The 144,179-nt window shown below is 44.4% G+C and overlaps 1 protein-coding gene across 1 annotated transcript; it reads left to right on the forward strand.

Moving 5' to 3' along the window:
• The first annotated feature begins 32,421 nt into the window (after positions 1–32,421).
• Positions 32,422–96,191, forward strand: LOC144762931 (cystatin-2-like). The gene is made up of 3 exons (XM_078648233.1): positions 32,422–32,798; positions 75,448–75,561; positions 95,940–96,191. The coding sequence occupies exons 1-3, from the start codon at positions 32,574–32,576 to the stop codon at positions 96,018–96,020; spliced, it is 420 nt and encodes a 139-aa protein (XP_078504359.1). The 5' UTR covers positions 32,422–32,573; the 3' UTR covers positions 96,021–96,191.
• The last annotated feature ends 47,988 nt before the right edge of the window (positions 96,192–144,179 follow it).

Raw genomic sequence — 144,179 nt, forward strand, 5'->3', positions numbered from 1 at the left:
TCACGTAAAAGTTTGTCTGACTGGCCACTTTGTTCCTGGACCTGTTCATATGCACCGATGACTCTGGTGAAGTGGTCCAGGGATGGTGTGCCAACCTCCTGAGGTCTGGGGGGGACCCTGGCCCTCCCACCTGCCCTGCTGCCACGGACCTGTTGCCTCACCACGGTGGGATCTCGCACACTCTCCCTGCCCTCCCCAGTTGCTGTTGTGTCCTGGTCATCCCCTGGGAGAGGGAGGGTGCTGGTGGTGGTGGTGGCCAAAGTGGCAGCGGTGGAGGCATAGGCCGTGACTGCAGGGGTCTGCTGTGCAGTTGTTGGTGCAGCAGACGTGGTGGTGGGGAGGATGGGGTCCTGGGACGTGTTGGGTCTTGGCACACCAGATGAGCCGGCCAGGAGCTCATCGTCCAGATTATCCTGGGAGTCAACATCCAAGAGTCCATGTACCGGGGTGGAGACTGGCTCTGCTGGTTGTTGTTGTCATCAGCAGCAAGTTCCTAATCACCTGTGGATTAGATTGTGAATGGTCAGTGTTGGTCTCTGTGCAAGTTATCTGCATGTATTCAACTGTATGTACACTACACAATTGAGAGATCTTCACTATTGTTAGTAATGACATTACTGGTGATAATTACATGGTGGAGAGGAACATCAATAATTGGTTAATGTAATATATCGATGCATTGCATGCAACTGCTGCTGTGTGTTGTGGTACAGGCCCCCCTCCACCAAAAAGACCTCCCAGGAAAGATGGATACATACCTGTTAGTTTGTTTGGTGTGCTGCAATATCTGCCACATGCTCCTGGATGGGGGAGGCCTCCATGCTGCTGGTGTGTGGGACAGGGGGCATGGTGGGAGTGGTAGTACAGGCCTCTCTCCCCCAAACAGTACTCATGCAAGATGGTTACCTACCTGTTAGGTGAGGGTGGACAATGCAATGGCTGCCACATGCTCCTGGGTGGGAGAGGCCTCCATGCTGCTGGGGTGTGGGACAGGGGGCATGCTGGGAGTAGTGATACAGGCCTCATTCCCCCAAAAAGTCCTCCAATACATGATGGCTACCTACCTGTTAGGTGAGGGTGAACAGTGCAATAGCTGACACATGCTCCTGGGTGGGGGAGGCCTCCATGCTGCTGGGGTGTGAGACAGGGGGCATGCTGGGAGTAGTGATACAGGCCTCCCACCTCCAAACAGTCCTTCAATACAAGATGTCTACCTACCTGTTAGGTGAGGGTGGACAGTGAAATGGCTGACAAATGCTCCATGCTGCTGGGGTGTGGGGCAGGGGGCATGCTGGGAGTGGTAGTGCAGGCCTCCCACCCCCATGCATGTCTCCCAGTGAGGATGGCTTCCTACCTGTTAGTTGAGGGTGGACAGTGCAATGACTGACACATGCTCCTGGGTGAGGGAGGCATCCATTCTGCTGGGGTGTGGGACAGGGGTATGCTGCGAGTAGTGATACAGGCCTCACACCACCAAACAGTCCTCCAATACAAGATGGCTACCTACCTCTTAGGTGAGGGTGAACAGTGCAATGGCTGACACATGCTCCTCGGTGGAGGAGGCCTCCATGCTGCTGTGGTGTGGGACAGGGGGCATGCTGGGAGTAGTGATACAGGCCTCCCACCCCCTAACAGTCCTCCAATACAAAATGGCTACCTACCTGTTAGGTGAGGGTGGGTAGTGCAATGGCTGACACATGCTCCTGGGTGGGGGAGGCCTCCATGCTGCTAGGGTGTGGGACAGGGGGCATGCTGGGAGTGGTAGTGCAGGCCTCCCACTCCCCCACCCCCATACATGTCTCCCAATGAGGATGGCTGCCTACCTGTTAGGTGAGGGTGGACAGTGCAATGGCTGACACATGCTCCTGGGTGGGGGAGGCCTCCATGCTGCTGGGGTGTGGGACAGGGGGCATGGTGGGAGTAGTAGTACAGGCCTCCCTCCCCCAAACAGTACTCATGCAAGATGGTTACCCACCTGTTAGGTGAGGGTGGACAGTGCAATGGCTGACACATGCTCCTGGGTGGGGGAGGCCTCCATGCTGCTAGGGTGTGGGACAGGGGGCATGCTGGGAGTGGTAGTGCAGGCCTCCCACCCCCCCCTCATACATGTCTCCCAGTGAGGATGGCTGCCTACCTGTTAGGTGAGGGTGGACAGTGCAATGGCTGACACATGCTCCTGGGTGGGGGAGGCCTCCATGCTGCTGGGGTGTGGGACAGGGGGCATGCTGGGAGTAGTGATATAGGCCTCCCACCCCCAAACAGTCCTCCAATACAAGATGGCTACCTACCTGTTAGGTAAGGGTGGACAGTGCAATGGCTGACACATGCTCCTGGGTGGGGGAGGCCTCCATGCTGCTGGGGTGTGGGACAGGGGGCATGGTGGGAGTAGTAGTACAGGCCTCCCTCCCCCAAACAGTACTCATGCAAGATGGTTACCCACCTGTTAGGTGAGGGTGGACAGTGAAATGGCTGACACATGCTCCTGGGTGGGGGAGGCCTCCATGCTGCTGGGGTGTGGGACAGGGGGCATGCTGGGAGTAGTGATATAGGCCTCCCACCCCCAAACAGTCCTCCAATACAAGATGGCTACCTACCTGTTAGGTGAGGGTGGACAATGCAATGGCTGCCACATGCTCCTGGGTAGCGTGGGGGGAGGGCTCCATCTTGGTAGGCTGTGGGGCAGGGGGCATGGTGGGAGTAGTAGTATAGGCCTCTCTCCCCCAAACAGAACTCTCATACAAGATGGCTAGCTACCTGTTAGATGAGGGTGGACAATTCAATGTCTGCCACATGCTCCTGGGTAGTGTGGGGGAGGGCTCCATCTTGGTAGGCTTTGGGACAGGGGGCATGGTGGGAGTAGTAGTACAGGCCTCCTTCTCCCAAACAGAACTCTCATACAAGATGGCTAGCTACCTGTTAGATGAGGGTGGACAATGCAATGGCCGCCACATGCTCCTGGGTGGGGGAGGCCTCCATGCTGCTGGTGTGTGGGACAGGGGGCATGGTGGGAGTAGTAGTACAGGCCTCCCTACCCCAAACAGAACTCTCATGCAAGATGGCTAGCTACCTGTTAGGTGAGAGTCGACAATGCAATGGTGTGTGGGTTGTGCAAGGTAGTATTTATCAGTGTGTTAGTTGACATTAGTTTGTACTTACCAGCCTCCACTCCCCTGGCTACTCCTGTGTGACTCTCAGGATGCAGTATGGCAAGCACCTTCTCCTCCCATGGTGTGAATATTTTTGGTGGAATGGGAGGGCCACCGCCAGTCCTCTCAGCCAGCTCCCAGTTCTTGCTTCTCCTCTCTTTGACAACCCTCTTGAGATCACGCCACCTCTTCATGATCTCCTTCTTGGATCTTGGGGTTTTCCCTACTGCATTGGCCCTTTGGACTATCCTTTCCCACATTTGTGTCCTTGTGGCTAATGGTGTCTGTTGGACCAGGCTACCAAACAGTTGTGGTTCCACTCTCACTATCTCATCGACCATGACTGTCAACTCACTCTCTGTGAATTTTGGCATTGTCAGTGCTGCCATGGTGCGTGGTGTATGAAGTGTTTGTGGCTGCAGGGGTGTGTGTGGTGGGTGTGGTGTTGAGGTGTGAGATGTGTTGTGCGGTGGGGTATTGTTGGTGCTGGTGTGATGGTGGTTGTGATGGTGGTAGTGGTGGTGGTGGTGGTGAGTGTGCTGTGTTCTTTTGCCTCTTCTGTCAGATGTGGTGTATGGCCTTCTCCTCTGGAGTGTTGCAAAGGATTGTGGTCAGGGCAGGGGCTGGTTTTATGCTCAGCTGTGTGGGTGTGTCCAAATGGTATTTTGATGTCAGGTGTGTTGTGGGTGTGGGCCAATGGATTTGTATTATTTTTTGGGGATCTGTTCTTTAATTGTTATGTGTTTTGTGTATTTGTGGGGCATGACTACTTTACTTTGTGCCAGTTTTGGCATCTTTGCTGTGTTTTGGCATCAACCGCCATGTTTTTCATGTTTGATCCGCTGCGGTAGCTATGCTGCAGCTCTTCCGCTGTCTTTCCCATTCACTCCTGTTTGCGACCGCAGCGGTCGGAAACACCGGATCGTACCGCGGGACCATCGGGTATATACTAATTTCCCGTGCGGTGTCTCCGCTTTGCTAGGGGCGGGTTGTGATTTTTCCGCTGCGTTTCTGACCGGTTGTTTTTTGGATGTCTCCGCCCGTGTCGAGTGGTTTATGTTAGCCCGCAAGCGCCGCGGTCGGTCTTTTTTGGCGGTTAATCCTAATTTGACCGCCGGTTCATCCGCGGTACCGGCGGGCGGTTGTTTCCCGCCTCCATGGCGGTCGGGGTGGTTTTCCGCCCGCTATCCTAATGGGGCCCTTTGTTATTCCCCACCCCCACTACTGCCAGACTACTCAAGTAAATTGTCTGAACCAGAATGCACTGCTACTCACAATCTGATTCTACTGCAGCAACTTCAGAGAAATAGTGATAAATCCCTCAATAGCGGGATGCAAGCAAGTGCAAGTGCAAGTCAGTGTTTGTTGTGGTCAGCGGACTGACCCTGTCTGTATATACTAGGCAAGCAAGTAAGCACGCTCCTCTGAGCTTTTCTGCTATGTGGGTGTCAGACTTCACATATTAAAATTCAATTCTTTATTCAGTCATTAAACTGATCATAAAAGAGCAAAATAAACACATAAATTCGTAAAAACAAGCATATCTCAATTCATACAGTGAGATTCTAAGTAAACATAGAAGAGAAGTACAGGTAAAATTCCAGCCCCTCTGCTGCGGAGCAAAGTTAATAAGAAGACTATTGCAGAAGTGGACAGCAGATTTAAAAAAAATACAACATTTACAGAGTTAGACATTTACATCTGGAATCATAAGTAAATTAAGCATTGCAGGTCCTTGCATTTTACTAATTAATGGTTATCCTTTTGAAAAACTGAAGCATTTTTCAAAAAGGACAGGCATTAGTAAGTAAAACAAACACTGATGGATCTCTGGCACCGAATTATAAGTCCAGAGGCGGCAAGAGCACAGAAGATCCAGGTCGAAGATTAGCCTGTCTGGTGCCGAAGCATGACACAACTGACTGTGGGACATTCCTCTAACTCAAGTCATTCAGATGATGTACTCTGAAAGGAGCTCGATCTGCTCAATGCACCTGCAGTCTTCAGGAGCCCTGCCCGTGTAAGAATGACCATCGGCCAGGAAGCTTGTAGAGCAGGTCACATTGAAATGAGTCTGACACCGCTGACACACTGTGTATATCTCTGTGGGGGACATAAAGAACCATTGCTACAAGAATTCTGCAGTCCAAGGAGGTGGGGGCTTGCACAGGTGTTACCATGGGTACACTGACTAAATATCCACACTCAAAATATCCCCATACAAAAATATCGTGACCAAAATATCGAAGCCAAAAATATCGTTATCCTATACCTATAATGGTAAGTAAAAAAATACTGAGAGAAAAAATATCAGTTATTAATATAGTTGTATAAAATATTGATATTTAAATCTATACACAATAAAATAATAAATAGTAAATATATTAAATAGTAAAAGTAATATAAAATAAAATATATATATATATATCTTAACAAATATAACAAATAAACTTCTTTAAAAAACGAAACACACATATATAATAATTAAAATATATTTGCATATATCTACTTACAAAAGAGTTATTAAACTAATAATTTTAATTGATATTATAATTTAAAAATAATATAAAAACAAATATATATAATATATATATATATATATATATATATATATATATATATATATATATATACCTTTAACATAAAATCTTAAAAAAACAAATGTTATAATTAAATATAAAATTAAACAACTTAAAATTCTTTAAATGTAGCAAACAACATTTTACACATTAAAAATATTAATATTTACAAATATAAATTTAAATAAACAAAAACATAGTAATATAAATGATAACAGCATACAATTAATTATAAAATATAAAATGTAATACCTATACTGTTCCCACTGCAATCTGTACTAAACTATGCAAACTATTAAAATTCAGATCTAAAAAATGTACTACTCCCACGTCACACAACGCAAAAATAATAAAACTGGTTAATATGTACCTCCCTCCAATAAATGCAACAGTAGTAAAAGTGTTGGATTGCGGATAAGTGATATTTACTGTCCCCATTGAAGCCTATACAACAGTAGCAAAACTGTTGGAGTGCGAAGAAATACTATTCCCTCTCCAATCACTACCACAGTAGGGAAAGAGTTAGATTGTGGAGGGGTAACATCTACTATTCACACCCCAATGAGTGCAACAGTAGGGAAATTGTTGGATAGCATAGAGGTAAAATGTACTATTTCCACTCCAGTCAATACAACAGTATGGAAAGTGTTGGATTGCGGAGGGGTAAAATTTACTATTCCCACTCTAACAAGTGCAACAGTAGGGAAAGTGTTAGATAGCATAGGGGTAATATTTACTATTTCCACTCCAGTCAGAATAACAGTAGGGAACGTGTGGGATTGCGGAGGGGTAAAATGTACTATTCCCAACCCTATGAATGCAACAGAAGGGACAGTGTTGGAAAGCAGAGGGGTAACATGTACTATTCCCACTGTAGTCAGTAAAACAGTAGGGAAAGTGTTGGATTTCAGAGGCGTAACATTTACTATTCTCACTCCAATAAGTGCAATAGTAGAGAAAGTGTTGGAAAGCTGAGGGGTGAAATTTACTATTCTTACTCCAGTCAACAACAGTAGGGAAAGTGTTGGATTGCAGAGGGGTAAAGTTTACTATTCCTACTCCAATAAGTACAACAGTAGGGCAATTGTTGGATAGTGGAGGGGTAAAATTGACTATTCCCACTCCAGTCTGTTCAACATTAAAAACAAACAAATTATATTCAACAAAATACAATTATATTAAAAGCAAAGTTTATAAAAAGTTACAAAAATATGTTCAAAAATAAAATACAAATATATTTAATATTTAAAAAATGTCAAAATAAAAACATATCACAGTCTTAAATACATAACACACATACCTACAAATATTATTATAAAGTACAAAAAAACGATTTTCATACAAATAAATATTTCTACTTAGAAAGTATTTATTAGCAATAACATTAATAATAACATACATTTAGTTTAGTTACTTCCCACCCTATAACACCACAAAATTCACAACCTGCACCTAACAAATGCTTTACACTATTAATATATTCACCAACAAACTAATTTTAATTAATTAAATATTACTTATTCATTATAATTAATATACTTCCCACAATAAATTCCCATAAAGCACACAACACACTCATAAAATGTAACTAAAAAAGTGTTTGGACAATTAACACAATGAATGATTAAATTAATAAGTAATATCAATTTAAAAATAATTATTAATTGCTTTAAGTTCATTTACTTCCACCCCATACCCATAAAAAACCCACAACCCACATCTAACATATAAAAAAATATATTTGCACAATTAACATAACTATCAATTAAACATAAATTGTTAATTAGAAACCAAATTATGATCATTAAACTTAATTAACTTCCCACCCTTTACTGCTATAATCCCCACAACCCGCACATAACATTAAACTTTCCCAAAAAATAACGAATAGTATTTAACAACTAATCATAAAGTTATTAAAAATAATTTACTCCCTACCCTTTACCCCTATAAAACCAAAACCCACACCTAAAAAATGAAAATAAACAATTAGCTTAATGAATTATCAATTAATTAATCAATATTAATTATTAACTAATTCATAATTAGGGCTCCCGCTTTTCCGTTTAAACTGATTTTTACATATAAATACAGACGGAAAACATGTTTTCCTTTGTCTGTATTTATATGTAAAAACGGGAAAATACTAGCACATTTGGCGCGCTGCTGTGCTCCTGCAGAGTTGCCTCGCCAAGCCCTCTTGCTGATTCTAGGGCTGTGGGGTCTTTTTTGCACTCCTGTCGACCTTTTGTTAGCTGCCACAGTCATGCCTGGGGCTCAACTCCGCCCCTCGAGTGAGCCTTGCCAGCCATTTCAAGAGAAAGGCAAGTACGTGCTAATCCTGTTCATTGTTTTAGCGCTCAGTAAGTGCCTGCACAATGGGGGTCGTGGCAGGAGGCACTGTGCCCTGACCTCCCAGATGATCCAAGACTGCCAGACTGCCAGCGCCAGGAGGCCTGCATTGTTCTCAGCGCCCCACCTCGAGGTGACATGCACATCAGTATACTCCTGCGTATAAAATATGTGTAGACAGCGTGGTAACCCGACTCGAGCCCTAGCACCAAGGAACTGCAATCAAAATGTGATCATGAAACTGGTACGTGCAAATGTCTGCTTAGCTCTAGGCTTTCACAGTGCAATTGTCAAACAGATCTATTGATAATAAGATACATAAAGTGGGCTTTTTGTCAATTACGTTCAACCATTTCTTTTCTTTGACAAGCCTCTTTCATTCATTGTCAGAAGATTTTGTCAATCATGTTTTGGTTCAGCCCATTGGAGTATTCATCTCTTAACTAATGCTATTGACTGTCAGGGTGTATCTTTCCACCACCATCCCGGTGCTTGCACTGAACTGCATGGGGGACTTCCTTACAACTTAATCCTCTCTATCCACTCCAGGTGGCTGACTCTTGAGTGTCTCGCTCTAATGTACTATTGCTCAAGGGTTTAGTCATGAAACCCAGACCAAAACCTTATTGCTCAAATTGTCCATGCAAATGCTATTACAGAATTTGCCCGAATCAGTGCATTATTGCATTTGGTATGTTCGGACTTAATACCCATACTCAATACTCTCAGTCACCTCCCTCCAGAGTCTTTGAATCTTAGGATGACCCACGCTAGCGATAGGAATCCTACATCCGGAGCATGGCATCTGTTCGATGTTCAAATGTTGGTGACTGCCTTCCCATTCAGGGGTAGGTGTTCTCTCTGAATGATCAGCCGTTTTTTTTTTTTTGGGGGGAGATATTTACCTCCATGACCTGGACCCTCCATCTTGGGGCTGCAACTCCTCTGTAAAATGTAATCCTGAGCTAATCTACTATTTGTATATATGAATGTGGAAAAATACTAGCTGCAGCATTGCCTTCTGCTTGTGGCAAAAATAAATGTGGATAAATACAGATAAAATGCCCCAAAAATAAATATGGATAAATACAGACGGAAATGGCAAAAAAATAAATACCATAAAACCAGGAGCCCTATTCATAATTAATTACAAATAGATTACTTCCCACTCATTACCCCTATAACCTCACAACCAGCACCTAAAAGAAATACACAATTAACATAATTAATGATCAATTAATTAATATTAACTAACAAATAATTATTAATTAATTAAAAATAAATTAATTCCCACCCTTTACCCCATAACACCAAAACCTGCACCTTAGAAAATTACACAATTAAAATAATGAATTATCGATTAATTAATTATTATTAATTAACAATGAATTAGTAGTTAAATAAAAATATATAACACCCCACCCTTTACCCCTATAACCCCACAAACTGCACCTAAAAATATTACACAATTAACATAATTATCAGCTAATTAAATAATATTAATTAACAACTAATTAGTAATTAAATAAAAAATATACTTCCCACCCTATTCCCCTATAAACCTACAACTGGCTACGAAACTAAAAAACACAACATTTATTTAAATTAAAAATGTACCACATATATTAAAAAACATAAACACCAATTATACAAAAAATGACATCACATACATTTAAAATAAATACTAAAATCCATAACACTAATTAAAAAACAATATTTTAAACAACTATATTTTTGCAAACGATATTAATGACTTCTATATTTAAAAAATAGATATTACTTACCTCCAAATCAATATTCTTGACACTGATATTTCCATGTCAAGATATTTTAAACCCGATATTCTTGTCTGCAAACCAATATTTTGTCCATACACCCTTACCTGACCTATTTAGGTGCTGCCTGAAGCCAACGGCACAGGACATGCTCTGTATACTCCTATGGGTGAGCAGAAAGAACTACAGCTACCAGAATCTTGAAGTCCAAGGAGGCGGGGGCTTGCAAAAGTATTACAGTGTGGGCCTATTTAGGTGATGCTTAAAGCCCGCAGTGCGGGATGCACTATGACTACCCCCGTGGGAGACAAAAAGAACTACGGCTACCAGACTCCTGCAGTCCAAGGAGGTGGGAGCGTGCCCAAGTGTTACCGTGCAGGCCTATTTAGGTGCTGCTTGAAATCAGAGGTGTGGGACGTGCTGTGAATACCCACGTGGGTGCAGAAGAATTATGCTAGCAGAATCTTGCAATGTAAAGAGGCAGAGGCTTGCACAGGTGTTACTGTGGGGACAATTTAGGTATTTAGTTGGAGCGTGACCCCGCAGACATGCTGTGAATACCCCTGTGAGAGGCAGAATATATATATATATATATATATATATATATCTCAAATGCGAAGAATCTCCCATATACCAGGAAATGCGCGACGACACACCAAGGGTTGCTGTGCTTCAAAAGTTTATTCTGGCAGCAAAAACAATGTATATATATATATGTCATGAGTGATGTAATATGTGAGGTCATAAGCAGTGCATTGCAGAGGCACGAGTTATAGTTAGTTCAGCCAATTATAACTGCTGGATTTCTCTGGTTTTGAATGAGTGAAATATAAGCCTAACTATAACGACCCTATAAACTTTGTTTTTTTCCGTGAATATTCAAGATTTTTTTAATCCTATTTCCCAACTAGTACGGCTGGCACTTATAAAATGCGTGTTTTTTAATATATGTCAGTTCTTTTACTGTCATGCAAATTGGCAAGATGGCGAATGAATAACTCGCTGCTATTATTTTTTGCATTTGCACTTTGTGAGATAGCTAATCTGAAGATTGTTTTTTATTTCCCGACCTTAGTATGTCTATTAACAAATATAACATAGTTTTAAAGAAAGATTAGCATTTTGATCAACAAGGTATACTACTACAGACATTATGTTAGCTTCTTATCGTCTTCTGCAATTCTTGCCAGGAGCTGCTTTTTCCCCACCTTCTTTCTATGTCTCTCTTCGCACAACTGGCATACACAGCTACGTCACACACATATACATTGTCAATATTGTCCTGTATAATGGGGAACAAATATTGTATACTTGAGTGCAACACCACCTGAACACCTGGCTGAAGGATGGCAAGAATTTCCTGCTCTGTAAATATGTAATATATAATTGTCCAAGCCTAGTCGCTGTTAAAACGTAATCCTGAGTGAATTTGCAATTTGTATATATATAACTCTAACCACTAGTATATGTAGTAGACCTTTGTAATTACTACCATTCCTATGTGATTTTAGAGTTTATCTGTTTGTATCTCTTCCTTGAGTGACTTTACAACTTGTACATTTGCAATTTTCTCTGTTTGTATCTCTTATGTAACTCATGTAATCCAAAGTCCTTATGTAATGCAACTGGTTCTTTTGTAAAGCGCCTTCGGGTAATGTTCGCGCTATATAAATTCGCATTAAATAAATGCAATATTAAGCGGGCAGTCTATCCCCTCAACTTTGCTTACGACAGAAATGGTAACCCTAAATAAAAGGAGACATAACTTACCCAGTTACTTGTTGCCCATGAAACCTTGTAGATAATATCCAAAAATGTGTTCAGGTATGTCACACCAAAGAGTAGATGTTTGTGCTAAGAATAATAAGATCCTGTCCCACCTGCATTAGGAAGGAGTCAAGTATATTTGACTAGATACTTATATTGTATTTAATGTTTTAGACATATGTGGTTCTTAGGAAGGAAGCCCTATACATGGTATTTGTAGACCTGCACTCCACCTTTGATAACATCCCAAGGATTCACCCATGTTTGCAGGGCATTCCTTTGCAGCTGTTATACATCTTCATTAGGCTACTCAATGAAAACAGCAGGAGTATGTTGTTGACCATCAGACGACACTAAAATCCCTTTTCCTGTTAAGGTAAGCGTTTGCCAAAGCTAATCATTATCTTTTCTCTTGTTTTCCTACTATAAGAGTCGGGTAGTAGAAGCTGTTGGAGCATGCCTGGCTGATGCTCTGAAATAGGAGGTTCCATATCTGCTATCCTTTTGTTTGCAGATGACGTCTTATTGGTTGTGAAGATACCCAGGGGCCGGCAGAACTTACTGGATAGGTTTTGTGAGTTCTTGATAGCAAATGGGTTAGCCATTAATGATAAAGTCAATGAGGTTCCGACCTCATAAAGGTGACAAAACAACTTTAGGTTGGACTACACAAGCCTTGAGCAGGTGCAAGAGTTAGTCTATCTGGGAATACATTTGACACAATGTAAAATGAAAAACTGTATGATCAGGATCTGCAACATCCTAGGCCAGTGTGCAGGGGCAACCCTGTGCTTTGCCAGGGAGAAGGTCAGGTGCTTGGTCTCTGGAATGCCGCCTTGTATGGAGCTGAGATGTGTGGCTACTTCAATGTCTCAAAGTTAATAAGTCATGTGAAACCTTTTTTTAAACAGCTGCTAAGCCTTCCCTCTAGCACGCCAACGGTCATGCTGCTTCTAGACCTTGGGATGCTGGACATTTCTATACTAGCCAAATTAAGACTTGCTGTAGACTTGCTGTGGAGTAGTGTGGCTCACTGGTTAGAGGCGGCAGGCCTGAGAGCAGAAGTCAGCCCGGGACCAGGGTTCAATTCCCGACGCGGCAGGGTCGTGGACCTTGGTCAGCGGACTCGATAATTCTCGCTTCGGTGCTTAATCTAATCAGGGGTTCCACTCGGCAACTCTGGGCATTAGCTTGCCTAATCTCCGCAACGGCCCCACCAATTCCGGGGATGCCTGGCTCCACCTTGGGGACTCCCAGCAAGGGACCATCCCACAGGGAAAGCCAGGACGGGTTCCCCAGAGTTATACAGCGCCGGGATGCCCCGTTGCTGGGGCAGCTGTGCGCTTTACAAGTATACTACATTTACATTTACATTTACTTGATACAGGTGATGGGTGCACCCGAGTTGGAGCAGTATAAGGAGGTGTTAAAAGATAACCTGGGCCTCACAGGCAGTGGTTCACTTGAATGGCTTAGGCATGTACACACCTAGCTAGGACAGATATATATGTTCGATCTTCAGACCGATCCCAGTGCTTAATTTGAACTGGTGACTGACAATTGGGGGCACAGCACTTATTTTGGGAACACAACACTTATTTTTCCTGTATCATATAATTACTGAGTGCAAAACAGTCACAAACAGAAAGCATGAGCTGGTAAGTTCGAGAAAAAGGTCTGGGATTGTCTGGTTGTGGATTAATGACTACTGGCATTGGTATTTGATGCGCCTACATAGAAGCAGGGTGTGGTGGCTTAGTGGACTAATGCGTCCACTGTAGAGGCAAGTGTTCAACTTCATGGTCACATATTCAAAGCGTGGAGGGTCCACTCAGCCTTTCATCCTTCCGAGGTTGATAAAATAAGTACCATTGAGGTGGGTAACAATAAACATCCGTTAGTCAGTGCCAAGGTACCCTTCTGGGTGAAAGTGCACTTTACAAATACACATGTAAGGTTATGTTAATTGCACTGGTTGCCGGCTTCTAGGAAGCGCTTTGGACATTGGCACTGGTTCACAAACTAAGCACTCAAACTTTGTTACTCAAGGACTTGCTAAAGAGGTTAAACCTACCTACAAAAGTGGATCAAAGAGGCATTAAACTTGAGATCTACCAAAAGGCTCCCCAACTAAGTCTCTAAGGCTTTTCTCACTAGAAAATTCTTGCCCTCATTTGAGATTTACTTAGATGTTATAGAACCAGCATTGGGCAAAATTTTGTTAATTAAACTAAGGTTTGGTACCTTGCTAGTTAATCATTTCATTTGTTAATGGGGAGAAGCCTATGCTAAAACAAGACACTGTTACAAGAGCTTGGATGATGTGGAAGACAAATCCATTTTCTACGGATAGGCTCTCAGTGGTTACTTCACTCACTAGTACATCTCACATTTATATGAGACTGTCTATAAATTTCCCTTCATCAGCTCTACACAGAGTACAACCTAATCCGAAATTAATGTAATAATTCTTTTGTCACATTTCAAAGCTACTAATTGTATATATGGATATAGCTATTTGAATGTACTCATAGTACTGTCTTGCATACAATGCATTATGGGTACGGTGGATTTGTATCAACAATGGAGGGAGCTAGAAGGGCAATATTTTTACGGGGTCCAGTGTAAACGCCCTTGAACCATAACAACAAAAAGAAATACACTGTTCCCCTGGAGGAGGTACTAAAACGGCGTAACCAACTGTCTCTCCATGAGCAGAATGTGAGTTCGTATGCCCACCGTCGGGGTTTCCGCCACGCGCCCCCACTGTGTGGGTCTGATTATGGCACTCTCCAGCGGGGCCCATTACCGTTTCCCTCACGATATCTCTCCCTCCCCCCCTTCCTCCCAAGGTACCAACCACTCAGGTGCCGTGCACTACAGAGAAGACCGGAGACGCCCATATTGGTCTAAGTGTGGTGAGATACTCGAGCAATGGTTGACACATTTTATTGTTCACAACTGAGTCACAGTAATCCATAGTCGCACTGATTCTCACTGCTTTTGTCTCTCTTTGATTTTAACCGATTGTTGAATACGATCACTGTGTACTTTTAATTTGATGGTACAGAATGGGTAACCCAGAGCTTATTGAGGGATAACTCTTTTCCCTTCATGTCGCCCTTACTTAGGTCCCACTTAGACAGAGCATGACCATCTGGCCTGCAGTCCAACTTCTAGAGGAAGGTAGTATTTCCCATTCCTGTTTGTGTAGCACTATAATATTGTAGGTCCTGACGAATTGCTCTCAAAGCATGAAACATGTCCATGTCGACCTTTAGGTAGGATACACACGGCTGGATCTTTGCACCAGCGTGTGTTTTCACCTCACTGTTTTTAGTAAGGTGGTGAACCACACCAGTAAAGATTGTTGTGGATTCACCAACCTTTTTTAACCTTCACCACTCTCACTTACGTCTACACTTTCCCTGAAGCCCTCATACCCACATGCACCAACTGGCAGGAACAAAAGATCTCCGATAAAGAGCCCCTTTATGGGTGCCCGTCAGACATTGCAGCGCCAGTCTGACGAGGAGCAAAACCCATATGATGAAGCATGACACCTAGCTTGCTGGGTGTGTGAGGGTTTCAGTTCTGAAAGGGGAATCCCCCCCCCTTTTTTTCTTCCCCCTGCACGCTGCTTTTTTTGCTTGGTTACGCCGTTTTAGTACCTCCTCCTGGGGAACAGTGTATTTCTTTTTGTTGTTACTGTGAATTTACCATATCTCCTGTGGAGTGCAGAGCCATATGTGACCAAAAGAGGTCACCGTTTGGCCACATATGGCACTGCACCCTACAACTTGGCAAGGTAAAAAACATTGCCATTTAAAATGCCAATAACTCCAACTTTGTAGACATGCAGTGCTGGTGCCTTGCTCACTAGGGACCTCTAGGAGCTGTTTACGGTACTGTACCTAGACATGCAGTGCTGGTGCTTTGCTCACTAGGAACCTCCAGGAGCAGCTTGTGGTACTGCACAGAGACATGCAGTGCTGGTGCCTTGCTCACTAGGGACCTGTAGGTGCAGCTTGTGCTACCGCACCGAGACATGCAGTGCTGGTGCCTTGCTCACTTGGGACCTCTAGGAGCAGCTTGCGGAACTGCACTGAGATATACAATGCCGGTTCCTGGCTCACTACGTAAGCATTTGCAATGCACTAGGTCTCGCATTACTGAAAGTATGAGCTATTGGCGTTGCATTATTATTTGCAACACCAATACCTCAAACTATCAGTAATGCTAGACCTATTGCATTGCAAATGCTTGTTTATTTATGTATGGAATTACAGATAACACTTTGCAGTTGAAAATAACAGTAGATTTTATTTTTTCGCAGCAATTTATTGCAAGTTTTCACATTCATGTTTTAATTGGAATTTAATATGTTTATATTTACTGTGTTATACTGTATGGCAGGCTTTTAATTTATATATTTTTTAATCTTATAGGCATTGGCCGAAATAAACTAAAATAATTAATGTATTAATTACCAAATCAGAACACTCAGCACTGTGCTGCTTATTTGTTGTGCTCCTGCTATTATTCCAATACACTCATTCTTACTTGTATGCTATGAACACACTAAAAACATTGACAATGGAAGTTCAGAAATAAATTTAAGCAGAATACACCAGGGAAGTATTTATGTTCAATGTTTCAAGTGGCAAACACTTTACTACACTTGTTAAATCTCATCAGTGGCATACATGCTTGTTTTCTGAACAGACAATCAGAACTCAGCCCTGTGGTATAACATGTTTGTTTTCTTGAAAAACACAACAAAATCAGCCAACATGTGTTGGCTTTTTGGCCGTGGGCTTTCTCAAGGCTTCTAATGTATATTTACATGTCTAAGTATCCTGTCGCTGCTAAAAACAATATTTATTCTAAAGTTTTTCGTTGTGAACAAATGTAAAAGAAACAACCTGAATTACAACATATGCGTGGAGAACCAATATTAATTCTAAAGTTTTTCGTTGTGAACAAATTTAAAAGAAACTACCTGAATTACCACATATGCGTTGAAAAACTAATCACACTATTGCATTGTAAAAATGGTTGCAAGCTTCAATAAGAAATACTACAGCCGGACAGCATATTTAGAAGAATGTAGACCTAGTTAAATTGTGCACATAACCTTGTTTTTTAGAATAATAGCTCGTAAAAATTTCAGATAACATATGTGTGTGCTCCTAACGTTATATAATAACTGAGTTTACCTTAAATGGAGTATATCATCATTTCATTCCAGCCTTAACTGTCAGTCAAAACAGATCATTATTCAATTACTGAAAGTAAGCAAATTTGTTTTATGAGACCACTTCATAAGACATAGCGTTAAATATTGTGGTGATTGGGACGGTAAGCTGTTGTTGTCAATGTCATGAAAGGATGCAAACATGTTAATATAATGAAATGGTCAAATCTATAGTATCAAAGTGCAGCTAACTATGGGCACCAGATCTAGGTTTTGTTTACCTTGATGAACAATGGTGAGAGTCAGTGGATTTGTTCTATGGCTGCAGTGTTTACTGTATAAATATGGATGTTGCCATATCATTTGCCACATAATTTCCTAATTTTACAAAAATTGTTCCTACTCAAATGTATGAAAATAATACTAACAGAAAATGTTCAGCATAATTTGAAATTTTTGCAGCAGAATTTAGATAAACTTGCAGCATAATTTGGTCCTTAGTGTTGCATAATCCTAGTAGCTCTGACAGTGTTAATCTCTGTTTTGGTGTCTTTTATTATGATGATGACATTCACATTTCTCTGTTCAATGTGAAATATGGGTTTTTATACCACTTCATTTTAGGCAGAAAATGTACATGAACAATCAGATGTGCAGAGTGTAAAATGCTATTTATTACCATTGTTTAGTGTTGATAGTGGGCATGACTCATGCTGGAGCAGAGCTTTAGTTGAAATTTAAATATATTGGGTCATGACTGTGGTGAAGCCCTCTTGGGTTCACTTTAGTTCTCCTTTTAGTTTTACATTTTAGACATTTTAGCAGACTTTGTTTTAGTCCAGTTACCTTTCACATCTTTTTTTCTTCACAATATGATTCTAAGTAATGCTGTACATGCGGTTTGTTTTAGAAAAGCCCTTCCTGCTACATAATTTGTACTCTTCATTCAAGGCTGGAAACATAGAACGAGATATCCTGGTACATGCGTTGTCCGCTGAGAGACAGCTTCTAACATCCAGGAACATCATTGCATCATACCTGTATCTCTAACACTGCGGTTTTATTATACAAAGAGTGCACTATCCCTTAGTGGGTCCGAGGGGGAACTCCAGCCACAACGGTGCTGGAATGACTGTGGTGTTTGACATGTAGCTCTGACAATGCTGATCTTCCATGCTGATCCTGCATAGAGAGATTGCCAATCCAACTCCAGATCAAGTCATCCAGGCATGGGGTCTTAGGCTATCCTCAGGGATCAGCAGAGTGTACACTCTCAGGGTAGGGGTAGTGTAAGTTAGAGATTTATAGATATTTTGAATCAGACTGTCATGGTTGTACTGTTCATTCTATTCACAATGTTCACAACCCTGGTTTCTTAGCTTTTTTTTATCTTCCTAATCATCTATTTTCAAAGTTTCACAGTTGGAGGAAGGGGTTGGACGGAGCTCATACAAGCGTTTAGCAGTGTAAATATGTCTCACAATATTCGTGGGCCAGGGCTTGTGGCCCCTGGTCACGGTCGGGTACGGACTTGCGCAGACGGGTTTGCCTTTGGTGTTTCTTTGGAGCGCCATCGGCGTGCCCGCTGCACATGTCCGCACTCGGATCATTAAATAGTGATCTGAGGCGTAAGAAGCTAGAATGCTAACTGTGGCTAGCGTGAGGCACAAGCAAGATGGTCTCTAGGGAGCAGAGCCCCTGATTAGTAAATTGTAAAGTGTAGGATGCTGATGCAAGCAGTTATATTCAATCAAATTCAAATGCAGTGCTAAACAGACAATTCATATTTTACAAGTAAAAGAAATTAAAACAGATTCAGCGTGGCAAGCAGAACACACTTGGTAAAAGCCTACCGGCGCTGCGCGTCCGCTCTCGGTTCGTTAAATAGTGAGCCGAGGTGTGACGTGGCGTAAAAAGATAGAATGCTAACTGTGGCTAACATGAGGCACAAGCAAGATGTCCTCTAGATGGCTGCAACCCTCGCCCCCACTCGCGAAGGCATGGCTGAAAGACATGTGTGAGTGGGCGACTGCGGAACCGGTCCGAATGAAACATGTCCGAAAGGATGGAAAAATTGTAGACAATTTCACTCCATGGACATCTATACTGGCGGGTCTACAAGACACATGGGCCCTGGGTGAGCCTGAAGATATGGATGCGTAAGAGGCATGAATACCCCCAAAGTACTAATTGAGGGATGGTTGTTGGTAGGTGGACAATAGTATGCACATAAAACAATATAATTTAGTAGAAGCATAGGAGTTTTGACGCTGAGATAGGGAAGGGAGAGGGAAGGGGGAAGTTAAATGGTTTCATTTTGGCATGTGACTCTCCGAATAGAGCTAAGAGAGGGAATCTCCTTGCAGAATATATAATGTGATTGTAATGGATCCTTCCTGCTATTGTATTGGGAGGGAGGGGGAGATGCATAACTCTCTTGTAATTTCCTATAGAAAACCTGCCTGTCTTAGATTCTTAAAAGCCAATAAAATATATTTTAAAAAAAGAAAATAGCACATTTCGACCTGAGATTAGGGTGTCAAAAGGAGAATGTTATACACAGACAAAAAGGAGACCAATTTTATCTGTTTTATACAAGTAATATTTAATTTTGTACAAGTATTTTCTGTATTGATAAATAGGTAGTGCTCGGTGTCCCATGTGAAAAAGAACCAAAGAAAAGAAAATGTGACATATCATGGTGTCCAATAAGGTTTCTTAACATACAAAAACGACCATGCATAAATAGGCAATACCTAAACAGGCCTCTTTTGGATATCAAAGGGGCCAGAAATGGTTTGTTATGACATTAGTCAATGATGTTATGACCTTGTGACGGATTGGGGGGTCTCATCATGACCTTACGATAAGGGACATCTGAAATGACACAATAGAATAGATACTGGAGCTTCACATTGGAGTTCACCATGGCCCATTGATGCTGAAGTGCAAAGTACAGATATTGTGTTGTCGGTTGTCGCTGGCAGTCACTGTAGTGCAAAGAGTCAGATTCACCGGAGTTTTGTGTTGATGGTCAGCATGGGTGGCAAAATCTTAGCCCTAACAGGCCTGTTTGCTGTTGCGAAGAGCCGAAAACTCCAGGATTTCTCCTTTTCATTTAAGTGAAGCTCAACTGATGGCACACAGGGGGCCTGGTTCCTAGGGGCACCTATTGGGGAACACCAACTCACTCCAGCAGAGGCTGGCAGGGCTCAGGTGCGTCGAATTGCAGGTCCAGTCAGGACTAGGGACTTACAAGTAAATTAAATATGCCAAATGGGTTTAAGCCGATTTTTTCATGTTTAAAGGAGAGAGCACTTTAGCACTGGTTCGCAGTGGTAAATCACACAGAGTCCTAAAGCCAACAGAAACAAGTTCAGCAAAACAGGAGGAGTGAATGCAAAAAGTTAGGCAGTGACCCTGCAGAGAGAGCCAGGTCCAACAGTAACTGAGCATGAACAAGTCAGGAAGAGTAAGAGCCACGTCAAGTGAGTGAGAGTGGGTGAGTGAGAATGAATAAAATGATTTTGCAGGAGTGTTAGTGTGAATAAAAATAAGTGACAGTGACTAAGTGTAAATATGAGTGAGAATAAGTGAATCAAATTAATTATCAATGTGTGAGAGTGGGTGCAAGTGAGTATAAGTAAGAGTGAGAGTAAGAGTCAATGTGAGAGTGAGTTAGCTTGAATGAAGGAGAATTAGTCAGAGATAGTAAGAATAGGTGAGAATGAATGAAAATGAATTTTATTGAGAGAATGAATGTGAGCATTAGTAGGAATATAGTGTTGGCTCTGGTACCCTGAAGGTAACTTTTGGGCTATACGGCATCCATAGAAAAATACTAGCATTTTCTAATGAGGCAATGCTGTACATATGGGACATGAATAGAAAATGCTGTGCTGGCATTCTTTAGGTACATATAGGCATAGGAGCACCCATGGCAAAATGTTAGTACATATTGGCAGTAATTCTTGTCATAGGGGAGAATAAACATGGCATATGGGAGGTAGCAACCATGAAAACATGCTGGCCCTGACATACTGAAGGTAATGTTTCACTTAAGTGTCACTCATGCTAAAGGGATGGCAATAATGGGAAAATCCTAGAATTCGCGTATTGTGTCAATTTTTGTATTAAGTGCACCCAAGGCAATTGAGGGGTTCCCTTGACTAAATGTCTGCAAAATGGAGACAATTTTTGACATATGGGGGCACCCATCCAGCATTTTGAAAAAATAGTACCAGCTCCTGGTGTGCGTCAGCTTTCTTAAGCTTGGAGCACCATGAAATGACTTGACATTTTAATTAGTGCTTTTTTAGATCCTAATGTTTTTTTTGCAAATTTGTACGAAAATGCATCAAAATACACTATGACTTGCTTTTCTCGTTTTCTACATTTCCAGGTAAGTATTATGCCTAAACACTTCCAAGATAATTTCAGCCCCCTAATATAAGTGGTGTCTGTTAGAAATCAGGTTTTTGGCTGGTAGAGGTAAGCACCCTGCCCAATCCGTAGCCACACACCTAGTCAGGGTAAGTCAGTAACACATTTTAAATTAACCTGTGTTTAACTACTGATAGTTTGGCACAAGGCAGTGAGGCTTAACTTAAGAGGCAATGGGTGACATATTTTTGTAACACTTAAAACAATAAAACAGTTAAAACAGGCACAAAATGATACCACGGATAATAGATGGAGCCTCATTTAGTGAACAAAACGACAAAATGACAAAAATCCAATAAGTAGAGTGGGAGGTATGAATTTTTAAAGAATATCTTGAAATATAGTGCTTAAATGCTATCTGGTCGCACTTGACCGAGACAATCCAAACGTTCAGGCCGACCACGATAGAGTAGGGGTCAGATATGGGATATAGCCTTGGCCTGCTAAAACAGTACCTTTGTTTGGGGTTGCGTCGACATTGAAGATGAGATGTGAGTAGCAAGGGCAGCAACGAGTCTCCGTCGATCCTGGAGATGTAAGCGATGCATGTGTTCGGAGCCGTGCACATCAGTGTCATCATTGAACCCCTCTGTCACGGGGACATGGCCGAACAAGGACGGAGTGAGGACTTTAACGAGTGTTCCTTTCCACCCCGTCCACAGGATCAGTACGGCCCCTTTAACTCTGCCTGGGCTTCCCTGGGGGTGGAGGTCTCCCCGTTCACACCCTCTGATGTAGGTGATGCGTCATCTTCGAGCCGCACAGTCGGCAATGCAACGTCCTCGTTCCTGCCAGCAGCAGTGATGTGTTGCGCTGAAGGAGATGCGCCGGTTCTGAGCCAAGCAACGGCGGACAAGCATGGGCTTTTGCAGTTGAGTACTTTAGACCCACTTCCAAGGGCCCTGGACTGGTTTGGCACCACTTGACGGGGCAAGACTCTTAGATGGCAGAGTCCAGCTGCTGTCAATGAGTGAATTGAAGTCTTTGATGTCCCTGAGACTTCCAACAGGAGGCAAGCATACAAACCCTTGGAGCAGTTCTGGGGTCAAGTTATAGAGAGTTGCAGGTCTATTCCTTCTAAATACTTTCAGCAGCCCAGCAGTCCCTCTTCTTGGCAAAGTATCCACAAGCCCAAAAGTGTGCTGAAGTGGTGGTGTCAGAGGTCCAGGACGTGTACTCAGTTATACCTGTGAAGTGAGGGAGACTTCAAAGGGAGGCCTTTGGAGTGCACAGAATCCCTGCACTTCCTGTCCTGTCTCCAGACTCACTACAGGGCTTTGTGTGCAGCAGACCCCAGCCTATTCAGGTGTGTCAGCTCCTCCCTCAAATACTGCCCAGGATGGCCCATCAGGATGTGTATGGCTGATCAGTTACACCTAAGCTCCCTTAGTGTGTGGCTGTCTGGAGAGAATGCACAAAGCCCAGCTCTCACCCAAACCAGGGCCCCCATTAGGATGGCGGGTGGACTTTGCCCGCCCGCAATCCCATCATGGAATGGGACTGCCTGCCACAAGGGCGGGGTCACATGGGGGAAATTAGGATGCGCCCACCACAGTGGCAGGCGCATCCTGTATTTTTAACATTGTGGCGGGCTGTGCTGAAAGCACCGCTCGCCGCAATGGTAAAAATACATGTATTGCATTTCAAAGCACACCATGACAGGCACCGCGCGGTGCCTGCCATGTTGTTTTTTTAAATGCTGGGGGTACCATAGGTACCCCCCATGTGCACCCCCCACCCGCACCCCCCTCGGAGTCCCTGGGGGCCCGCAATGGGCCCCCAAAGCAGACTCTGCATGCCTTTTCGCGGCGGCAATGCAGCCACGGAAAGGCATTGGAAAATGCCCATACTAATATGGCTGGCAGTGTCTGATAGACACCGCCACCATAGAGAACCCTTTTCTGCCCGGTCGCAAGTCGACCGGGGCGGAAAAGCGGCGGACGGTCTTCCGTCCGCCGCGGACCCCCCAGCCATAATAATATGGCGGGGGTCATTCCGGCACGGATGGCGGGTGGATCGGCCCTGCCAGGCCGGCAGTGGCTACCGCCGGCCAGGCAGGGGCGATCCGTCCGCCATCCTAATGGGGGCCCAGATGTGTATTCAGAGACAGACAGAAGGCACTAAATGGCTATAGTAAGAATATGGCAACTTTCTAAAAGTGCAATTTTCAGAATTGTAATTTAAAATCTAACTTCACCATAAGTTAAGATTTTAAATTGTGATTCCAGAGACTCCAAACTTGGGGGGTCCCATCACTTTCCATTTGCGGGTACAATCCTGGAGGAGATTGTCTCATGGGCGGACTCTACAGAGATTATACCTTTAAACCAGACCGGCTTCCGGAAAAATACTGGAACAACTACAAATATTCTGGCCATCTCACTAATGATCGACGCAGCTAAAACACGGAAATTGCCGCTGCACATGTGCTACATTGATTTCAGTGCGGCATTTGATAACATTGATAGAGATAGACTCTGGTCGAAACTGGCACAATGGGGAATACCGCATTCCACGCTAAGCATGCTGAAGCTTCTCCATTCTGACACCTAGGTGCAGGTGAAGCTAGGAGGCGGCACACATCTATCATCTCAAGTCCGCACCACCAAAGGCCTTAAGCAAGGGTGTGTGCTCGCCCCAATATTGTTTAATTTGTATATGGCGGATCTACCAGGCATATTAAACACTTGCAATTCCCATTCCCCGAGGCTGGGAGGGAAATCCCTGAGCAACCTTCTGTACGCAGACGATGTCGTGCTACTGAGCCATACCTACATCGGCCTCAAGCAACTATTAATTCAAATGCATAGTTATGCCATGGAAAATGAACTAAAAATAAACTTGAGCAAAACTCGCACTATGTCAATAAACATACACAAAAAAACGCAGAAGATATGGACTCTGGGCGGCCAAAAAATTGAGCCAGCCTCGGACTATAAATATCTGGGAGTCATCTTCGACCAAGACGGTTCATTCTCACAGCAAAAGCTGGAAGTAAAAAGGAGAGCATCTTGTATTGCCGCCACATTAAAAAGCATAGCTAACCAACTAATAGGACCAATTTTGACTCCTTATCTGAAAATCATCCAGGCTAAGCTACTACCATCCATCTGCTACGGCAGTGAGGCTCTACGTGGGAGAGATGCCAAGAATCTGGATTTAATCCAGACAAAAGCCTACCGAACAATGTTTTCACTCCCGTCCTATACATCGCCCGCCCAACTCAGGCTGGAATTTGGACTACAAAAACAAGCTCTTGCAAGACAGGGAGCTTACATCATTTGCTGCCATAAACTTCGTTCTGCTACTACTAACACTTTAAATGAGCTGTTATGGCAAGACATTCAAAGCAGGGACGCATCTCAGGCAAGATCTTACCTGAAGACAGCCTTGGGGGCCACCAAACTAACGGCGATCTGGGATATGCAACTCGGACACAAAGCATTCAAAAAACTGGTTTGGAAAACTGTCAAAACTCTTTCACTACTAGAGGATAAAGAGTCATTTGCTAAAAGAAACCATGCATGGATGACCATAAACACATATAAATCCCTGACACCTCAACCATACTTCAGCCAGGGTTATCCCAAGACAATAAAACTGAAGTTTCTGAAATACAGACTAGGGGTCTTGCCTACTAGAGAGCATTTTCCACCATGGCTCAGGAACAATGGCCACGATGCCTGCACCTTCTGCAACACAGAGAAGGGCGACATACTTCATATGACCTGCCTCTGCCAAGAGTTCAGGCCAGCACGCCAGCTGTTCTTAAAGGACAAGCTTAAACAGTTAGGAACTCGCACTAGAAGGCAAGCAGTACTGGCTTGTCTTAATCCTGCAAACACAAAACTAAACTGCAGGTATGTAAAGTTCCTAGCGCTAATTGAGCAGAAACTGCCAAAAAACATTACACAGTAAAACATATAGACGCCAATTTGAACTTATTGACACCTGTTCTTACCCAAAAGGAATGCATCTGGAACTTTGTATTCAGGGGCGTAGCTAGAGCTTCTGGCGCCCGGGGCTATCCCTCAGCTTGCCGCCCCTGGCCGATAGCGGGAGGGGGAGGGGAGAGGGCTGCGGAAAAAGGACGTATTTGCTCCGGTGCCCCCAATGAAGTCAACCGTGTAGCTTGGCTCTATCGCGTCAAAAACCTTCAGCTTGTTATTGATATATAGAAGTTCATTTCACACAAGGCCTAGTGACTTACAGAAATCTCACACTGCTTTTGTGTTCAGACACTCTTAGCATGCTTTACGTCATAATGTTAGACATACTCCATTATTCCATCCCGTTACCATGTATTTTTAACCATATTACCCTTTTTCCTCATCACCACATTCAGTACCTTCCAGCCTGGGTTGTGACCCCTTGCTACGTGTGTGCCCATCCAAGAATGTATTTCTATCCACACAAAACCCTTTAATAACATTAGTATAATTAAAGAATGGAGGGAAAAATAATGTAACATATAAAGTGTAGTTTGAATGCAGCTCCTTGATTGGAGTTCGTATGTAATTGTGCTATTAGGATATTAACTTATGAACTGCAAGTAACCAAAGGAGCTCTGTGACAAAATGCAGCAACTCACTGAGATAGCCACATAAAAATGCATTTGCAGGCACATGAACCCTCTGCGTTACTTCATAATCAGTAAGATCTGCCACTAGACAAAATGGTGATCTCCCTCCAGCAGGAACATTATTTACTTGTTTTATCTTGACATTTTAACTGTCTCCTGAAAACATCTGGACACACGGGGAAAATTAACACCAGTGCTACTAGTCATGCCGGTGAATCACATAGCTGCCAAGGTTTCAGATTGCTATGTGTGACATTTTCATAATTTCAGTGTAATTATGAATTACATTTCAACAACTATGAGTGACACTTTCTTGCGCACAAAATCAAGCAATGAAGACAAGGGAAACATATAAATATCAGAAATTACAACCGTTTGAGCAAGGTGAAACACGAAGAAGATCTTAAAACTGCTGCAAAGCACTAGAAATGGAAGGGCACTAACTGGAGACAGACTGCGTTAATGCAGTTCTCAGTAACTGAAGGCAAGCATTGTCGCTGCTCAGATGTTCGCATTGATCTAATCATGGCGGACCTGGTATTTCACAAATGCTTAGGCACAAAATAAATGAAAGAATTCAACACAGTATTTTTTAATGTGTGTGAAAGTTGACTAATCAGTGAAATGGTATGAGAACACTACAAATGTACTGGCTGCTTCAGCACCACTGCCAAGAAATATGAGGAAGACCTTGCAGGTGTTAAGGGCAAACGTGGCACTATAGGCACGAAAAACAAAACATGTCTGTTAATGAGTTCCCACTTAAGTCATCCCTAACCAGTTTGACTACGTTAGGGCCTGCTTAAGTCCCTGTCACACTTCAGCATTACTGAAACCAAAGACAGACTGCTCAATTTAAAACAACCTTCGTGGTAGTAGGTACGGCGTCACTGGCAGCCCTGGTGTGGTCTCAGATAATTAATGCGGTCAGCTGTGTCCAGTCCACGGCACGTGACTCTGATAACAGCTGCATGTAGGCTGCTTAAAATATAGCAAGTTTCAAACTTATACATTAAATCACATGCCGAGACCTAGCACAGTGTGCACACCACTCGCCATGTAGGCCTGAACAACACAGATCTTCTTTTCTCAGCTAATAAGTGAAGCCAGGCGGCCGGCAGAAAAACAATTTAAACAAAGATTACCTTAACCCAGAGTTTGTCTCCTGGGCCACTCTGCTGCCGCCAATCAGTCAATCAGATGAAGAGCATCAGTGTGGACTCCAGGCCCTCTGACCCACGTGGGACCCGGCCCGATGTGCGGCCACAGCAACACAGATCTTATCTCAGCAGGTGCCCCTAATTAAACTAAATTAGGCGTCAACAGTTAGCTGACTCACGGACTACAGCTCCACAGACAAGCTGGGCATTGGGCAAGCCCCAGGCTGGCCGAGGCACACAGCGACCTAGGTCACAGCTGGCAGCCAGGGCGATATAGTGTAATTATTTAAAAAACGAGTTGTCAACTCTAATAAAATTTATCTGGACTCTGTAAAGAGCGCGGTGAAAATGGTATGGTTGAGCAGACATATAAGGTGGGAGCATGAATGAGCGTGATCACGCACGCACTAAACATTTTTTTTACTACTAAGCATGAGTCAGTACATACATCACTCCAGGCAGGCACTTACTTTTTGTAGCGAGCCTTCGGGTAGCTGCTTCCCGCAAGTTCCGTCGGACTTTACCTGCAGCCGGGCATGATTGATTTTGAGGGGCTGCTGGCAGTCGTGTGCTAGCACTACAGCTGCCGGAATGGTTTAGGAAAGGCAGTGGGGGGTGTAATCGGCAGCCCCTCCCTTAATTACACTTTCTCTGCCGTGTGACTCGACCTCTCCTCGGGTCCGACTCTGTTCATGAGGCCTGGGGTGCTGGGCTGCACTCTCCACGTGCGCAACACGTCTCCACGCATTCCCATTTTCCGCTTCCTGAATCCGGTTGGACGTCATTTCCAGGACCAGCCAGCGCTTTCGCACACTACCTGAATGATTGCTCTAGTACCAGCATACACGGGCGGCGGCCGCTCGGCACTGATGGCTCATGGTGGCGGCCTTTATAATTCATTTGTGGACACTGTGTCAGTGTCCGCAAATATATTATAAAGGCCGCCACCATGAGCCATCAGTGCCGCGTGGCCGCTGCCGCCCCGAAAATAGTGCCGCCTGGGGCGGACCGCCCCCCTCGCCCCCCCCTAGCTACGCGGGTGTTTGTATTGGGCTTTTACTGTTTGCTTTTTTAATGACGTTTTAAAGATACAACTTCTTTTATGATATTTAATCTGTTTTGTAAAATGTTTGCACTGGTTTTAATTAACTATGCAAAATAAAAATTACCTTACCTTACCTTACCATTTGTGAATATCACTTATAAGCAATAATAAGGTAACCCCAATGTTAACCTAAGGGAGAGATAGGGCTTACAGCCTTAAGTAACAAATTAGGAGTTTTTCACTACCAGGACATGTAAAACTGCACCCTGGCGTTAGTCTGCCCCAGCCTATCTAGGGGGTGATTTCTATGCTTTAAAATGTAAGGTTTGGGTGTGGCATGAGGATTAACTTGTCAGGTTGGCATGGCAGTTAAAAACTGCACACACAGGCTCTCAGTGGCAGGCCTGAAACATGTTTAAAGGACTACTAAATTGGGTGGTACAGATAGCACTAGTAGCATTTAATGTACAGGCCCTGGAGAAATGTAGTGCACTGTACTAGGGACTTACTGCTAGATTCATCAAAGACCCTTTTTGCGAGTCTTTAATAGCGATTCATAAGGAATCGCTATTAAGGACTTGCAAAACGGGATTCATGTAGGAATTGCAAAAAATATTGCGATTCCTACATGCTCCTTATTTGCGATTAGCAAATTGCTAATCGCAAATAAGGATGCGATTTCAAGGGTGCAGGGGTGTCCAAAGGACACCCTGTAGCACCCCTGAAATGTGAATTTACACTGATGTTGTGCACACACATGGCCAAAGGACATGTGTGTGTGTAACATGCCACTTTAAAAAAATGCATTAAAATGCATTTTTCTAAGTTTTTGCTATTTACCACGAGGTTTGACTTCGTGGTAAATAGCGGTCCTAAATTGCGAATTCGCAATTTTTAAATGTTTCATGAATAGCATTTAAGGAATCTCTAATAGAGATTCCTTAAATGCTAATCCTCGCATATTAGCGAATTCTTTATTAGCGATTTTTGCATTTGGTATGATGAATCCCAAATGCAAAAATTGCACTCGCAAAGGGCCAGATTCTCAGAATCTGGCCCTTTTGCGAGCGCATTTCGCTTGATGAATCTGGCTGTTAGTAAATGTAATATGCCAATTGGGAATGAGCAAGTGCTTAGGGGAGAGAGCACATGACGTTAGCACTAGTTAGCAGTGGTAAAGTGTCCAAAGTCCTAAAGCCACTAAAAATGAAGACAGCAAAACAGTCAGAGGGCAATAAAGTCGGAGGAAATGACACCCAGGATGCGAGGTCTGACAGTCTCTAAAATAGACATTTGTATTGTGTTGCTATATGAACCTTACATTTAATATGGCACTTCAGTAATGTCAGTTATTGTAATATCATCATCGTTATTGTCATGAGACATCACTTCCTAGGAAGATGTCGACATATAATGACACTATCAGTGATTTAATTGCAGTCAATCGGGTGTGCGATATCACTTTTACCTCCCCGGGCATTCTGTTAAATTGACATCCTTTAATCCAGCTTTGAGTAATATGCTTTCATTGTCTCAGGGAGAAAAAACATAAAATAAATAATTTGAAACGTTTAAAAAGTGTGTTAACAAATATTTTTTAAGAAGTTGTAGAGTCGCCGCTCTAGTGTTCGCGCTACGTCACCACGTAGCGCGAACGGCGGCCATTTTGGATGACGCGCGTGAAGCGCGAGAGTCGGGTGCCGGAGCTGGTGAGACAGGCACCTCGCTCGGCGCTCTCAGTTGATTGCAAGCGTTGTTAATAAATGCACAGAAAGAAACACCGCGTCCTGTCTTCAATCGGGGGTAAACAACCTCACAACAGTGGCGACGAGGCTGGGATTGAAGAAAAAAAAAAAAAAATCGGAGGTTTGGAAAAAAAAAGAAAATAAAAGAAAAGCCCCACAGCAGAACAGGAGCAGACACACAGCACCACAAGTTGGCCACAGAAGACAACCAGCAACACAGAGAGCGTGGCAGAAGCAGCCGTGCATCATCCTCGACTGAAAAAAAAAAAAAACCTGAGGAGCCGGGGTACAAGTGAACCCATTCACCAGGGCTGTGTGGGAGGAAGAAAAGCGGCCAAGAAAGTGAGGCAGGGGGTAAACATTACACCCGGGCCAGAATAAGGCACTAGGAAGAGTGGAAAAGGGACCACACTGCACAGGAAGATCCCCATAGGACAGGAGCACTAGCGGAATCAGGGAGTAGAGACAGTGGTGAAGCCGGTAGTCCCAGCTCCATCCAGAACAGGGTGAGGAGAGCAGTGCACCGGGCAGCCTCAAGAGCCAGAGCGTGGCACCAGAAAGGCGCGAAACCATGAGCGCGCAAACGTCTTCCGTGACGGCACCAATTCCGTTCCTGCCCAAACCGGGAGAACCCCTAATGAAGTGGGAGGACTGGAGAGAGTACATCTCAAATTATATCGAAGTCCTGGAAGATGATAATGAGGAGGCGTTCACAAGTAAGAGGAAAAGAAGGATCTTATTACACAACCTAGGCCCAGAGGGGATCAGGGTATTCAAGAATCTAGTTCCTAAACCACGGCAAGCCGGAGATGATGACGTATATGCCCATGCGATAGAAGAACTCAACGAGCACTACCGCCCAGCAGTGTGTGTGTCGATAGACCGCTACAACTTCCAACAGCGGAAACAAGAAAATGGCGAGTCGATCAATGAGTATGTGGCAGCGTTAAAAAGGTTAGTGTCCACATGTAATTATGGCGGCCTCCATGATGACTTCATCAAGGACCAGATAGTGATGCACACAACAATGAAATCCGTGCAGGACAAACTATGGGCATGCGGAGATACCACGTTGAAAGAGGTGATAGCGATAATGAAGAAAGCGGAATTGGCGCGGAGATGTGCGGACGCAGCGAAAAGAGAAACAGCGGCAAGGCAAATGGTTAACAGAATAGAAGAAGAAGAACCCAAAGGAGGGAATAAGAACACAGGCGCGACCTACAAAGGATCCAACAAGTGGCAGGGGAAGTCGGGACCACCAGGAAAGCAGACGAAAGGAAGCAAGAACACATGTTACCGGTGTGGCAGTTGGGCCCATGAAGCACAAGACAAAAGGTGCCCGGCGTTCCGGGCCAAATGCATGTTTTGTGGTGTGATAGGACATTACGAAAAGGTATGCCGCGCCACAGTGAAGTATGTAGATCAAGACCAAGAAGGCATGGAAGGAAGAGACCAAGAGGAAGAGGACGAGGTGCTATGTATGGAGGAGCAAGTCCTGAGTGTGGACACCAGGATGGGTAAGAGTCAAGTTGGCAGTGTTACAAAGGGCGACAGTAAATACAGCCGACCGCTCCAAGTCAAGGAGGTCTTCGATCGAGCTGCACGATTGAGCGATGGGAATGTGTGGTCCCAGGATCGCATGGCCCGATGCAGCAAGATATTACAGTGGACTCCAGGAGACAGGGAGCAAGGAGCCACGACGGATCAGAGCACAGATGAAAATGAGAATGCCATCCAGGAAGAGAGCATGGAAGGTATGGACACGGGGCTGGAACAAAGAGTCAGTGGAAACCCCAAGACAGAGTCAAGAGGTCAAGAGAGGAGAGAACCAACCAGCGGGGGAGAGGCTAAGTGTCCAAGAAGGTAGAGAGAGGGGATCCATGGAGTCCGGAGGAAGACAAGAGACATCGACCCCGGTAAGGTGCACGAGGGGGGGCGATTGGTGGTGAGACCCTCCAGGTTCCGAGACTATGAAATGGGTGATGGACACTGACCCCCCGAGACTGTGTTAAACTCATTGGGACAAAAAGGGGGAGATATGTAGAGTCACCGCTCTAGTGTTCGCGCTACGTCACCACGTAGCGCGAACGGCGGCCATTTTGGTTGACGCGCGTGAAGCGCGAGAGTCGGGTGCCGGAGCTGGTGAGACACGCAGCTCGCTCGGCGCTCTCAGTTGATTGCAAGCGTTGTTAATAAATGCACAGAAAGAAACACTGCGCCCTGTCTTCAATCGGGGGTAAACAACCTCACAACAGAAGTGTTGCTTGAGAAAAATATGCTTTCTGATTTCACTCTCTCTGTTGTGTAAGCAACTATTAATAAATGTAAGCTTTACAATTCACTCACATTGCAATGACTCATTTGTAAACACATGGATGGGTAGCAATTTGTAATAAAATCCGAGTTTTCTTGACTTAATTACATTTCACATTCTTAAAGCAGACACCAAATAGCTTCAGGAGAAAACAAATAAATAGTCCGGTAATTCCTCATCTTGTCTCATTCTCTCTCAAAATCTATTTTTTTGGTTTATGACATGTTGTCACGCGCGGAGCTGAGCCCAGCACTTCTGCTTTTCAAGCTCGCTCTGAGGGTCTGTGAAGCCCCGGTCACGAGGTGAGCGAGGCACGCACGCATTGGACAGCTGCAGTGCTGACCCCGTGAGTCTGACTGGCTTGGAACCGCTTGTTTACTGCATTCCTGAGGCAGTCAGTGGAGGGAGAGAGAGCGCATTTCGTTGCACGGACGGAGGGAAGCTGTTAATACTCGCGAGTATACAAACATGGCTGCTTCGTGGATGATACCGGCGCTGGTCTTCGCGGCTGTGTTTGCCGCGGTACTGGCGGACTTCGAACGAAAACCGAAGATACTTGGGGGTGCCGAGTCTGTGAGCTTCGATGAGAGCGGTGTGCAGAAGGCGCTGAGTTTCGCCATGAAAGAGTACAACAAAGCCAGCAATGACAAGTTCGCCTATAAAGTGTCCGAAGTGGTCGAGGTCAAGAGGCAGGTCAGTGGGTCCGATAATTCGGGCAGAGGATGTAGCCTTAGGGCTAGAGCTTCCGACTTTGGAGCTGAGGCACAGGTGGCGAGACTCGGCCTTGGTTCAGCATCCTGTGATATCTTAATCTTCCCGTGTTTATCAAAAATGAATGTGTCTTTGTGTAACGTACTGGTGCTCGTTTAAAGGGCTCCAATACATTCGGGTCCAGTTCGCGCTATATCAATCTGCCCCCCCCCCCCCCCCCCCCAAAAAAAAAAAACTAATGGATTTAGGAAGAGAAGGGGATGTTCATAGCTCTTTGACTTCACAGCCTGTAAGAGTATTGTAAATATGCACATCTTTAGTTTATAAACGAGTTACAGAATACGATAGACTGCTGCATGTATGATGGACTGCAGCCAAAAGTGTAAAAAACATTGTGTTCGAGGGCTTTAAAAAGTATATTTTTAGTAAAAGCATTCTGACTGTACCAACGCTTACCTTTCTTTGAAAAAAGTAGATGTCCATTAAAAGGACGCATTGCCGAGCTGGTAACACTTACAATAACTCTTAAAAGAATAACTCTTTCTTGCTATGAAGCTTCAAATGACTTTATCAATCAAAGCCTACACTGGCTCCCAAGCTGGATGACCAAATGCACACATTTGCGCTTTTCTTTAAAGCAGGAAGCTACCCTGGAGAGAAAGATAGTTTCTTTAGCTCTTTAGCTGTCTCTGCCTCTTCTCTCCTCCCTATACAGGCGAACCCTTCTTTCTTTTCATCTTGGGCAAATCAAGACAGCAGTAACCGTTTAGGACCAGTTGCGTTTTAGCAGCAAGCAATGACAAAGTGAACAAGACTGACCTATTGTTTTTGGCCTTCCACAGTGCTGTGCAACATTGTCAAAATGCGTTATTGTCAATGCTATGCTGCAAGTGCCAAAAAATTGACCTGTAGTGCGGCTGCGTCATTTCGCGCGTGTCACCATATTCGCCTGCACCACCATACACGCCTGCACCCATGAAATGAAACTGGCATTTACATTTTTTTATTTGCCGATGCAAAACGGGGAGTAGATGAGGTGTGGAGGTTAAAGCAGCACAGCTGGAAGGGGTCAAATCAGGGTCGGGGATAGATAGCACATGACAGAGAGAGCAACATGGAATGTGGAGTGGTGGGAGAAGCACACAGAAAGAGTTGGATAACACATGCAGTCTCATGGGATGCTTAAATGATAAGAAAAAAGTAGTTACCTAAACAAGGGTTGATGAAGGATACAAATCAGCTAGTCACAAGTATGGCAAAGAGGCTCTGCTCCACTGACTAAGAAGTAACCAAATCAGAGTGACAATAAAGGCAGCCAATGGGAAGAAATGGATGGGCATAATAAGCACATGCAATTTTTTGGTGAACCCACTAAAGAAAGGCCTTTTATAACCATGCTATACACAAAGGGTTGAATCCAATATAGTCAAGGGACCTGGGTAATTTAGTGGTATATAGGGAAGGGGTCCCGGACAAAGCAACAAAATTCACAATTTTAGATAAATCTTTACAAAAAGACAGATAAATCAATGCAAAAAGATTTATTTCAAATTTTGCATTCTAACCATTCATTGGTTGCATTTCATCAATAACACATTACAAAGATTCTTATCTATGTGCCCACATACACAACAGGGAGGGGGGTGAAGTGAGGGAAAGTGCCAAAGTTTTTAAAAGGAATAAAGAAATGATCAAATTCGTTCGTGATACGGATATATCCAAATTCAAAAAAACAAATGTTCACGTGATTCCTTGGGAACAAGGTCCACAATACTATGCTCATATAGAGTCCATCATAAAATTCGTGTAGACCACCTAGCTCCCCTGCAGCTGCTTTGGTCTAGCTTGGGGGTAGGAGTTGGTGGCCAATCTCTCCACCAACTCAATAGTATTGTGGACCTTGTTCCCAAGGAATCACGTGAACATTTGTTTTTTTGAATTTGGATATATCCGTATCACGAACGAATTTGATCATTTCTTTATTCCTTTTAAAAACTTTGGCACTTTCCCTCACTTCACCCCCCTCCCTGTTGTGTATATGGGCACATAGATAAGAATCTTTGTAATGTGTTATTGATGAAATGCAACCAATGAATGGTTAGAATGCAAAATTTGAAATAAATCTTTTTGCATTGATTTATCTGTCTTTTTGTAAAGATTTATCTAAAATTGTGAATTTTGTTGCTTTGTCCGGGACCCCTTCCCTATATACCATTTTATAACCATGCTGCTGCTCTGTCTGAAAGACCAGACCTAAAAAGCAGGGTATTATTTTGTGTCCCCCCCCCCCCAAAAAAAAAAATGGGAACGTTTTTCTTCATAGATCCTGCCTGCTTCGACCTATGATTATTAGACCGATTGATCTTTGTAAAATAAAGGTTTGTTCACCCAGTAAGGGTTCTTAGCTAGGCACCTGGCTTCAAGGGAGGTACCTGGCTTAAAGTTAAGTTCATAGTACTTTATTGGAATTTTATCTAAGAAACCGACTGCCTGTGTAGTAATCTTAGAGATGTCAAGTTATGTACACTACTAATTTTGTGTGTGCATTATGTAAATTGTAGGTTTGTCTTTTACAGTATAAATCAGGGACTGCAAATTCCAGACCGTATCCTGAGATACCCATACTCTTGACAAAGTGAAACCTTCAGGCTTTGCCCCTTTGATTTTCTGTGGCTGCATAGCGTTTGTAGGGGAACATAAATGCTCCCTTTCTGTATGTGGAGAAAAGTAGGCTACGATTTTTCCCACGAAGGGTTGATATTACGTGTCACTTTATTTCCTTCTTTCCCTACACATTTTACCTCTATCATAATATCTCTGCCTTTTTTTGGTACCAGAAACTGACAGGTACAGAGCAGCTGTAGAAGGCCTTACTAGGCAAGATCAGATTAACCTCTTGTGATTACTATATGAGTTTGTGTTTGTTAGGCTTAGGAGCTTTAGTACCATTAGTACCATTGGAGGAAAACGACTGGAGTGCAGTTTTCAAGAAATTGACATTTCACCAGAACATGTCTGTATCCATTTCATATCTTGCCTTTCTCAAACAAGTGCTTTTATTGCTCTCAATGGAATTCACTGAAACCTCCATTTCAATGTTTTGAGATGTGTAAATCTGCTTTGTGCAAGTGCTGCTTGCGGTCTTTGAAGAATGATCTCCATCCTCGAACACAAGCATTTTGGGGACTGCTACCGCCTCCAAGAAGGACTGGCAACAGGCCTCTGTGAGTGCAGAAGCTAGGAGAGGCAGCAGATCGGAAAGGTTATCTCCTGGAGCCCCAAGGAAATTCGTTTATTGTGCACCATTGAACAGTTCCTCAGGATGTATTGCTAGACACCAAGTGGGAATCTTAATGAAAACAGACTGTGGACACCTAGACTGACATGGTTTTGCTTCCCAGAGTCTCATGCACAAATGTTATTCCTTTCGACTGTCTTTCCCCTTGCCCTCTTTTACCATCCCTGTCCCTCCCTCGTGTCTTTTTGTATGATATTCTCCACGCCCCCCCCACACACACTGTTGCAGGCAGAATAGATACTTCAAGCAACACATTCGGGGAATTGCTACCGGGTTTCCAAAGTGCAGCTGCAATATCAGGCAGCAAAACAGTGATGTCACAGCCCAAAACTCCATAACTATCTCTCCATTCTGACTGTCATCTAAAAGGAAAAAGACAGAAATAAAAAAAATAACACTTTGAACCCCACCTATAATGAACACTGAGAAAACGAAAACTTTGAACATGGCCCTCCATTGAAGAGTTCCATTCATCCCTCCTTCCAGCCATGTATCGTCTTTCCATAAATCCACCAATATATTCATCCTTAAATTCGCCCTTTCTAGCCTCATCCATTCAATCACCCATCCTTTCGCCCATTGGTTCTTTAACCCTTTTGTCCAACCTGTTACCCTTCTATCCATTCTGTCACCTTTTCTTGCACTCTTCGGTCTGTCCATTCATTCCCCTTCATCTCTCCTTCCACTCGTCCTTTTTTTCCTCTCCTTTTTTGCCCTTCCTTCGTTTCATCTTCTTTCCATCCACGTTTCTCCCTTTGCTCGTTTTTCTCTTTTTCTTTATCTTTCAGTGTAGTGTTCACTCTATTTGTCTTTCTTTTTTAACTTTCCATCATCTGTCTCCTTCATTGCACTTAGCTCATTTGGCAGGATTTTTTTGACGCCCTTTGCTTAGTTTCATTGCTACTTATGTGCTAATATCTGCAGACAGAAGAGGGCCATAAATTACTAACCAGCCTTTCAGTGGCCCTTTACAAAGAGCACTACAGCTGCAAAAGTGGAGAGGAGTGTCTTGACGTCACTGATCACCTTTGGAGTCACCCAATCTTAGCTTCCAGTCTCCTGAGTGTTACGGCATTTCCAGCTCCACTCTTTTTCCCCGCCACTCGCCGTTTAATTTGTATTCTCTGCCCTTTGGGTCTTCTCGTTTTTAAAAAGGACGTAGTCGAGGTCTCTGCGCTCCGGGATCAACTTGATCCCAGACTGCAGAGACCTCGACTACGGCATTTTATTGAATTACGAATCTGACTGGACATTTGATTTTGCCTTGAAAAAGCCCACGGCCTAAACAGGCCTTTTGGGCGAAACACGTGTCGGCTGTCCTACTATACTGTGAAAAATGAAATAAAACGTAAGCACGCTAAACTTTCAAAGAACACCTGAATTTTGTTATGAACCTTTATTGACAATTGTGAGGGCACAATCTTCTACCTTTCTTCATGCTTACCTCCATAATGGCTCTTGGGTGAAGCCTTTCGCAAGGAATGTGCCACAACATATTTGGGCCATAACAATTGTAGCATGAAAACCCAGAAACCTCCACCGAACAACAATTCATATCTCAAGACTTTCTAGCCTTTTAACTTAAAAAAAAAAGTTTTTTTCCGTATACACCAGCACAAAGAAGAAGAAGAATCTTTCACAAACTCATCATTGCCTAAGCGGTGAAGCTAACCTAAGTATATTCTGAAATAGCACATTCAGAAAGTGACTGAGAATGAGTACTGTAAGATTAAACCATCATTCAAAACTGTCTTGAGTCCCCAGACAGAACTGCCTTTAAGCATCAGGCCCAATTTGTTCCATTGCTGACTAATCTTTTTCTCTTAGATTCATTTTTTGTACTTTGACTTCTCACTTTCATATTCTTTCAGATCCCCCTCAACTCTATAGTGATGAAACCTTTTTTAATTTTTGTATTCACTTTTTTTCTTTTTTAGTTGAACACTGAATTAAACATTTAATCAGTTCAAGTTATCAAATTCTTTGCATTGATAATGGGTTTATAAATCAGTGTGTTTTAAACACTGACTCTACTATGTTAAAATATCATACAAACGCCTCCCTGTCCTCCGATTATCAAAAGTCATCTTGTTCATCTGTAATTATCTCAATTTTTAAACAAATAGTTTATGTGCAGCATCCTGTGGATTTTCAGCCAATTTTTTCCTATTTGTAGTTGGATGAAGAAACACTTGCAGAGTCAAATGGCCACCGCTATCGCTGTATTACAATACACATTTCCTGAAAAAGTAGACAAACTCAACAAAAACAACAGATCTACTCTATAAGAAGCTTACTCTTTGGATTGTTTAAACTATTTCATTACTTATTACTAAATTTACTGTTCAAAGAAAAAAGGATATTTCCATGAAGATTCCTGCTCATAACCTCTGGTTTAGATTATTTGTGTGACATGAATTCTGCTATATTGTATACTGACAAAATATTTCCATTATTAGATCTGATGACACAAGGTCCAATTTAACCCTGGAAGCCCCTTCAAGCAATTAAAGAAGCTGCAGGGAACTTTGGTTTTTGGCGAATGTTCTCTGTCTATCTATTTTGAACACCACTGTGATAACATAAAGTTTGGTTATGCTGTTGATGTGTTAAGGATGGTTGAAAAGTCAGCCCAGATTCAACAATCTAACTTCTTCACCTTTAGCAGCGATTTCCTCATTTGTGGCTAGATGGTGACTATGGTTCCTGATCCTTAAAATGGATGCAGCCTACAGTGTCCTGTTTCGGGTCACATTCTTTGGACAGAAATAATTTGGGACTTATTGGGGACAGATGGTGGTACAAGTAGAAAATAGATAACAGATATATCTGCATATGGGGTTCAGCTTAAATAAGATATTTTACATGCCTGTCATAATGACCAATCAATACACCTTCCAGATGAAGACATGGAGGTTGCAGTGCATCTTTCGCACATGAAATGCACATGTCGGCTGTTACAAACTCATTATTAGGTTAATTTGGCCTTGGAGTGTATGGGTGGCCTCTGAAGGACTGTCCAAGACAAACACGCTTCCACGAGAGATCTCAAATTCCATTCTCGTCTGACAGCATTGCTTGCCATGGAATCTAATTATGCTTAATGATGGTTTTATGTTGAGGGAGACATTGCAACAGCAGACTTCATGGTCAACCAGGCAAGGTAGAATTTTAAAACAAGATTGTTCCAGTTTTCGTCCTAGGTCTCTGACACTCTGCAGTCCTCTTCTGGTATGTAATCAACTTGCAACAGCCCTTGAGTGGTGGTTGAGCATGGCAGGCCTCACCCTATGAGTTGAATTGGATCCATCAGTCTGCTGGATGCTTGGCACAGATGCAAGTAGGGGCTCTTGGCATGGGATCTACTAATGGCTTGTCTTCCTTGACCAATTGGTTTTCCAACCTTTTCATGCCCTCTTCAAATTTACTTCTTGTCTCCAGGGACAAGAGGACCTGAATCGCTGTGGAAGAGAGAAAATGCTCCAGCTCTCTGGTGAACCTGCTGAATCAGTTGGTTCTGTGGTAGAGATCATGGTGCTTAGCTGTCATTTTGGACTCCGTGTTAGTAAGGACACTTTTTGGATCTATCACGGATTCATCTGTCCTGTTCTCTTCCACTTCTTTAAAATTACTACTTTACAGAATGTCATTCTCAGACTCGCATGCTAGGTGTTCTGTCTTTCCTACTGCTTAGAGTGATCTTCTCTTTGGCTGTCACCCTACTTCCTCTTGTTATCTGGTAATGCCCAACACTAGAAGGAAATTATCCGGAGTAATGATGGTTCTCCTGTAATAGATGGGGAGTTCCTGGTTGCCCCTGCAGCAATTGGCAGAGATGCCTGAACGGTCCTTATCTCCTCTGAGGTGATCTCCTTTCTCCAGCCTGTCCCTGGTTCATCTGTTCCTCCCTGCATGGAGATTGAGAGAGCAAGGGGATAAACATTATGGCTATCAGAGGAGTTGGCCTCTGCTCCTACAGTGTAGTTTTCCTTCCTCATTTAATATGCATTAGAAAAACTTTTTGTATAGTGTTCAGCTAACTGGTAGCGGGTTCTGTCATGAGATCTCAATTTATGTAGGAGGTTTTTATTTTGGGGGGACAGTTTCTGAACAGTTGGTGGCCATGTGGGCCATCAGAGATATCAGGGAGGGGTTGAATGAACTGTAAGCAGTATGCCTAATTAATAGTTTACTTTAATCATATGTCATGGTATTCTGCCGCCATGTTCATGGGATTTCTCCTTGTGCTTCAGGCATTCTTGGGCAATTTATTTCCAAGTTATCCACCTTCAAATAGTCTCTCATTCGTTTTCTGGGTCGAGCCTGCAAGAGCATGCACATCACTTGTGAGACACTATTGTATTAAAAATGTGTTTGGAGCCCATCCATTATTTTACCATTTGTTCGCTTCAAATCACTCTTCTTTGCAGCTGTCTTATTTGGCCAGTGCAGCCGAAATGTCCCTTCCAATGCTTTCTGTGGAGCAGAGACCAAGCACAGATTGATTCAACTTAATACGTGTATGTCCGCTGCTCCCAAAATGATTCGGGTGCTATTTCTCCCCCCCACTACCCCTTGCCTGCTACTTCACCCATAGTGTTTGTGCTTTAGCACACCTAAAGAGTGAATGTGTGTTTTTTCAGGTTGTATTCTTTCCTTCCACGCCCCCTTTGCTACTTGTACCCAACACTCTGTAAATGAGCATGCATGTTTTTCCAGGCCCTCTCACCTCCTTCTCCTCCGCTACTTAGACCTGGTTCCCTACCCCTGTCTTTGCTTACGCCTTTCTTCTTGCCCACTAGTAGCACTTACTAGGATTTTGTGTTTGCAGTACATCTGCACTCTATCACCTCCCGTGTCGTTACTTGCACCTGTCACTCCATAACAGTGCATTTGTATGATTGCAGGCTGTCTTCCTTGCAGCTCCCACCCCTGCTTGTTATGGCACCCGGACCCCCCGTCACCGTTGCTTTTTCCGTTCTCCTCGCACAGCTCTCTTGTGGTTCTACTTAAAATTGTGTGTATGTTTGCAGGCTGTCTCTCTCTCTCTCTCCCCCTAAACCCTCTGTTGTTACTTGCTCTTGCCCCCCCTCTCCAGTCGTTGCTTCCTCCTTGTCTGTGCACACTTCCTCCTTGCCCTACAGTGTTGTGATGTTTTTGTACATACAAATCTTCAAATGGATGCCTGATGTGAAATCCAATACTTAGGAAGGCAGGACACAGATGCTCCATGCAAAAGTGAGATTACATTAAAAAAAATTCCAATGAAAAACTCCAGTCACCACCATCAACTGCTATACATAACATACCTTCACAGTTCCCTTAACAACAGTACCATTCTTCTAAATTAGAACTCTTCTCCCATGGAGGAAGAGTTTGTCATGGAGACTGGGATACCATGGATACACATATTTCAGTCCATATGAGACACACATATAAAAATACACATTACCACATATCTTCCCCCTTAGCAAAATAAACCTCAGCGGAATCATTTCTTCTCCACAACTACAATACGATTAAAATTTCAGATGCGTCCGTCCTCCAAATTGGCTGCCCCTTCAAACACTTGTTACCTTGTAGGTCCTACTAAAAGGAGATGGACCTCTGATTCTTTCAGGCAGCTTCACATTGACAACATCCCCCACATTTCTGAGCATGGGCCTAGCTGCCTTGTGACTATTATATTTCACTTTTCTTTCATTCTGTTTTTGCACTTCCCTCTCATTGGTTTTCTCCATTATCTCCAGATTCCTCACCTCATCTTTAGTGTAAATTCTCACCCTAGGAGGGTTCATCACAGTATAAGGTCGACTGTTCTTGAGCATCACGAATAAAGTCACTCCTGTGGTAGAATGAGGCGTAAATCTGTACTCTTCCACACTTTTTTTTTACCTCCTGAACCCAATCTATGCAGGAAGTGACCCGATTAGGGTCACTCTGTGACTCCAGACCACCTCTCAGCCTTCCTCACAAATGAAGAGTCAGTCAGATAGTAGAGAATACAAACCAAAGAGATTTTATTAAAGTACACTTGGGTGGAGTCCGGTCTGACCAGCCTCCTTGAATTACTGCAGAGGGACTGGCTTCAGCCAGTGTAAAGAAACATTAGGTACATCTTAAACGAATGAAGGCACCGCCCAGAATGGAAAATTCCAGGCTCATACAGCTAAAACAAAGGGGTACAGTAGGATAAGTTTCAACTCTAAGGCTGGGTTCCCGCTATCTGTAATTGAAGGTCGTCCTGCCCGTAGCTGGGCTGGTGGGAGAAGGCCTCTATCTGGTGGGAAAGGTTTGCGCTAACGAGGAGAATGTTCATCAGTAAAAGACAACGTTAAACCTTGAGAAAAAGAGAAAACAATTGGAGACATTTCTCAGCAAGCTAGGTTTAGTTTCAGTCGCAGTTCAAAATGGCAGCTCAACTAAAAATGGTGCAGCAGATGCTAACTTTACACAGAATAAAAAGGAAGCAAAAGCAATGCGTAACGTTTACATTTCAACAGACTCTCTTTTTAGCAGAAGCTAACCAATTGAAGTTGAGAAAATAGGTAGAGTAACATAGCATGTATACAACCGATGGGCTTCAGAATTCAGAACAATCCATGTACTCAGCACCAAGGTAAGATGAGTCCTCAAATATACCCTCACATATCTTCATAAAGCTATCTATTTCTTTCTATGTCATAATCACAGCATTGGTATCATGGATGGAGGACGCCTTCTGTTTTGGGGTGAGAAGAGTAACACAATAAGAGCAACAGGCCAGGAGACATTGTATGCAGAGGCAACATGTGAGACAAATAACAGTGACCACAGCTAGGAAAGCAAGGATCTTCCAACCCCAAGACGTAAACCTACCCCAAAATGACCCAGATAGGGTCCATGTGGCATTTTCCTTGTGAATGTCATATGAGAGTCTATGCAATTTCTGTATGGCAGCATATACATTGTGAGCATGGTCTGGTATGTACACACCACAGCTACTGCCAGTAACGTGGCAGGCCCCTCCCCATCAGCAAGGATGACGTCTAACACCATCTGGTTTTGTAAGATAATGAGTCTCATGGCCTGGAGCTCCGCAGGGATGTTTGTCAGTATACCAGCCGTTTTATTATTAACCTCTTCAACAACCCTTGTTAACCGACGAATGTTAAGGCTATTAGACATGGTGCCCCAAATGGGTACTAGCCCCTTAATAGCATCCTCAAACTGTTGTAAGGTGGTATCTGTCTGATCTACATCCTTTGTGTCAATGACCCTTCTGACTCAGGGCATGTATACACTCCTATGCTGCAACTGGTGATCTTTATGGTAATTGGGAGGAGCAACATACACCGGGGGAAGGAGAAAAGAGAGGGTACGCCTGCCAGACCATCCCCTAGGAAGCCGGACATAAGCTTGGGATCCACAGATTAAATAGATGTTTGGGGGTAAGATTAGAGGAGGACTATTGATCTTGCTGAGTGGGTAGGTGAAATTGCATCTACTTTCCCCCACCTCTATCTCCCCCTTACCCTGGACACAAAAGGCAGCCGTTGAGCTGACCAGAGACACCGGTATTGGGTTGTCCTTAGTGACATTACAATCTTGGAAAGATTGGAAATACTCAGAGGTGTTCAACTTCTTGAAATCTGCCATTTCCATTCGAAGCAATGTTTTGTCTTCACCTAATCATATTTGCTCATACAGGAGACTGGGGACAAAGTACCAGAGATATTTTGACCTGCCATACCTATAGGAGTAAACCCATGATGAAAACATACACAATCAACCACAGTGCAAAAATCGGCGGATGTCATAACCTGGTGAAAATGATAGTGTACCATGACAAACAATTCAAACCATCCAGCACAACTTCCTAGGCATGACAAAGGCATGGACAACTTTTGTAAGTAACTGAGGGGAGCAATCCACAGACCCAACAATTTGTTGTGTTAGACTCATCATGTGCTTGGTGCAACATTTCTATAAAGGCATTATCTGTGTAAGTCTTTCGGTGCTCCCCTTAGTGAGGGGCCAAAGTAACAAACGTGTTCAGGGGTAAGAGGTGTTGTCCCAACCAAAGAGTGTACAGGATACTTTTCCTCCAAGAACAAAGATATTCCAAATTCAAATATCAATGCAATTGCAACTTTTGATACAAAAACTATTTTACTTTTTGTGGACCAACCCTGCTCTGGGCTCGGAGGTGCAAATGGCTGTTCTTCCTCAGTAATGGGCCGCCCAAACGGATACATTGTGAAGCAAAGGAAAGGGAATGCAATGGAACTGATGACGAGAAGGGGGGCAAGTGTTCCCAGTGTCCGTCTGAGCCTCACTGGTAGACTCCTATTGTTCTTCAACGTTGGCGCTCTTGAGCACTGGCGGTGGAGCTGCTCAGTCCTACCTCGCGATGAACCCACGTCGTCCAGGATAATGTACCGCTCTCCAAGGGAGCACATTCGATCTATCCTGTCCAATGTCTGATCAACGCACCAATCTCACCTCTCCCTAAACTACTGTTGGTAATATAGGCAAAGGACACCCTGACTTGCGCAGTCCATCCCTACTAATCTGATTTCTCCTTTGGTGCACTGTTCCTCCGGGGGTGCAAATTGTACCTAGCTACTCCACACACAGAGGGGTCAGTAAAAAGGGGCTCAGACACAGAGGGGCCAGTGGTAAGGGGCTCTTGGCCTTGATCTCTGGGGGCACTGCCGCATTTAGTACCTCATTATTCTCGGCCTCCGTTTGGGTCCACGCGAGCTTGACATCCGAAAAGGGGACGATTCGTGGGACTTGTTCCCACTCCTAGTCCCCTATCCCTTCTTTGACCCAGTGATCGTAGGGTAAGAGTAGAGGCACTGTGCGGCAGTGTTGTGTAGGAATCCAGTTCTTTCAGCCGGTGACCTTTACCACTGTGTGGGTGGCAAGGAGGACCTGGACCGGTCCCTTCCACTGGGGCTCCAAACTCTTTTTCTGCTGAAAGTTCTTTATTAAAACAAAATCACCAGGCCGAATATCATGTCGTGGTCTCTCTGGTACTGGTAACATGGAGTCCTCAATCTGTTGGTGAATAGAATGCAGACTTTTAGTTAATTCATACAGATAGTCTTTCAGCAAAGGGTACTCCATTTCAGAGAACCTACGTGGACGTGGGACGCCTCAGACATTTGCCGGGTGTCCAAACTCGACCTCGTAGGGTGACAATCCTGTCCTAGAATGTGCTGCTGTTCTTGTGGAGAAAAAGAGCTAATGGTAAAGCAACTGGCGACTCCAACCCTGTGCTCCCCTGAATCGTTGCCAATTTCAGTTTAAGAGTACCATTGTACTTCTCAACCAAATCGGTGGACTGGGGTGGTTTGCAGCATGAAACATTTGTCTGATATGTGGTCCCTCACAGACTAGCTGAATAACCTTGGCACTAAAATGACTTTCGTTATCACTCCAGATCAAACTGGGCATCCCGAAGCAAGAAAATAACTCTTTCAAGAGTACTTTTGCAGTCGCCATGGCTGTATTTTCTTTCGTGGGATAAGCCTCAACCCATTTACTGAATGCACAAACAACCACCAACACATACGTCAAACTATTGACTCGATCCATTTCGATGTAGGCCATTTGAAGGACCTCGAACGGGGAAGTGGGAGGTGCAATATTACCAGGTGTCATAGGGGTACCTTTTCAAGGATTGTGCATCATGCAGGCCATACAATATTTTACCAAATGAGCGGCGGTCTTTCTGATATTATCATTTTGCCATACAGGGTCTGTCAACTTGCAAATACCTTTAGTGCTGATGTGAGCTGGCCCATGTGCCATGGTGACTACGGGAAGAACATATGCATCTGGTAGCATCCATCTCTGTCTCCCTGACTTATCAGTCTAACGCCCTTCCTGAGCCAAACATGCTGTGTTTTCTTGCCATATTGGTAATTCATCTATTGTTGCCTCACTTTGTTTCCAGATGATATATGGCACACCTTTTATGTGATATACCCCTTTCACCCAGAAACAACTCCATGTCTTTTGAAATCCGTTGCAGCTTGTTATCTGTAAGAATTGTCATAGGATTCCCTTCCCTTGCAACACATCAGTTAAACATTTAATGACTGCAGAATAATTAATCTCATTGGTCACCTCCAGCCATCCGGACTGCATGTTCACAATCACACATATTTGGAGACACACCCACAATAATGGGACTAACAATGTCCAAAGCAACCTTCTACCAAACATCATTGGGAATGTCACGACAATCATGGGAGAACTTCCAACCTTCAAATTCTTGCCACTCAACCTACATTTGCCACATTCTCTCACAATTCTCTCCATTACAATTTCCATGCCAGGCCACTAATATGCACACCTAAATCAAACTAGAAATCTTGAAGTGCCACCAGCCACTTACATCTTCTGGATGAAATGCAGTCCAAACCTTTTTTCTCAGACACCTCCTGTAATGGCTTGTGATCCAGCCGCACTTGAACCTTTGTGCTAATCCATTGTGCTTTGCACTCGTGGGTTTGTATCTCTCCTCGTCGCCAGTGTGAAATCCTATACTCCAGAAGGCATGGCACACACACTTCATGTAAAAGTGAGATTAAAACGTCAAGTTTATTCCATGAAAGAAACTCCAGCCACCACCATCAACTGCTACACATAACTGATTCTCACAGTTCCCTTGACAACATTGCCATTCTAAATCAGAACTCTTCTCCCAAGGAGGGAGAGTTTGTCATGGAGACTAGGGTACCATTGATACACATACCCCAGTCCATATGAGACATACACATAAATATACACATTGCCACACCTGGCTTAGATTCCAGACCTAAATCAATCGTAGCCAAAGCCAATAGTCCTCCCCCACAAGATGAGATATATTGGCTTTGTCAATGTTTGGAAATGTTGTACAGCAGCACATATGCTATGGAGTATCATGACTGAAAGTAATAAAATTAAAAAAAAATAAAAAGCTCGCCATAACCGGTTTTATATCTTTTAAAACTTTCAGCCTTGCTGCTATGTAACATCTCTAAAACAAAGCCAATAGATCTCATATAGGCCCTTTGTTTCCTTTATTTTCACTTGTTGTCAGCTCCTCCTCATCGTTGCTTGGTCTTGTTCCCTGTAATGTGGCAGGCCATGCATGGGTGTTCGCCTGCAGCAAGCTGTTTGGTTGCGCCTGCAGTCATGAGACCGTGGGCATAAATAAACAGGCGGGGCTGTGCTGAGGCAGCACCTGAACCACATTAGAGTGAGTGTGCACATCACTTTATTGCCGCTGCACTGCGCCCAGCCCACATAGCAAAAGGTTGCATATGTTCAGCATGTGGCAAAATGAGCCACTACGTAAAAGTCTGCTGATCAATGCCAACAGCGAAAACCTCCAAGAAGACGGCTAACCAGGTAGACACAGATTCAGGGCTTGGGGAAGATGACGAGTCAGAAGGCACAGTCCATGTCATCCACATAGTAGAGCTGAGCCCTGGCCTCATCCGCCATGATCCCAGGTGCCAAGTCCAGCTCGACAGACCACCATTGGTGGCACTCATTGACACTGGAGTCTCAATCAACATCTTACCACTATTGCTTTATAAACAAATGGCGTCACCACCAGTATTACGCCTCACCACCACCAGGGTATACACCTATGGCACATCCATGTGCCTCCTACTGGCGGGTGTCTTCACCACCACCATCCGCCACCAAGGGCAAGCCACCAAAATGAAGGACAATATCACAGAAGGAGGGGTGGAAATATTGCTGAGGTGCCACATGTCAGATTGGCTCAAATTGGTCCAATTCGCCTTTGGGTACATATCAACGCCCTTGACTGTCTCCTGGAAGTGTGATCAACTGTTCCACTACATTGGATGCCTCGAGGCCACCTAGTTTACCTCCACATCGACCAATCGGTGCAACCTATAATCCTACGACACAGGCAAGTGGCATTCCGCCTTCGAAGTAAAGTGGAACCCAAGCCAAGCTAAGGAAACTAGAAGAAGCCGGTATCGTAGAAAAAGTGGGAGGGCCAACTCCTTGGTGTCACCCATTGTTGCATGCAAATCTAAGCAGCCAGGAGAGGTACACAAATGCGTGGATATGAGGATCCCAAACACTGCCATAATAGAATGCCATTTAACAGTGGATGACATTGTGGGGTATCTGTCAGATTCCCGGTGGTTTTAAAAATGGACCAAACGGTCAGGGTGCCACCAGGTCATCCTAGCACCTGAATGTCAACATGTAACCACCTTCTCCACGCACCTCGGATGGTGATGTTACAAGTGCCTCAACTTCGGCATTTCCAGCACTGCAGAGGTATTTCAAAATATTATCAGAGGAGTGCTGGCAGGCTTAACTGGTGTCCTGAATGTCAGCGATGACATTCTGGTCAACGCCCAGTCCATGTGAGTACACCTCCATACACTAAGAGCAGCGTTTCATCGACTGCAAAAATGCAGTCTAATGGTGCACAAAATAAAGTGTGAATTGCTAAAAGAGGAAATCTATTTCTTTGGCTACCACTTCTCTGCAAAAGGAGTCACCCCTGACCCTGCCAATGCCTGCAACATCTAGAACATGCCTGCACCCTCAAATGTTGCTGGAGTAAGAAGCTTCTTAGGCATGGTCACCTACTGTGGCCTTTTTATGCAACACCTGGCTCAACTGACTGGGCCAAACCATGACTCACAAAATCATCAAACCCCTGGCCGTGGGGACCAGAACAAGAGAAGGAATTCCAAGATACAAACAGCCCCTGTCCTCTGACATCACAGTTGCCTATTTCAACCCCAGGAAGGGCACCGAGCTGTCCAAGGACCAACCCCACTGGCCTGGGAGCCATCCCGTCTCAGAGACAGAAGTGTGGAGACTGGACCCCAGTTGCCTATGCCTCCAGGCTCTGACCCCCACCGAACATTGATACTCTCACATCAAGAAGGAAGCGATTACAATCCATTGGGGGTGCAAGCATTTCCACATACGTCTGTATGGACACCCATTTGATGTCAGCACAGACCATAAGCCCTTACTGCCGCTCTTCAAGGGCTCTGCATTCAAGCACCCACCCATACTGCAGTTACAAGAGTGTCAGTTCTCTGTGGAGTACCGACCTGGAGCTCAAAGTACAGCAGACTATCTGTCCAGGCTGCCACCCCTCAAGAAAAACAAGTGGCCGAGGACTATGTGAGAATCCTTGTCGAAAGATCATGCCCTCTTTCCATCTTGCAGGCTGACATTATTGATGCCATGCTCACAAACTGTCTCCAAAAAGCCATGGCAGCCACAAGGTCAGGGAATTGAGACACCATTGTAGCAACCCTCTCCCAAAAGACGACTGAAGCTTAAAGCATTCTCCGAACATTCCACCATGAAAGAGAAGAACTCTTATTTATTTATTTATTTATTTATTAAAATATTTATAAAGCACGAACAACGGCCTTAGGGCATCTCGGCGCTGAAGATTCTGTGTTGTGTGACCTTCCAGGTGGACTGAAGTATTATTGTTGAAAAAGCCAGGTCTTAAGCTGTTTGCGAAACATCCAGAGGGATGTACTCGATTTGATTGCAAGTGGAAGAGTATTCCACAATTTCGGGGCAGCTACCAGGAATCTTCTATCTCCCCACGCTACCGATTTGGTGCGTGGCACCAGTAGTTCCTGTAGAGAGGATGAGCGTAATGTTCTTGCAGGGCGGTATGGGATGAGATTTTGGGTAAAGAACGCAGGTCCGATGTTATGTAAAGCTTTGTAGACTAAGCAGAGGGACTTGAATTCGATCCTCTTTCTCACCGGTAGCCAGTGCAGCTGTCTTATAGTGGCTGACACTGACTGGTATTTAGGAATGCGCCCAAGTAACCTGGCAGCGGCATTCTGGATGATCTGCATTTTTTGAAGCACCTGCTCTTGGGCGCCTAAGAATAGAGCGTTGCAGTAATCTAAGGTGGATAAAACCAGGGAAGTAACCAGGGTTTTCCCAGCCTTTTCAGGTAGGAAGGGCAGAATTTTTTTTATGAGCCGTAATTTATAAAAAGCTGAGGAGGAAATTTGATTTGCATGGGGTAGGAAGTTTAGGCGGCTATCAAACACCACCCCTAAATTCCTTACCTTGTCAATCGGATTTGGGGGCTGCCCCATAGATGAGGGCCACCAAAGTGAGGGCCATTCCGGGGATAGTTTGCCAAAAATGACAACTTCCGATTTGTCGGAATTCAGCTTCAAACAATTGGCGGCCATCCAGCTCCCAATTGCCTGCATGCCTTGGTTGAAACTGCTGGCTATCTTAATCCCATCATTCTTGACTGCTAGGACCAGCTGGGTGTCATCTGCATAGGAGGTAAGGCTCATCCCATATGCCTTGATGACTCTAGCAAGGTCCGACACATAAATGTTAAATAGTGTCGGAATAAGGGATGAGCCTTGAGGAACTCCACATGGCAGTGACAGGGGAGATGACTTGAAAGGTCTGATAGTAACCACCTGGGACCTTCCTGCCAGAAATGAATCAATAATTTTTTTGGCACTCCCTCGGATGCCCAAGCCTCCGACACGATCGACCAGAGTGACATGGTCGACCGTGTCGAAGGCTGCTGAGAGGTCCAACAGAATAAGAACTGCTGTACCTCCTGCATCCCGGATAGATCTGATATCATCCGCTGCCTTAACCAGGGCAGTCTCTGTTCCGTGGAATTGGCGGAAGCCAAACTGTGAATCATCCAGTAACTTATGTTCCTCGACAAAGGAGGATAATGGAAGATTCATAATTTTTTCGACAACTTTCGCTAGTGTTGGAAGACTAGCGATTGGACGATAACTGTTTGGTTCATCCTTGGCTAGGTTAGGTTTTTTAAGGAGAGGTTTTACGAAGGTCTTTTTTAGAATCTCTGGATAGATCCCTGTACAGAACATGGTGTTACAGATCGCGGTAATGGACGGGAGAATTGTATCGATAATCGGGCGTAGAATTTTCAAAGGACATGGGTCTGAGGCAGAGCCCGATTTAATGGAAGAAATAATATTCCGTACCTGAGAGGGACCCACTTCTGTGAACTGCAGGAAGTTGGGGCCAAGATGTGAAGAGGGGACAGTGGGGGGGGGGTGATTGCATTATTTGCGAAGACACGGTAAATATCATCAACTTTACTAAAGAAAAAACTCGCTAGGTCGTCGCAAAGTGATTGGGAGGGAGGGGGGGTTAAATCAGAAGAGGACCCGGCTAGCTGTTTGGTAGTTTCATATAGTAATTTACTCGAGTTTTTGGCTAATTCTATTCTTTCGCAATAAAATGTTTTCTTTGCCTCATAGATTAAGATTTTATATTTGGCCATTGCCTCTTTGTACTTCGATTTGGCCTCATCTGAGTAATCTTTCCGCCAGTGCCTCTCGCTGTTCCTGCACAGTTGCTTCTGAATACGTATCTCAACTGAATACCAAGGGGCAGACGGGGCCGATCTATTACGAGATCGTTGTTTAGTCGGCACTAGTTCGGAAGCTACAGAGCTTACCCAATCTTGATCTCCACTGATGGGTTTTTGCTCAGAGGACCTCGGCTTGTAGTGCCAACTAGTTTGACCCAACAAATGGTAGACCTTGCACAGCGGTCCTACCAAGTAGCAGAGAAAATAAAGAATTGACTGAGGAGCAGAGTGTGGTTCCCGAATCTGGACAAAATGGTAGAGCGGGCTCTCCAACTATGCAGGCCCTGCCAGGCCACTGGAGGGAGTAATCCACCTCTCCCCCATCATCACCGAACATTCACCTGAAGGCCCCTGGCTACGGGCCAGTGCAGATTTTGGCAGTGTACCCAATGGCTGGCACCTAGTGATCATTGCTGACTATTCCTGCTATCCGGACGTCAAAATCGTGAAGACTGCCACAGCGGTGGAAACAATCCCCAAACTAAAGAAGGTTATGGTCACCCATGGCATCATCAGAGAACTCCTGAGGTACGGGTTTTTCAGAACCGGTACCGAACCGGTAACCCAGTGGTGTCAGGGCACACACCCAAATACCTCGAGTACTTTCCTGATTTAGACCACAGAAACTCAGAGTCTTCTAGGTGAAGTCAAGGATCGATTTTATTGGCAGCAACCAAGTAACAGGTCCTAGAAGTACAACAACACGGGATGTATATTCTCAGGAGACTGCTCAATCTTACAAAGTCAGGCTTCTCTTTTTATACAAAATATTGTGCTTTAGGCAAACATTCTTCGAATTTACAGTATACTATTCACATACTTTCGTTACAAAGGAAAAGCAGAGTCATGATGACAAGCCCACATTTCAGTTTGTCCAGCCCACAATAAATTACCCGGCAGGGCCCAACATTTCATCAGATATCGATGGACCCCCAATAAAAACGGGCACCTCCCCATCATAAAGCAAGTGAGAGAGAAAAGAGCAGGGACAGGTGTGAGCAAGATTCGGTAGGGTGTGTGTGCGATGTAATGGGTTTATGACCTGTTGTGCCTTGATGCTATCTTGTTCGGCCACTGGGAGAGGAACTGACCAAACAGGTTCGGCCTGGGGCAATGGTTTCAACCTGCCCAGGTCAGAGAAAAGTCAATTAAGGTGTACGTGTCCTTTGGAATCGAATTTAGCTGTATTATAAGCCTATGTCAGGGCAACCCACAAAATGGCTGCCGTACACAAAATGGAAGCCAAAGGTTCAGAACGAAAATGACGATTTCGAGGTGAAATTGTCACTGGAATATGACGAAAATGCTTGTACATAGTGTACTCGTCATTTTCGGTCTTTTGATAGTAAATTTGTCATGTTACGACAAAGTTTTATTCTCAAGTCCAGAATTTTCAGAACCACAAACCCTCCTTTTGCCCTTACATAGGCAATTTAACCTAATCTCATGCTAATCTGAGTCCAGGTCTATATTCCTAAAGTCATTGAGATGTTGCTGTAACATCATTCTAGTACTTCGCTCGTCTCTTGATACAGGTTTCCTTACACATGATGCAGCACATAGGCCACATATTGCAGGAGCACACTGCATGCACAGACAGAACAGGAAAAGAATGGCTAGGACCATCCCAATGACCATCAGAACTTTCCATCCCCAGGCGGATATCAGTTCCCAGAACCATCCCATTAAAGACCAATCTCCTTTATCCACATGAATAGATTCGGAAATCTTATGCAGTTTAGAGATGGCCTGGTACACTGTTGGAGCGTTATCTGGATTGAAAACACAGCAACTCGATTGGATCAATCTACATACCCCACCTCGGTCTGCAAGTATGACATCTAATGCGACCCTGTTCTGAAGGGTCATAAGACGATCCGACTGGAGCTCAGCAGTCAAGTTACTAAGGGCACCAGCAGTTTCAACTACGGTGGACTCAACCACCCTTGTCAATTGCCTTATAGTCCTGCTGTTAGCCATCGGTCCCCAGAATGGCAGAAAACCCTTTACGAAGTCCCCAAATTCTTGTCCTGCAGTGTCATCTTCGCTGAAGACACCTCTAACTACCCTTGTCTTGTGGTAATCTGCCGCTGCTGTGTAGGTGGGAGGCAACAGGAATGAAACAAAACATGTGCCCGAAAAGTCAGGGGGCAACCATGTATAGGCTCTATCATGGCAGATGAAATAGGTACCCTTAGCTGCTAAAAATGAAGGGGAAGTCTGGGCTGCAAAAACATACGTTTTAGTGCAGATACTCTTCCCTAACTGAGCTCTGGGATTCTTGCCATTACCTTGCAGACACAGGTGACCCTGATGGGGTACAATCCAAATCGGGGAAGATCTCTTAGCTTGCTGTTTCTCACTCAGAGTAGCTCCATATCTGGTTACGTTCCATCCTATGTATACTAGTGTCTCATCTCTCGGGATAGTCTCATAAGAAATATCTTCCTTAATCATGTCTACTATACCCTTAACTAGAGCACTATTCTTAGGATTGTCTGTTACAAAACGTAGGGGGTAGACTTCAAGTGCGTATATGAACATTGTTCTGTATGCCCACACAGAACCATTGTGGCTGAAAGGTAGGACCAGATAAGGGATACCTTTATCCGTTGTGTGAGGCATAAGACCACACACCCAACAGTTAGTTGTGTTCATTACTAGTTGGTGTTAGTGCAAAAGCTGAACAAAGGAGTTATTAATAAACTCTAATCTCCTAGCGGATTAGTGTTCAGGAAGGGGTTGAAAAGAGTGTGGGGAAACAGTAGAAGGAGGAGGTATAGGCGATGTAGTGGGTGCAAATGTTACTCGAAAAGAGAATAAAGCATAACTTATTAAAAATATCATCACACTGAATAACATGAAAATGTACAATATCAAAAAGCTTTTCTTTGTCATTATTTTACGTATCCTGGCTTTAAAGTTCATTGTTTTGGCAGGTCTCTCCATCTCGAAAAACTCCATCCTCTCTAAAGTGCTGCCCGCGATGGGAGGTTGTTTCTGCTAAGGAATGCTTCTGTCAGTCTAGGGCAACTCCCTTGGACCAACCAGAACTGTCGACCTAACGTCGTCAGCTGCACCCCAAAGACTTTGGGCAATCGCGGCCCTAGCAGCGGAACCCGGATGGCGGTTCGAAAAACAAAAATAAGCAAGTTTCTCAGATGGGAGAGCTGCGCTTTCAAAAATAGTACTTGGAGGAAAAAAAACTTTTATTAGTTCGTATTTCTCGGCCTCAGATTATACCGTTGTTTTCCTGGTATTGTATTATCTTGGAAAAGGAGTTCAGGTTCTGTAGTGTCCAATCGAACTGATGGTGATACAGCTGGTTGCAAAATTTTATCACTCTCTTGTTCAGTAAGTGTTCCTTTTACTCGTGCATCACTGAAAGGCAGAAAACGTGGCACAGTTTCAGTTTCTGAGTCGGCGACACCCTTCTGGACCCACTGGTCATACGGCAGAGGTAAAGGTACCCTCTTGCAGTGGACTCCGTGGATCCAGTGCTTCTTCCCTTCCACTCGAACAGCTGATCTCGTGGAAAGAAGGACGAGGTGCGGTCCGGTCCACCTGGGCTGGTCGTTCTTGGTTCGCTGGAAATTCTTCACGAGAACCCAGGTTCCAGGGTCGACGGGGTGACCTGGAGTCTCAGAGACCGGAGGCAGGGTGTCATGGACCTGTTGGTGTAAAACACGCAATTTAGCCGTCAATTCGTACAAATAATCAAGCAAAACAGGGTGTTCAATTTCACTGAACTTTGTGGGCCTTGGCACTCCCCATATGTTGGCCGGGCGGCCAAAAACTATTTCGTAGGGACTAAGTCACACTCGCGAATGCACAGTCATTCTGGTGGATAGGAGTGCTAAGGGTAGAGCATCAGGCCATTTAAGACCAGTGCTCGCCTGAATTTTGGCTAATTTAAGTTTCAATGTGCCGTTGTAGCATTCTACTAATCCAGCTGATTGGGGGTGATTTGCAGCGTGGAACTTTTGCTGAATGCCTAGCCCTTCACATACTCTCCATCACACGACCCACAAATTCACTCCCATTGTCACTCCAGACCATTCTAGGCATTCCGAATCTGGGGAAGAACTCTTTCACAAGGGCTTTAGCTGTGGATAAGGCAGTGTTGTCTTTTAGGGGGTAGGCTTCCACCCATCTTGAGAAGGCACAAACAACAACGAGCACGTATTTTAAATTGTTGCACCTCTCCATGTGGATGAAATCTAGCTGCAAAACCTCGAACGGATACGTAGGAGGTGCAAAATGACCAGCTGGTGTTGGGGTTCGCCTACCAGGGTTATGTTTCAGACACACCATGCAATTCTTGACCACATTGTCTGCACACTTAGGAATTCCTGCATTTTGCCATACTGGAGCCAACAACTTACAAATCCCTTTCACACTGATGTGAGCTATTCCATGAGCCATTGTAACCACTGCAAGCACATATGCATCGGGTAACAACCATCTCTTTTGCTCTGACAATTCAACCCAACAACCATTTGCATCCATTCTACCCGTACTTTCTCTCCACATGTTCAACTCTTTCTCTGTAGCCTCAGCTTGAATAGACTTCACACTCTCTATCGTGTCTTCACACATTACAACATCACCAATCCATCTTGCAGGGCCTGCAACATACATTCGGCTATTCACATTCCTTGCAGTTTCTTTCGCGATTTCGTCAGCAAATGCATTTCCACGACCAACATCATCAATCACCTTCTTGTGAGCACTACATTTCACAATCGCCACTTGCAGAGGCAAGGTCAGTGATTCAAGAAGCTCATTCACCAACTGACCATGCTGAATCTTAGCTCCATGCGAAGTCAGGAACCCACGTTCTTTCCACGATCGTCCAAAACTGTGAGCCACACCAAACGCATACTGACTATCGGTATAGATAGTTATTTTTATTCCTTTTGACAACACACATGCTCTTGTAAGTGCAATCAATTCTGCTGCTTGAGCTGAATTATGTGGAATATGTGCAGCTTCAACAATTGTATGCAAAGTCGTGACAGCATATTTTGCAGTCGTGTCACCATTCGGGAGCTTGAAGCATGAACCATCCACCCATAATGTACCATCACATTTTGCAAGAGGAGTGTCCCTAAGATCTATTCTCCCTTTCGTCTCTTCTTCTGTTCTAAGAAAACAATCATGTTTTTCAGAAGCATCTAGTTCCTCTACAATTGGCAACAACGTAGCTGGGTTGAGAGTGTTGCATCTTTTTATGTGCACATGACTTGCTAACAAGGTTAATTCGTAACCTGACAATCGAGCACTAGTTAAGTGCTGTGTCTTGGTTCTGTTTAACAACGTGTCTACTGCATGTGGAACCATCACAACTAACATGTTATTCATCACTAGACCAGCAGACTGTCGAATAGAAACAGCTGCTGCCGCTGTTGCTCTTAAACAACTCGGCAATGCTTTAGCTACCGGATCCAGAGTCGAAGAAAAATATGCACATGGACGCTGCTTGTCTCCAAACAACTGAGTCAACACTGATAATGCACAACCTTCTTTCTCATGGACATACAATGTAAAGGGCTTACTGTAGTTGGGTGTACCTAACACAGGAGCCGAACATAATGCTGTGCGCAATTCAAAAAAACTTTTCTGACACTCTTCAGACCAAGGAACGGGATTGGGTGTATCTTTACACGTTAATGCCACCAAAGGTTTGGCTAATAACGAAAAATTTTGTATCCATTGCCTGCAATATGATGTAATGCCCAAGAAAGCACGCACTTCTCTCTGTGTTCTTGGCACACTCAATTTCGCTATTGCCTGAATTCTTTCTGGGGTCAGTTTCCTTCCCTCCTTTGAGTGCATAATAGAACTCTTTGTAGCACCAGTCTCCAACAGAAAAGGCTCTGACACACCTGATGTAATCACCTCAACGTATGGTCCACTCTGATCTACTGGAACTGAGACAACTCCCTCTCTTTGTCTATGGCTGTCCTAGCAATCATTAGCGTCCATATTCTCATCTTCTGCATAGTAATCATCAGCATAGTACTGAGCCGTCCTACCAGATGCGTTATTCTGCTGATCGAACCTATTCATCGAATTTTGAGGTGGAAGAGACTGTTTGTTCTGGGGGAAATTTCCACGTCCTCTACCTCTAGATGCTTGTTGAACACCTCGACCTCTTACACCAGAAGCACCATTTGCGCGCTGTAATAAAATAGGACAACTATACTTGAAATGACCCTCTTCCTTACAATATGAACACTGATTGGGGCCTACAGGGACACGTGGTTGAGTATACTCGACTCTTTGCGAGTTCCTCTGATACTGTTGAGGCTGCTGATAATTATTCTGATAGTTACTCTGAGCACCACTATTTTGACCACCACGTGGCGGATATGCTTGCTGTAACAGAACCTTTGTTTTTAACTCTTTAGTTTTCTTTTCTGCTCTATCTTTCTCATCTTCATCTCGATTTTCGTAGTACTGTGCAGTAGCCAATATCTGTGCTGAAGAGGAAACTGCCCAAGAACTCTCTGAATCTTTTAACTTTTTACACAACTCGGGAAGCAGATTATGCACAAATTTATCGACGAACAATCGCTGACCACCTTCTGTGCTCATATCTTGACCACTGTGGTCGACAAATGTCTCTTCAAACCTGGTGAAGAAATCAGACACGGTTTCATCTTTCTTCTGCTTACATGCAGACAACTTATCCCAATTTACACGCATTGCAGGCATTATCGTTTTCATATAATCAATGATCTTACCAGGGAGTTCTGCTACTAAAGGCTCAGGTTTAGCACCACCAACTTGTCGGTCATCTGCAGCAGCAATATTAGCCCATGAGTCACCTAACTCCTGATCATGATCTGCATGACGAATCTTTCCCCATAAAGGCTGTGGAACAACGTTCCCAAACAACATGTCTATGTCAGCTAAATTCATGATGCAGGAACCTGCAGTCTGCGACAATTCCTTGTAATACCCTGCGGGATTTTTACGGGGATCAGGTAAGGTCTGCTTAAGGGCCAAAACTTCAGCTCGCTTCCAAGGAACATGTACCCATACACGCTGAAAATGTGCTGGTATAGCTGGTGGAACATTACCAGGACCAGCCGCTACTTCTTCCTTCCATACTGGAGGAACTTCTCTCATGGGATATTGTCTTCCCTTCTTTTTACCAGAAGAATCAGATTCAAACAATGACTTAGAAACACCTTCAGTCCTACGTGACAACAACGTCGCAACTGCTTTCTTAACATCTGAACCCACAATTGCGCCTTTTGAAAACTCGAACCGTACATGGCTCAACTCAGGAGGATTAGAGTCCAAATCATTGTCCTCTAAATCTTCACACAGGAAAACACACATTTTCTCAAAAACGTATCTCTGCTTCGATGTTTCCCACTGGGTGAAGACATCCATAACACATTCTAAATCCTATTTTTCCGGGTCAGTGACCCATTTATGTGCTAAACAATTCAACGTTTCCTTCTCCCTAGAATCAGGCAATTGACTACGCAATTGCTTGCGCTCTGTGTCAGGAGTCACACTCGTTGCACCAAAGAGAGGATGCAAAAAACTAGCGACAGTACTAGCCACTCTCTGACGAACAGAAGGAGAAGTCGATGAAAAGACAAGAGGGAAAGCAGGGTGAGACAAGGCAGATGCAGAGGCAGTGTCAGGAGAAATACCAGGAGTGGTAGTCGATATAGTAGTCAAAGTTGTAGGAAGTATAGGAGGAGCAGATGTAAATGTCGGTGGCCCTTGAGGAGGCTGCACCGGAGGAGCAGGAGCCAGCTGAAGAACAGCTGGTGGGTGCTATAGAGGAGCAGGAGGCAATGCAACCACGGGTTGCGCAGCTAAAGGTTGCGGAGGTGCTGTAGCATTTTGCGCATAAGGGGGTGGCGAACTTAACAAATGCGCCATTAACAGATCTTTTTCAAGCTCTTTTGCTGCATCTTGCTGAAGAGGCGGCAAAACTGGGTAGCATTTATCTATTACCATTTTACGTTGCCTGTGCAACTGCTCACTCATCTGTTCTTCTTCATTGTCTTTATACTGCATAGCAGCTTGCATTATCGAAATACCCCTTTCTCTCTTATTTTTCTTTGCTAATTTAATTTCCTTCTGTTTGGCTTCCTTACGCCATAGGCGGAAAGAGTCAAACATTGCCGGCCTTGCTTTCTTCTTGAAAAGTTTAACTTCAAGGTTATCTAAGATTTCTGTATCAAAGCTACCATATTGGGGCCATTTTAAAACACCATCTTTTCTGGTGTATTTGATCCACACTTCATTATATGTGATGGGACCCACGCCATGTTTTACATATAATTCATAAGTTGGAGTTCCAATCAGAGGAACCGGACACAAGTCCTCCAATCGGGAGTACCTATTATTACAACCAAGACAAAACAAATTTTCAAGTCTGCTAAGACCCGGCATCTTCGCTCACTAGTCTAGCTTCACACTTCAAAGGATTATCGATTACGATATTGCTCGTGAATACACGAGTCCTTCGGTTTTGGCACTTGCAAGTTCCAAAAAGTGATCCCAAAAGGGGATACCCAAACTAAAACCAACTAAGGACTGGGAGACGCTCCACTTATACTTAACTGAGATATCGATGACGTCACCAGAAGACTCGTCTTATCGTTTCGCTCTACCAAACTTCAAGGGTCCAAATCAGGGCGATAGCCAGGGCAGCAGTCCTTTGTAGCCGTCGGGAAGCGGGGAACCTCGCAGCAAAGACTTTCGGACTACGTCGACATGCAGGGGTCGATGAAGTGGTTGGCCTTCCTCCAGAATTTTCACACGAAGCTCCTCACGAACCTCCCGCTGGACCGGTACCGCTGGTATCGGCCCCGCTTTGGATGCCAACTGAGGTACTGGGTTTTTCAGAACCTGTACCGAACCGGTAACCCAGTGATGTCAGGGTACACACCCAAAGACCTCGAGTACTTTCCTGATTTAGACCACAGCAACTCAGTCTTCTAGGTGAAGTCAAGGATTGATTTTATTGGCTGCAACCAAGTAACAGGTCCTAGAAGTACAACAACACGGGATGTATATTCTCAGGAGACTGCTCAATCTTACAAAGTCAGGCTTCTCTTTTTATACAAAATATTGTGCTTTAGGCAAACATTCTTCCAATTTACAGTATACTATTCACATACTTTCGTTACAAAGGAAAAGCAGAGTCATGATGACAAGCCCATATTTCAGTTTGTCCAGCCCACAATAAATTACCCGGCAAGGCCCAACATTTCATCAGATATCGATGGACCCCCAATAAAAACAGGCACCTCCCCATCATAAAGCAAGTGAGAGAGAAAAGAGCAGGGACAGGTGTGAGCAAGATTCGGTAGGGTGTGTGTGCGATGTAATGGGTTTATGGCCTGTTGTGCCTTGATGCTATCTTGTTCGGCCACTGGGAGAGGAACTGACCAAACAGGTTCGGCCTGGGGCAATGGTTTCAACCTGCCCAGGTCAGAGAAAAGTCAATTAAGGTGTACGTGTCCTTTGGAATCGAATTTAGCTGTATTATAAGCCTATGTCAGGGCAACCCACAAAATGGCTGCCGTACACAAAATGGAAGCCAAGGGTTCAGAACGAAAATGACGATTTCGAGGTGAAATCGTCACTGGAATATGACGAAAATGCTTGTACATAGTGTACTCGTCATTTTCGGCATTTTGATACTAAATTTGTCATGTTACGACGAAGTTTTATTCTCAAGTCCAGAATTTTCAGAACCACACTCCACACGGACAACTGCCCCCCGTTCAGTGGCCAAGACTGGCAAACTACCTGATATTCCGATGGACAAGCACCAGTGGATCACCCCCCATTGGCCTCAAGCCAACAGCGAGGTAGAATGTTTCATGAGGACGATCACAAAAACCATCTGCATTGCTCAGGCTGAGCATCAGTGCATTGAAAGAGCCATTTATACATTCCTGAAAGACTATTCGCTGATTCCCCACTTCACCACAGGAGTAGCCCTGAACACTTTGTTTTGGTTAAAAGGTAATGGATGTAATCATGCACCATCCCACGTGGGAGCAAGTGACCTGGCCACCAAACCGCAATAAAGCTCACAGAGAAGACTCAAACTGCTTAGTATCTCTGTGACCCCAAAGCTCTCTTTGGGTGACTGGGTGCTCATCAAAAACTGCCACCCAGGGAGTAAATTCAGGCTCCTGTTCGAGCTAAAGCCATGGAACATTTCCAGGGTCCAGGGAACCATGATACCAGCCTCCAGGGGCAGTGACTGCAACATGGAATGAGTCGTTTTTCAAATTATTCATACCGGAGGAAACATTGATGCTTTGCTCTGGATAGAATAAAAGAAGAACGTAATGTTAAGAGAAAATTTGCTGATTATCCCTACAATGCATTTAGATTGAGAGTCATTCGGTGCAGTCTCAAATAAAGAACATCAGGACACAATAATAGACTCAGGCAATTGAGAGATAATTATTTTATTAATGTTCCAAAATGTATACAAAAAAGCAGTTTCTTATGCATCTCAGTCAAGAATGTTAAAGCAGGTAGTACGAGACCACACATTCAGTCAGAAGGTCAAATCTGAAGAGGATAGTGTATAAAAACATCAAATATGAGATTACAGGCTCCTTTCACCATTCGAGGCAAAAGAATAGGTCAGTCCTATCTAAAATTTAAAATGTATGCTTTTACCCATTTACTTTTAAAGATCTCTAAGGGCGAGTCGATGAGCATTGCAAAAAGAAGCAAAAAACAATTTGTTAGGCAAAGAAGAATTCCAAGTCGACGGCATGAATGTAGCCGCATTAGCAAAAAGGCGGTTCAAGATAAGGAAAATTAGGCGTTGCGATAAAGAGAGAATCCAAAGTGCAATGAGTGATGTCCCATAAAAAAAGTTTGCGAAGTGGGCGTCCTGCATACTGAGGAAAAAAAAAATAATGGTGTTGCCCCTCCTTTGGGGTTTCTTCTTTTATAGTCCCTATGACAGCTTAACGATGTGGTATCACTCCACTAGTTAGTCATTCATATGATTAATTTACGTATGTAGTCACAAAATTCATCTTTCTCAGGTATTTCATGGGAAAACTTTGCTTTCCGGGCCTCACAGATTTGTCAAAGGTAAGAAAATATACAATGTAACAGACCATTGCATCAGATGAGAGGTGACGTTCCCACCAAGCCATTTCACCATGAACTTCGAAAGAATGTCCTTTGATTGTATACAGAAACATACACAGAACGAATAAAGGAAAAATTGGAAAAATATCAGTGATTTAGGGGCTTATGCATCAACAAATGCATTTGCGATTCTCAAATAGCGATTTTTAGAGAATCGCTATTTGAGAATCGCAAAACGATATGTAAATAAAAATTAGCAATTTTTGTGCGTTTCCCTCTCATTCCGTAATTGCGACTCGCAAATTGCGAGTCGAAAGAATAGGAATTGCGCACGCAATTTCAAGGGTGCAAGGGTTCCAAAAGGACACCATGTCGCACCCTTGAAATGTGCATGTGTGCACATGTGGCGCACATACATGCCCTAAGGGGCATGTATGAGCTCACAGGTTACCAAGGAGACGATAAAGAATACAAACTCTGGGGAACATGCTGAAGAGCATGAATAATCTAAAAGTCAACGGCTATTGACGCGCTCTATAAATGTGGTGCACACAGATCTTCTTTCTAAAAATAGTAAAGTCACAGATGCATTAAGGAAAAGGAATCCAAGATGGAGGCAAAGTGCTTCAAGTAAAGCACCCTGGAGTGCCACTTCACCACATTGGAATACTCTAGTCCAGGAATTACTGACTTCAAGACTGCACCCTGCGCAAGCTGATTAGTTTGTAATCGCACATTTATGCCCCATGAAAGTGCAGCACTTTTAACATCATGTAGATGGTGCTAGTGGCATGGTGTCTACCCTACCGAATAACTCGCTGGAAGGGCATGTAAATGGCACTGCAAATCCTCACTATGCCTTCCTCACGCCCTCACAGGACGGTGCACTAATTGGGCATGAGGTTCCCATTAAAATGATCCCACCTCCTCCAGGGTAAAGAACAGGGCACTCCCAGGCTGCTGCTGCACATAGTTATTCATTGTGAAACATGAGTAATAAAACCACTCAAGTTTATCATAATAAGTCGCCCGAATTGTATATGCACGCCTTAAATTACAGCAAAAGGCAAGAGACGTTTGCCCAAGACAACCCTGCCCTGCCTTCCTGTCTGTGATTTGACTGGTTCTGTCCTGTCTGTTTGTTCTATCTTCTGGTTTGATGCCCTGCCCTAGGAGCTGCTAGGACTTGCTCAGACCTGAATTGTCAAACTCACTGGGGTTTAATTTGCTTGTTTATAATGCTGAATAATGTATTTAAAGTGCTGTATTTGCTTGACCATATTTTTTGTACTCCGCTTTCCTCGGAGTTTTCTTCCCTGCAAAGTTTACCAGTATTTCGGGTACAGTATTATAATCTAGGTAATCTAGCTGAATCCTATTATAAAAGTACATTTGTAAAGTGGGTAGCATATCTTGATGACCTTCATGGATGAGAGGCGTTTTCCTCGTGATTGCTTTGGAGTGCTTTACCTTATTGTGGGATTGGTCTTTAATCGCTAGAAGATTTTGAAATGAAATAAAAATGAGGAATTTATATATGTAGATAGTCTTTTCAAAACGTTTGAATATGAATTTGTATGTAAACATTTAAGTCTATATATAGAACTGAACACAGTTACAAAGCCAGGTATAAACCTTTAAGCATGAAACACTGCTTTGCAGTGAAAGACGTTTGAGCAAAATAATTTGTGCGCTAAGGGCAGTGTCTGTTTATTTTCTTCCGTCGCCTCCTGGTAAATATTTATATATAACCTTTAAACGGATTTAGTCTGTTTCTTACTATTTCAATCGTTTAATTCAGTCTGTATCAATATACCTGTTATTGAGTTTTGACCTTTAATCCTGATGCTTGGAACGCATCTTGATTTAATAAAACCTGAACGATCATGATCGTGTAGGAAAGTGCAGAATCTGTCGGAGCGTGTTTCATTAGTTCATCGTGTTTGAGATCAGTATGGGAGTAGCAACCAATGGGGTCTGCCAAACCCTTCTTGACCGGGCGTGCGACTGAGTTTTGTAAGGGCTCTATCCTTTGTTTCAACTACTCGGTGCACTATTCAGGGTGTGATCGGTGTCTCAGGCCGATAGGAAGAAGGATGTCTGTGACTCTAGTGAGAAACACTTAAGTAGCAGACGTTGGTGGGTGGTGGCATGGAGACGACACTGTGCCCGTGTAAGGAAGGAGCTGCTGTGCTGTGGCACACACAAACCTGTTAGGTTTGTGTGTACCATGTATAGGGCCATTTAGGAGTCTGACGGTGACGAGATGACAGAGTTACTGAAAAGCAAGGAGTGATTATTGAGGGCTTCTTTTAAGAGGCAGGTGGTGCACCTTGGACCAGCACAACTAAAGGATTAAAAGGTTGCGAGTGATGGAAAGTGGAAAACACCTGTGAAAGTGAAAACGTTATAGAAAAGTAGGTCACTATATTTGAGTGAGGCAGCGTGGTAAAAAAAAATATATAATGCTGTCACTTGATTGCACATTGGGAAACTACTTCTCCGGCCTGGAGAAGAACCCTAAATGAGGAAGCAAATAGAACTGTTCTTCTGGCCAGGGATGTTGTGCTCTCGTTTCATTCTCCCATCCTATGGTATTGCTCCAGGCTAGCTATTGCTATCCTGAAAATGCTTCAGAAAATTAAACAAGCATTGGCATAGCCAATAGGTCCCACCTTTAGGACCTTATAAGTGTTTAGCCATACAACAGTTGATGTTGTTGCAGGAAAGATATTGTGCTGCATAACTAAATACTTATAAGGCCCCAAAGGCGAGAACTATTGGCTATGCCAATGCTTGTTTTTTTTGTCATCGAGGCCACAGACGTTGCCTGTCAGCAGTGGAAAGCCATCTCTGCCTGCTTGGCGCCGAAAGCAGCAATGGCGCAGCAGAGAGTTTATTTTCATGGTATTTAGAAAAGCATCTGGAGATGGGGTTTCAAATCACCTGGCTGCAAAGAAAATGAACAGTGTGTTATAACCTCGGCAAATGAATGGAATCATTTATTAGGAAGTGAGAAGCCTGGTTACTCACTTGTTCACTTTGGAAAGTATTTTCAACAAACCCAGTTTTGAGATGCAGTGGAACTTATAGCTCATTGTTGATTGTAGAATAATGGAAGCCAAAGGGATCAGTCATGGTCGCAGTGAAGGCGCCTAGTTGAGTTTGGAAGGGAAGGAGGCGCTTTCTCCCCATAGGACTGCATGCAGTACCCTGAGCGCAGAAAGTGGTGCCTATTTTGGTAACTCTCTGGAGGTGTTTTGCAAGTTTCTACTCGTCAAGGTGTGGGGGAGTGGATCGCTGGAGGGCCGCGGAGCCCGAGAATGGGCGCCGTAAGTCATAGCCCCGCTGGGGAGTCCGAAAAGCCGCCCCCCACGGGGGACAATGGAGTGTGCCGGTTGCCCAGCTCCAGCGCAAAGCCTCCCTTCAACATCCTCATCGCCACCCTGCTCTTCTGCGGGGAGTTTGTTGCCTCTTGTGTGCTACAGCCGCTCCGAGGACTCCTTCTGGATGGGGCTGACTCTGCTCTTCATGCTGGTGTCGTCGGTAATGGTCCAGCTGGCGCTCACCTTTATTCACCGGGACCTGGGGCGGGACTGGCCGCTGGTGCTGCTGCTGTCATGCACCTCCCGCAATTGGGGCCGCTCATCATGTAAGGTGAGAGAAGCTTGCACTCACTGAGGCCCCCTCCGGACGCAGGTGCCAATAGCTCATGCAGATCTGAGTTTCTTTGCATTCTGGTAGCTGTAGTTTTGCTTTTTTATTTTTAATGCAACGCTGCAAGAACGATTTATCGGAGGATACATACTCAAGATTGCATAATTTGGCATGTATACAAACCAGACGACGTGGAGTCATTTATTCATAATTTATATTTAACTATATTCTGGCAGAACTGCATATTCATGGTGGCCGTTACAACAAGTAGTTCAGTAATAGTTTCAAATACTGCTCCAGAACAGCGCAGAATACTTTTACAGCAGGTATTACTATATTATGGCAGTACTGGCTATTCATGGTGGCCGTTACAACAAGAAAGTTCAGTAGTAGTTTCAAATACTGCTCCAGAACAGCGCTGAATACTTTAATAAAAGTAAAACATTTTTTTTTAAATATCGGCAGATGTGAAAGCTTTTTCCTTGCGGGGCGAGCAGTGCCAGGAGCGATAATTGCTAACACATGCCGACAAAGCTCCCTCCCGCTAGGGAATCGGCAAATGTGCATGCGTTGCCATTGAAAGCAATGCAACGCGCGCACGTTTTTAGGGCTAAAAGCGAACCGATCCCAAAAGGTCTTTTTCCTATTCAGCGTATGTGCGCTGTGTAGGCGAGACCTAAAAACGACATATAGGACAAATATGAGGACATGGTAAATGGAGCAATGCTAAACTAAAGCTTGGATGAATTTAACCAAGCACATGGACATTGACCTATCCTATAACAGCACACAAAATGCATGATGTTTTTAAGGAAATTTAAGGTATCTGTTCAGAATCATTTGGGGAAAATTAAGTCTTTATTGTGTGGGCATTAAAGTAGGAAGATCAACATAGAACAAGAGGGTTGCTATCGTACATGCTTTTGACAAGGTTCCCCCAGTTGCTTGTTGTTGGAGCTTACTACGTTTAAAACAAGCATTTGCAATGCAATAGGTCTCACTCTTATGTGAGTTATGCCATTGGCATTGTAAACGACAATGCCTTTTATTTGTTTTAAAAACAAAAACATAAATAAAAGGCATTGTCATTTACCAGGTGAGGAGCGGAGGTGCGCTGACCTAGGCATAGAGGAGACCACATCGAACGACACATTGGACCTAAGGGGTTTCCGGCCCTCTTCATCCTATGGGGCCATTCTGACCTCATTTAGGGATTTATAATTTAACCATTTCACAGTGGAGTGTGATCCTCATCACCCCACTGATTGGAAATCCTCTCACCATAGTGTGGTAAGAGTGAAGCTCGTTCTTCTTCTTTTTTGTTGTAACGGTCCTGATAAATGCCGCGGACCAGACTAGACCTACAGGCAGAAACATGTTGACCTCATTGACAGCGGTGGGGGGGGGGACAATATTATCCCCATTACACTGATCACCTTATTTTAAACTAACATATAGATGCCATCACTATTAAATTTAAGCTGACACCTTTAATGGCCTCTTAACTCACTATTTTCTCCCATGGGCCCCCCACTTAGTTTAGAAGTGCATTCCTGTCATCAGGTGTATGCCCGCCCTCTATCAAACCAAGTTTTTAGAGGGCGAAGACTGATCTATGATGAAGCATGACTCCAGGTGGTGTGTTAGACCAGTCCTTCACTTTTTGTAAGATGCCTGCACTCACAAACGAATACTGCACTAGCACTAGCGACACCACACTGGGAGTGGCAACATTGTGGTCCATTGTTATTTACAATGCCAATAGCTCAAACTCTCGTTAATGCGAGTTGTACACAAGCATGGCAAATGCTTGAGTATAACTGATGACTGGGAGGAGCGGCCTCAGGGGCTGGGCTGTGAAGCAGTCTGATTTGTGACTGCGCTTGTGCAAATATTAACCAAGTATTACAGCCTTTCTCTATCCCAGTCCCCAGGGCACGATGTATTAAATCATACAGGTGTTTAGATGATTTCTCCTAAAATGCGCAGCTCTTGCCTCTTGAAATACAACCTGTTATGTCCATAAACCGCTCCAATTTGTATACGCTAATATCTATCTTCCTTACTTTTGTTTCATGCTCTATTTCAATGCACTTTTTTGTTTGCTGTATGTTTGTATAGCGCACACCGCATTGCTTCTAGGGACATGTGAAATCCATAATTTGTTATAGAGGAACAACCATCTCAGAGCACATCTTAAATGTTTTTTTGCTTCCATAGTTGGGGGCAGCCCCAAAAATCCTTTTTGTCAAGAGATCTTCTTGTATTACATGCTGAATTAATTTAAATTTCAAAGGACACATCACAAGCTTGCTTCACATTGAGGAAGAGGGCAGGAGACCCCTTAGGTCCAAAGTGTCACTCGATGTGGTCTCCTCTATGCCTAGGTCAGCGCACCTCCGCTCCTCGCCTGGTAAATGACAATGCCTTTTATTTATGTTTTTGTTTTTAAAACAAATAAAAGGCATTGTCATTTACAATGCCAATGGCATAACTCACATAAGAGTGAGACCTATTGCATTTCAAATGCTTGTTTAAACGTAGTAAGCTCCAACAACAAGCAACTGGGGGAACCTTGTCAAAAGCATGTACGATAGCAACCCTCTTGTTCTATGTTGATCTTCCTACTTTAATGCCCGAGCAATAAAGACTTAATTTTCCCCAAATGATTCTGAACAGATACCTTAAATTTCCTTAAAAACATCACGCATTTTGTGTGTTGTTATAGGATAGGTCAATGTCCATGTGCTTGGTTAAATTCATCCAAGCTTTAGTTTAGCATTGCTCCATATACCATGTCCTCATATTTGTCCTTTATGTCGTTTTTAGGTCTCGCCTACACAGCGCACCTACGCTGCATAGGAAAAAGACCTTTTGGGATCGGTTCGCTTTTAGCCCTAAAAACGTGCACCCGTTGCATTGCTTTCAATGGCAACGCATGCACGTTTGCCGCTTAGTAGCGTGTTACTTGTGCTATGTGAAGTTCACATAGCACAAGTAACACGCTACTAAGCTGCCGAGCGCACCAATGTTGAATACCACAAACTATGGTCGCAAACATCTTTGTAGTAGAATTAGAGTAGGAATATACATCTATGAGTGTGTCTTATCAATTTGTTTTTGCCATCAGCACTAAGCATGCTGGGATTCGTAGACCTGTAATTATAATAGAGTAACTGTAAATGCAAATGCCAGCATTTTTAATTCTTTCACTGAAAAGTCAGCACTGACTTTTTACTGCCATCCAATTGACACCAGTCCATTGCATGGCTACCAAGTGGCCCGAAATATTTGAGGCACCTGCATTCCAGTATATTTGTTTTTATTTTAAAATAAGATCGTTTGAAAAATCCCATCATGCACATTATTGTTGATTTTTAAAAAAACTGGACTAGCTAAAGGTGCTTGTTCATTTACTGATCCCATAGCCGCACTCATGCTTTAGCTGTAAACATCGTAAGCTAAAGCGTGGGTGCCGCAATGGCTTAAAACATAGAGAAAGATATTTTTCTTTCTTTCTTTAGTTTTTAAGCAACCGCAGCGCCCGCGCTTTAGCTTCCGATGTTAACAGCAAAGCTTGAGTGCGGCTACGGGACCAGTAAAGAAACAACAAGCGTGGCGTTGTGTGATAAAACGTATGCGCGTGGCCCATGAACTGTGCGCCAGGTTAAACCAGTGGCGTGCCCGCACTAAAAATAAATAATACAATCAATAAAGTTAACATTTGTTAAGAACCAGCCACGGCTCTTCGGCGAGCAGCAGGCCATCCCCATGACGGAGGGAAATATATCCCAGGGCATGTGGGGAAGAGGTCCCGACTAACCTCACAACAACTTGTCTCTATTACGGACCCGACGACCGAGACGATGACAGCAGAACCCGACCCAACAGCAAAACGCATGACAAAAGACGGCGTGTTCAAAGGTTGAACAGCACAACGGTTGAACAACCTAACAAGACTGCGAGCCGGGTCAAGTATGGTGGAGAAGAGTACGTACGGACCAGTTAAAGGAGACTGTATCACGCCGCACGTGAAAGATCCTGTCTGGGTGGGTGGGCCAAAAGTGGACAGGGCGGTAACAAAGAGGGACTAAGAAGCCTCCTTTACAATGAGAAGCCTGCGCTTACAATGCACTATGATGCAAGCCAATAGGAATCAAGGGCGGGGCTTCAAGTCCCCTTCTCAAATTGTATTGATCACACTTTTAAAACTGTATAAGCCTAAGGTTAACATATGTGCAAGGTATATTGGTAGACAGAGCCCATCTTTCCTGATTAGCTGATACAGTGAAGGCCCCAACACATCAATGGAAGGGAGCCTGAAGTAATAAGACTGAGGAAAGAGTAAACAGCAATTGTGGGTAATTTAATAAAAACATTGGGGCGATGAGCACGTCATTGGTGGTGAATCCTAGAACAATTGAGGTGCCGTGTTTTGGGCAGTTCTAATTTAAATTTTACTGTTAGTTCATATTAGATTTTTTCAACCCAACTGTTTCTGGTGCATTTCAGTACATACAACTTTACATTGATGCATATGCTTTGCCTTCAACACTTGGCTCATCAAGCTAACTGAAATGCCAACCATCCAAACTAAAATACCTAGGTATTGAATTCATGAATTTGATTAAGGAAAACGCATATTAAAAGTACCCTACTGTCAAAGATAACTTAAAAAAAAAAAAAAGTAGTAGACTTGTGGGCACTCATTGTGGAGGGTATCAAGATGGTTAAAATGATGATTGCTCCTCAAATTAATTTCATTCTGAGTATGTTCTCTGTGAAGCTCACCGACTGTTTCCACAAATCCATTAACGTTTTAGTTTCTGAATTTATATGGAAAGGCAAACATGCTAGAATATCTTTATGGAAACTACGGGATTCATACATATAAAGGAGGTTTCGTTTTGCCAAACTTTACCTACCTCAAAATTACTTAAATCTGTGGAAAATAAGCCCCATCCTACTTCTATAATAATATAAACCGAACAGCCCAAACAAAGAAATTATTCAAAATAAATGGGTGGAATCTTGCTCTTTTCATTCTATCAATTCTTCCCTGGGCTTCTACTTGGGATTAAATCTGGTACTTTCTAATTCACTCAAAAATTCAACCCATACTTTGCCAATGTAAATACTGGACCGTCAATAGATCTTTTTGGTCTCCTGCAGAGTTATACAGACTTGGACTAAAAGACTCCTATCCCTGCTGGCACTGCGATGAATCCCCATGTAATTTAGACTGTTGGACTTGGCCCTTTTTGGCTAAAGTTCCTTAAACGTTTTGCCTTCCTCCTAGACCTTTTTCTGACATTATGTTGCCAATTTAGATGCTTTGGGCACTTTGCCACTGCTGACCAGTGTCAAAGTGCAAGTGCTCCCTGTATAAAGTGTTATGGTAATTGGTTTTCCTTAATTGGTATGTTTGCCTCACTAGTAATGTGCTCTATATGTGCCAGGGCTGGTAATGCAAATGCTACTGGTGGGCCTGCAGTACTAACTGTGCCACCCACACTAGTAGCCCTAACAAGAGATCTCAGGCCTGACACTGCAGTGCCTGCGCACAGTTTATTAACTGCCTTGTTGTCCTGGCAAGTGTACCCACTTGCCAGACCTTGCCGTCCCTTTTCATGCACATCAGACATCCTTATAGTAGTATATGTGTGTTTAGTAACCACGCTTTTAGAAGTGGCTGCTTTCTTGTCTTAAACCATCCTCTGTACCTCTGCCTGGTTGTGTATTTCCTGTCTGGGTTTGGATGTGACAGGGTCTGGGAAGTGGCCTGACCCCAGGGAGGAGTAGGTGAGACTGCAACAGGCTGGCCTACATTTGATGTGGATGTGAAGAGGGCTGTGTTGCTGCCCCGGAGGATGGCTCCACCTCCTGCTGAGCGTCCGGGCCCCTGACCCTTAATATCAAAGGAAGAGGGTGTGCACTGGCAGGAAGACACCCAGGTCTGGATTGGACCGGGGTCAGAGCCCCCTGAACACAGACATTTAGGGGTATAAATGTAAGAGGTGAAACCCCTGAACTCAAGACTGAAATCCATACTGAAAAAAAAGAGACTACTTTGTGATCAAGAGGAACCTCTGCCAAAGAAGAACAGCTGAAGAGACTGAAGAGAAGGACTGCCCTTGCTGTGTTCTGTGTTTTGGGGCAGTCCTGCAGTTTGCTGATTTGACTGAGGAGAGGACGAGGGACTTTGCTGTGTGCTGTGTCCCCCTGCTTGAGAGGAATGTGCTGTGTGCGGTTTCCTGAAGTAACTTGTCTCCAAGGGCCCGACCAGAGCTGGTCCCCTGTTGTGGAAACTCAGGAACATAAACGTTTCCAAGTGTGTCTCAGCTGCGCTTTGTGCGTGTGCCTTTTGCACGCCTGAGACTGCTGTGTGGGCCGTAGTGCTGTTTATGAGGTGCCCCGGGAGCCTATTGCCCGCAGCGTGAAACAGCATCCATGCTGCTGCATTGCTTTTTGTGGCCCGAGCTATCATCGTAACTGAGGCTGTGAGTAAAGATCGCAGCTGCCGGCCCGAGCCGCAACGTGCTAAATTCTTACTTCAAACTAAGGACCGTGTCTCAGCCACGCTGTGCGCGTGTGCTTTTTGCACGTTTGAGACTGCTGTGTGGTCAGTGGTGCTGCTTACGAAGTATCCCGTGACCATATTGCCCCACAGCGTGAAACGTTGTCCACGCTGCTGCATTACTGTTTGGGGCCCGAGCCTTCATCATAACTGAGGCTGCGAGTAAAGATCGTCGCCTCCGGCCTGAGCTGCAACGTGCTAAAGGATTTCTTGATGCTTAGGAAGCAAAAGGTGAAAGGGATCGTGATCGTTGTTCGTCGAAAGGATTCTGACCAAGATAGTCAACGAAGGAGAAGGCAGCACCGTAATCCGTCCGGCTACAGCGTCGCCTAGCAACAGAGCTGCAACGTGATCGGGATCGCCCAGCAGGACGTCCGGCGAGCAGAAAGAGAGCTAGGCAGCGCCCCCCCCCCCACCCCCTCAGGTAAGGCTTTGACTCCAGTCGGAAGCCGCAAGCGTGTGCGGCCTGGGGAGGCGTGTAGGAGGAGTACAGGGGTGCTCCAATCTCTCTCCCGCTGCACCGCGTTAGACACGCCGAGTCCCCAAGTGGTCCGTACCTGCCCAGCAGTACTGGGGCCGCCCCTTTAAGCTTACAACCTTTGTCTCTGCTGTTGGGGCCTAGTGGTGCCCGAGTTGACCGCGCAGATTGGCTTACCACGTTATTTTTGCATTATGAACCCCCTGATTCTTGCATTATGAACCCCCTGATTCTTGCATTATGAACCCCCTGATTCTTGCATTATGAACCCCCTGATTCTTGCATTACGAACCCCCTGATTCTTGCATTAAGGACTGTCTTATTACTACATTACGAACTGCATAGCAATGCATTAGGACTGCATTAGAGATCGTGGATTGCTCATTAATACCGCAAGAACCTACAAGTGATTGCTTGCCTAATAACCGGCAAAGCAAAATATTACGAATACGCATATGTTGGATTTCTATCGTTTGGTGTCATCGTATTCCTTTTTATAAAGATACCGTTCGTTTTATGAAACCAGTGTGGTGTCCATTTGTGGTGTTATTACTGTGTTACTGGAAGTGTGGTTGCAAATACTTTACACATTGCCTTGGAGATACGACTGGCTGCTCATGCCAAGCTACCGGGGGGTACGCAGGGGTTACCTGAGAGTGTGTCCCTCCTTACCCTGATTATAAGCAAGGGTCCCTATTTGGACTAAGGTACCTACCTCCGCCAACTAGTGACCCCCCGTTCTAACATAGACCATCTACTCTTCTTCTGCGAACATATTAAGCCTGACTGGAAGAAACTTGAAGAGAATATAAATTACATTTATACCTCTTGCTTTGAACCATATAATAATCTCCCTAGTGTAGTATCCTGCTGGTCACTGTTCTAGTTGTTCTGTCACCAGCCACTCCCTGTGGGATGGCTCACCCCCCACCCCTCACCCATCCAGCACAGGCGTCACAGGACATATGACCCTGATAGTAGAACAGGGCTCTGTGTGCCCAGCCCCTTTTATTAAGTAACCAACTGTGTCTGTGTGGTCACTCGATATGCATGGGCCCCACGACATTACACCTAGGTCCACTGACAATTACACTTAATCGAAATCTTGACATTTGGGACCTTTGTCCCCTAGATCCGTTACTCACTATCTGCATTAAAACCATCCTTACAAATTGGAAAAAACACAACATCTCATATCATTCCTGATGGGCCTGCATATGCTTAACCAAAAGTGCGGACAGCCTTATACACAACAGTAAATTCAGTACCAAATCGTCCTGTCTATTTTGGTCAAAATTAGAGCTTTACCTAAATAAAAATCAACCCTCCGTAAAAATTATCCCACACCAGTAACAGGCCCTGCTTCTTTTTGAGTGTGCTTTATTCCTTCCTTGTTTCCTCCCCTTCATCCTGTTTTCTTTCTCGGTTTTTGCTTTCTTTTCTCGTTCTATTCTTTTGTATTATCTGTATAAACTCACCTTCATTATTGTCACAGGTGCTACTCTAATTGCCTTACTACATTGTGTGATACTTTTTTCTCAGAACCTCTGTATTATAAATTGTGACTACTTCTGTTTTGATAGGTATTGACATCTATTGACGTGTATTGCCAGGAATTGAAATATATTGATTTTCTGTTGTCTCTCCAATAAAAAAAAACTTTAGAATTTAAAAATCAGCTTTACATTGATGGAAAGTCCTCAGTTAATTGCAATTGTATGTTTAATATGTTTGAGCCCTTGCCAGTTAAATTCGGCTATTCATTAATTTCTCCTTGCAGTTCTTATGCACCTTGAAATCTTAAAACGCTTTCTTTGCTTTAACATCTTCAAAAGCCTCAGCGTGTGCAATCCACAGGAAACAATCTCACTTCTCTGTGTGGTCTGAGATACGATTTATACTGCTGCTTTCTTCTTCTTAATTAAACAAGTATGTTGAAGAATATTTGTGTAACGTGTTTTCATGTGAGTAGCAATGCAGTTGCATACATGTCATTTGCCCTGCTGGATAGATGAACATTTCTAACTGTTTTTGCCATTAAATGTATCCATATCGGCTACTCTCCTCAGCGAGACAGTCTTCGTGATTATTTTTTTTCTTCTTTTTAAGATTGTGGCTGGGCTCAAATACTTTATCACAGTTAAGATGGCCCGGACTACTTGCAAAAACGCCTATGTAGTGGTTGAAAATTGTGCGCTTCACAATGCACCCGAGATGTTAAAGGTACTGTGCATGCTTCTATTTCGATACCTTGGTTATGCATTAAAGAAACCCGCTGTTCTCAGAAGCTAAGAATGACCTTCTGATGAAACAGTAGCCTATTTTTTTAAAGCCTTAATTGTTATTCTCTGCCATCTTGCCTGCTGTCATTTACAACTTGCATTAGATCTTTATGATCAGTAAAATGATTACTATTTAGAATCGTGTAATTTCTGGTTATGCCTATTAATCAGACAAATGCAAAGGTGGAAGGTGATCCTTTTATAAATAAGTCGAGCGCTCAGTGTCAAGTATTTTTTTGTACTGAAATACAGCCTTTTGAAGCCATTATTTTATATATGTGCTGGATACATAGGAATGTGGTCTGAAGTTTCTCACAAACAAAATTCGGCTATTTTCCGCTTATATGTTACACAAATATATTATTGGAATACAATGATCAAATTTCAGCTCTATATCCCATAATGCACTTTAATGAACAATTCTTGTATTAAATGGAATATTTAAATTAGCACGTATTGGAAGGCACCTGAAACGAATCTAGTTGTGTGTGTGTGGCTGTAGGCTATCCATGAAGTCATGTGACCTTGATAAAGCCCATGTATTTACCAGAAACAGTTGCATGTGAGTGGTTTCCACTGGCTCATTTAAATCTACTTCTGAGCATTTTGCTCCTTTTTAGGTCTCGCCTGAGCCAGCGCGCTTGCACTGCTCTGCGACGCTTCTAGTAAGAACTTCCATCTCACACATCTTTTCCTCATGTTTTTATTTTTTGGCCACGCATTTGATTGGCCATTTGCATAAGTCTTCCACAAAAGAAAGCACGCAAATGACCAAAGGCTCAGCTATGTCCCGCCTTATCTTTAAATGTTCCCTCCCATAGCCTATGTGTCTTGGGGGCGAGCAGCGGCGCCATCTGTTTCCAATTATCGTGCCCGCGTCTCGCGGTTGTGTTAATTGGAAACAGATGAAGGTTGCTCTGTCCCTGGTGCACTTTTCCTCCAAACGCAGCGCTTTCACTTTCACTCGGGACACACCGAGGACGGGCTACAGACGAGACACACAAAAATAATGAACAGGAACCCAAAAAATCAAAGTCTGGGGCCGGGAAACTGCAGAATTTTTGATAATGGTTAAGGAGCTCACCTTAAGCATGGTCTGTGCGCGAGGGTGTGTTACAGAACACCCTATGGCGACTCGTTATATGGAAGGGGCAGGTGTGCTCACCTTGAACACGTATGGACTCCGCGCGCTGTGTTTGGACACTTCATGTATAATTATGAATACACACTACACAGTAAAACGAGGCACACCAGGGGTTTATTGAAACCTGCGTACAAAATGAAGGCCAAATGTTGGAGGGCTGGAGGGGACGACTCAGCCATTCATCCTTCAGAACTGGATGGCATGCATTCGACAGCCTATCGCCTGGGGAGGGACAGGCCTCTTTCGTGGAGACGGCAAAATGCGTGTGTTTTTACACTTAGAATGAACACCGCTTATTGCCAGATGTAGATAATTAAGTGGCATTTACTGGGGGTGGAGGGCAAGCAACAAACATCACTGGGGTGCAATTACTGCCCAGTAATGGCCCGCCAGCCGTCACCTCTGTGTGTTCCTTGGACGGCCCGCGCTGCTTTTATTGCCCATTTTCTCTTAATAGCACCTCTTCCCGGGACCCACCTACAACCTCCTCCGTCCTCAGCCTGGAGCGGGCTCCGGGGCAGCCCTGGCGAGTGCTCTGTTAGGCTCGCCTCCGGTACCTTCTGGACGCTCTTGATACCGAGTACCAGCAGCCTGCTACCAGCAGTGAACTAAGTAAAACAACATGCAATATACATGTATGTACAGGTGCTCAACGCCCATTGGGCTCAAAGGGCTTCAGCCCCCCCCCCATCGTGTCAGCCCGGACTGAGACGGCTTCCGAGGCACACACACACTGCACCCGAGTACTTCACAGGTCTTTAAAAGACCATTTACTTGCTAACGAGGCTTTGCTGTGTTTTCGCTACATCTTAGAGCCCCTGCATCTCCACTCTGCATATTGCTGGGAGTCATCCCCCCCGCCCCCCCAAAACTTTTGGTAGACCCCCTCCCCGAAATTTGGATCTAGTTGAGCCTCGGTGTATGTATGCACATGTGCGTGCCGTGTGAATGCCATGGGGTGGCGCGATCATACGACAATCCGCCACATTGGTGGTGGGGTCTGTGAAAAGCGCCAGAACCCCGAGAATGCATTACTGGGCCATAATACGCAAGCGTATGTAATGTTCATTTCACAGCTGGGTCAGTGAAAGCCCTCCACCCTAGATACTGTCAACAGAGCCTCTAGGATAAGCTTCCCTATCCCCCTCCAGTATGGATGCGCCCCCTGCCTGAATCTTTAAGCAGTAACGAATAGTGAAGATTGTTGCAAATATTCGGTGGCTTCGCCCAAGGGAGGGGTGAAGGGGTAGTTACCGCCATAAGGGTGCCACGATGCACGTAGAAGGCAGAGTTAACAGTGTTTTGGGGAGAGGGAGGGGAGTATCCTTCAGCGTCGTTTCACTATTGCGCTTTATATATTTTCATGCAGCACAGTGCGGGCTTCTAAGCGCTGTGGACTGTAGCGGCCATTACATGTGCGCCTGGCGATGGGCCAGGAGGTGCAGCTCTCTGTGCTTCCAGCACACACATGGCAGGGATGGGGTATGGCGCTATCCAGTGGAGTCAACAGACAACTGTACCCCCACAGGGTTCCCCTTGACGTATGTGTGTCCCCCAGCAGGGGCTCAGGAGGCAGAAAAATAACATTTCAGAAGGCACATAATGTTCGTCCTTCTCACCCCTCAAGACCCTCAGCCTCCCGGTTCAATCATTAGTCCTATTAAAAGGGGGCACCCCAGGAGGGACTGGCTGCCCCTCTCCCCTTGTGAAGACCAATACACCTAACAAGAGGTTCAGGAAAAAGGTCACACAAATTATGCAACTTCATCACATCCAAATAAATAAGGAAATAAACAGAAAAAGAAAAGGAAAAAGAAGCCTATAAATTCATTAATTCAGAAAAAAATGTAAATATCAAAAAGCATTTAAATTTTATTACATATATTAGAATTTAAAAAGAACAGTTACGCTCAAGACAAAATGTTGGTATACAGAAAACAAACATATCACAAACCAAACACGCGGCTTAACAAAAAAACATTACGTGTATGAAGGAACAACACAAACAAAAATAATGTGTCCTTAAAGAATTATGGCCACAAAAAGCATCGGCGGCGTTTCGACCGCTTGATTATTGTACGGTCATCATCAGGACTTGAATTTGCTTGAGCGTAGCAAATGTGTCTAAAAGGACGAACCAAACGATAATGGATGGCTGTCAAGATAATTCTATAGATGATCCCAATGGTCCACCATATAGTACGCCCAGTAAATCGGCGATATTATTTTGGCACGCAAGGCCCTCGAAGAAAATTCCAACGGCGCCTCAAGTGAGTATGGAGCTCAATTGAGGCGCCGTTGCAATTTTGCTTGGGAGGGAAACCTCCTAAGCAAGAAGCCACCTACAGACATCTCCGGAAACTACCAGGCTCACGGAATTTTGGAATACACAACTTGGTCATTTAACTTTCAATAAATGGTTTGGAAATGCATGAAACAACTAAGGCAATCTTCTCAGTCAGATCTCATGCCTGGATGACCCTAAATTCCTACAAAACACTTGCAACGCAAAAGTACTTTAATCAGAGCTATCCCAAATCAATAAAATTATAATGTCTAAGGCACAGACTGGGCATTCTCCCATGCACTCAGCACCTCCCACTATGGCTGAGGGTAACAACCCCAAAACTTCCAGGCTGTGCGACACCAATCAAGGAGACTTTCTATACTTAATCTGCACATGCAAGGAACGGCCGCAAGAATTGTCACAGTTGTTAAAAGCCCCTTTTAAGCAGAAAGGCATCCACACCAAGAGGCAAGCGCTGCTGGCATGCTTCAATCCGGGGGACACACAACTGAACTGCAGAATGGTAACATTTCTTATTGTGGCCGAACAAAAAAAATGCCTAAAATAACAACCCAACTTCAGCCACACGAGCAATAAGTTCCTTGTGGAGCAATTGGCCCGCAAACTGGAAGGAGCTCCTTTTATATTGTATAAACTCTGAGCAGGCTTTAGCAACCCAACAATATGCACTATACTGCACCTCACCACGCACACGTCTGGCATTAGTAACGTTTTAACGACCGCACTGCACTTTATTTTGTGAACCAATGATTCTTGCTAACGCTCGCACTGACAAGTTTAACCACTGTACAGAATTTATTAGCACGTGTTTTATTGATTTAATGGTGTACAATACTTCTTGAAACCATTGGGACAAGATAGAGAAATGGGGTTTAATGTGCCTGAACTCAGAATATAAAAATGCATCTTTTAGTAAAGATGATTTTTTTATGTTCTGTGTTTGAAAATACCACTTTTAGAAAGAAGGTATTTTCTTGCTTAGCCATCCTGTGTGCCTCTGCTGGGTTTGTGAATTGACTGTCTGGCTTTGAGGTGACAGGGGCTGGGGATGTGTGTTCTCATCAGACAGCCCCTGGGGGTGTCAAGGTGAGTCCTGCTTTTCATGGATGAGTCAGAGCTTGGCTGAATATACCTGGGCTGTATTTATAGTAGTGGGATGAGATGGCCTGACCTCCTGCCCAGCGCCAAAGAGGATGGAACTGGTTTGGGCTAGGTACAGACACTCTCTGCCCAATAGCACAAAGATAAACCGAGCTAAATATTTGTGCCCAGACCCCAGAACTTAAGAACTCGCTGGAATCAAGGAACCTGCCAAGAAGAAGAGCTGGAAGAACTGCCAAGAGGAGTACTGCTCCTTTGCTGTTTTGTTGCTTTGTTGGGTTGGTCTGCAGTTGCTGCTTCGGCCTTGGGCAGTGAAAGGACTGGATTGAACGTTCTTTACCTGTTGCTAAGTATCTCCAAGGGCTTGAAGTAGAGCTTGCCTCCTGTTCTGAAGTCTCAGGAACTCTGTTGCCACAGAGAGGGGAAAGCAACCGACTCAGTCACCGACACCACCGCATCTCGCACCGCGGCCCTGGCCTCACTGATGACGACTGCTGCCGCTGAGCTGCTGCTTGCACCGTGACCTGTGGGCACTGTACTCCGCACCTCCTCGCTTCACTTCGCCACCCTGGTCTCACCCACGCATTATCTGACTACAACAACCAGACCGTGGCTTGGGGCCACTGCTCGCAAGTCTTGCAACACCCCGCCCCACACCGCAGTCCGGACCGACCGACGCCAGTTCCCCGCAACCAGCACTGTCACCTGGACAGTGATCTGTCCGCACCGCCACGAGCACTGCCTTCACTTCGTACCGCAGACCTGGTCTCACCGATGCCTCTGGATAACAGTCACTGAGCCACTGCCTGTACTGCGACTTGAGGGCGCCACATCGCTCTGCTTCACTCTGCAACTGCGACAGTGGCCACAACCAGCCAGCATCAATGTCATCGGCAGCAATGAAAAGGTACTGTTTGGGTCTGCGGACTCCCCGACTGACACGGTCAGATGGAACTGTTGAATTCTATTGTTCTCAGCACCACAGTAGCACCGGACGGAGCTACCAACTTCAAGGAACTGCATTTTAAGGTTATTCTTGCAAAGTGCATATTTTTAAGTACTGTATGTTGGATTTGTATCGTTTTGGTCTTGTTTTGAATATATAAAGTATTGGATATTTTTCTAAACTGGTGTGGTGGTCTTTTGTAGTGTTTTAACTGTATTACTGTTGGTTATGTGCAAATCCTTTACACATTGCCTCTGAAATAAGCCTAACTGCTCATGCCAAGCTACAAAGTGGGTGAGAAGGGGTTATTTCAGTAGTGTATCCCTCTTACCCTGACTAGAAGGAAGGGTCCTTACTTGGACAAAGGTGCAAACCATTGACAACTAGAGACCCCCATTTCTAACAGCCCCCAATTACCACAGCAAATAATTTTTACGGTGGGGGAAATTATATTAAACAGTGTTTAGCAAACCAAAGGTCATTCAGCATAAGGAATATAGCCAAAGGTGTAGCTCAAAACAAAGGGCCTCATTTATGAGGAATTGGCTTAGGGCTTAGCCGCAAGCCTTCTTGTGGTGCTGCCCTATTCAAATTTGAAAGGGCAGGAATGCACCGATACATGAAATGCGGTGCATTACAGTCCTTTTCCCTTGATTTGGCGCACAAAGTGCTGCCTAGCACCAACATAGGCAGGATTGTTTTTGTACGGGAAGGGCCACCTTCCTTCACTAAAATAACCCAGAGGGGCATTTTCCTATTTCTATGAGTGCTGCAGGATGGAGCACACATGGAAAGAGGACAAAACTCGGAGAAATTAAAACATTTCTCCTTGTTACGCCTCCACTGGGAAGGCATCCGTTTTTGGAGCTGCCCCAGGTTTGTGTGATTTTGTAAATATGGGGCAGCATCAAAATCCATGGGCTTTGTATGGGAGTCCCACGCAAAGCCCAATGAACACCTCCTTGACGCAGAGTATGGCTGCGCACTGACTTGCGCTGCTATGTCTTACTCCATATCTATGAGGCCATGCAAAGCCATGCAGGGTGACTTTGCACTGCCACATAGGTATGGTTGAGACGCTCTCGCCATCTGAGCATTAAAAAAAGTGAAGCTCTGACAATGCAAGCTTCTCATAACTTCTCATAAATAAGCCCTAAATATTCTGTACATATTTTATGTCTTTCACCATCAGGTATCTACATATAAAATAATGGGCAGCGTAAATGAAAAATAAATAAAAGACGGTATTGCTCATTGGGAAATTCACTGTAGGCACATTTGCCTTTCATTTAGTCAAGCTGCTGATAACTATCTAAATTAGCTGTCCCAGGATGGCTGTCTTTTTGCAGGGACAAGTGAAGCTGGGGAATCTGCAACCCCCCGTTTCCGAGTACTCCACGACCCCCCAGGGGGTTGCACCCCATAGATTGAAGACCCCTGCTCTATAGGGTATGTGGATTTTGGCAAGCATTAGTTATGCCAATGAACATTTCTCTGCCTGCACTGAATTGCATACACCACACAGCAATTGTAGGTGGCAAAATGCCTGTGGGCAGGGTAGTGGAGGCAAGCGGTGGGGCACCACCCTGTAAAGCAACAAAAAGAAATATGTCAATCACCATGAGGCAAACATCGGTGTCAAGTGTGTGTCAGTGTTTATCCCATGGAGAAATGCAGTGGCGGCTCCTCCCCTAAGGCGGAGGAGTGTTGCGCCACTGCGACACAGCAGTGAAATAAAGGAAACCTAAAATGATAACTCAATGTTATTATCATTTTATGTACTCCTGCTGCGGCAGCTTTCTGGCCAGGGCACGGGGCACACCCATGCTTCTCACATAGGAGCAGGAGGAGGAGTGGTTTGCACACTCCAATTGGCATGAATGTTTGGCCAGCCGTCTCGGGCCGGCCAAACATTCATGCACAGTTTGCAAGTTCTCCGACCAGCCCGCACTACGGCCTGAGTGGAGAACACACCCAGGCTCCCATTGCCTGAGCGTCGAACCACGCCTCTCAGACCAATCACAACACTGCATTTCAGTGTTGTGATTGGCTCTGGGGAGCCTGGTGCTTCCTCCTTCCTGTTCTGGCCAGGGGAGACGACAAGGGATGCAGAGGAGAAACGCGGCAAGCAGATCATTATTTTTCTTTTCCCCTATTTTTTTTTTTTTTTACACCCTGCCCCCGATCGGTGTTGGCCGCCACTGGTGAAATGTCTGCAAATCTCTAGTAGATCCCTGCCTGGGAATCGGCAGGAAAGGAAGGCCCTCAGCAGGAAGCCACCTACTGGCCACCAAGCATGATTTCATGGGGGAGGTCAGCACAACCCAGCATAACCAATTGCAAACCCCCGCCTCTTCAGAAAGCACACTAGGCAACAAGGATAGCCATTTTGTATAAAAAAAATATGGGCTGGGGGTCACTCCTTCCTGACATTGGGCCTCCTTCCCATCCCTGGATGGCAAACAGACACTGCCTGCCCCCTGGATGCATTTTTTATGGGGGGGGTTGTACCCCCAATCTGCACTCCTTTATGAGACAAAACACTCTAGACAACCAAGTATTTAAAACAAAAAAGAATGGGGTATGGCCCGGTCCATCCTGCCATTGGTCCGTGCCCCCATCTCCAGGTACACACACCCACTGTTCATGGTCAGAACACTATTAGTGAGTTGGCCAAGAATGTTTGCTTATGCTTTTCTTCTGCTACCTCTCATAAATTATGTAGTGAGGAAATTGAGGCAAACATCCCTTTCATCCTCGGTGCTCCAAAGTGGGCAAAGCAGCCATGGTATACAATGCTACTGGAAAGGTTTTTTCAGCCACATGATAAACTTCCCATCAGATCACATCTCCTCTTAGCATCAGGATAAGATCAGACACCCTGACCTCTGCCAGCAATTTGGAAACAGAGGTATTAGAGTCTTGATATCTCAAATTACCTGAGCAGTGTATGCAAATCCTGCGAGAGGCATTTAAGACAACCATACTAATGTGCTACGCAGCAAAATGGAAGGGATGTGTCCATCATTGTATAAGCAAGTAAATGTAACTAAATGCAACATCTTAAAGCATCAGTGCACGTTATTATGTGTGATATAGCTTTATTTCATACTCATTTCCAATTTATTAGATTTTACCTTATAAATGTATGCATTGTCACTGCACGGTCAAATATCTTTATAAGCTTCAGCTCAGTTGATGGCTTGGGGTAATGTGTATGTTTGTGCAACCAACAAACACTGTCTATCACTGTGCCCAGGCAGGTATAACAGACGATACTGTATAGTACTTTTATAGGTCAGCCATTGGGGCAAAAAAATGACATTAAAAAATCATTATCACCTATTTCTATTTTTGCCTACTTTAATGCGAACTGCCTCCAGTATTAAAATAAAATAAAAGGGCTTACATTAGGATGGAGGAGGAAGAGCGTTACCATTTAAAGGGTTAACCAATCTGATTGTGTAGGGCCACAAAGCCACAAAATACATGTTGGTATGTAAGCCATGTTTGTAAAGTGTATTTACACCCTTGAGGGTTACATGGTACTTTAAACCCAGAACAGGGCAGGTAGTCCTGTCTTCGAACTGAACACATAAATAGCCATTTCACTAAGGTTTTCCCGACCGTTAGAAGACTTTGCTCACCACTTGGAGAGAGTGAAATGTCAACCCAGAGGCCTGCAACCTGGATACGGTGAACTATGCCACCTCCTACGGCTTAGCATAAAAGTGTGGTACTTATCAACTGGTGAATAATACAGAATTTGAGAAAATACCTTCTCTTCATTCCTCTTGCAAGGATCACTTGTGGTCCCTGAAGCAGCAGAACAGGGGCTGTGCGTCCTCCATGTTGGTTGCCTTAGTAATGAACAGTGTACTGAATTAGTCTTGTACCCCTCCTCTTTAATGAAACCCTACTTCCGTTTTCACTGCCGCTAAGAACTGGTTGCAAAGATAGGACAGACGAATATTGAGTAAATGAAGCGTGACTCTTCAATGTATCAATCAGAACATTTGTAAAGTGCACTACTCACCGAGAGGGTCTAATGACGCTGGAGGGGGGGTGCTGTGCCACTGCTTGAATAGCCACGTCTTGAGTAGCCTCCTGAAGGTAAGTAGGTCCTAGGTCTGCCGTAGGAGGATGGGGAGGGTGTTCCAGGTCTTGGCGGGGAGGTGGGAGAACGATCTGCCACCGGTGGTCGTTCTTTGGATGCGGGGGGAGGTGGCGAGGGTGAGTTCAGCGTAGAAGGTGAGTCGTCTGTTGAGGTATGCCGGTCCGGTGTTGTGGAGTGCCTTGTGAGCGTGAGTGAGGAGCTTGAAGGTGATTCTCTTGTTGATGGGAAGCCAGTGCAGGTCTCAGGTGGGGTGTGATGTGGCGGTGGCGAGGGATGTTGAGGATCAGGCGTGCAGAGGCGTTCTGTATGTGTCGAAGTTGTTTTAGGAGTTTGGCCGAGGCTCCTACGTAGAGGGCGTTTCTGTAGTCCAGCCTGCTGCTGATGAGGGCCTGGGTGACTGTTCTTCTTGTTCCGGTGGGGATCTACCTGTAGATCATGTGGAGGGTGTTGAAGCAGGAGGATGAGACTGCGTTGACCTGCTTGGTCATGAAGAGTGTTGAGTCGAGGATGAACCCCAGGTTGCGTGCGTGGTCTGTGGGTGCTGCACCCAGTGCGATCGGCCATCAGGAGTCGTCCCAGGCTGAGGGGGTGGAGCAGAGGATGAGGACCTCCGACTTGTCCGAGTTCAGCTTCAGTTCTTCACCCACTCGGCGACAGCCTTCATTCCTTCGTGAAAGTTGGTTTTGGCGGTGAGGGGGTCCTTGGTGAGGGAAAAGGATCAGCTGGGTGTTTTCGGTGTAAGAATGATGTTGAGGTCGTGCAGTCGGGCGACATGGGTGAGCGGTGCCATGTAGACGTTGAACAAGGTCGGGCTGAGAGATGATCCTTGGGGTACGCCGCAGATGATCTCGGAGGCTATGGACCATAAAGGGGGGAGGGGGACGCTCTGGGTTCTGCCGGTGAGGAAGGAGGTGGTCCATTCCAGAGCCTTGTCTCGGATCCCTGCGTTGTGGAGGTGTGTGCATAGGGTGCGGTGTCAGACCGTATCGAAGGGGGCTGATGGGTCCAGGAGGATGAGGGCCGCGGTTTAGCTGTTGTCCAGCAGGGCCCTGATGTCATCGGTGGTGGCGAAGAGGGCAGTTTCCGTAATGTGCTACAGCAAAAAACACCTGCCATACTCCCAACTTTTGAGAGCCAAACACATCGCATCTACTGCCGAACTGTTTAAAGTAGATAGTTCTACCATCATTAAGGAATTCCATCAAAGAGGTTACCCCAACAGCATTACTCAATTGGCGGAGAACCGTGTACAGACCAAAGATCATTCTCAATTGTTGAGAGTGAAAGCACCTTCACAGACCATGCGTACCCGCTCAGTCTTAGTTTCCAAGTATTCTACAACCAGTGATAAAATCAAAGCTTCTATTAAAAACATTGGCAACTTCTCCAATTGGAACCAGACTTCAACAACATTTTTCACAGCCTTCCCAGTTTTGCCTATCAACGATCCCAAAACATCCAACAGATGCTTAAACCTCGCAAAAATCTCACTGATACCACATTCAAGGGGACAGTACCTTGCCACAATTGTGGCAATTGCAACAGCATAATCCAGGGCACCATCATACAACATCCTACACAAGGAACACCCATAAATCTCAAGGTTAATGCTACATGTGACACCACCAACGTGGTATACCTCCTTAAATGCCCGTGTGGTTTTCCCTATGTGGGCAAGACTGAGAGAAAGATCAAAACCAGACTCACTGAACACCGCAGTAATATCTGCACCAAAATCTTGTGTAGCTGCTTATTTTATAAACCATTCACATAACGTCCGCCAATTAAGGTTCCTGATTTTGGAGGCCGTGAACAAAGCAGCTGGTAGAGGTAACAGAAAGTTTTTACTACAAAGAGAACTTTTCTGGATGCACAAACTGAACTCTATACACCCCCGAAAGGGCTCAATGAGAGACTTGAATATAGTTGTTATTTATGAATGCACTTTTCTGTGTTTTCCGTTGTGATTTGAGATCCCTCTCTGGCTCTCACCTTCATTCCATGTACACTTCCCTTTACTCTCTACTATTATTCTTGTTATCACTTGTCTCCACCTGGATTTGAGATCCTTTACTGGCCCTTACCCTCATTTCTCTTTCACTCTCTACCATTTTCTTATTTCTCATAGCACTTGCAGCTTATCTCTTCTCACCACCATTTCACTCTATTTGCTTGACCTTCGTCTTACCATTTTTCCATCCCTCTTTTTTCCTTCATCTTTCAACCCAATTTCCACCCCATTTTCTACCTCCTACTTTTCTACCTTTCACTTGTATGCTCCTTTACTTCTCCTCATACTGGTTTCATTTAGATGACCGCTGTGTATTGTTTTCTTAATAACCTCGTTTCACCATTGTACTATTTCATATTTACTTGCTCCGTCTTACTTTTAGTTTTTTCGTGTCTTCATTCTTATTCCCTGGTTTGTTCCCTTTTTTGGTTCCACTCAGTTGCATTCTTGACACCTTGTTTATTTCTTGGTTATCTTTTTCCGCTTTTCCTTTTCACTTAACTTTATTATTCTCCCGAGTATCTGCTGCCATTTATTTGACGCACATGTCCTCTTTCTATTGCCATTACCAGCGCGCACATAACGCCGCCCTAGCTTTTGGCGTTTACACCGCGTTACAGTCCCGACTCTTTTTCCTACCAAGGTTGCTGTAACTATCACATCTAAGGTAAGATTTTGCCAAAAGCCTTTCTAACCTCTTTTCACTTATCGTTTCCGTTTTTCACCCGCCGTTCTCGAACAGCGTGCAAGACTAACACCCTTTGGGATTCTCTTCTGGTTACCTTCTGTATTGTTACACTCCCGTACGCCGCATGTTTGGTGCTGAATGTCTTAGCTCATAATTATTCCTGCTATCCATAGAACTTTTGGGTCACAGCTTGAACTTCCCGATATCGGCGTTTTCACGCTCACGGCGCCTTATTTTTCTCACAGTACACCACTGTTTGTGTCTTAACTCTGCACGTGGTTACACCACTTATTTCATTTTTGTTTTCCACAACACTCTCGTTTCTTACATCACCATTTAGCCACAGTTTTTCCAGCCCTCCCCCAAATCCGTATCTCTTATTTTTCTGCATTTTTTGACCTTTTTCTCCTGGAAAGCGATATATACATTGTTATTTCTGTTTCTTCATAGATATTTTCCCCTGACGAAGAGCTTTCGCTCTAAATGCATTGGGGTTGCAGTTGTCACTGAGTTTACGGATATACTTAGTTTGACATTTGTTACCATCATGGATACAATGTTAGTCTGGATACAAATGTATATAATTTGAATGGTTCAACATATGACGGAATATGATATGAACACCAGTTCAAAATAAATTTTCTTCTAATCGTAATATAGCTATTGATTACCCGACTATTACTATTGGTACAGCGATTTCATCGCTCATGATGAATTCGAGATTCTAACTTTACACTGCGTAAGGTTTCTTCGGCACGTCTATAATCCAGCACCTCACGGTCAGGAGGTGAACATCTCGAATTCTCATAACCTTAACTTTCCAGATTAGATTATTTCAATTACCAAGGAGTGCAGCGGTTTTCTCGCTCACTTGAGTGAAAGAATGGACAGGCAGAGAGTGCATTTGATCTGATGACCTCACAAATCTGAAGGAAGGACCACTTGGTAACTGCTGAGATCTAAGAGTTAGTGGAAAGGCCGATGTCCACAAAGATGCCCCAGTTCTTGGCTTGAGAAGAGGTGGGTTGTTATTCAGGACATAGATAGGTATTCACAAGTCCATTGTAGTGAGCAGTGTAAATGTAAATGTAAATGTGCTGGACTTGTAAAGCGCACAGCTGCCCGTAAGCGTCCCGGCGCTTGCTTAGGGAACCCGTCCTGGTATTCCCCTGTGAGAAACCCCGGGAGGGTGTCCACAAGGTGAAAGCCAGGCATCCCGTCGCGAGGGGCCGTAGTGGAGATTAAGCAAGCTATTGCCCAGAGTCTCAGAGTGTGACCCCGTGAGTTGAGTAGGCACCAGAGCGAGAATTGTCAAGTCCGTGGAATTTTGAGCCCGAGACCCGCCGAGGAATCGAACCCTGGTCTACGGGCGATCTCCGCTTCTGGGTCTGCCGCCTCTAACCACTGAGCCACGCTTCTCCATTTACCAGGATTAAATTGAAGAAATGGATTCTTAGGGCATGGTTTCGCCCGCGTGAGTGATAGCAGCTCTCCTGTGAACTCCTAAGAGCCCTCTATGGTGCACCATTACCTGACAACTGTGGAGGATGACTGGGACCAGATTCGATGTCTGGGATGTGTGGCACATGGGCTGATGTTGGTGCCGTGATGTTTAGACTAATAAATCCCCTTCCTGCCCTGATATGACATCCAGCTGCCCTGCACCCTGCCATAGCAGCGGCACCAGAACAGTTGGTATTGGTGCATGCCGAATTCCATCACCATTCTTACAGGGACTCAACACTGGTCCTGCTATTTTTTCGTATGCATGACACCTGGGAAGTTGGTAGCACCACGCTGATTCTATTAAAATTGTACGGCGAACCCACCATAGATGTGAACTGCCAGAAGAGTCCGGTACTTGTGCCCTTTTTGCAGGAAACAACCTTTACAATGCAGTCATTACATCGCACTACCTTTACATAGCAGTCAATACATCGCAACATCCTTTACATAGCATGTTATTACAACGCAGCCATTACATTGCATGTCACTACAACGCATGTCATTACAATGCATGTCAATACAACGCAGGCATTACATCGCAAGTGATTACAACGCATACCATTACAATGCATAGTACCCTTACACTATTCGACATTTACCCTACTGTTGCACTCACTGGAGTTAGAATAGTCATTTTTACCCCTACACTATCCAACACTTACCCTACTGTTGCACTCATTGAAGTTAGAATAGTTATTATTACGCCTATACTATCCAACACTTACCTTAAATGCAATGTAATGGTATGCATTGTAATGGTATGCGTTGTAAAGGTATAATGCGATGTAATGGAATGTGTTTTAAAGGTAGTTTCTGAAAATGCGATGTAATGGCATGCTATGTAAAAGAATGCATTGTCAAGCATGTTACGATGAAAAAACTGTGTTGTAAAGGCATGCATTGTAAATGTATGCATTGTAACGTCATACATTCACTTTTTGCCATTGGGGTGGCTACCGGACCTGTTGATCCCAGTGCAGGCCCATCAACCGGACCTCCCAATTTGGTCTTCATCTAGGCCTCTCATTAGTCGCTCTCACTCTGATGCCAACAACCTCCCTGGTGTCCCAGAGATTGGTTAGTCCTACAACAGACCCACACCTTCAGGGCCTAATTTGCTATTCACCTAGTGTCATATTGGCCTGATATTCGTCTGGTGAAAACAGCGCTGATACAGCCTGTCTTTGTGCTCGTCTGCTGTGCCGGGTGAACCTTAGGTAAGCCAGTTTCACCATACTCTGAGTCCAGCAGTGACTGTACCTAATTAGTGTTCTCCATACCCATCGAGTGACTCCGCTCCATTATGCTAATTCTGAGGGACACAGTGACAGTCCTGTATGATCCTCGTCCACTTGAAGCTGAGTGTATATTCTGTCCCTTCACGATCTGAAGGCTGACACTGGTGGATTTGAAAGACCATAAGAAGGAAGGGAAGGGCAACCTTAAAAGGTGAAAACAAGAGCACCCTCTCCTGAAATCACCTACACAAGAAAAACAAAACAACATAACTACTCTGAAGGTGGACCTGAGAAAACTCTACGAGGTGCATGATATACCCCCAGAGCACCAAAACAAATACCGATCTCATCCAAGTGGAGGTCTCCGGAATTTGCAGTGATCTTAAAGACCTTAATCTCAGGATGCCCAACACTCACACCAGAACTGGGATGGCAGGAGTCTGTATATCTGCTCAACACAAGAGTCTTGCTAGATCCGATACAAAGATAACCTTTTTCAAATGGGAAATTACCAATCAATCTGGACGATTGCAACACGTTTAGCAATCTTCAGATTTTAGGTCTTCCTTTAGATGTTGAGCGTGCCTTTTGTTGGTGTAGATTTTGAGGACCAGGTTATACCTGTCCCCCTTCAGACACTAGTGGTTGCTTGTATACGGTTCTGTTCTTATTGCCTCGTTGATTCCATTAGTACTGTATTTTCAGTGTTCAGGCCTATCCACCTACTTTATTTCTGTATATGACATGCTGTGCTGTGAGGTTTCAACATACTCTTCGTACCTCACTGGCTCCATTACTCCTGTTTAATTGCATTTCCTGTCCTCAAACCGATTATTCTACTTGAATTTGGGTATTGGGTGTTTTGATAAAATGCTCCAAAGAACCCTGGCTTCATTCTGGGAGCTTCGACCTATATCTGGTGGTGGCTATCTTGCTTCTCTGTGGTAAGCTCAAACTTCCATGACGCTTTGAACCCCAGTCATTGAGCCCACTAGACCCTGTATGCGTCAGTTAGGGCCTCCTCGATATTGCTGTGATTGCAGCCTGGTATATTCGTTTTTCAACTCTATAAACCCACTATTACCAGTGCTATTTAGCTTACTACCCTACAGCGCTTCCAGGGGGTCTGGTTTCATTTGTGGGACTGTCTTGTAGTGCCTGTTGACTTGGGTGGTTTGATTCAGGACTTTCAGATGTAGACATAGAGGCTAGATAGTTTGTACCTTTTCTAGACTGTTTGCTGTATCAGTAAATGATTCATCGCTCTACCATACTATTCTTGCATGAGGGGGGATGCATGCTGTTTGAGACTTGCAGTTGTTAATGTTTTCTATGTCCCCCTACCTAATGTGTCATTGTGTTCTGTATCAAATGTCTTGATCAGTTATCCTGTTAAACAGGCATCCTGTTCAGTCCAAGAAGGTAGTTTGTTTTGCTCTGTAGGTAGCGATATGAAGGGCTCTCACTCCCCCTTGCGTGTTTGGCCAACTACCTTGTCTATACTTTTTCGCCTCCTTCAGGAGCTTCTCCCACTTTTCAGGGAGCTTTCATTTCTTTTGGTTTAATCTTCACATTCTCTCCTCTATTTTTCCGATATTTCTCTTTCTCAGAGCCATGTTCTTCCCTCCGATGCATTTCAACCACTGGTCATTAGATAGACCACGATTACCCCTTCCACCAAATCGTTCATCATGGCCCTATATGTCTGACCCATGTCTACACTGAAAGTAGTTTCTCTAAACACAGAAGGGCTTTATCACTCAATGAAGAGCAGGAAGATCGCTGATAATTGCCACTGCTTGAACGGGGATGTAGTATTTCTACAGCAAACAAAGATCGGACATAAAGAAGCACTTTCAATGCACAATGGCTGCGTACACAACCTTTCTGGCTCCACGGCAATGTCAAAGGAAAATGGGGTAGTTATCCTAATATCCAGGAATTCTGGTCTCTCGATCATTAGCTCTGAGCAAGATGACCATGGCAGATGGCCAATTACCCAACTTCAAGCTGATAACTCAAAAGTGTTTTCAATATACATATCGCTTTGAACATTGACTCTGTTCTCTGGTCCAAATTAATTGTAAAAATGGCACTGCATCCCATGAAGGCCTATTTCATTTTGAGAGGGAATTTTAATTAACCAGTGGATACTATTTAAATAGGAATTCAGCCTTTAAATATAGAACCCCAAAAGCAATGTGTTCACTTTGCACTGCGCATGGTCTAGTAGACATATGCAGGCTACATAATCCCACCAGTAATGACTCCACCTTCCTCCTCCCCCACACAATAGTTTGTCTAGAATTGATTACATATGAATCGAAAATACTCTGTTACAAGGCACATTAGCCTCTGCCATTGAACCCATCACCATTTCTGATCACAAAGCCATCTCTGTTTCTCTTAGGATTCTGTCCCCTCAAATGAAAACCTGTTTGTGGTGAATGAACACCAACGTTCTAGAGAACTAAGCAAACAAATGGGAATAAGGGCCTAGAGTTAGCATTTTGAGACAACACATTATTGGTCTCCTCTGCAGTTACGCTTTGGCACATGTAGAAAAAACTATTTATGGACCGGTGATCAGCCTTATGTTTAGGAAAAACAAAGAAATTAGATCTTCCCTTGATAAATATGTGGTGGATTTCAAGACCCAGGAAATCCAATTTAGAGCCTCAAAAGACCCTTCTGTCTCTACACAACTAAAGAAACTGAAATATGAATGTAATAACATTTGAGTAAATACAAGCACTTGTGGGTTCAGGCACAGACTGGTAAAAAACTATTTTACCTAAATAAATCTGGGAAAACACTAGCTGCTTACTTAAAATTCAAGAGGAGCTCCACATTGGTTTCTAATATTAAAGACCCCTAAGGCTCCATAAAAATAAAAAATGATATTCTCAAAATCTCCCAGATATTCTATACCAACCTACATTCCCCCTCAGTTTCCACTCCCAAAGATAGCTGCCTAAACCTTCTTCAGCCAATAAAAAAAATCTCTCCTGAATATATAAGACTGAACGAGTAGATCAAGCAAGATCTGGAAGGCGATCAAGCTCATTCCGTCTAAGAAGGTCACAGGGCCAGATGGCCTCTCCATAAGTTTTTACAAAACCTTTGAATCCATAATTATGGTCCCCTTAGAGAACATGCTATACAACTTTCCTTCCACTGGAGAGGTATCTGGTACCATTGCGGAAGCCACTATTGTAGTGATCCCAAAAAAGGGGAAAGATCCAACCGACCCAAAAAAATGTAGACTGATTTCCTTAATAAACATGGAAACCAAAATGTATGCCAAAATCTTTAGCTCCTGTAATAACGAAGCTAATCCATCCCTCTCAGATGGGATTTGTTAAAGGCAGGTTAGCAAGTGGTAAGGTTAGATTCTTCTGCCATGGCATCCAAAATCCATCCCTTCTGCAAGCTCCCGCTACCGCATCATCCATAGCTCTGGACGAGGAGAAGGAATTCCCTTTCTGGAGCCTGTGCTAACTAGGTGCAACCTCAGGGACAATTATATTAAAATAGTTCTGTCTTTATATGCCAAGCCTACAGCATGAATCTAAGTCAATGGAGAACTATTCTTTCTCATGCCCTCGCTGTATTGAACACCTAGTAAACTTTTTAAACAAATTGAAGGATACTGATATTTGCTTGTCCTGTGGAACACAATGTGGGGACATGGAACACATGTTCTTTTCATGCCCTAATCGTACTCCGTATTGGAAGGATATAGCGGCCTGATTAAGTAAAATATTCAACATTACTATCTCTAATCTATTCAACGAATCGCACTTGGTCTTCATGCGGCATGGAAGTCCCTCATACTTACAGACATAAACCTAATTCTCTTTGACTTGTTGGCCCCTGTTCCTCTTAAAGTTATTCTACTTGATTGAAAAGATTTCAAACATGTCTGTTACCACACCTGGTGGGTGTTAGTCACAGATCTTAAAAGCACACACACTGCCCAATCCCATTACACTAGGAACCCAGTCCTACTTTTGCGTTTTTGGGGACCTTAGATTCTTTTATAATAAAAACTAGAGTACAGCTCCAATTCACCTGGTAAGATGTTGTCCTGTTTGTGGCCCTCACGACTTACTATTTGGCTTTCTTTCTCCTTTCCTTTGCCTCTTCTGTATCTCCCTCCCTGATTCTCTTTTATTCTATCTTCCTCTGTTTATATTTCACACCCCACCCTAACCCAGATGCATATTTTTCTTCTTCTCTCCAAGTACAGTTTAGCTTTTTCTTCTCTCCAAGTACAGTTTAGTGTTTAGAAACACTCACCAAGATCTTGATCCCTAGAAGAAGAATCACAGATGCATGTATGCCCTCATCTCCACTCAACCAAATCATATTGGGTGAATTTACATTGTATTGCACGATATGTGTACCCAGATCTCACTATCTCAGTGCCTCTCAATAACAATGTGATTGCTCTCGTAAATATGCTCCTGAACACTGGTCAGCAAATTGTCTTCTTGTAATTTGTTTGGAGAGATCTTTCCTTTTTGTATTGCGCTAAAAATCAATAAAACTTTTGGAACCCCCCAAACAATTTGATTCTCATATCACAATGGCTCATCTGGCCTATTTCAGGATTTGTATTTTAATAGTTAATTTGAAACCTGACGTGGCTTATCACAGCTTTTTACTTCTACTGCCATCCACTTCTGGTGTTATATATTCATTCTAACAGATGTTACAATACTAAGGTATGTATACTTTAAGGAACTTACGGGCAGCTCTCCATTCACATTGTTCTTACTTCCACTACAGCATGCAACATGGAGCAGGGAGTCCGCCTACTTCTGCCACTGGCTAGCTTCACTCTGAGTGACCGTATTCTGCTCTTTCACAAGGAGCACACCCACAGACAAAGTAATTCCTTTCAGTTCCAGGAACTACAGTAGCAGAGTGTGCTATTGAGACAAAACACTTTTTGCTATTGACAGTAATTCTAATTATTTATTTCTATATTGGAAAGTCCTTGCAGTTTCTCCAGCAATGAAAGTTTACAAAAACCGTGAAAAAACAAACATTGACAAAGCCAACACAACACAGACAATGCCAAGCCTATTGACTTTGTCAATGTTTGTTTAATTTCCTATTGGAGTATGTGCTGTTATCGAATGCATCAGAATGTTGACTATAATTTAACACCGTTCAACTTGTAGTGTTCATTTTCTAGTAAACAGAGTACCAAACTGCATATTCTAACCATGTTTCTTGTTTTCTTCACCAGACCGTAGAGTGTAAATTTGAAATTTTCACTGTCCCTTGGCGAAGAACGACTGAAATGCTGAAGCGGGATTGCAAGCAGTAGACGCCTTCTTTCCAGAGCCGGACTGCATTAACAAGCTCCTAGAGCTCAATAACATGTAAAAAATAGCAATACTTTTTTTCATAACCTTTTACAAAATTACTTGTTTTTCTGCAAATAACTCTTAAAGAAGCCTCCTTTGTTTTAAGCATAATAAAAAATGTAAACAAAATGGATTTGTTTCTGCAGTCAGTGTAATGTACCTCGTGAAAAACCCTTCAAGACTCACTAAATAGTTTGTTTTTCATTTTCAGTTGTTTGTGATAAATGTAATGATGCTTTAAGAACATAGTACATAGTATTCAGGGGCGGCCGGCACGGCTCGCGGGTGGGGTCAGGTGCGCGAGGAGGGCACAGGCTGCATTTGATTTATTTTAAATAAATAAAACTTCTTGCCGCCCCCGGCTCCAGCGTCTTCTCTCCTGCTTGCCTGTGTCCGACTCCAGGTCAGAACAGGAAGCAGGCAACCAGGTTGACACCCCATAGCCAATCACAACCCTCTAATGTAGCATTGTGATTGTCTGAGCGCTGTGACACGGTGCTCAGCCAGGGGCTGGAGGGGTGGGCATGTTCTCCATGCAGGCTGTAATGCAACCTGCATGGGGGACAGGGAAGTGCGCATGCCTGGTTTGGGTGGCCCAAGAGGACCGACCAAACAGTCATTGCGCACAGGAGTGTTCCACCACTCCTCTGCAGCTCCACCCTGCCCCCTCATGCACTACTGCAGCAGGAGGACAAAATAAAATAACATTCCGTTATTTTATTTGTTCCTTTCTTTGCTGCTCCTGGCAGTGGGACAATGCTTCTCCGCCTTAGCGGAGGAGCTGCCACTGATAGTATTTATTTTTTCAGCACTTGAATGTCAGAGGAAGCCTGTGTACCAGATGCAGTGTTTAATTTCGAAAAGAAAGAGTGCCGGTGTTCGAGCTCTGCTCAGAAGCCCTTGGCAGGTGCAAATACACATTAGCACCCCGAATCCCAAAGCTGGAATCCAGCTCATGTCTCTTTAGTCCCTACCAGACACTCCCTGCCCCTTTATCTCCCTCTTGCTGACAGCGGCATGATGAAACCTCATGGGGGCCCCCTGCAAAGTAAATGGAGGCGCCCCACTCCCACACCACCCACCACTTTGTCCCATCACCACAAAATCTTGAATATTTTGAAAACTCCAACAATTAATAAAATGTCTTAAGATTTTCTGTTCTTGTCCATGAAATAAACAAGAAAATATAGAGTTTCAACACAAAGCTGAGAAGCACTTTTAATATATAAACTATTTCACTTGAAACCACCTTGCCAAGAGCTGATCTTTTAACTATAGCAGTAATCGGAACAATTCCAAAAAGTTGTTTTGTTGGCTCAGGAACTTACTATCACTGAAGAACAACTAAAGCAAGTAAGGGTTTGAATATCGTCCCATCATTTATTTACAAGGTTGAGTAACACTGTGAATGTGCGAAAAACATTGTTGTGTGAGAAAAAGTTGTTGCCTCAGTGTCACCAGTTAGTGTGAATATCATTGGGTGTGAGTAAACTTGGGGGTGATATTTATCTAGAAGTGTATTCTTTCGTGTCCTCTTTAGCCACAACCGTTCATTATAATTGTCAAATACACTTGTGGTGCCTCATTCGCACCAGTTATTTTGTTTATTGAAAAACAATTTCGAATGAGATTTAATATGCTGGTCAAGTCAAAAGCCTCAAAGGAAAACAATGTACTGAAGGTCTTGGCTAGAGAGGCTGCAGGTGGTGTAATATTGCTCTTACGCCGACATCTGCAGACTGGTCATAGTGGGATAATGCAGACAGGGTTTTTATATAGGGCGAACGTGTGAAGGTACTCGAGCACTTTACATGAAAGCCAGTTACATTACACGGCCATATTCTTTATTAGAGTCACGGAGAGATTAAGCGACTTGCCCAGAATCACACGATGCTGACCACGCCAAGACTTGAAATGAGCCCCGTTTCCCCCAGTTCTTAAGTAGCCAGTGCTACCCTCGCCACATCCTCCCCCCAGGGAGAAGCAGACTGCGCTTTAATCAACAGTAGATGATAGACGTATGAAGTATATCAAGGGAGGATGGTGGAGAATGAAAGCTGAAAGTTCTAGGAGCAGTGCATCAATTGGGCGGACATTTTGTTCTCTTGAAGGCGAAGGTCTGATGTTGTGAAAGGAGCAAGAAGGGCCAGACAGTGGCGGAGGAGCAGATAATGGCATGTTGAGAGTTGGGCTGGAATTACAATGTCTTTTGGATGATATGCTGCGTTGTGAAAAACATGAAGGTGTTCATTTTTCATTCATTGTTTTCGATTTTAAGTGTCTTTGAGCTCTGCGGTGGAGACTGCATTGTTGACCTTTATGCTCAAAGTTAATAGTTCCTTCAGTGGTCTAGAAATAGGACAGATGAAGTGCTCTGCAAGGCGCGTTCCTCATGGAGCTGTGCAATGTGCACGTGGAAGGAATGCAGATTTGAATCTGCATATTTCTGATGCTGCTTTATATTCTGCAGTGTTAGTTTAAATGGCAACGTTCCAGTGCTTTAAACCAAGTGAATCAAACCATCGGTACATTGCCAAATAGCCAGGCAGCATATTTGCGCAGTTCCATAAAGAACTAGTTGATCAAACATTTAAATGCAAATCAAATAAAGTAAGGCAGATGGAGTGAAACCACGATTCCTTGTAAACAAGTAACCCTTTGCTCATTAGGTGTAAACATGAAATGTATTTAGCGGTAGTTTGCAAAATTGTCAAACTGTACTCTTGTGTGAAGATGCCCCATAGACTCTCACTGGCAGTGCGAGTCACGGCCCAAGAACCGAGGGGGAAGAGCCAACACTAGCGCCCCCACGACCGCACCCATAGACACTGCAGAAAAAGGTAATGGGAAGTTTTGTAGACAGTTAGTGGCAGGCGTGCTGCTTAACTAGCATGGGCTATGGATTGTCTGAATCCACCTACATCTGCATTCACCACACGGTGGAAAACATTTTTTAAAAAGTCCTTCTTTAAACATGATGTGCAAAATCGCTTCAATTTATGTACTAAATTGAAGCGATTTTGTATGTCATGTTTAAAGAAAGAATTCACCTTTTTTGCCCGATCAAGCTGCACATGCGCTGCTCTGCGAGGCATGCTGTATTCGAGTACGCCCATATTTTTCATTGGCTTGTGTCATTGCCCTTTGTAAATGCTGGCTTCTGATTCGTTGATAGAATTGTTAGTCCCTCCTTTGTACCGCCTTGCCTTCATTTATAACCTCCCATGGAGACTGGTCATTTTACTTCTGTTGTTACACAGTATGTCCTAATTAGTCTGTAAGCACTAATGTATTTAATGAGTTTCTCCTACTGCAGGCACAATATGCTTTCCTGCAACATTCAGTGCGCCATGCGCGCTTTCACTTTCCAAGCGGCCCAGGACAATTGTGGTGTCGGGTTCTATCAGGTCTACATACTTGCAGAAACACTCTCGCACCATAAAACAGAAGTTGGCACGGAAACTGAAAATGCAAAGAGACAAGTTTATTAGGACCCCATGGGGTGGTGATACATTCATACAGCACCCTTCGGCAATGCAAGAAGTATCACACCGAACATCGGTGTGCGACCTCTTTTATACATTTTAAAGGTAATAAAAAGGTAGGCGGTATACGTTAGAACAGTTTTAAGTACATATAAGGGCATTTTTGGAACACAGCCAACATGTGGGGGGAGCTTAATACCACTGGTCAGTTAGGGGATCATTCCTAAGGAGTGACCGCTCTCCAGTTCAAAGATCAGATGTACACATGCGCGAGACTGACCATTGCTAAAAATAGCCTGTTGCTGGGCAGGGTAAAGGTTCATTGACATGAAGGAAGGACGAAAGGGCATGCTGACCACGAGGCCCCATGTTCATAGAAAAATGGAAGCCACCCAATACAAAATGGCCCCCACACGTTTAGTCAAGTTAACAGAAATGTTCGTGTAGCTGAGCTTAACGCTAACTCAGGTTTTGCCAAATTACGACAGACGACCCTTTTAGCGTTTAGCTGAAGCTACCTCATAATGGAAGTAATCTGAATGTTCATCATTAATGTCAATCATCATTATTTGCTTCACTTCGGCATTACTCATCTGTACATTTTTAGCAATAGCTCGTTTGGATGGGATACAGGCCGTAATACATACAGTACATAAAGTAGGACCACATTGGATACATAGGCAACAGAAGAAAAATATCCCAATAATCACACATAGAACAGTTAGCAGTTTCCAACCCCATGTACTAAGCAGAGTCCAAAACCAGCTAGAAAAAGTCCAAGTACCATTGTCAATGTGAATTTCAGAGGCAATTTTGTGCAACCTAGAGAGAGCATCATACACAGATGGTGAATTATCTGGCACATAAACACAACAACTACTTCAATGATGCGGCATGCACCCCCACGATCAGCTAACACTACGTCCAGAACCATCCGGTTCTGAAGCGTAACTATTCTTGTAATCTGAAGCTCTTCAGTTAAATTCCCTAAAGCAGAAGCAGTCTCATTAGCAACTGCCTCCACAACACGCGTTAACCGTCTAATTTTCCTGCTGTTTAGGGCAGCACCTACAAAAGAGAACAACCCTAAATTAAAATCCACATATTGTTGTAGTGAGGTGTCAGTTTGGTCGACTTCATCAATATCCAATGTTCTCTTAACTCTATTCAATAGAAAATCGTGATACAATACATAATCATTATGGTACATAGGTGGGGCAATAAACAGAGGGGGTAATACAAAAGATATATAACATGTACCTAACCATCCAAGAGGAAGACGATGATAACCTTTATTTCCGCAAATAAAGTAAGTGTTTCGTGAGGCCACAAATGAAACACCATTGGGTGTATCAAAGGCAAGAGTAACATTGCATTCACTTTTCCCCACCGGAATTGTTCCCTTATTCCTAATACAAAGGTCTGCTTTTGTATCAATAACGGTAATTACATGTAAACTGGTCATATTTGCAAGTCTCTGATTGGTGAAGATACGAGGCGTAGATACATTGTCCGGTCGATATTCTTCCCACTCGAATTTAGTTCCTTCTGCTTGTGGATAGCCATCTCGATCGTTATAGCAAACTTTGTTCAATCGAAAAAGTAGCCCACCTTTTGTTGGCCACCTCAATGTAAAAAGCAGAGTGTACCAAGCATTGCATGACCCATTGTGAGAAAAAGGAAGAGGAATAAGTGGGGTTCCTCCCTTCTTGTGATGCCCAGGTAACATCCCACATACCCAACAATTGGACGTGTTGGTCATAAATCTGAATGAAACTATTATTCAAATAGGTCTGTCTGTCTTTCTTCGTGATAGGGCAAATTAAATGGAAATGTTCAGATGGAATTGGAGTGGTAGGCAGTAAATAGTCTCGTGCAGGAAATAGTCTTTCTATAGTCCAAGCTATTACTGCTATTACCACTATTGTTGCAACAAAAAGAACTGCACCCAGAATTCTTCTGTTTTTCAATGTCATAGGTGCCATGGTACAATGAACAAAAGTCTCAAGAAACAAACTAAAGAAAATAAAAATATGGTGCTGAGAACCGAGGCTGCCGTTGAGTTTTTCTCTGAGATTCAAGGCGGGTGTCGCTACACTGGACAGAACTGATCCCCCCCCCCCTTGATATTCCCGGCTTCCGTTTCAGAAACCTCGGAACGGTTACCAACCAGTCATAAAAAATACAAAAAAAATGATTTCCTTGGCCGTAGATTGTACTTCACTCCGCCAGAAATAGTGTGGTCCGGGAAGGCTCCCTCCGACTCGTGAGGCGTAACAGCCTGGCTCTTCTCCGCATCCAAGATATCTCCGTAATCAGACAGGACAGTAGGGTTCACCAGATCCGGAGAGACACGTCGGCAGTGCGTCGAATGTATCCACCGCTTCTTATTCGTGACGCGCACAGCCGTTCGCGTTGCCAGCAGCACTTGTTCAGGGCCACGCCACCTCGGCTCCAAACTGCTGGATCTCTCAAACACCCGGATCATAACATGATCGCCAGGACGAAGATTGTGAGCCTCTCCAATGGAGTTGTCGGGGAGCGCTTCTCGAACCTGTTGATGAATAGAAAGTAAATCATTTGTTAATCGTGTCAAATAATCGTTCATCATTATACAAGGCACATCATGTATCAAACGAGGCTTTGGAACTCCCCAGATATTCATGGGCATTCCAAACACCACTTCATAGGGTGTGAGGCCAGTTCGGGAGTGTGGCACTGATCTAATAGACAATAATGCCAATGGCAAAGCATCCGGCCATTTCAAAGACGTGGATGCCATGATCTTCGCTAGCTTCAGCTTCAGAGTCGCATTATACCTTTCTACTAGACCTGCTGACTGCGGGTGGAATACAGCGTGGAACTTTTGTCTTATTCCCAATCCTTTCAGAACGTGCTCCACTATTTTCCCAACGAAATGAGGACCATTATCATTCCACAAGAATTTACAAACACCATAACGTGGGAAGTACTCTTTCAGTAACACCTTAGCTGTTGTTAACGCTGTATTATCCTTCGTGGGGTAGGCTTCAACCCATTTACTGAAAGCACACACCACCACTAGGACATACTTGAGGTTATTACAGCGCTCCAGTTGGATATAGTCCATTTGCAGTACTTCGAATGGTGCACGAGGTGGAACAAACCCTCCTTTAGGAGTAGAGGTCCCTTTAGCAGGGTTGTACTGTAGGCATATCAGACAGGTCTGTACTATTCTCCTAGCCGCGCTGGCAATCTCAGGATGCTCCCAAACTCGTGTAAGCAATTTCGTAATTGCAAGAGCTCCAATATGTGCCAGCCCATGCGTCATTTGAACCATTGCTTGCAAGTAAGCAGCAGGCAGTTTCCATTTCTCCATGTCTTTGCTTCTCCAGCAACCCTCATCATCCAATACTCCCTCTGTTGCCCATGTTGCAAGTTCTACTTCAGATGCTGACTTGTATGTCTAGAATTTCTTCTCTAGCATCATGCCATCGCTCGGCTTGCGATCTCACCACATACATAGGGGAGTCATTTTGCAACATAGCAGTCTCTCTCGCTATGCGTTCTGCAAAAGCATTTCCTTGCCCTATTTTGTCTGTCACTTTCTTATGTGCACTACATTTTATTATCGCCACCTTCTTTGGACATATTAGTGCATTCAGGAGGTCGCATACCAACTCTCCGTACATGATGTGTGTTCCGTGTGAGGTCATAAACCCTCGTTCCCTCCAGAGTAGGCCAAAATCGTGCGCTACTCCAAAGGCGTAACGACTATCAGTATAGATATTCACACATAGACCAGCGCTTAACTCACATGCTTTCGTTAAGGCTATCAATTCAGCCGCTTGAGCAGATTTCTGTGGTATTCGTGCTGTTTCTACCACTGTCTTAAGTGTCGTGATCGCATAGGCTGCGGAAGCCGTACCATCTGGCAATCTCACACACGATCCATCAACCCACAATTCCCCATCTACATCTGGAAGTGGCGTGTCCTGTAAATCGACACAACCCTTTGTTTGTTCGTCAGTCAGAAAAACACAATCATGTTGTTCTTCCTGGGTCTCAGTAACAGGATATGGCAATAAAGTAGCGGGATTCAAAGTGGCGCACCTCTTCAATGTAATGTGCGACGCCAGCAATGTTAACTCGTATCCTGTTAAACGGGCACTGGTTAGATGCTGCTTTTTCGTTTGGTTCAATAGCGCATCTACTGCATGGGGAACTAACACCAACAATTTGTGTGACAAAACTATTCCCTCACTCTGCCGTATAGCTACTGCTGTTGCTGCAACTGCTCAAAGGCATCCAGGCAGTCCTCGAGCCACAGGATCGAGTACCGCTGAAAAGTATGCGCAAGGCCTCTGTTTATCTCCGTGTAACTGTACCAAGACTGACAATGCGCACCCATCCATCTCATGTACATACAGTGTAAAGAGCTTTGTATAATCTGGTGTACCTAACACTGGCGCAGAACAAAGAGCTTGTCTCAATTGTTCAAAAGCATTTTGACATTCGTCCGTCCATTCGAGGGGGAGTGGTGCAGTTTTGGACAGCAATGCTAACAAAGGTTTTACAATGTACGAAAATCCTAGTATCCATTGCCTACAGAAGGACGTCAAACCTATGAAAGCACGAACATCCTTCTGCGTGCAAGGGACTGGTGTATCTAAGATTGCTTGAATTCGGTCTGATGTTAATGCACGTCCCTCCTTAGACAAAAGATGACCAATATATGTCACCTTTGGTCTACAATATTGTAGCTTCTTCTGCGAAACCTTGTGATTGTGTTCCGCAAGGAAAGAAAGCAGGGAGAGTGTACTCTCCTCGCATTGCTCCTGTGTGTCTGCTGCAAGCAGAATGTCATCAACATATTGTATGAGTGCCACCCCAGACTGCAAATCAAATGAATCAAGTTGTCTTTTCAAAGCCTGACTGTAAATGCTAGGACTTTCGGTGTAACCTTGAGGAACTGGACAAAATCTATACGATTTATTATTTAATGTAAAGCCGAACAAATATCGGCTATCAGGATGAATAGGGATTGAAAAGAAAGCGTTTTTCAGATCAATCACTGTAAATGTAGTAGCCGTGGGTGGAACCAAAGTAAGTAAAGGGGTAATGTCAGATACTACTGGATACTGCGGTAAAACTATCTTATCAATTTCCCTCAAATCAATAATAAAAGGTTAGATCTTAGTATCTGTGTCTTTCTTTAGGATTGGAAGAATTGGACTATTGCAAACATTATAAGGAACTTCCTCCACCACCCCTGCCGTTATCAAGTCGTTCACAATATGTATCAAAGCTATTTCGCCTTCTCTAGAGATCTTGTACTGAGGAACACGAGGTAAAACCACTCCCTCCTTCACAGTAATGCGTACAGGAGGAATAATCATTTGACCCACATCAGTATCGGAAGTAGCCCATAACGTACTTGGAAGGGAAGCTAATGCGTCGGCCTCTTGCATGAGGCACGCTCTCTCAATTTCTGGGTAGTTTTCATTCAAAATGACCCGCACCCCTTCAGGGGCACAGCGTATTGTTGCACGAAAATGCTTTAGCATATCAAGTCCCATAATATTATCTGGTGTATTTGGAGATAATAAAAACGGACATGGGGCAGTGAATTTATCAACATGAAATGTAAGGGGTTGAGACAATGGGCTTAGTGAAGGTGTTCCATCGAACCCTATTGCTGTAATCGTTTCGCCAGACAGGGGAGCCCTTGGAACCAAGTGTTTAGACAGAGCACTTCGAGTAGCTCCTGTGTCGACCAGAAACTGATCAGTAGAACCCAAAACATGTGCTGATATATATGGACCCCTTTGATCGACTAGTACTTCAACCGATTCCACACCCCATCCTACGCAATCCTATGCATATCTATTATCCTGTGACTCAGTATTTTCTCCTTCAGCTATCTGGTATTGATTCCGCCGATCAAAAGTATTATGCTCAACCTGACCACGACCCCTCTCTTCAAACCTACCACGATCATTCGCTCCACCTCTTGGTCCTGAATAACTATTCCGTGACCTTCCACTTCCTCGACCCCTCTGACTACGCTATTCACGAAGTACCGGACAATCTGCGAGCCAATGTCCAAACTGCTTACAGTATGCACACTGATCCTCAGAAATGTTGGAACGAGGAGGAGACGTAACGTGCGATCCTCGTCTACCCCTATCGTTCCCTCTCGATTGCGTAGCACGAACCTGTGCCAACATCACTTTTGTCTTTAAGTCCTTCGCTTTCTTATCACTACTTTCTTTAGCCTCTAGTTCCTGACGTTCATAATACTGAGCCATAGTTAATAAGGAGGCAGGCGTTGTCGTGGTCCATGAACTTTCACTAGCCTTTAATCGCTTTGCAATCTCCGGTAGGAGATTGGCCACATACTTATCTACGAATAAGTGCCTGCCCGTGTCCTCTGTTAATGATTGGCCACTGTAATCATGGAATGCTTCCTCAAAACGTGAAAAGAAATCAGAAACCGATTCGTCTGGCTTCTGCTTACACGACGCTAACACTGTCCAATCTATTTTCTTAGGAGGGACAAGCGTTTTTAATTTATTCAAGATAGCTGTTGGCAAATCTAAAATCAACTGACACGGTTTACATGCAGGTTCCCTATCTGAATCAGCTCTCACTATGTACTTCCAATCTGCGCCTAATATCGTTCGGTCGTCAAACTTACGAATCACCCTCCACATATCAGGAGACAATATTAGCCCAAAGAAAAGATCAATATCAACTAACGTCATAATACACGAAGAAATAGCACCCTCCACACCTTCATAGAAAGCTGCTGGATTTTTACGGGGGTCAGGCAAAGCATTCTTAGGTGCCATAACATCTGCTCTATTCCATGGCGTATAAACCCAATTATACACAAAATAGCCCTTTGAATCTTTAGACGTCTTATCATCATCCGTACCGTCCCCTTTAGGAGGGACATACAAAGGTGCAGCTTCCCGCATAGGCAAAACATTAATTGCAACACTCTTATCTGATCCATAAATAGGGCACACTCGGGTATTTTCCGTCGATCCAGACGCTGATTGCTCTGATGTTTTGTTCGCCGCTCGCAATCGCGTCGCCTCATCTCGTAACTGAACCAACCGCCGGAAGAATTCGTCCGCATCTGAAAGAGCAAAAATACCTTTACGGAAATTCTCACGACCAACTGATATATCTTTAGGTTCCAACTCAGGACAGTGTTTTCTAAACCGCTCAACAACTTCACCTGCAAGATGATCTAAAAAATACAATCGTTCCTTGTCGGACCACTTGCTCATAAAATCATCAACCTCTGAAACAGTTATAGAATTTACATTAAGTTTACGGGCAATCGAACGCAATTCCGTCATACGCTCGACCTGTAACCTGGTACGTTGTTTGTCCTGATTATCCTCGTCCGATTCCACATCCGGAGCCGTAGGCTGAACATACGGGGGCGGGCAACGATCTAACAATGAAAAATCATCTAATACATTAGTAAGGACAGGATAAAGAGGACGTCTAATAGGAAACTGACCATTAACCTGCAGGTTACGTTCTCGACTCTCTTTCTCTTTCTGTTCCTGCAATTCCTTCTCCTGTAGCTGTAAAGCTTTATCCCGAGCAGCCTTTCGCTGCTCTTTGTCCGCCAAGGCTTCTGCACGCTTCATTCGTTCACGCACCGCTTTCTCCCACATACGCACACAATCAAACATATCCTGCCTAGACCTGCGCTGAAACAAACACTGTTCTACATACTGGACTTTTCGCAAATCGAATGACCCATGTAGTGGCCATTGCAATTCACGATCAGGTTTAGTGTATTTGTGCCATAACGTGCTATACATTATGGGAGGAAGGCCAAATTTAATGTACATTTCGCGATTAGGAGTCCCCTCTGGGGGAGCCGGCTGAGATTCATTTAATCGATAAGTGGTACCATTTCCAAAGCAGCACATTCCTCGGAGTGTGCGGAGGACAGGCATGTTCAAAATATCACGGAAAAACGCGATATTACATAAAATGGCACTTAAGGGTACTTATGCACAATGTGCCGTTCAAACAAATTCAAAAGCAGAGAAATATCCCTACATGCCTGCCTATGTGAGGTGCACTCCACATATAATTCAAATCATAGGTCCAAACGTTAGCTAACTCATACAAATTCAAATTCAAGAAGCCACAGTAAGTGTCAATAGACTACCTTACCAAACATAAGCTCACCAAATATCTTCAAAAGTATCCAGATTCCAACTGCCAAGTTCCGTAGCCGAATCAGCCAAAACAGGCACTACACGACAAGCCAAACGATCAGAACCTCAGTCGAGGACCGGCGCCACCTGGAAGGCCAGATCAGAAGGAAAGGAAAAAACACCGTGGGTGCCAAGACTCGGGTCACTCAGTGGCAGCGTACGCGTCCATAGTGAGTTTCCAATCCTTCGTCGTGACCTCTCCTTCGGGCATCCGAGTCGTCGATGAGGTCCCTTCGTGGTCGCCAATTTGTGGTGTCGGGTTCTATCAGGTCTACATACTTGCAGAAACACTCTCGCACCATAAAACAGAAGTTGGCACGGAAACTGAAAATGCAAAGAGACAAGTTTATTAGGACCCCATGGGGTGGTGATACATTCATACAGCACCCTTCGGCAATGCAAGAAGTATCACACCGAACATCGGTGTGCAACCTCTTTTATACATTTTAAAGGTAATAAAAAGGTAGGCGGTATACGTTAGAACAGTTTTAAGTACATATAAGGGCATTTTTGGAACACAGCCAACATGTGGGGGGAGCTTAATACCACTGGTCAGTTAGGGGAACATTCCTAAGGAGTGACCGCTCTCCAGTCCAAAGATCAGATGTACACATGCGCGAGACTGACCATTGCTAAAAATAGCCTGTTGCTGGGCAGGGTAAAGGTTCATTGACATGAAGGAAGGACGAAAGGGCATGCTGACCACGAGGCCGCATGTTCATAGAAAAATGGAAGCCACCGAATACAAAATGGCCCCCACACGTTTAATCAAGTTAACAGAAATGTTCGTGTAGCTGAGCTTAACGCTAACTCAGGTTTTGCCAAATTACGACACAATGGCAGCCGCTTCTTTGGAATTAAATAGATCTTGCATTTACAAGAGTTTGAGCTATTGGCATTGTAAATGACAATGCCCTCTATTTATGTGCTACTTATTAAAATAGATAAATAAAAGGCATTGTCATTTACTCTATCAATAGCTTAAACTCTTGCAAATGTAAGACCTATTGCATTGCAAGTACTTGTTTGAATTTTGCTGCACGCTCTGGTCACTAACGGAGGCACGGCCCAAGTGTGAAGCAAGAATAGCTTACGTGAGGGCCTGACCCAAAACTGTTAACCCAGAGAGTGCAGCATGCAGTATCCACCAAGTGGTTTTCAAAATTCATAAGTACTAATTTGAAGCAATTCCATGTGTCAACTTTAAACCCTTTGCAGCCCCTCCCCCACCAAGCCTTTTTTGGGCTATTTGGGGTACTTCACACTTAGGCCCCCATACCTGTTTGTCCACATAAGGGATCAATGCCAGATGTGCGGCCTTTTTTTTTTCCACCTCCCTACCTTCCTTCCATCCTATTGTAAAGCGCTCTGATATCCTCCGGGATCTTGTTCGCGCTATATAAAACTTTATAAATAAATACCCAGGGTTTGTGGATTTCCTGGAGGGAGAAATTAGCCAAAATACAGCTACATTTTGGGTTTTTGGGGAAAATTAGGAAAAAGTGCTGTAGAAAAAAGTCTGTTTTTTTCCCCTGCAAATGTTGTCAGCAAAGGGTTTTCAGAGCTAAAACCACCCTCTTCCCAGCTTTTAGGAAAAGGCGTACTTTTGTCAGGAAACCACATTTTTAGGTCGAGCTTGGGCAGGACGAGCGTTGCTCTGTGAGGCATGCTGTATTAATGTATGAACTTAAAGCTCCCCCCACTCTCCACCCATATTTCTAATTGGCTTATGTCATTGTCCTTTGTAAACTGTGGCTTTTCATTGGTCAATGGGCTTAGTAGTTCCTTCCTAGTACTGCCTTGTCTCACTTTTTAACCTCCCATCATGACACCCCCAGTTACAAGTGTTGTTGCTTGGTAGCTTTAATTACTGTCTCCGCTTTATTTATTTTCCTAGCACACCATGCCACGCTTATGCAGCGATGGCTGTGCTTTTAGTTTTTTGGTTGTGGCCGAAACGCGTCTGCATTTTTTTTTTTCTTACTATTCAGTTGTTGGTTTACAAGCACCCCATACGGCGCTTTCACTTTAATGCTGGCCATGCCCTTTTTATAGATGGCTCATCTAAAGCTTGGGGCACTTTTCGAAAAAAACATTTGTTTGTCTAGAGGGCAACAGATGCTTTTTCTTATAAAAACGCCCAAAACCGCTCTTTCACTTTAACGGCGGCCTCCCCCCTTTCTCTAGAAATTTGAAAGGGAATGGCCCTTCCAGAAGGGGCCGTTCCCAATGGCCCAAAGTATTCCTTGTGGCCTAGTGGGTGCATTCCTGTTGTTGATCGCGGTCCCATCCGCGATCGCACAGCAGGAATGCACTGCAAAGAGACACCGCGTGAAAGGAGGGGTTCTTTCCAATTGGCCAAATCCTATTTATAGGATCCTTCCACCAGCGCTCGATTTCTGTACGCATGCCTTTAAATCGTGTTCTTATCTTGTCACATTGCCGCACATTCAAAGGCAGAAGTCAGTTGCCAGGCTCTGTCTTCCACTAGGGAGCTTGGTGTTTGCTTTTCTTTCTCTGTCTTCAAAGTGAAAGGATTTTAGTTACACTCATGCTGGCCACTGGGGTTGTACTGGACAGAAGACTGCAGAATGTTCTATTTCTCTTGCATGCAACAAAATTGAAATGTCGGTTAACTGCAGATATTTCAGCATATATCAGAAATGGGGAAACCTCAATGAAGCACATTTTTGGGCAATTCTGAAGTATGTGGAAGCAAATATTTTAATACAAGCAAAATAATCAATACAATAGATGATGACATTTCCACACATTGTTTGTGTGCTGTATTCTTTTATCAGTAAAACTTCATATCTGTGCAAATGTAATGGTCATTTCAATTAAAGATTTGTTGTCTGTAACAATAGTGTGCTACCACACCATGCATACTCCACTTTATGCCAGCCCACTCTTCTTTGTCCACTCCACTCCACACCACTCCACTCTAAGCCACTCTACTCTGAAACACTGCCCTCCCTGCCACTGCACTCTACTCCAATGCATTCTACTTTGTACCACTCTGCACCAGTACATTCCATACCAATGCACTCTGCACTCAATGCCACGGCACTGTACGCTGCACCACTCCACTCCACTCTGTAGTCTGTACTGCACTCTGTAATCTACACTGCACCACTCTACTCTGTACCACCTTACTTTACACCACTGAACTGCTACACTCTACTCTGTGCCACTGCACTCTTCTCTGCACCACTCAGCTCCACTCTACTGCACTCTGCACCAATGCACTATATGAACCTACAGTCTACACCACTATTCTGCATCACTTCACTCACTCTAATGTAATCTGCACCACTGCCCTCTATGCTCTACACTTCTGCACTGTACCCTGCACTACTCCACTCTACCCTACTTTACTATACTCTAAAACAAAATCTACTGTGCCACTCAAAAAAATCTGCTCTGCGCCAATCTCCACTGTGCTTCACTTTCCACTGTGCTTCACTCTCCGCTCTGCGCCACTCTCCGCTCTGCGCCACTCTCCGCTCTGCGCCACTCTCCGCTCTGCGCCACTCTCTGCTTTGCGCCACTCTCTGCTCTGCGCCACTCTCTGCTCTGCGCCACTCTCTGCTCTGCGCCACTCTCTGCTCTGCGCCACTCTCTGCTCTGCGCCACTCTCTGCTCTGCGCCACTCTCTGCTCTGCGCCACTCTCTGCTCTGCGCCACTCTCTGCTCTGCGCCACTCTCTGCTCTGCGCCACTCTCTGCTCTGCGCCACTCTCTGCTCTGCGCCACTCAACTCTATGCTGCAGCACTTTACTCTACATCCCTGCACTCTAATCTACATCCCTGCACTCTAATCTACATCCCTGCACTCTAATCTACATCCCTGCACTCTAATCTACATCCCTGCACTCTAATCTACATCCCTGGACTCTAATCTACATCCCTGCACTCTACTCTACACCCCTGCAGTCTACTCTACATCCCTGTACTCAACACTACTTTACTCACAACCTTGCACTCCATGCCACTGTGCTCTACGCCATTCAACTCTATATTTTACACCACCTCACTCTAGACCACTTTACACCACTCCACAATACTCCATTCTATGATGGTCTACTCCAATAAACTCTACTCCTCTCTTTGACACAGTACTCCACTCTACCAGTTCACAGCAGTACTCCACTCTATGCCACTCTACGGCATTGCTCCACTCTATGCCACAGTCTACTCCTCTCTCACTCTACAATACTGTACACCACTGAACAGCTTCTAAGCCAATCCTCTGAGCTCTATGCCACTCTACAACACTCCACAACACTCTGCCACTCCACTTTAAGCCCTTCCACTCTATAACACTGCTCCCTCCATGATACTCCACAACACTACTCCACTATATATCACTCAACTCTACTCTGTGCCACTCCGCGGCACTCCTTAAAACTCCATCTACTGTATGACATTCCACTTGGTGACACTCCATGCCACACTCCTTTACGCCAATAACTTTTAGCCATGCTGAACAGCAGCCACTCTGGTACACAACATGGCAAAGCCATAAAACTTTATAAATAAATAAATATCTCTTACATAGGCAAGACCTACTGACTTTGCCACTGGTTGTTGAATTCTGACGCCTGCTGTGGTCAGCAGTATGGCCTAAGTTCAACACAAGAAGAGCTGAATACCGATGCGAGGGCCCCAGGCCCATTATTGTCAATCTGGCTGCAGTCTTCAAAATAAAAAAAAAAGGATATTTCTTTATTTAAATGTAATACACAGAATTACTTCAGCTTATGTACTAAGCTGACCGATTCAACGTGTCCTGTTTAAAGAAAGGAATACCTTTTTTTAGGTCTCGTCACTCAATACGCATGCGCATTGAGCGAGACTATAGGGGCTTAAACAAGGTTTACCTACACTGGCGATTTGATGCTGTGCCCGTGCGCTTTTAGGTCAATGCGCAAGCGCATTGACCTAAAATGCGCGTGCACATCATCAAATCGCCATCTGTTCCCCAGCAGCACTCCTCCCACTCCTTTGAAGTGAAGCTTAGCTTCACTTCAAAGGCCCCTGCTGCTTCACACTCGCCGCTCTCCCCGCTCCGCCCCGTGTCGCATTTCTCCTCCCCCCTCCCCACAGCAATGCCCTCCGTCTTGTTTTTCTCTGTGCCCTCACCTCTCCAGCCCCTCCCTGCTCGCCGTGCTCCTTGCTTCCAGCCCAGGCCAAACTCATGCCTTCAAAACGTGACAGCATTGTACAGCCCGGCCGCCTTTTGGTCTCCTGGTTAACCTTCTCACTCCCTCTTTCTCCCACGCCACCTCCCTCTCTGTGTCTGCCTCCCACTCTCCGCTGACGTTGTTTCACATTCTGAATCTCTCCCTTTCATCTTCATTTCGCCCCTCGTTTATTTACATTTAAACATCAGCTGTTGTGTGTTTGAACTTGCTGGTGTGGCCCCTTTATCTCCCTTTTTCGGCTCTTGCCGATCCTCTGCGTCATATCTTTTAGCCATCTGTGGCACTATTTTTTTTCGTTTGCATCAGCTCGTGCACAGCTGATGGCTTAAGTGTAAAAACACACCCAGCATTTCTTTGTTTCCTGATCGTCTTGGGCTCTTATCTCAACACATTTTTGGAGCAGTTAAAGACTGAGATTAGATGTCAGACGTGTTCCGAGGTCACCAATTCCATGCACCAAATCTCTCCCACTTGTTTAACTTATGGGCTTGTTCTGCATTGCACTTAATCTCCCCGTGCGGTCCCCCCCCTCCTGTCCATCTCTGCTTGTTATTTTCAGTGCTGCCATTGTTCTAGAATCGTTCCACCTCCCACACAGACAGAATTATTTCTACTTCTAATTATATTTGAAAATGCATTTTGCCCAAAGCAGTATATAGTTGCACTGGGTTATTTTATTTAATTAGTTTTATAAAGAGCTTGGTGTTTACTTGTAGCATGTTTCGTTAAAGCTTTTGCTCGTTTCCCCTGCAGTAACATATACAACCCCCTTAACTGCTCAAGGGTCAACAACAGCATGCTCCCTGCAGTTAGCCTCGCATTGTCTCACTTTTCCGTCTCCATGCTGTAATCTTTCTGTCTCCCTGGCAGACTTCCTCTCTTCTCCCAAGGCCTGCTTACTGGTAGTGCTTTTCCTTCCATTAGCCTATCCTTCTCAGGGAATTTATCCACCCAAGCATTTTCGTTGCTTTCTGATACTCGTTTTATTGCTGTTCCCATTATTATTGGAGGAGACTACCATTACCAGAATGCACAGGAACAGCCTGTGCCACTCGCCCAGGCAAAGGGAAGCTTGTAAACAATTGGGGCAGATAGTCTTGGTGTGCTCGAAAAAAAAGATTTTTGTTGGTTCTTAGTTTATGGTAACTTGATGTCTACCTGCTTCTTGACGAAACAGCTACTTTAACTTGTTTTTTTTGTAGGCATGGGGAGGGCTGACGTCAAGTCTCGAACTGGGTTCCCTAGTTCCAAAGTCAGCTGCTCATGGTCTTACGCCACACCCTCTCTCCAAATATTGCTGGGCATAGATATCAGTGTGTTCTGCTGGCAGTGGCCGAGATGAGTAATTAATTTTTTCTCGTTTGTTTTCCTGTAGTCACCTCGAGAGGGGGTAGTGCCTGGGGCTGTAGAAGTTTATGAACTGAGTAGCTCACGCTGACACCATGTGTGACCTTGGGCTAAGTTGCAAGCCAGTTTACCCATCACACATTTTAGGAAGAATATCACCAGGTGTCTCTAGTTGGGAGACTGCATCACCCCAAAGGTGGTTTCATGCCATTGAAGGACTGCTGGAAAAATAAAGCCATGTCTGGAGAATACCACTACACATCAGTATCTTACCAACGCAGTCACCACGCAGTCTCTTCTCTCTGTCTTATGATGTCTACCCTGCCACCATGTACTTCGGATCCTCACCCTCACACCCTCTCACCCTCACACACCCTCACACACCCTCACACACCCTCACTCACGCTCACACACCCTCACCCACCCTCCCACACCCTCACCCTCACCCTCCCACCCCCCCACTCACCCTCACCCTCCCACCCCCCCACTCACCCTCACCCCCTCACTCACCCTCACCCCCTCACCCCCTCACCCTCAACCATCTCACCCTCACTCACCCTCACACCCTCACCCTCACAACCATCTCACCCTCACTCACCCTCACTCACCCTCACACCCTCACCCACCCCCTCACCCTCACAACCCTCTCACCCTCACTCATCCTCTCACCCTCACCCCCTTACACCCTCACACACCCTCACCCTCAGACCCCTTCACCCTCACCCTCAGACCCCTTCACCCTCACCCTCAGACCCCTTCACCCTCACCCTCAGACCCCTTCACCCTCACGCTCACACCCTCTCACCCTCATCCTCACACACCTCCTCACCCTCACACCCCCTCACTCACCCTCACCCCCACACACCCTCACCCACCCTCACCCCATACACCTCCACACCCTCATACCACCTCACTCTCACTCACCCTCACACCCCCTCATCCTCACCCTCACACCCCCTCACCCACCCTCACTCACCCTCACACCCCACACCCTCACACACCCTCACTCACACACCCTCACACACCCTCACCCTCACACACCCTGACCCTCACCCTCACACCCCCTCACCCTCACACCCCCTCACCCTCACACCCCCTCACCCTCACACCCCCTCACCCTCACACCCCCTCACCCTCACTCACCCTCACCCACCCTCACACACACTCACACACCCTCACAAGCATAGCATAACAAAACATAGCATAACAAAACACTGCATAGCATAGCATAACAAAACATAGCATAACAAAACAAAGCATAGGCTAGCAAAACAAAACATAGCATAACAAAACAGCACAACAAAACATAGCATAACAAAACAAAGCATAGCATAACATAACAAAGCATAGCAAAACAAAATATAGCATAGTATAACAAAGCATAGCCTAGCATAACAAAACACAACAAAACATAGCAGAACAAAACATAGCATAGCATAACAAAACATAGCATAACAAAACAGCAAAACACAACAAAGCATAGCATAACAAAACACAACAAAATGTAGCATACATAACAAAACATAGCATTGCAAAGCATAGCAAACATAGCATTGCATAACAAAACACAAGAAATCATAGCATAGTATAGCATAACACAACATAGCATAGCATAACAAAACAAAGCTTAGCAAAGCATAACAAAACATAGCATAACATAACAAAACACAACAAAGCATAGCATAACAAAACAAAGCATAGGATAGCAAAACGAAGCATAGGATAACAAAACAAAGCATAGGATAACAAAACAAAGCATAGCATAACAAAAGATAGCATTACGTAACAAAACATAGCATAACAAAACACAACAACACATACCATAACAAAACATAGCAAAACACAACAAAACAGCATAGCTTAACAAAAAACAACAAAACATATAATAGCATAGCAAAATATAGCATACTAAACACAACAAACCATAGCATAGCAAAAAAAAGCATAGCATAGAAAAAGACAACACGACATAGCATAACAAAACATAGCATAGCATGACATAGCATAGCAAAGCATAGCATAGCATAACAAAACATAGCATAGCATAACAAAACACAGCATAGCATAGCATAACAATTCAAAGCATAGGATAGCAAAACATAGCATAGCATAACAAAACAAAACATAGGATAGCAAAACAAAACATAGCATAGCATACAGAATCACTCCGCACCACTCAGGGACACCACAACATCACTATGCGCTACAACAGCATCACTGAACGCCACAGCATCACTCGTTCGCCATCACAACATCACTCAGTGCCACCACAGCATCAATATGTGCAACCATTTAACAACACCTGGTTCAAATATGTTTTCGCAATCTTTCAAGCTTTATTACAAATTTAACAAAAAGATGTTAATATTTCACTTCTGTTCTTGGATTTTCGCCACAATTAAATACACTGAACATAATCTTCACAAAAGTTATTTACAAAACTTTAAGCTATTGCCAATATGAATTACAATAACTTTTATTAAGTATGAATTATTGCAAAAAATGTAAAAGCCATTGCCCTTTGTAATATCAATACATGTAAGCCACGTAAATACAACACATATTGCATTACAAATGCTATAGGTGTCACATTTGCGAAAGTTATAACTATTGGCATTGTAAATGACACCGCAATTAATTTTGCTATTTTCAAAAACAAAACATAAATACAAAATGTGTAATTTACAATACCAATAGTTCAAACTTTCCTAATGCGAGACCTATTGCATTGCAAATGCTTGTTGAATTCTGATGCCCGAACCAAACATGGCATGGCCCAGAACTTAGAAAGAGCAGAGTTTGAAGAGTCGATCTGAGGAACCCTACACATATAGAAAGCCTGAGAGTGGATACTAGAGAGGAAAGGAGGTGGAATCTACTCGCACTTAACAGCGATTAGGCCAGTTGTTCTCAAAGTACAACCCGCGGTTGGCTGGCGGCCTGACATACTGGCACACCTTCTCTTGCAGCGGCTGTTCTTCCTCTGACCCCCCTGGTAAGCAGAAAGTTGCAGCAGAAAAAGCTTGTGTGCTGCAATATCCTTTTGTAATTCTGGGCTTGCTTTCTTTAGTTAGTAAAGCTCGTTTTTGAGCAGGGCTGACCTGCTCAAAAAACAAGCTGAAGACTGTAGAAACAAAGCCCAGAAACACAACACGATGTTGTAAGGATATGTTTTGTGCTATTTTGATAATACAGGCACTTCAACTGAACCAGCATTGACCAAGTCAATAGGTCTCATTTGTAAGACATTATGGCGTTGAAAATGATTTTAAGCCATGGCGTATATGCAGTGTGGCTGAAAATAATGTAAGAAAAAAGGTACTATGACATGGCAGTTACACCATTTTGTGAATAATGCTTTTTAAAGACATGCAAGATATATGACCTTACTAAAGGGAAGAATTATATCGCACTACGAGACTCAATGTCCCACAAGGCAATTGTACACACCCACTGAGGGCGTGCATAGTAATGAGTGAATAAATACCGAGGAAAGTGAAAGGTGGTGCGCTTTTCATTACTTGCCTGTTGCCCATGAAGAAGGGATTGGTATCCTGAAACGCGTCGGCATGAAATAATTAAAAATGAACAAAGTACGCAGGCTGCATTTTACTAAAGGCAATGTGGAGTGACCTCCTATGCGCAGGCACATTGGTGTGTGCCCGGAGTCCGTTTTGCTGAATAAAATTAGGGAACTCGCCCCGTGAGTGCTGTCATCCTTGGTGGGTATGATTACCCTGTGGCGTTTGGGAGCAGTTCTACGTATGCAGGAGCACACCTGCATTGGCAGGCACCCGTTCGAGAGTGCACCAGGCTGGTAAACAATGGAGCTGTAATATATATATAATCAAAAAGGCTCGCCACAGGTGAAATGTGACTTCTTACACAGAAAAATGTGTACTTCAGCCACGTGCACTCGAGCTACTTGCGGATTAAGCCAATTTATTACCTGATTATGTTACTGACCTTGGGATAATCATACAATAAATTGGCTTGAGTGCTTGTATTTGTCTGTGAGAGAAGTTACATTTCGCCTGTGGAGTGCCTATTTGACTGAATACGGGGAATCTTGCCCATCCCTGCATCTCTACTTAGAGGATTCACAGGGGCAATGAGGCATTGGGGAGATATATATTTATATTCTATTGGTGGTTGCCAGTTCTAGTTAGGACCTAGGACCATGTTTCCATAGGAAGAGCATTTTTTTGACTTGCCTATATCTTTGGCGCCAGTTGACGAATTTTCACAAAATTTCATTAAAAAAGGTTGTCGCTAATTCTAGTTGTGCATGGAAAGTTTCAGGGTGAACTGTCAAGCGGGAGCCAAAAAAGTGTTCCTTATGTTAATTCCCATAGAGTTTTAGACATGCCTGCAGCCCGAACCGCTGGACAGAATTACACCAAACTTGACAGAAAGGTAGCTTTTGGTCTGCAGATTATGCCGTCAGTTATTTGGAGTAAATCCATTTAGTAGAATGCAAGATATTAAAGGATATCCAAATTTGTATTTCTACGATCGCGAAGCCTTCGCGAATAATGGCAAGCTGGGGCAGGGATCTGCAGAGCTCTGATTGGCTTCCTGGTTGAGGTGTTGGCAGCAATCTTGGGACTCTGCTTCAGCTTTCAGTGACACTAGCAGACTACAGTTATCGACCCTCTGCAGTACCATGAACTGTTTTTCTTCATGCACATAACGCTGGTGGCACATTAGTTGCAAAGAGCACAACAGTCTTTTAGCCATTTGCCATAATCTTAACACCAATGGCTCCTTCTTACAAACTCCTTTGTTTGCTTGTATTTCATGGCTGAGTGAAGGATTAATGTTTATGTTCGATGTTTTATTGCCAATATTTTGCCTCCCGAAGCACATGACAGTATTACCCGATTACCAATGTGTAGTATCCTCAGGTTGTATATGTTCCTTTACTCCTCTGCATCTAGCTGCTCAGCCAGTGTTAGTGTTCCGGTTAGAATGTTAGTGTGAGTGGAATGCTTGGGTGCATGAGTGTTGTCAGTTGAGGATGGGCTGAGCAGCTAGGAAGCTGCTCCTGGTGGGGCTTATTATATCTACATCTAAAGAACTTAATAAATATCTTCTACTTTTAATTGACCACGTCTACAGCGTCTGCTTATGACACCTGAACATGTGGGACCAGCCCACTACACAATGCATAAGAGGTTGTTCTTCATCTGATCACGTTCCTTTTGAACTGGGGTTGCCAGTAGCTAGACTCACCAGACGCTGTGGACCTTTTGCCTCACGCTTCACTTGACGGGACCCTTGCCTCGCTGTTCTTCCTGCCGGGGCTCGGTCCTGACGCCACGCTGTTCTGCTGCCTTGTTGCTGTTCCCCCCCCCCGCCGTAAGCGCCGTAGGTCATCAGGCGCAGCCGCAGAGCGGGGGGAACGGCACACTACAACACCCAGGAGCCCTCAGCTGGCCACGCCTCTAAACGCGCCCGGAGGCGCTTGAAAAGGGCGTCGCTCCTACTAGTGAGTGGGTTGCCAGTAGCTAGACTCACCGGACGCTGTGGAGCTTTTGCCTCACGCTTCACTTGACGGGCCCCTTGCCTCGCTGTTCTTCCTGCCGGGGCTCGGTCCTGACGCCACGCTGTTCTGCTCCCTTGTTGCTGTTCCCCCACGCCGCAAGCGCCGTTGGTCATCAGGCGCAGCCACAGAGCGGGGGGAACGGCACACTACAACACCCAGGGGGCCTCAGCTGGCCACACCTCTAAACGCGCCCGGAGGTGCTTGAAAAGGGCGTCGCTCCTACCGCCTCGTGGGACGCGCGCGGGCAGTCGCCGGGCTGAGCCCGGGCCGTCTGTGGCCGTCTGGGGCCGGCCGAGGCTGGGCTGGGCCACCCCCCTTTCAACCTCCAGTTTGTGGTTTGCAAACATTGTTTTATTTTATTTATTATATAGTTGTTCATCATATTATCTTTATTCTACTATTAATGATGCAATCAGTGCTATATATATTTATTTAGTGTGATAATACAGTGCATATTGTCCTTGTGCTACTCTTTTAAACCCATTAGATTCATTGTCTAGCAAACATGGTGAAAAATGCAAAAGATAAAGCTGCTGTCAATCCCCCCCTACCCACCCTGACAGCAATAGATCGAATGCTGCAGCAGACGATTGGGGTGGTCGCCTCTGCTATTGAAAGCACAGAAAGGCATTTTTCTCTGCCATCTGGCTTTCTTCCCCTTTAGCTAATACAAACATGACAATGCTTACTACCAATTCCCAGGACTCCTTATTAGCCCCCTCTTCTGCAACTTTGCCTATACGAAATAGTATAACCCCAATAAATGAGAGGTCTTGTAGGGATCCCACGGATGTTAATGAATCAATGCTCCCAACTGTAAGGTTATCCGTGACTCCCTCTTTATCTCTTAGTAATCAGATTAGCGATCCTACTCCTCCAAATGAGGATGTCTCTGGCAAAGAGGGTCAAGATATTTTAGGGAGCCTAATTCCTATTCTAAATATTAGTGATAGCCCCTGTATAAGAACTAGAGGGCAGAAGGCTAGATTTAAACAAAAACATACTGCCAGAGAAAGGCAATCTAGCAAATCAAATAAAAACAGTAAAAGGAACACTAAATTTAAGGAAAATAAAGTTACGGAAAACTTAAATGGGAGCATAGGGAGTGAGAAGAATGATAACTTAGAGACTATCCCTCTCCAAACTACTAATAGGGACAAAAATGATGATTCGTTCTGGGAGAGACTGGAGACTCTCTTAATGACCTTCTTAGAACCTATTACCCTAAAAGTCAAAAATATAGAATTAAGGCTAACATCGAGGGTAAGCTTGATAAGCAATCGACTTTAAGTGAGGCTAAGTCTTTACCTCACACTAGTGCATCATGCTATAAAACTGGCTCATTAGCTTTTGCCAAAGTGGCAGCTCCAGTTAAAACACCAGCTCCAACTAAAGCATTAGCAAAATCCAAACATTTGAATCCAAAGCTTACCGATCGGCCTGATCAAATTGGCACAAGAGGAGACACTGTAATTCTTGATAAGGGGCCCACTGATCCACTTATGGTAGCCCCGAATGTGTCACCGCCTGTACCACCCCTACAAAATAGAACATCAGAGCCTCAACCTGAGGAAGGAGAAACACCGAATCTCTTCAATTTAAATCTTCCACCAGAAGCTACACCTTATACTGTGGTTTTAGCAAATGTACCTCCAATTCCTCCCAATACCACTGAAAATTGGTCAACCCTGAGAAACAAATCCCTTTATTTCTTGTCATCTAGGGTAGTACTTAAAAATCACCTTTTTTCAGAGTTCAAAATGGTTAGACGAGCTAGATGGGTGGGCACTTCGACTAAAACGTTGAGGGGTGATTGTGTAGTTCTATCATTTCGGTCCCCTCAACTGGTTCACACAGTATTGGAAAGAGTGGCCATGGGGACTTATGACCCCCACCTTGTTAACATTCTTCCCCTTGGTTACTTTTACTCTCCTCCTCCACAAATTAGACGTATACCCCCCGTCCGTTATTCGACCATGAACTCGGATCAACCGTGGGCTCGAAGATATGGAATTTCTACATTTAACTACTATGATACTCTCAGTTGCCTGGAAAATATCGACTGACTGCGGTCGATTACAGCAATCCCCACAGTATCGGGTTTAAATGAAGTTTCTCATTCTGATTCCTGCATGAAGGAATATGCAGATGAATCCGGGGAGAAAATTCCACCAGTAGTGCTAACCATGTGTGATCCTGTGGAGCTCGGGGGGGGGGGGTGTTTTGACAGCAGAAGATGACCCAGTGCATGGGGGCAACCAGCTGGCCCCATTCCTAGCCACTAACTCTACCTTGATGTTCCCTGCAGTCTTGTCTACCCCCCTGAAGAGTCCACCGGTGCTTAAAATTTCTTCCTGGAATATAGCTGGTATCAGATCCAAAGTTGAAAATCCTATTTGGACGGACTTTGTTCAATCTCAGGACTTGCTTTGCTTTCAAGAAACATGGAGTATTGAACCAGTACACTTGATAGGTTACAGAACTTTTTGTACTTCAGCTGTAGCCATTCCCCATGGGAGACCGAAAGGTGGTCTGAGTATTTACCTATCAAACAAATTAGTGCTTGAGAAAATCACTGAACTTGTTAAAGACATTTATTTCCAAATTTTGGTTCTCCGCCAGGCTAGTGACATCCCAATTGTCATTGTTAATATATATAATAATATTCCTTGCAATGATGTTACAAATGTTTTAAGGAAATTGACTAAAGCTCTGCTTATTCAGGGAAAACTCTTTAAGCACAAACTGATGGTGATCATGTTGGGGGATTTCAATTGTAACTTATGCGAACTAACCAAGGATAATAGGTGCGGTGTAGCACGAGATGATGGCGAGGGATGTTTCCATTTTAAACATAATCTCTTAAGGGAACAATTTAACATTTTGCTAGCTAATTTCAATCTAGGATTTGCAAATGAAATGTGTATCTCTACCCCCACAGTAGCCCCAACATTTAATGGTAGAGGTTGCTCCACAACTATAGGCTATACCATTATTTCTAACAACTGTGGGAACAGAATACATTCTTTTAATGTTCATGATATAGCATTGAGCGACCACTTCCCGCTTTGTGTGTCTATCCTGCTGCCTACTGCATCATTATTGTTTAATGATGGGGTTAGTAACAGCTTAGACGCTGATTTAGCAATTGGTAAGATTAATGGTTATACTCTTAAATGGGCTATGATAAATGAGGCAGAGATAATTAAAACAGTGGTTGAAAAATATTTCTCAGAAATAGTTACATGTCTAGAGATAGACTTACCACCTGAAACCTGTCTTGCATCCTTTTCTGTCATATCGAACGAAATTAAAAACTCCCTCATTAGGCAACCTAAGAACCAGAAGAAGGAGGGAGGCTGGTTTGTCTCCAGATGCACTAGGGCTTATGCAGCCCTAAAAAAGGCGCTGCACAATAAGCCAAAATCTGCTGAGGAAATCCGCAGATTTAGGAAAGATTATAAAATGGCAATTAAAGATAGGAAAAATACCCTGAGGTCTGAAGCTTGGGAGGCTCTCCATTCAGCCTCCAAAAAAATGATAGCGCGAGCTTCTGGAAAACAGTGAGAACCCCCTTTCTTAGTGAGGAGGTCAGGCCAAAAATAGACATAGCAATACCTGAAACAGACTGGGTCAGACACTTCTCGAAAGTATATGAGGGAGAAGAACAAGAAGGTGTAGAACAAATGGGGTCTTTGATCCCCCCTCTTGACCATGCCCCGAGTAGTGATCTGTTTTTAACTCTCGAGGAGGTCGAAAAGGCCCTGAGTAGAAGCAAGGGCGCTAAGGCACCTGGCCCAGACGGGGTTCCCATAGATATATTTAAAAGCATTCCATCTCTGTGGGCGCCCCTTCTGGTCCAGGTGCTTAGTGCCAGTTGTGTCGCTGATTTTCTCCCCACTTGGGTGGAATCTGTCATTGTCCGATCTACAAAAAGGGAAATAGACAGGACCCAGCCTGTTATAGACCTATTTCCCTATTGGACTCCTTCACTAAGATAGCGGGCAGAGTTATCCTCGATCGACTTCTGGATTGGGCGGAGACAAACTCCGTTCTGTCTGATCTTCAGTACGGCTTTCGTTCCGGCCTGGGGACAGTAGAACAGGGTTTGAATTTGATGATGTTGGTCGGGAAATATACGAGGGCAAAACAGGGTAACTTGTTTTTGGCCTTCGTAGATCTCTCGGCCGCCTTTGATTGTGTGGTACATTCTAAACTGTGGTTGATATTAGAAAAACTTGGGGTTGAATCAAACATTATTTATTATCTTAAACGTTTTTATAGCAACGCGTCGGCCCGCGTCCGCTACGGCCTTAAGGGAGAGTGCACAGACAAAATACCAATCAGGAGCGGGGTCAGGCAGGGTTGTGTCCTGGCCCCCTTCCTTTTTAACCTATATATAAATGGATTGGAAGATGCCTTGTGCAAAGATAGCCTGGATCCCCCATTTGTAGGTGGCCGCCCAATACCAGCACTTTTGTACGCTGACGACGCTTTACTTATGTCATGTACTCAAGTGGGCTTACAGCGGGTGGTTGATAGCTTTTCCCGCTTTATGAATGAGTTAGGCCTGAACACATCAAAGACTTTCACTATGTATTGTGGCAGACAAATTAAATCTAAGAGGCCAATTTTTATAGCGGGACAGAAGCTCGAATTCGCTAAACATTTCTCTTATCTTGGGATACTTTTTGCCCAAAATGAGACCTGGTCTCAAGCTGTTTCTGCGAAAAAACTCGAGCTTATTAAATCAATCGCTGCTCTCAATATCTTTTCAAGTAAATTAGGGACTAGACTCCCTGTAGAATTGATTCAAATATATAAAGCCAAATGTGTAGCTGGAGCTACCTACGGTAGTGGGGTCCGGGGTTTTGCAAACTCCTTACCTATTCAGGTTGCTGAAAATTCCTTTTTAAAATATATATTGGCACTCCCCAAAAGCTCCCCCAATTTTAACTGTCACTCTGAATTAGGCCTTTGTTACATCACAGACCTGATTAAAATAGAGCCAGTGCTGTTATGGCACAGACTCTGGACTCAAGAAGCAACACACTTAAACAGAGACGTCCTGACAGATATTCTGAAATTGGAGGGTGCTACTAAAATACCTTGGGTGAAGTATGTTTTTAATTTCTTGAAAGATATTGGGAGAGAGGAATATTTTCTGAATCCTATGGATATTTCAGAAATCTCACGAAAAGATTTGAAGGAGTGTCTAGCCCTCTTAGAGTTCCATCGGATTGCTGCGGAGGTCTTAAAACCTTCTGTCCAGCAGCACCAATTTGTTTTAGCAACTTTTAAGATTCAGTCCTATCTAATCTATGTAACTAATAATTATGAGCGTTTTTTTACTCTCACGCTTTAGATTCAATATCTTCCACAGATTGGTTCGTTTTCCTACGATCAATAATTGGACGCACGATCTACCTCTTTGCCCTTGCGACAATGTCTCACCTCAGAGTACTATTCATGTATTCCTATTTTGTAAACTGTATGATGAAATGAGGAAAAATGTTTTATTGTCATTTTTAAGAGTACTAGGATTTTGTCATTGCCGTGCGGCGATGATTAGTATCCAAGCTCTAGACAATCATGTATCTGTAGCAACAACAATTCTGTACCTAAGAAATGTGATGATTATCAGGAAACATATGATTATATAACTCGAATAAAGATATTTTGAATTGAATTGACCTTGAAGACCTTTTTTCTGTGTCTCATGAATTGTGCATTCAGTGGCTCAAAATAAGTGGTAAGTGTAAGGATCTGAATAATAGGCAGGCAGCACGTCAAAAATAAGGAGACGTGAAAGCATGCATGAAGGCTTATACAAATGGTTCCGTGGTAGTGTGTTTAAGGTAAGAAGTTGATCTCAAATCATGAAAGTGTTCCCGGCGCTCACCTCTGCTCCAAATTGGTATCTCCTGGGTAAATACCTGGAACAGACATAAAACTGGGTGTACTTTTCTGTTTGTGATCACTGAATTGTATCAGTTATCTTTCCAGTCCTTGGGTGTAAATTAGCAGCTCTTGTGGCCATAGCTATGGCCACACAGTTTTCTATACCTTCACTAAATAGTAATATGATTGGATTTTCTTTATTAGCAATGATTTCTGTTCTTGAATATGATAGTTAAATGTTTTTCATGTTGGTGCATGTAGCACACTGCCATAGGAAGATGGGGAATCGAATGCCTTTTCAGGCTTGACCTGTGTTGTAGGAGGCTGCAACAACCAGGCCTTCCTTTATATTATTTATTGTCTTACCTCAGAACTGGGCACAGCAAGATAATTCAGCTCTGTAATTATAAGGTAACAAAATGTAGGCTTTTTGTAAATAAAAGTGGACTTTATCCCAAACAATCACAGAAACTGGCTAGGGTAATTTGATGTACTGTACGGGTTGAGAATGAGTATTATATCTATTTTACAATTTTTTCAAAGTTTGCTGAAAGTAATGCAGGAACATGCACATCACAATCCATAATGTTGATGTTCCTCAGGCACCGTCATGCAAAAATTCCTTTTTCACTGTCTAAGCATTCTTAATTGCTCGTACTGTCAAAGGGTATACAAACCATTTGAAAGCGGGGGTCTTCTTAGGGCACGTAAACCAAGAAGGGTATGAAGGCTTTTGCTTTCATGGAAGCTTAGTTGCATGCATTTCATCCAAATAGCCATTGTTTTGATCAGTGCAATGATGCCACATATAAGAGTTTGGGGGCTGTTGGGGTGGTGACGTGTCCTTCGAAAGGCACAATAGCAGAGCAGACTTGTAATAGAGAGCTTCCTCCTGTACATTTGCCATTTCTCAAAGGTTACAAGATACAGTTAAGTTATACAATTAAAAAAAAATTACACATTCACTGACAAAAACCAAAGGTTAGAGGGACGTTCTAGGTAGGAAATATAATTTAAAAAAGCTTTGAAATTCATTGAAAAAACAAAAGGTTACAAGGACATTATAGTTAGGCTCAGATTTCACTTTTGGCAAACTAGTGATATTCAGCAGTTGTAGTTACCTCAGCCAACTATAACTTACACCCCACAATCCACTGCCTATGACCTTACATATTACATCACTCACGATATAATCAATTATTATAATTGATGACATCTCAAATGACATCACTGATATCATCCAGTGAGTGTAACTATACGCTTTTCTGCCCAATCACCCGTTTGCCTTGGGCTGTACCTAAGGGATTGGGTGTTCCAAAACTACCACAGAAGTAGGAGGAGGAGGAGCCAGGAAGCACGCCAGCATCGTACACGCTGAAAAGTGCTGCTTGCCTCCGGCGGTGCTGGACGCTTTTCTGCCTGATCACCTGTTTGCTCTGGACTGCACCTAAGGGGCTCTGTGTTCCAGAACTGTTGTGAAAGGAGGAGGGGGAGGAGACAGGCAGCACACCCACGCTGTGGTGCAGGATGCATGCGGGATGCGCTTGGGCCAAGGGTGGGCGCATCCGTGCCCGTCAGAGCCCGGAGGAGACTGGGCTGGGTTGCCCCTTTGGTTTTAGTTTCTTGCTTCTCCTAACCCTACCTCCACTTGGAGTCCGGGACTAGTCAGTGAATAGTGGCTCACGGAAGATAGCAGTGGACACTGGGACTCATACCTGGGAAAACGCACACAGGGAGACGCTAGCAGTGGCATCTAGAGCTGGAAGTATTATTTCCAAAACTACATGGTGCACAAGAAGTCTGAACGAACGGAATAAAAAGAGACAAAGGCTAAACCAAAGCCTGAAAGAAGAGGTGAGACGCGGGCTTGGGTAAAGGGGAGAGAGGGGGTGTGGAGGCCCACCTCCCTCCTTGTGTCAGAATGATGGGGGCAACCATAACTTGCCCATAACACGGATCGGAGAATGCGCTGGAGCATTGCAAAGGTAACCCCGCACACAGTCTGGTGTAGTGTTTGAGCTCTGCAGTGCATGCACTCCCAGGCTTTGAGACGGAGGGTACGCTGTGATACAGGAGAGGAAGCACAGAGGCCTCCAGCTGCTTAACCTGCAGTTCAGAGTCAACAGCAAAAGCCTAGGCACCAGCTACCCCATAGAGCATACCCATCGCTGCATTGACACTCTTGAGTTGCTGTTTTTTGCTTGCCGGCTGGGGCAGACTATACGCCTCAAAAATACTTGTGGCAGGAGCCGTGCACTGATGCCACATCTGTGGCAGGAGACAATCGCTAAATTGCCTCAGGGCTCCTGTAGCATGGGACACACCTGGTCGAAGACCTTGCCAAGAGTGGGCTCGTTGTGCCCGCCCGCGGCCGGTAGAGGTCAGGCTGGGCCCGCACCTTGATTCTTCAATTGGAGGCTACATCTTTACCCAGAATCAGGTGCGATTTTGCATTTTATCATTGTCCTGCCTAAGTTGATCCCTGATGGGAGCCTGAGGGGGGGGTCACATACGCCCTTCAGTTACTCTTGACTCCATGCTTGAGAGAGTAGTGGATATAGTCTCAAATGACCGTGAACTTACGGAGCGGAATTTGTCACTTGATTATGGAATGCCTTTCCATCTGCCACCCACAGAAGATGTCGAAGAGAGGGATGTTACCACCAACTGAACAGCAGTAGCTGCAAACAAAGATGGACCGCTAAACATTCAATCCATTCAATTATGCATTGATGAGAGTACTATCACTACCAAACCACCCGGTTAGTCGACCTATGTCACCTGGTCAGAATAAAGCGCACTTAGATGCGCCATCCTCGACAAAAACTGCGAAAAATGTAGCAGTTAAGAGGAAAAGGGCAGTTAATAAACCAACTGGAAGTAAGAGGAAACAGCCACCTAGGTCAGCATCTAACAGCAAACAACTACTAACGTGGGCCCAACCAGTTGAACAGGAGAAAACTTTAAATATCGTACAACCTCCATTGCAGTTAGCCTCACCAATCAGATCAACTTTAGACCAGCAGTAACATAAATAGCAGCAGCAATGCAAATAGCAATTCTACCTTAGCCCCCCTCAAGAGGTCCCTTCCTTTAGCGACACTCTTTACAATAGATTCAGTAGTATTCAGGACATTAAATTGAAACCATTGCAGGGGAGAGACTCTCTGCCCTCTAGAGGAAATTTGGCTCTGCAAACTGCCCAGGCAAACTAAGCAATGTTGATGAAAGCACTGAGTGTCAATTCAGCTCTGCACCCCATGTTCCATCTCAACTTGGTCCCAGAGTGATAGTAGTGCATACACTGTCCAATACAATCCAACTAGACACTACCCCAAAATACTGTCAGGGACCCACTTCACCGTATGGAGTGCATGGACAGATCCCAGAAAATAAAAGCAGACCATTCACCATCAACTATCCCCAAAAGGACACTAGTACTAACTCCTATTGTACTTCCTGCAGGCAAAAAGCTGTCAACCACTTAGGTGCAACAGCATCACGAGTAACCATGGGCTCTACAAATACCCTGGACCTCCCCAGGCAGCATGCCCTTATGTGGTGGTCTTGGCAGGAGTTCCACCACTAAAAGATAATGAAAAAGAATCCTGGGAGGACCTGAGAAGCAAAAGTGCCGACTGGCTAAATAAACACAGAGGCTTTAGACCATCTAATATCAGCGATCTATTATGGTTCGGAGAGTGGGTTGGGTCGGTCGATCTGAAAACAACATTGAGGGTGACACTATTGTGATTAATTTACGCGGACCAGCATCAGCTCATTGCTTACTAAATCACCAGGAAGACAGACTGGCTACTAACATCTGGAGCCTCCCACTCAGTTTTTTTTATAAGCCCTTGATGGCGAAGTTTATTCTACAACCTACCCCCATAGTCCACTGGACAATAGATTTGCTGAACTAGAGAGTTTGGATGGGTTGGATTGACTGCAACCTCCTCCCATAGTTAAAGTAGATCTAACCACCTCCACGCCAGTTTCAGATTTCACCTTCCAAAATATGCCAGTGCCATGTGTAATTAAGCGCTATAAAAAATAATGTCTTGTAAATTTTGAGGTATTATATAGCAGGATTGCATTCCAAACTTTCATGCCCTGAATGGCTATCTTTTTTCGCCCAGTATGATATCCTGATGTTTCAGGAAACCTGGTCTGTAAAAGAAGCGTTCATTAACGGCTTCATCTGCTTTCATAACCCAGCATCCCCACCGAGCTCTGGTCGTGGGATAGAGGTTCTGGCGACTTGGGTTAATATTAAAGCAGGAGGAAGAGCATAGGCCTTAAAAGTAGATAATGTTAACCTCCTAACAATAAGATATATAAAATCATTATCTAATCACATTCTTCTATTTGAAATATTATTATAGACAGTGGGCAATTGGCAGGTATATGGATAGGAGGTGATTTTAATAGAAGACTCTATTCTGTATTCCTCTTGATTCACATATAAGGAACTCATACTTCACCTGTCTAAAGGATATTGCTCCTGAAAAAAATCTAGATGGTAGGGGACGCGAGCTGACTTCCTTGCTGGCCGCCATGATTTAATTAATGTAATGAATGTCACTTGCACTGGGACCCATATTTTACCCACTTTCAAAGGACGTGGCCACAGCTCCATTATCGATTATGAGAGAGCGCCAAACTGAAGTGAAAAATTGGAGGGGTGCATCATATGTACAAGCAGTCAGCACCCGCATATATAGAGGTTTTACTAATCAGGTTCAAATGCAATGTAGGGTTGAGAACTGAAGTATTTGATGTTAGAATTACATGCAGAACAAATGTTAAGGGTTTTGAAACACTAATGATGCCGTTTTAATAGATTACCATTGTATGTTTAGGTCTGCTTTATTAAAATTCATATTTGCATCTTATATACGTGATAAGTTTGCTCGAAGTAGAAAATGTATTTTGCTTTGAAGTTGGAGGACTAAAGAACGAAAAGATTGTTCATGTAGGATGTTGGGCCTATAAAACGTGCAGAGGTCCAGTCCATGGAAATCGTATAGGCCTGATTGGAAATGTTTTGCTTAGCATTAAATGGTAGAAATGTTTGTAAAAGCTGCCTTTGGCTAAAATAATTGCAACATTAAAGAATGTGTGAGCCGATTCACATGTATTTCCTTGCAGGTGCCGGACCAAGTAGACAGTAGAGTAGAAGGGCCCATTGTGTATGAGTGTTAGGATGGTAGACTCAGACATGGAGGAGTAGCCGAGGAATTTAAAGATACAACTTGAAGCGACGGAGAGTCTGGGACCCAAGGACGTTTTAACAGACAAGGATGGAGAGGTGCCATAATGGAAAATTCGGAAAACCAACACCTTCGAGAGGGCCGTACCTGAAGGCGTGTCGCCCGTATTGTGGGGTTTTGTATTAGGGACAGCACCCCGAGGGTCGAGGTAGAGCAGATGGGCTAAGGAGCTAGAGAGAGCGGTTGGATTGGCAAAGAGCTTTGCTAGGACTGAGGATTCTCTAGACTAAAGAGAAAGTGAGTTAACTTCTTTGGAAGTCACCACGGCTGACACCTTTTTGCTAGGGTTGGCTATTGCTGAGTAGGGATGTCACATAGTATAGTGTAGGGATAGATTAACTTGATTTTATATCTTTTTAATGCATACCAGAACTCAAGTTACTGCAATTTTTGTTAGCCTGATGATTCTTGAATTGATTCTCGTATTATTCATAAGCCGCCTAAGACTTTTCCGTAGGATTATGTTCGTTTTCGTGCCTGTTTATCTTCTGAACCTCGTGTTGAGGTGTTTGTATCTTCAGTTGTTTTCGGTTATGTAATAAATCTTCAAACTTAAGTTCTTAGTCAGTGGTTCTTGGGGAAAGCATTGATTATTGGTAAATAGGTTGCCTAATTCACTCTATGACAGATAAAAAGGTCCAGTCGACCTGTGACAGGATTTTGGAAAGTGATAAGCAGGCTCTAGAATGAAAATCCCGCCTTATCAGTTGGTAGCAGAGTAGGATGGTTTATCTTCTGGAGTGAGGGTAATCTAGAGTAGGTTGAGATTTCCCCAAGGCCCATAGAGAACCAATGACGAGTATCCAGAAAGTCGTGGACAGAGGATGGCGTTCCATGGAAACTGACGGAGAGTGACGGTGCGGCAGAAAGCAGCAGGTCGGAAGAGAGTGAGTATGAAAAAGGGTCATGCGTGTTAGATTGCGGTGATACGTTTGTATTGTTGTGTTGTATTGTCTTGCGGAGTTGAGTGCCTGTAGTGTGTGAGGAGATTAGGTTGTGAGCGCGCGCAACCAGTGAAAATCTTAGGCTCAAGTGGAGCTTAAGTGGTTCGGGTGTATCGAACACCTATAGTAATTGTCGACCATTGTTAAAGGGGGTCATGAGGTACCATTGATCGCCCGCAGGACCGAGATAGGGGGAACGGATGCGTGAGTGTGTGGGTAACGGACGCTGGTCGGAAGTTGCCGTGTGTTTGTAACCTATCAGTGAAGCAATTGTCCGGTCGTTCGCGGACAGACATTTGCCAAGTTTGGTGACAATTACAGTCAGACTGTGGACGTACAGTCAAGGAAGTGGTTGCTTGGTCGGAAGTGATCATTTCTAGTGTATGATTGGGACGCATGCGTGACCGGGAGACGAGCGGAGAAAGGAGGGGAACTGCTGCGAAACGGAGGCGAGTGACGTCAGAAGGAGCCGCGCTGGGATAGGGCGGCTAATGAGGAGCCGCGCTGGGATTGGTGGATTGTCATTGGGAAGTAAAAGAGCGCCGTAAACAAAGAAACGTTGCCGCTTTTCATCATGAAATGCTTAAAAGTGTTGCGAGATTGTTTTAGAGGTGAAAAGACGTTAGAACCTCGGGGTGGGGAAGAGGCTCCACCCGAGGATACCCCAGCCTATTATATGGCTACGAATGTTGGGTTGCATACCATATTGTGGCTTGAGAACGGTGTAAGATGACTGACGGAAAAGAGGAATTGACTTTTCCTAAATATGGAACATTTAGACTGGAGGTGCTGTATCAGTTAAAAGCGATTATGGCTTCTTTGCGGCCTTTGCCCAGACCAACACAGTTTGAAGCATTAAATGCGTGGATCAGGGCAGCCCATGAAAGGAACAGAGATAGGAGACAAGAAAGGGTGAAAAGATCAGTTAGGGCGGTTCAAGATGCGAGATGGGATGCATTAGCCAAGAGGTGGAGAGTGCAGACCATCGAAGGAGACAGGTTGTACCCGTTGTTGGTCAATGCAGGGTACGCGCAGAGAAGGAGTACCAAGGATGAGGACAGTGAGACAGACGACAGCCTGATAGAGAGACTGTTGTCAGAGAGACCACCTCCATATAATCCAGAGATGGGGGGGGGTCAGCACCGGCGGGGAACAAAGAAGCCCCTGTCATAAACGGTGGCGTCCCGATGGAGAGCATTTGAGCTCCTTAGGGGACAAGTTTGGCCCGGCAGAGGGAGAAAAGGCACCTCAACCATCTCCCACAACGAGAGTAGTGGGAAGATTCACAGTGCAAAAGGTGCAAACCGAAGAGGGGGTCGATTCTCAGAGATTGCCAGACGCCCTTACGCTACCTGTTACCATAGGTCCCATAGTATCAGTATACAATCCAGAACAGACACAGAGTGAGGGTCCGCTACAAACAGAGAGAGAGAGAGAAGTGTCAGTGAAGGAAGGAGTAATGTGGCGGACGGATGGTGCCAATGGCCAAGGCCGGTAGAAAGGAGCACCCATTTGGCAGCATCGGCAGATTCCTCTGGAGAACAGGGGGGTTTGAGAGGACCGATGGACTTGAGAGGACCCCGGCCAAGGTCCATTAGAGAATTAAGGCCTGACTTGAGAACTTGGGATACGATTGTTGATACCCAGAGCAACAGGTCGAGGAATGATTTCGACAATGGAACCCAGGAAAATAGAGGGGCGTCTCACTGCGCGCCTAGCGAAAGCAGGCAGGAATGGGAGCGCGGAAGTGTGGGAAGTAGGGGGGTGTCCCACCACACCTCTGGCGATAATAGACAGGAGTGGGACCATGAGGGTTGGGAAAACAGAAGGGTTCCCCCTAACACACCTGAAGAAAACAGATGAGTGAGTCAGGACGGTGGCGGGAGGGACTCTAATGGAAATTCTAGCCAAGGAACATTGAGGGCGGCAATAAAAGCAAGAAGGATTGATGTGTTGAGACTAAAATCAGAAGTGGAGGAAATAGTGTAAGGTACATTGCCACTAGAGAGAATCGAACTTTATGAACCAGATGAACTGTTGTTTGTGGCAAAAGATGTCACTCGAAGGGCTAGGACAGCACATGAGAAACTGTCTGAATTAGCAAACAAGTATGTTGTGGATTTGACAAAGACAAAAGCATTACAGGGTGGCCATAGGTTGCAGTACTCAGACCAAGACCTAGAAGAAAAGAGGGTGATCGGATAAAAAACCCACATCAGGGAACTGATTGTGGGAATCCGAACCTGGACCCAATTGGACAAATGGGAGGAAAGGTGGTCAAAGAGAAAGAGCGTTAGACGAAGCGCTATTGAGACATCCCCGGGAGGAGGGTTGATGCATGCAGAAGCGTACCCCTTACGGGAGGTGGCTCACGGGGGATATGTACATGTACGCTGGAGTAGGGGAGATTTGGCTGCCTTTACGAACTCATTTCCAAAGTTGCGAGAGAGTCCAGTGGAATGGTACAAACAGGTAGAGAGGTTTGTTAAGATCTCAAAGGTACTGTGGATTGATCTAAACACACTGTTCGACATTGTAGTTCCAGGAGACCTGTGGATAGCATGTAAGGTTAGTGTCGAATGGCCCACAGAGGAGCCGGATCGAGATACTAGCACAAATGGACCCTCACCCAAGGAGATGATGAAGTATGAGCAGGTGATCACGTGGTTGAAGACTAAGGTACCACCACAGGACATAGACTGGGTGAAGATAGATCGGACTAGGCAGGAATCGAAGGAGACAGTCCACGAGTACTATGAGCGGCTCTTGCAGATTTTTAAGCAGTACAGTGGATTGGATGTGATGGATCCAAAGGACATGGGACAGTTTGTGTCCAAGTTTGTTCTTAGTCTGAGACCTGATATCTGTCTCATGATACAGCAACATTTAATTTGCTGGCAGAACAAGCCTCTGGACGAGATCTTGAGGTACGCGAGGTATTGCAGTGACGAGATAGACTCCAAGACAAGGAAGCTTAAGGATAAACTGATGTTAGTGCAGATGCAATCGGGAGGACAGGGTCAGTCAGGCAATGGCACATTGGGGAGAAAATCAGGGGGACAGAAAAGAGACAACGAGGAGGGCCCAAGGCCAAGGATAGACCTGGCAACTCTGAAAAAGACGACCAAGTGTGTCACGAGGTCGGACATTGGAGACGCGAGTGTCCCCATAACCCAGACAATCGAGTACAAGAAGAGGAGGAGGAGGAGGAGGTTCAATCCCCTCCGGAACCGAGAGTAACAGTAACCAAATTCAAGACGACAAAAGGGGGGACTTCAGCCCCTAGGGCTCCGGTTCCCCAGCCACCGAAGATTACAACAGGGAACAAGGTTTACAAGCAGATGCCCATCATAGTTGAAGGGGACGAGTATTATTACTTTGACCCAGTGACAGGACGGTGCCTGAGTGGGGAGGAGGACTGCACCCTCGGGGCAGTACTGGAGGTAGATCAGAGGGGACCATTCGTAGAAGCCGATGTAGCTGGACACTCCACCACCTTTTTGGTTGATACTGGTGCTTCCCATTCTACTGTGCGGTCTGCAATTGTACCCAACTTACCCCTTTCTGTTGGGGAGGGATCTCCTGTGTAAACTCAATTGTACCATTTACTGTACCCCACAGGGAGTAGAATTACAGACGAAGGATGATGATGCTGCCTTCAAGGTTGCAAATACACATGTGTGTATAGAATTGTATCCTACTTTAACTGTGGAGGAACTCCCTTGGGATTTGAGGGATACAGTCTCACCGGAAGTGTGGGACTTTACAGGAGAGGAGATCGGGTTGATCAAAGGAGTAGAGCCAGTTAAGATTCAAGTAAGACCGAATGCTGAGTTCCCAAGAACACCCCAATACAAGTTGACTCCAGAGACTATTGCAGGAATAAGGCCTGTGATCGAATCCATGATTAGACAGGGAATTTTGAAGGAAGTCATGGGCAGTCCATGTAACTCCCTGATCATGAGTTTGCAGAAACCTAGCGGGAAGTTCAGGATTGTGCAGGATTTGCGAAAGGTGAACAACATAGTTGCTCCATGCTGTCCAGTGGTACCGAATCCATCAGTGATACTGTTTCAGATACCGTTCCAAGCTGAATGGTTTTCTGTGATTGACTTGTGTCAAGCTTTCTTTTCGATCCCATTGCATGAGGAGAGACAATTTATTTTTGCGTTCAAACTGGAGAACCGCGTCCTAACATGGTGTCGTATCCCTCAAGGGTATACAGAGAGCCCATCGATCTTTAATCAGCTTCTGAAGAGAAATCTTGAGAATCTGGTGCTGCCACAGAACTCCGTTCTTGTACAGTACATAGACGATCTCCTTGTTGCGTCAGACACAGAAGATGCTTGTAGAATTGACACCATTGCTTTGTTGAACCATTTGGCCGAGAATGGACATAAGGTATCCCCTAACAAGTTACAGTACTGTTTGTCTGAAGTACAGTATCTGGGTCACAGGATAGAGAAAGGAAAGAGGAAAGTGTCGCCAGACAAGATTGAGGCGATCATGAAAATGATGGTGCCTACGACCCAAAGAGGTTAGGATGTTCCTGGGTATGGTTGGCTACTGCCGCCAGTGGATTGCCAATTTTTCCCTGAAGGCGAAGCCATTGCAGAAACTGACGCACAAGGATGTAAGTGATCCGGTACCATGGGACAAAGATTGTATGATGGCTTTTCTTGAGTTGCGAGAGGACTTGTGTCGCGCTCCGGCTCTGGGAATGCCCGATTACACCAAATCATTTTCATTGTTCTGCTGTGAGAGAGATGGGTGTGCTTTGGCAGTTTTAGTACAAGATCATGGAGGAGTACGTAGACCAGTTGCTTACTTCTTGGCTACCTTAGATCCAGTAGCCGCAGCGTTGCCCGGATGTCTTAAATCCGTTGCTGCAACAGGTGTCAGCATTGAGAGATGTGAAAGCATTGTGATGGGTCATCCACTGACAGTACATGTGCCCCACTCAGTGGAATTGTTGATGACCAGGACCAAAACACAACACCTGACCAATAACCGGCTCACTCGCTACGAGCAGGTTATACTTGCTGTGGAGAATGTGACCCTTAGGAGGTGTTCGGTCTTGAATCCTGCTACTTTGATGCCATTACCAAATGACTTGGATGATGATTGGGAAGACCATGATTGCCTTGATGTGACTGAGCTGTGCACCAAACCCAGACCGGATATTGTCGATGAGCCACTGGTAGATCCAGACAAAATTTACTTTGTGGATGGCTCATGTGTAAGGGACAATACTGGTCAGTTGAGAGCAGCGTTTGCTGTCTGTACTATTTCTGGAATAGTCGAAGCGGCCTGCCTGGAAGGAGTACACTCCACGCAGGTGGCTGAGATAATTGCGTTGACGCGTGCCTGCTTGGCAGCTAACAAGATTCGGATCACCATATGTACTGACAGCCAATACAGGTTCGGTGTGGTTCATGATTTCGGTCAATTGTGGTCTCAAAGGGGTTACATGACATCGTCAGGTTCCCCTATCAGGAATGGAGAATTTATCAGGTTGCTGCTGGAGGCTCTGCAAGGTCCAGCCGAGATTGCCGTTGTGAAATCTACTGCACATACCAAGGGTACTGATTTTGTGTCCATGGGTAATCGTTATGCTGATGAAGTCGCACGTTACTGTGCCGAGCAGGGATACTCATTTACTGAACAAACAGTTGAGGGGGCGCAGGAAAGGACCGAGTTAAGCATGATGCTTGAGGTAGCAGATACCTGGGAAGAATTGAAGAGCATGCAGGAGCAGGTGTCTGACTATGAGAAAAGAGTGTGGGAAATGGCTGGTTGTGTCAAAGGAGAGTTGGACTTGTGGGTTTCGGCTGATGGGAGAGCGGTGTTGCCGAATGATTTGGTGAGTCCGATGGCACGACAGATACATGGTCCTGTACATCTGGGAAGAGATGCCATGATGCGTGTGTTCAGGCAAACTTGGTACAACCCAAAATTCAGGACGGCTGCGGAAGCAGTGTGTCAAAGGTGTGTTACATGTCAACAAATGAACGTTGGGAAAAGAACACCAGTTACCATGGGTCACATTGGGAGGTCCGGTGGACCTTTCTACAGGATGCAACTGGATTTCATTGAGATGCCGAGGTGTAATCGCCTTAGGTATGTCCTGGTGATCGTGTGTGTGTTTTCCAGGTGGGTTGAGGCATACCCAACTCGTAGGTGCGATACACTCACAGTAGCAAAGTTGTTGTTGAGGGAGCTAGTGCCACGTTTCTGGGTTCCGACCTCTTTGGAATCGGACAGGGGGACACATTTTAATAGCGAAATTGTGAAAATGATCTGCTCTGCGCTGAACATTGACCAGAGACTGCATTGTAGTTACCGACCAGAGGCTTCTGGCATAGTGGAGCAAATAAATGGAACTCTCAAGGCCCGAATGGCGAAGGTGTGCTCGTCCACGTCCCTGAAATGGCCAGATGCTTTGCCGTTGGTACTAATGAGTATGCGTAGTACACCAGACAGGAGGACAGGACTCACCTCACGAAGTATTGATGGGGAGGGTTATGAGACTGCCATCTATTCCTACAACCGCCTTGCTAAATATCACAGATGATCTGATCCTTGATTACTGCAAGGGACTTTCTGATGTCATCCATTCTGTGTCCCTTCAGGTGCACGCTGCTGAAATTTCGGCTTCCAGAGACCTTTGTCACGACCTGTGCCCGGGTGACTGGGTCCTGGTGCTGAAGCACGTCAGAGAAAGCTGCTTGGATGTGCGCTGGAGGGGACCTTTCCAAGTTATTTTGGTGACGAATACTGCTGTGAAGTGTGGAGGGTTGCCAAACTGGGTCCATGCTTCTCACACCCGACGAGTGCCAGCACCCTTGGAAGAAACAGCTCCTCTCGTAGAGGAAAATACTGACGAAGTGGAAGGCCCACAAGAGGGGACAAGTCAAGCTGTGGGGGTGTCCGAAGAAGCTAGTAACTCCTCCGATAGAGCTGAAGGAGATTACGACAACAGTGACACTGAGTCTGCCTCTGAAGGGGGAAGTGGCTGTGAAGGTGATCTGAGCGCAGAACAAGCCGAAAGTGGTGACGAACAGGGTGTGCAAACGAGAAGCAGAAGAGCGAAGAGTGCAGAGGCTCATTGGCCTGAAAGACGGAGGCGTCTGAACGTGCGATTGGTCTCAGAAAGGGATCTTGCCCCTGTGTCTGAAGAGTCCGAACAGGAAGAGGGAGAACAGGAGACGGAGCAAAGAGGTCCGAGGAGGTCAAGGAGGGTGAGAGTACCTTGTCGAAGATACGCCACTCCCGAGTGGATCTACCCTCTGACAAATGCCAGGTGTACTGAGATCAGGGAGGGTGAGGTCAGTGGCAGTGACCAGTACGATCCCAAATGTTAAGTTGGAAGTAATACTGTTGGTACCTGGACTTGGGATTGAAGGCGTACTGACACTTACCATTCCTAATCCCCCCTTACCTAAGCAAGATACGTGATCTAATCCTGGATAGACTGATTTTTCCTACATTTGGTCCAGAAATACCATCTTATGAAGCGGTAGTCCTTCGCATGGAACTGTTGGATTATGTGCTTTGTGCAGTTGGAGCAAATATCATCATTGAATATTAAAGACTTTGTAAATAGCTGTTGAGACCCACCTAGAGCCGAGTGGAAGAAGAAGAAATTTAGGGATTTTCCACAGAGGACGGAGAAGGGTTAGGGTTGTCTATTGTTGCTGCAAAAGAAGAGCTGAACAGGGATTTCTGCTTTCAGAGGTGTGGTTCGAGAGACTCAAATAACCAAAAATAGAGACTTTGAATAGTTGTTGAGAACGAACAACCCTGTTCCGAGACCATGGAGGCTGGAAAACCGACTCGTAGAGCTAAGTGCATTATAGGCACCCTTTTAGGAGGAGTGATACTCCTTATTTCCTTAGTAGTTATAATTTTCTATTTAGTATCACATGAGCAGGCAGTGAAGATTGAGGGAACACCGACACCTACCACTCCTAGCAAAAGAGAGGCCAAAGCAGTAGTAGAGAAAGCTTTGCTAGCAGAGGAGAGTCGTAGGCTACATACAGATCTGTCTAAAGGAAATTTTGGACAGAATGCGTATGCAAAATTGTTGTATGAATACATTGATGCGATGGATGCGAAAGACTGCTATGTGTGTATGCAATTGCCGGCTTCAGTAGATGAGGGTATTAGATACCATCATCTTCCATTGACATATGGAATTTCATGTAGTTTACTGCTTAGCATATTTTATGGGCGTAACCATTTTGAGTATTTCTTTTCGAATTATGATGCTGTGTTACTGGAAGTCCCTGCTTATAAACACTTAAATAAGTTTGACTATTATAAGTCAGAGGACAGACTTGGATATTTTTTCATTCCGACACAAGAGTTAGACACCTCATATGCTCACCGACACAATTTAACATGCTTGTTATCAGAGACAGAGAAAAAGTTCATGGAACAGGTTGAGGACAGGTACACGGATCAAAAACAGTTGCGAGATTTAGGGCAAGGTAAAGTTGATTGGACGGATGAGGAGAAGCAGCACAAGTCAAAAGGGAGTTATGGTCCGATAGCTCTAGATGAAGTGCAGAAAGGGAAGTTATGCCTTCACAGACCACAGACATATTATGAAAATGTGTATGTGGGTCATACTACATGCGAACATACTTTCACGCTGGAGTATTATACGAAAGATTTCTTGGAGAGTGTGGTGCAGGTGATTCCCACTGTGTACTTTGTCTGTGGAAGGAATGCGTACGTAAGATTGCCGGAAAAATGGTATGGAACGTGTTATTTAGCGATCATTTTTCCCAAAATTTACCATACTGAGGATTTTGCTCTCCTAGAGGGAGGACATCAGACTAGGGTAAAGCGAGGGGAAGTGCGGGTGCGATAATGGGAGATGTGTTTGGAGCAGTGATACCCATGTTGGGAGTCATTCTGAATGACGTGAAGATACGCCGGTTGGCAACTGTGGTGGATGAACTGTCAATGAATACAGCAAAGTCACTAGTGTTAGTTGAGGGTGAGATGTTGTCGATAAGGACAATGGTTTTACAGAACCGTCTTGCTTTAGACGTCCTTCTAGCCAAAGAGGGAGGAGTCTGTAAACGTTTGAAGGTCCAGGAATGTTGCACATATATTCCAGATAATTCTAAGGATCTGGAGAAATATATAAGTAACATTACTGCAATTCATTATGAAATTGAAGATTTGACACGAACGTGTGGAAAAAGGTTGGCAAGGGATTTGGAAACGTGGGAAACTGGTTTGCGAATCTGGAAAGGAGTTTCCTTGGTTTTGTACTGAAACCTCTCATCATAGTTGTGGCATGTGTGATTGGGTTGTGGGGTTTGGTAAGACTGTACAAGTGGTATAGGTCAACCAGATTGCAAAGATCAATGAGAGTACAAGAACAAAGAATGGAAAGACTGCAGGACGGCCAATATCGCAGGTTGAGAGCGTTGGAGATGCTCAAGCGAGGGAAAGTGGCAACAAGCTCTGTTTAGCTCGGTTCTTACCCTGAGGGATGGTGAGATGGTGATGATGACACAGGTCATCAAAGGGGGGAACTGAGAGAGCGCCAAACTGAAGTGAAAAATTGTAGGGGTGCATCATATGTACAAGTAGTCAGCACCCGCATATATAGAGGTTTTACTAATCAGGTTCAAATGCAATGTAGGGTTGAGAACTGAAGTATTTGATGTTAGAACTACATGCAGAACAAATGTTAAGGGTTTTGAAACACTAATGATGCCGTTTTAATAGATTACCATTGTATGTTTAGGTCTGCTTTCTTAAAATTCATATTTGCATCTTATATACGTGATAAGTTTGCTTGAAGTAGAAAATGTATTTTGCTTTGAAGTTGGAGGCCTAAAGAACGAAAAGATTGTTCATGTAGGATGTTGGGCCTATAAAACGTGCAGAGGTCCAGTCCATTGAAATCATATAGGCCTCATTGGAAATGTTTTGCTTAGCATTAAATGGTAGAAATGTTTGTAAAAGCTGCCTTTGGCTAAAATAATTGCAACATTAAAGAATGTGTGAGCCGATTCACATGTATTTCCTTGCAGGTGCCGGACCAAGTAGACAGTAGAGTAGAAGGGCCCATTGTGTATGAGTGTTAGGATGGTAGACTCAGACATGGAGGAGTAGCCGAGGAATTTAAAGATACAACTTGAAGCAACGGAGAGTCTGGGACCCAAGGACGTTTTAACAGACAAGGATGGAGAGGTGCCGTAATGGAAAATTCTGAAAACCAACTCCTTCGAGAGGGGCGTACCTGAAGGCGTGTCGCCCGTATTGTGGGGTTTTGTATTAGGGACAGCACCACGAGGGTGGAGGTAGAGCAGATGGGCTGAGGAGCTAGAGAGAGCGGTTGGATTGGCAAAGAGCTTAGCTAGGACTGAGGATTCTCTAGACTAAAGAGAAAGTGAGTGAACTTCTTTGGAAGTCACCACGGCTGACACCTTTTTGCTAGGGTGGGCTATTGCTGAGTAGGGATGTCACATAGTATGGTGTAGGGATAGATTAACTTGATTTTATATCTTTATAATGCATACCAGAACTCAAGTTACAGCAATTTTTGTTAGCCTGATGATTCTTGAATTGATTCTCGTATTATTCATAAGCCGCCTAAGACTTTTCCGTAGGATTATGTTTGTATTAGTGCCTGTTTATCTTCTGAACCTCGTGTTGAGGTGTTTGTATCTTCAGTTGTTTTCGGTTATGTAATAAATCTTCAAACTTAAGTTCTTAGTCAGTGGTTCTTGGGGAAAGCAAACGGGAATTGTTGAAAGTATTGATTATTGGTAAATAGGTTGCCTAATTCACTCTATGACAGATAAAACGGTCCAGTCGACCTGTGACGGGATTTTGGAAAGTGATAAGCAGGCTCTAGAATGAAAATCCCGCCTTATCAGTTACATATTTATATCTTCTATTCCTATAGACTTTCTATCATATGGTAATGTGACTCCCTCTAATTACAGTGATCATAATCCTATTGAAATGCCTTTAGTCCTGGCCCTAGGCCAAAGTAATATAGGGAGTTCGGGGCACAACTTCTTGATCTCTCTATCGATGGCATAAGGTCGAAATTGAGATCTGTAACACCTGAGCGCCTATTTCAGAAGATAGTTACAGAAAATCTCCCTGTAATACAGGCTGCCTTGCTGAGACTGACACTGCCAACCCTGCAGTTGTCTCCTTTGTCCACTTTTGTGATGCAATAAAAAAAGAGCTTATGGTCCCAATTCCTGAACTTCCTAGCAGACCATGATGGTTCAATCGTGACTGCTCTCTTGATAACAGCCATTTGCTTTGTACCCTTAAGGCTATTCCAAACAACCCTGTAGCTGTGACTGAAGCCCGTAAACATTACAAGTGAATATTACGCACTATTAAAGCAGAACTAGTGACACAACAATGGGACTCGCTCATTATAGCTGCAAACGGGATGAATAGCTACCACTTCAGGGATTCAGTAAAAAAGATGAAACAACCCAACTGTTCAGATCAGAAGATTGATTGTCATATTTCTAGCCAGGACTGGGAGACCCATTAGTCTAAAATCTATGCCCAGACCAGCTCAATCACTTACACTCTTCCGGATCCTGACTTTAGCTCAATCCAACTGACCCTGGAAGAGGGAGAGGAGGCTTTACAGTAGAGTGTTGAGTGAAAGGCGCCTGGTACTGACGGAGACCCATAGACCTTCTGAAACACAATCTGATATTTTGGGCACCGCTAGTATTAAATCTATTAAATGTCTTCAACCGCCTCGTACTAATACCCCCATCCCTGATTCATGGTCAACATCTATTATAGTGCCTATTTTTTAAAAAAGGGGATCATTCTCAGCCCAGCTGCTATAGACCCATCTCATTAATATATACCACCTTAAAAATTCTGGGTAGGGTTTATATAACCACATAAACAAATGGGCTAAAGAAAAATCAATACTACACGTCAGTCAATATGGCTTCAGATCAAAGTAGGCATTATTGAGCAGTGTCTCAATCTCAAATTAATGATCGCGACGTATAGTATAGTAAGAAAATCACCTGGCCTTTATGAACCTATCGACGGCGTTTGACAGTATTAACCGCTCCAAGCTTTGCCCATCCTAATCTCTCTTGGCTTGGAGGAAGCCTTAGTGCATTTTCTAGCCTATCTACACAGAGGAATGAAAGCA

This window comes from Lissotriton helveticus, chromosome 6, assembly GCF_964261635.1.
Source record: "Lissotriton helveticus chromosome 6, aLisHel1.1, whole genome shotgun sequence".
NCBI lineage: Eukaryota > Metazoa > Chordata > Amphibia > Caudata > Salamandridae > Lissotriton > Lissotriton helveticus.

Bases quoted from the DNA above. Each gene is read 5' to 3' on its own strand.
- LOC144762931 (XM_078648233.1), top strand. From the start codon at position 32,574: ATGGCTGCTTCGTGGATGATACCGGCGCTGGTCTTCGCGGCTGTGTTT. The intron at 32,799-75,447 runs GTCAGTGGGTCC...CTTCTTTTTAAG, and splicing joins TGGTCGAGGTCAAGAGGCAG to ATTGTGGCTGGGCTCAAATA. The intron at 75,562-95,939 runs GTACTGTGCATG...TTTCTTCACCAG, and splicing joins ATGCACCCGAGATGTTAAAG to ACCGTAGAGTGTAAATTTGA.